The sequence below is a fragment of the Peromyscus californicus genome, unplaced genomic scaffold (genome assembly GCF_007827085.1).
Source record: "Peromyscus californicus insignis strain IS unplaced genomic scaffold, ASM782708v3 Scaffold_3__1_contigs__length_106647218, whole genome shotgun sequence".
NCBI lineage: Eukaryota > Metazoa > Chordata > Mammalia > Rodentia > Cricetidae > Peromyscus > Peromyscus californicus.
This window is the reverse complement of record NW_026294551.1, coordinates 47365870-47472586: the sequence shown is the minus strand read 5'-3', so window position 1 is coordinate 47472586 and position 106717 is coordinate 47365870. Positions and strand designations below refer to the sequence as shown.

The 106717-nt window shown below is 49.5% G+C and overlaps 3 protein-coding genes across 8 annotated transcripts; all 3 read left to right on the top strand.

Annotated features, from left to right (window-relative positions):
• The first annotated feature begins 3082 nt into the window (after window positions 1–3082).
• On the top strand, window positions 3083–46745 carry Pitpna (phosphatidylinositol transfer protein alpha). Its single transcript, XM_052756038.1, has 12 exons — window positions 3083–3360; window positions 8016–8046; window positions 14272–14420; window positions 18904–18995; window positions 23956–23963; window positions 24921–24995; window positions 28182–28265; window positions 33361–33438; window positions 33583–33693; window positions 34412–34534; window positions 43307–43373; window positions 44221–46745. Exons 1-11 carry the CDS (start codon window positions 3341–3343, stop codon window positions 43349–43351), a joined length of 816 nt encoding a protein of 271 aa, XP_052611998.1. The 5' UTR covers window positions 3083–3340; the 3' UTR covers window positions 43352–43373; window positions 44221–46745.
• A 2336-nt stretch (window positions 46746–49081) lies between these two features.
• Inpp5k (inositol polyphosphate-5-phosphatase K) lies at window positions 49082–70155 on the top strand. 3 transcript variants are annotated; one of them, XM_052756034.1, is made up of 12 exons: window positions 49105–49419; window positions 51549–51656; window positions 51949–52057; window positions 55817–55933; window positions 56274–56449; window positions 57000–57111; window positions 58001–58110; window positions 67949–68135; window positions 68939–69076; window positions 69331–69414; window positions 69543–69647; window positions 69814–70155. In XM_052756034.1, exons 1-12 carry the CDS (start codon window positions 49367–49369, stop codon window positions 69871–69873), a joined length of 1359 nt encoding a protein of 452 aa, XP_052611994.1. In that variant the 5' UTR covers window positions 49105–49366; the 3' UTR covers window positions 69874–70155. The 3 variants fall into 3 exon arrangements, with proteins under 3 accessions (XP_052611996.1, XP_052611994.1, XP_052611997.1); XM_052756036.1 differs by lacking the exon at window positions 69331–69414 and having other exon boundaries at window positions 49082–49419; XM_052756037.1 differs by lacking the exon at window positions 49105–49419 and having other exon boundaries at window positions 51548–51656; window positions 51956–52057.
• Window positions 70156–72880: 2725 nt separating this feature from the next.
• Myo1c (myosin IC) lies at window positions 72881–96036 on the top strand. Of its 4 annotated transcripts, none has more exons than XM_052757595.1 (32): window positions 72881–73018; window positions 79713–79868; window positions 79964–80079; window positions 80514–80712; window positions 80793–80873; window positions 82299–82478; window positions 82559–82657; window positions 82864–82977; window positions 83082–83153; window positions 83501–83620; window positions 83740–83822; window positions 84010–84115; window positions 84222–84302; window positions 84559–84650; window positions 87389–87483; window positions 87566–87612; window positions 87711–87791; window positions 90293–90398; window positions 90500–90617; window positions 91159–91272; window positions 91350–91426; window positions 91735–91803; window positions 91902–91986; window positions 92089–92248; window positions 92698–92781; window positions 93312–93405; window positions 93506–93561; window positions 93694–93829; window positions 93912–93982; window positions 94069–94166; window positions 94263–94362; window positions 94719–96036. In XM_052757595.1, exons 1-32 carry the CDS (start codon window positions 72944–72946, stop codon window positions 94743–94745), a joined length of 3192 nt encoding a protein of 1063 aa, XP_052613555.1. In that variant the 5' UTR covers window positions 72881–72943; the 3' UTR covers window positions 94746–96036. The 4 variants fall into 4 exon arrangements, with proteins under 4 accessions (XP_052613555.1, XP_052613557.1, XP_052613558.1 ...); XM_052757597.1 differs by lacking the exon at window positions 72881–73018 and adding an exon at window positions 73679–73892; XM_052757598.1 differs by lacking the exon at window positions 72881–73018 and adding an exon at window positions 73679–73896.
• Window positions 96037–106717: the final 10681 nt, after the last annotated feature.

Below are 106717 nucleotides of genomic sequence, written 5' to 3'. Positions count from 1 at the left end.
CTCATGCTTCAGCCTTTATCAGCTAATTAGCACCAATTCCTCTGTCTAAATATCACCGTTAATGCTGCCCCCAAGATCAGTCACCCAGTTCACACCAGTCTCTTCCGCAAGCCATTTCTGTCTGTTTGTATTGTGCTTCCCTCCTTTCAGGGAGGGATCTTGTTTGCTTGGTCATCCCTTGTGTCTTAAGTGCCTCGAAAAAGACCTAGGACAGGGCCAGGTGCTCAATCAATATTTATTGAGTGAATGAGTAAATGTAGTCTCTCTAACTAGACTGCAAGTTTCCAGGGGTAGGGGCAGGATCTGGTTACTTCCTGGAGAGAGCCAGCATTTTCTAGAGTACTATCCATTGATACTGTGGAACAGAAAGAGCCCTGGGCTGGAGGGCTGGGGATCCAGGGGTCAGGCCATTTCCTGGATCTTGGCTTTCTCTCAGGGTCCTTGCCTTGGATTTCTGGAGCTGTCCTTGCTCATGCCAGAGTTTGATGAATGAATGGCCAATACATGGGACACTTAGGGCAGCCCTGGTTACTGTCACAGCTGGGTAGCCATCTGGCCCCTGTTTCCCAGTTCCTTCTTGAGCCACCATCTTGGGTAGTTGACTGGCAGCTGCGCCCATATACCCTTCAAGCACCCCGCTCTCAGTGAGTCCCACCTGTCTGCCAACCCATTTTGGTGTTCTCCCTGAATACAGTATTAGTCACTCAGGCTCCCAGGCCTAAACCTTGTCAGTTTTTCTCATGTCCTCCCTTGCTCTCACCCTGTTGCCCTCTTGGCCAATTTGTCAACAAGCCTCAATTTTCTTTCTTTTTTTTCTTTTCTTTCTTTTTTTTTTTTTTTGAGACGGGGTTTCTCTGTGTAGCCCTGGCTGTCCTGGATCTCACTCTGTAGACCAGGCTGGCCTTGAACTCACAGAGATCCACCTGCCTCTGCTTCCCGAATGCTGGGATTAAAGGCATGCACCACCACTGCCTGGCCTTTTTTTTTTTTTTTTTTTTTTTCCTGCCGTGAATGCTCCCTGGACTTCTGCAGCTGCCTCCTCACTGGTGTCCCTGCCTATCACTATTGTCCTGACACAGCCCTCTCTTCTTCCTTCCCTGCGCCCAACATTCAGAGGGAACCTTCATATCATAAATCTCCCCCCCTTTTTTTTTTTAGTTTTTCAAGACAGGGTTTCTCTGTGTAGCTTTGCGCCTTTCCTGGAACTCACTTTGTAGACCAGGCTGGCCTCGAACTCACAAAGATCCGCCTGGCTCTGCCTCCAGAATGCTGGGATTAAAGGCGTGTGCCACCACCGCCCAGCCATAAATCTCTTATCACTGCTGAAATCCTCAAATGCTCTCCCATGGCCTGTAGCCCACATTGCCATCACCCACCAGGAACCTAGCCCTTCCCAGCTCTCCACCTCCAAACTCAGTGCTCCAGTTATCTTTTCTAGTCATGTGCTGGTCATTTTTTTCTTTTTCTTTTTCTTTTCTCTCTTTCTTTTTTTTTTGTGTCAGCTTGACACAAGCTAGGGTCACCTGTAAAGAGGGAACCTCAGTTGAGAAAATGTTCCCATCAGATTTATCTGTAGGCAAACCTGTTGGGGCATTTTCTAGAGTAATGATTGATGGAGAGCACAGCTTACTCTGGGGGGTAGCACCCCTGGGCAGGTTGTCCTGGGGGTGTACAAGAAAGCAGGCTGAGTAAGCCAGTAAGCAAGCACGCCTCCATAGCCTCTGCTTCAGGTCCCTGCCCTCTTTTCCCTTGATAATGGACTCTAACCTCAAGGATGTAATAAACCTTTTCCTCTCCAAGTTACTTTTGGTTGTGGTCTTTATCACAGCAACAGAAAACCAGACTAGGACAAGTCCCCAAATGCAGCCTCTTCTCCTTGACTGCAGCCTTTACAGATCTGCTTGCTATTTGCTGTTCTTCACTCCCCAGCATCTCGTAGATCTACTCGTAAGTCTTGTCTTCTGGAATGGCTTCCCTGGGATTCCTCACACACATCAGATGCCCTCCTGTGTCATCTCAGGTCTGATGACTTGTTTACTTTTTCTTCCTGTGGTTCTAGGATTGAACCGAGGACATCCTGCATACTAGGCAAGTGCTAGACCACTGAGCTGTATCTCAGCCCTCTCCTTACACGAGGCAGTGGTTTACTAAGTTGTTTGAGCAGGCTTTGAACTTTGTCCTCCTGCCTCAGCTCCCGGATAGCTAGGGTTACAGGCCTGGCAGCCCCTTTCATTCTAAATGCCTGTTACCTTCAGCCATCACCTGCCTCCCCTCCATTTGACCTCCAGCCCCTAAAGGCAAGATAGTACCAGTCTTGTTCTCTCTATCCAGGATAGCTCAAGCTCCGGTGCACAGCAGACCCTCAGCCAATGTTTATTGGATGGATGAGAAGACACTAGGTTAGAGTCTCAGCTACACCCAGCACTCAGGAGCCAGAGGCAGGTGGATCTCTGTGAGTTCAAGGCCAGCCTGGTGCACATTGTGAGTTCCAGGACAGCCAGAGCTATATAGTGAGATCCTGTCTCAAAAAAGAAAAGAAAAAAGAAAAAAAAATCAGGAAGAAGCCGTAACAAGCAAATCTTTCTGCTGCTGCCTTCTTACCTGTAAATGAGGGCAGTAAACAGTACCTTTCTGGTGGAGTTGTGGAGTCAAGTATTTAGAGAACACATACACACTTTTGTTTGGGGTTTGTTTTTTATATTTTGGTTTTGTGTGTGTGTGTGTGTGTGTGTGTGTGTGTGTGTGTGTGTGTGTGTGTGTGTGTGTGTGTGCGCATCCAAATTAAGCAAGTGCTTCACGGCTGAACTAAATCTCCAAGCCCCTCATTTTATTTTTGACACGCTGGGCTCTCAACACACCTTCTAGCGAAGTCCAGGCATTCAGGCGCATCAGTTTCTGCTGCAGAAGCGCATTCACACCAGACATGTCCCTTTAATTCCTGAGTTCCCAAACCGCCTGGGACCCAGCTAGGATGCTGACATGGACCCGGAGCCACGGCCCATTTAAGGGTAGAGGGGCGGGCCCGGGAAGGCCCCGCCCCGCGTGAGGTCAGCGCGCAGGGCTGCGTCTGACGCTCTGGTTGCCGCAGAGACGCCCCGCCCCCGCGCGGCGCTGCGGAACCGGAGCTCCGGGCGGCGTCGGCAGAGGCGCGGGAGGTGGCGAGGCCAGGGCAGGGCGGCAGGAGCCCGCGCGGCGACCGCAGCGAGAGCAGCAGAGACAGAGCAGACCACGACGAAGGCGCACAGGCAGCCGGGCCGGGCCGGGCCACCGGGAGAGCGGCCGCCGGGAAGCGGGCGGAAGGCCGGGCTGGCAGCTGGCAGCCGCCGAGCCGCGAAGCGACATGGTGCTGCTCAAGGAGTAGTGAGTGTCGGGTCGGCTGTGCGGAAGCGAGGCGGAAGGGAGGGTCGGGATGACGGCCGCGAAGGCAGATCGCCTGCCGGGGGATGGAGAACACCGGATGGGGCTGTTGGGCCGCCTAGCAGGGGCGGAGGGGCCAGAGGGTGACAGACAGCACCTGAGGTGGGGTCGAATAGGCCAGAGAGGAGGCCAGGAACCGGTGCGGGCCGGACAGGGCCTGAGGAGGGGTCAAGGGGACGGGGAGAACCAGAGGGGGCATGAGGAGGGGCCCGAGGAATGGAGAGCGCTGGATGTGGGGTGACCCTACAGTGGGCGCAAGGAGGGATGAAGGGGCAGACTGAGGAGTTGTGTAAGGGACCAAGGAGCAGTGGGACAAGGGCAGGCAGCGCCGGTGAGTTGGCTGGCGGTGGGGAGGGGTTTGAGGCTGAGCTGTATGTACCAAGGGGCAGGGAAGATCAGATAAGGTAGCTAGCTCCTGGAATGGAGTTGAGGTGGTGGGGAGGAGTGCTGAGGCGGAACCTGGGGCATGGACAGTGGCTGCCTTAGGCAGCAGAGGAAGGGTTGTAATAATTGGTTGCAGAAAAAAGGACTTAAGTCAAGGCCAGGCTTGGGTAATGGGGAGGGAGAAAGAGCAGAGGGGACTGAGATAACAGGGCTGGCTGGGTGGGGATGGCTGGAGTGGCACGGTACCTAAGTAGTAGGTGCAAAAGAGGCGGCTTTTGATAAAAGCTCGGGATGCCTGCCTAGGACTTGGCAGCCCTTGAATGGGGAGTTTGGAAAATACTGGGCAGGTTCTGAAGTGATGTGAAGGAGTTTCGGTGATAGAGAAGGGTAGGAAGTTATAGCAGGGCACAAGACCATCCAGAAAGATAGTATAAGAATGAATATGCCTGCTAATGGAGGTGGTGGGGACCAGGATGGGGGCATCCAGTCTCTAGCGGATTTGGGGTTTTGGTGCAAAGAGATGAGGAAATTGCTTGGAGGAATTGAGAAGATCCTCACAAATTTTGTTTTGTTTTGTTTTGGGGGTGAGGAGCTATTGATTTAGAGGACAGGCAGGGCTTGCTAGATGTTTGCTCCTGAAACCCAGGGCCTTGGCTGACAGGTAGGGTTGTTTGGATTGCTAAACCTTTCAGACAGTGTGACCCATTCCTGAGGATCATGGTTCCAAGTGAACATCCCAGTCGAGACTGGATGTGTGTATAGACTCTTGTGAAACTAAGGTCCCCCAAAGGAGAGGGCAAGGGGGCAGCACTGGGGCCTAAGCCCCAGAAGTTCAGAAATGGAAACTGGCCAAGTACAGAGAAACTTGTGAAACTCTTGAGTGTGCAGAGGACTCTTTCCCTCGTCAGTGAGGGCACTTTGTCCGTCCCCACACCGTCTGCTCCTTGGAGGTGTTTCAGATGTCATAGTGTGCCATTTGACCCACGAAGTAGAGAGCCAGGTGTCATCCCACCTTGACTCTTTGGCGGGCGGAGAACGTGATTTGGAGGCCCTGTCGCCTCTCTCTGATGTCCAGTGTTAATCCAGCCAGCGCTCAGAGCTTTATGTGTTGAAGAACAAGAACACTTGGGTGCCAGTGTTCTCCAAGGAGAACATGGTGCACTTTGCATTTTAATCCTCAGTGTCCCAACGAATGAGCTTGTCTCACTTTTCAGATTAAAAAAAAAAAAAATTCCCACATGAATCCTACAGTCTGTAGAAATGTGGAGTTTTGAAAAGGTCAGGCAGGGGAAGGAAGGGCCCTTCTGAAGAGATGAAGTCAATCTGGGAGGCAGGCATTCTTCTTCCATTCTTTGTTCTTCCCACTTGAAGCCTGAACAGGGAGAGGCCCAAGGTGCTGGTGATGCAGAACCTGCATCTGTATTTCCTTCTGATGGGCTTGTGCCCTGTGCATGCATGCACCCCTGGGTAGGGGACAGGATGGGAAACAGGCAGGCAAGGGGCTGTGGTTACAGTGCTGCAGCTCTGAGGAGGAGGCAATTGAAGGTCATGCCATGGTGAGGATGGCTCAGTCTTGGCCCAGCTGGGCCTCTGTGGCCCTCTCCTTTCCAGGTGTCCCCTGTGGCGGCTGAGGTGGTTTTGTTCCGAGGGAGCAAGGGAGAAATGTCTGGGTGTGCGGCTGTAATGGAAGCAGGCTCAGAGCATCCTTGAAGGCACTAGCTGGAACTAGTCTCTTTAGAGGGGAGGTTTGGATCTGAAGGTTGTCCTTGTTGCTTTTTCTGACACTTCCTCCAGCAGGATTTTCCCTGATTTGGTTTCTGCAAATTCTTCGATGTGATTTTTGCTGTGTTCTTGAAGATAAAAGGCATATTGTTTTCCAGGAAGTTCTTTCTGGGGGTGCAGAAATTCTGCCCTCTAAGTTGGAAGCACTTCTGCACCGTTGGCTTTCTATAATGGGAGTATCCGAAGGGAGTTAGCAGACAGTCAAGAACTTGGAGCTTTTTTCCTTCCCTCCTCTGGTGCTTTTTCTGCTTGATGCCTGGCTTTTACTGTGATGTTTTCCTCAGGTCTCACTGTGTGTTTTCTGGCTGCCCAGGAGAATTTTGTAGGACTAGGGAATAGCAAACTATTTTGCATCCTGGAGCAAAGAGCCATGCTTGGACCTGGAAAGAGTATGCCCATGCTTTACTAAGCGAGGGCACAAAGATGCCGAGGGCCCAGCAGGTTCCAGAAAGGCTCTGAGAAGTGGAAATCTTAGCTTTGGCTCTTGATTGTCTTTTTGTTTGTTTGTTTTGTTTTGTTTTTTCGAGACAGGGTTTCTCTGTGTAGTTTTGGTGCCTGTCCTGGATCTCACTCTGTAGACCAGGTTGGTCTCGAACTCACAGAGATCCGCCTGGCTCCGCCTCCCGAGTGCTGGGATTAAAGGCCCAGTGATTGTCTTATTTTTTATTTTATCTATGTATGTATCTATTTATCTGGCTTTTGATTGTCTTTTTTTTTTTCAAAGATTTATTTATTTATTATGTATACAGAAGAGGGTGCCAGATCTCATTGCAGATGGTTGTGAGCTACCATGTGGGTGCTGGGAATTGAACTCAGGACCTCTGGAAGATCATTCAGTGCTCTTAACCTCTGAGCCATCTCTCCAGCCCGATTGTCTTATTTTTTATTATATCTATGTATCTATCTCTATCTTATCTATCCATCTGGCTCTTGATTGTCTTATTTTTTTATTTTATGTATGTATGTATGTATGTATTTATCTATCTATCTATCTATCTATCTTGAGGCAGGGTCTCTCTCTGCAGCCCTGGCTGTCCTGGAACTCAAATCTGTAAACCAGGTTGGTCTCAGACTCAGAGATCCACCTGCTTCCTCCTCCTGATGGTTGGGATTAAAGGTGTGTGCCACCATGCCTATCTCCATTTGTCTTACTTGGATTTTTTTCTTTTTCTTTTTCTTTTCTTTCTTTCTTTTTTTTTTTTTTTTTGAGACAGGATTTCTCTGTGTAGCCCTGGCTATCCTGGAACTTGCTCTGTAGACCAGGCTGGCCTCGAACTCATAGAGATCTACCTGCCTCTGCCTCCCAAGTGCTGGGATTAAAGGTGTGCACCACCACCTCCGGGTTTTGTTTGTTTGCTTGCTAAACAGGGTCTTACCTTGTAGCTCTGGCTGGCCTGGAACTATGTAAACCAGGCTGGCCTCAAACTCACAGAGCTCACTTGCCTCTGCCTCCTCAGTACTGGGTGGCTTGACTTTTGAGACCAGTCAAGGCCTTTCTTCTCATCTCTCTGACCAGTATTGAACTGGGGGGTCAGCACTGGTCTGTCACAAGTGTAAGCCACCTGGGGAAGTGGCTCCAGTCCTCTCAGCTCTCTGGAGTTCTGACCCTCTTGAGGACTCTGCTGGCCAGGAGTTCTCTATCAGTTTTTTTTTGTTGTTGTTGGGGGGGGGGTTCGGAGACAGAGTTTCTCTGTGTAGATCTGGCTGTCTTGAAACTCATTCTGTAGACCAGGCTGGCTTCCAACTCAGAGATCCACCTGCCTCTGCCTCCCTGAGTGCTGGGACTAAAGGCATGCGCCACCACTGCCCAATTCTCTATCAGCTTATTCGTGGTACCTTCCAACAATTGGAGGTTGGCAAAATGCAGGAGGAAAGAAAGTGAGAGATTGGAGTGCCTTTGGCTAGCTCCTGGAGGTCGGGGCTGGCTATCCTCTTTAGAGCTGCATGAGGAGTTTGCATTGTACCATCCTTCAGAGGGCAGAGGTGGTGGCACTTGAGGCTCTAGGGTTGGTTAAGCCTCTAGGGAATTGTCCTCTTCAGCCTTCGTCCGACCCTGAGGGCTGATGTTGGAAAGTTAGGCCTACTGATGCACATCCCCGGGCCTGCATTCTTTGCATCTGAATCCTCATCTGATGAGCCTTCTCTGTTAGCTTCTGTTTTACTAGATGCATGAGCAAGTCCTGTTGGAGAGGAGATGGTTGAGGGAGCAGGGGAGAAAGACGGGAGTGAGTGGCCTGCAAAGCAGGCAGTGGGAAGTTCAGGTTTGCTCTGAATTACAGGGTTCTAAATGGGGTTCCGGGACAAGAGGGACCCCAGCCTTGAAGCATCCAGAGGGCCAGTCCCTGCTGGCTTTTTGTCACTGAGTAGGGAACACTGTGCTGAGGTGGTGCTCTCGGGGCCTGGAGTTGATGCTTTCTGTTCTTCTTTTGTAGTCGAGTCATCCTGCCTGTGTCTGTAGATGAGGTAAGTCCTGCTTTTTTTCCTCTCATCTCATCCATAGTTGTTCATAAGTACTTGTGAACATTGCTTAGTGGGGCTGGGAGTGGCCACACTGCTTGTATAGCTTTCATTTATGTTCTAATATAGAGATAACTGAGGCTCAGCTCAAATATTCCTGATGTTACTTTCTACTAAAGGAAAGCACTTCTAGCCAGGCGGTGGTGGTGCATGGCAGAGGTAGGGGGATCTCTGAGTTCGAAGTCAGCCTGGTCTACAGAGCGAGTTCCAGGACAGGCTCTAAAACTACAGAGAAACCCTGTCTCAAAAAAACAAACAAACAAAACCCAAAACGATAGATATAGATAGATAGATAGATAGATAGATAGATAGATAGATAGATAGATAGATAGATAGATGATAGATGATAGATAGGAAGGCATTTCTATGGTGAATCTGGTGCCTGAGTACAACCAGTCTCAAGCTCTTGGCTTGCTGGATAGCTTTGAACAGAGACTACAGCAGCTCTGGGTCTGCTGGGACTGAACTCTTGGGACATGTGATTGATGAGCTGCTGTGTGTGCGTGTGTGGGACCTCCATGACTAGGCTGAGGACAGTGCTTTCTGGTTAATGGTGCTCTCTGGCTAGGAAGCAAACCAGCAAGGCCAGAAGTGTCTTGAGTCCCCAGCCATGTAGGTGGCTGCTGGAAAGACCAAGGCGCCCAAACCTCCTTTTACGGCGGCGGGCAGAAGATGACAGATGGGCTTGGTTTGTCCTCCGTCCTTTTATGGTTCCCAGGTCTGCCGGCCCGTGCCTGTGGGGCTGGCAGCACTAGTCGCCACAAGAACGTCCACAGGCCCTGCTGACTCAGAGCTGTCTCTTGGATAGCGGAGTGCTGTCATGGAGCCTCCCTTGTCCCACCCTTCCTCTGAACGTCCTCTTCTCCCTTCCTGGCCAAGCTTGTTCTCGACTTTCTCCTGAATCCACAGTTCCACCCCAGCTTCCAGTGAAACGAAGGCCAGCCTGAATCCCCAGTTGTTGGTACCCTCTCTTTTTCCTGTGGGGCCCTAGGAAACTCCTGCACTCCATACAGAAGCTGGACCTCCAGGAAATGAAAGCAGGCCAGCAGAGCCCGGAGCATTCTTTAAACATTTGCGTTTTTGTGTGTGTTTCTCTCTTTGTGTGTATGTGTGTGTAATATATGTGGGGTTAGAGTCACAGGCGGCTGTGAGTTGCCCATTGTAAGTGCTTACAATCAAGCACAGGTCCTCTAATGGGGTGCAAGTGCTCTTAACCACTGAACCATCTCTCCAGCCCTGTGGGAGCATTTAGATGAGACAAATCACCCCCACGAGTGATGCCCGTGCATTGGTCTCTGAGAGGATTGTCTCCAGTGGGGTACTGAGTCCTTCAGAAAGGCTGCGGAGATCTGGGAAAGAGGGACAGATGTGAACTTGAACATGGTCTGAGAAATAAAAGAGACATTTGGGTGCCAATGGCAGAAGAATTAACATACAGAGTTTGAGGCTAGCTTGAGCATATATAGCAAGATTCCATCTCAAAATAAAATAAATAAATAAATTAATTAATTAAAAAATAGAAGCTGGGCAGTGGTGACACACGCCTTTAATACCAGCACTCAGGAGACAGAAGCAGGCAGAACATTGAGTTTGAGGCCAGCCTAATCTACAGAGTGAGTTCTAGGACAGCCAGCGATACACAGAGAAACCCATTCTCAAAAAACAAAACAAAAAAAGAAACAGGAAAGAAAAGCCGGGTGTGGTGGTGCCTAAGTTTAATCTTAGTACTCAGTAGTCAGAGGCAGGCAGATCTCTGAATTCAAGGCCAACCTGGTCTACAAAGTGAGTTCTAGGACAGCCAGGGCTACACAGAGAAACCCTGTCTTGAGAAAGAAAAAGAAAAACAAATAAAATAACAAATGGTGGGGAGGAGGGAAGAGATGGACAGACAGACACACATACATACGTTGAGGAATCTAAGGAAAAAATAATAGATAGATGCTGTGATACGTGGAACCACCTGAGATAAAACCAGGTGCCTGGGTATTAGCTTTGGGAGAGTCAACCCACTTCCTCTGAGGGCCTTGCTGTCAATATTAAAAAATATTAAGTGAGTTCAAGGTCATCTTGATCTACACACGGAGTTATGTAGATTAGTCTAGCCAGGGCTACATAGTGAGAACCTATTCTAAAGTGAAAAAAAAAAAAGTCTGTGTGGTGGTGGCACATGACTTTAATCCCAGCACTCGGGAAGCAGAGGCAGGCAGATCTCTGTGAGTTCGAGGCCAGCCTGGTCTACAGAGTGAGTTCCAGGACAGCCAAGGCTACACAGAGAAACCCTGTCTCGAAAAACAAACAAAAAGGGCATGTAACATGGTTTCCTAAGAGAAGGCCTCTGTGTCCCTTACCTTGAAACTTAGGCGGTCCAGTGGCTGTCTCACTGCTGTAGAGGATCAATCAGAAAGTCCCTCAGGAATGTGGGACTGACTTCATGTGGGATTTCAGGTACGATGGATCAGTTTGCAGGGAGTCTCTGATGGGCCAAAGGCTGAGACTGAGAGTGCTGCAGAACGGGGGCTGGAGTCATCTGGGAGCACCCCTCCGCCGCTCTGACCCCTCCTGGTGGCCCCACGGTTGGAAGGATGGGACATGCCCACCTCGAGAACACCCTCGGCTGGCAGATTTTAGCCTGTTTTTGCAGCATGGAGGAAGTGGTGAGACAGCCTGACCAAAGCTTGAGAAGTGCATGCTGGTTCAGAGTCTGTCTGTCTGTCTGTCTGTCTGTGTGGTGCTGGTCAGCCTGCTCTTAGCAAGAAGGCCTTGACAGGAAAGCAGCAGGGCTGCAGGGGTGACGCTGCTCCTTTGGTAGCTTGAGCCTTCGTTCCAGATGATTAGAAAATTCTAGAATGGGGAGAGTGAAGAAGTAAGGAACAGTGTCTCTGTCAGTAACCCCTTTCTGACTCACTGTTCCCATGAGAACGGCCCAGCATCATGTGACTGGTAGATTCACTTCCTATATTGGAGACTTGAGTCCCTTGGAGCTTCTGATTTGGGGAGGAAAAAAGGAAAGGAGAAGGTCATAGCTTTATGGTCATCCTGATGACCTGAATCGATATTTGGGGGCAGAATTAGCTTGTTTGGTGAGAGCCGTTAGTGTAACACTGCCTCGGGTTTCCAGGCATCCTGTAGCAGACAAGAAAGCACTGTTCGATATGGGTGTGTCCACCAGCGGTTCCTGGCCCACCTTGTGTGGACAGGCAGACGCATGGCATCATTCCTCTATGAACCTGGCCTGACAGGGCTGTATGGGCGGGTCAACAGAGTGCTGCTTTTCTTGCCTTTTTTTTTTTTGAGACAAAGTCTTACTGTATATTCTTGGCTAGCCTGGTGGTCAGTATGTGGCCCAAGGTGGCCTTAAATTCACGGCAGTCCCCTTTGCACAGCCCCGTGTGTGCTGGGATTGCAGGTGTGGGCCACCTGAGCCTAACTGTATGCGCTTTTATTATGTGTGTCATTCAGTGGTTTTGCTCCACATTTCCTCTCCCACGGTTCCTACTCACTGATTACCCAGTGGTAGACTCTCTGGTTTACTTCAGAGTGACTTAGTGTATGGGAAGAGGGGACAACTCTCTAGGACAAGGTAACATGGTTTTCAGCCTAAGGAAGTTGGAATCGTGGTCTCCCTGGGGCTCTGTGTTAGATCTTGTGGTCTGATCCCCACCCTTACTGCCACCAATCTTGAGTCTGGCAGCCTCCCAGGACCAGCCAGAGGGGACCTTGTGACGTGGAGATCTGTCTTCTTTACCTCTTTGGATTAACAAACTGCCTCACTTGTCTCGTTGGGATTAAAGGATCAGCATATCAAGAGAGATTAAAGGGGAAGAGGCCAGCACGCAGACTGATCCTCTTAGGGCCCGCCCTGTGATTTCCTGCAGCTGAAGGGAATCCCTGAAGACCAAGGTCTCTGCCAGCCCTGGGCCCCTCCCCCAAGGAGCACCACTACAAGCTGCAGCTAGTCCTGTCTCCAGGCCCTCTCCCCAGCCTGCCCTTTAGGATTTGCTGAGTCAGTCATTCGGTGTCCTTCCGACTCTCCAGGGCAGAGTTCCTGCAGCTTCCTATGAGGAAGTCTGCCTCAGCCAAACCGGGACCCACTTGATGTGGGTTTCAAGTGTGTCTTAGCAGATGATAGGACTGGAAAGGAACAGGGGCTGGCGTGGGGTTCCATGAGCCCCCAAAGCAGCACTCGTATTGCTCAGGATTAGCAAGATCTAGGTAACTGGCTCAGATGCTCCTCTTGATGGGATTAGCCGAGCCTTGATCACTTACCTGGGCCTTTTCTTGGCATTCTGTGCTGGGCGTTTTAGGCTTTGTGGTAAGCAGCGAACTGTGCCTTCCCCTCTAGATGTCACTCAGAAGTTTCCTTGCAGTGCTTAGGGAGCTGAGGTGAGAGGGCTTCCAGGTGTAACGAGCAGACCTGGCGCTTCCTTCCATGGCCTGCACAGTGCCTCACAGCAGTGCCTCACAGCGGCCAGAGCTGCAGCCACTTGATTTCAATCTGAGGGAGAGAACACCCCTAGTCTTAGCCCTGGGGGCACCAGGAGTTCAGGGGAGGGTGTAGAGGACAAGGAAAGCTCTATGTCCACCCGCAGGTGGGGTAATGGCGTTCTGTCTGTCTTTTCCTTGGCCTCTTGCCCTTGGCGAACACAAGGGAGACGCATCTTTTGGAATAATGTGCTTTCCTGCTCTGTCACAGCTCCTTTTCTTTCTTTCTTGTTACTTATTTATTTTGTTTTTGAAACATGATCTCACTGTTTAGCTGTGACTGTCCTAGAACTTGTTATGTTGACTAGGCTGGCCTTGAACTCACAGAGATCCACCTCCTCTGTCTCCTCTGAGATTACAGGCCACCGTGCCCAGAGTCTTCCATGTTTTCCATCTCCAGATAACTTCTCTTAGGACTAGGAGTTGAGTAGGCCCGGGCACGGCTGCTAAGTCATCAGTCTACACCAAGCCTCCCAAGGGGTCAGAGAAGGCCGGTGACTTGATAGGGTGACATGTGACCCAAATAAAGGAAAACCAGGCTTTTGCCATCTAGCAACTGCCAAGGCAGAGGGGCACAAAGCCAGCTGAGCCTGGGGGAGGGATCTGTAATGCAGGAAGCAGGAGCATGGCTTTGACCTGCCTGGAATGGGGAAATCTGGAGATGTCTTGTTTGCGAGGTTTTGGGGGCCCCGCAGGCTGAGGAAAAGCCACACAGGAGAAAAAGCAGTTTTTGCCAGAGGTTGTGGGCTACACTGGACGGCTTTCTTGGACAGGAAGTCAGAGTCTTGGTTTCTGATCATTTATGTATTAATTTTTCTTGTTGCTTTTGGGTTTTGTTTTGCTTTTTATTTGTTTTTGGAGACAGGGTTTCTCTTATGTAGCCCTGGCTATCCTGGAACTCTCTATAGACCAGGCTAGCCTCAAACTCAGGGATCTGCGTGCCTCTGCCTCCCAAGTGCTGGAATTAAAGGCATGTGCCACCACCACCACCACCTGGCTGTTTTGTTTTGTTTTTGATACAGAGTCTCACACTGTAGCCAGAGATAACCTGGAACTCGCTGTAGCCCAGGCTGCATCATAGTCTCGGCAGGCCTCCTGCCCCAGCCTCATGAGTGCTTACAAGGATGAGATGCTATGCTTAGCTTTAGGGTCTGTTTAAGTAAGTGAGATGAGAGATTTTTAGCAACTATCTGAGATCCTGTTTTGGGGTCTGATACCAGAGCTGGGTCCAGGCCAAAAGAGACCTTGGACTCTATAATGTTTCCTGGATGGTGCTGTGAGATTAAGTATAGTCTATGTTCTCTTCAAACTCATGGGTTTGTAAAACTGGGAAGATGAAATTGAATACTTCTGATGGTTAAAGAGAGCCTGCAGTCCCAGCTCCTTGAGAGGTTGATGCAGGAAAACCAAACAGAGGGTTGAGGAGATGGCACAGTGGTTGTGCACTTACTGAGCAGCCTAGCATGCTCGAGGCCCTGGGTTCAATCCTTATCTCTGGGGAAAAAAAAAAGAAGTGGTAGAAGGAAGCAACAGTAAAAAGTGAGAGATGCCACGGTGCATCTCTCCATTGCTTTGCAAAGATTTTTGACAAGGACCACTGTGAACCCGCAGGTGGAGGTCCTGGGCTACAGTGGCATTGGTTCCTGTGTAACTAACTGTTGCAAATAATGTCTGTCTCTGGTTTTTTAGTATCAAGTGGGGCAGCTGTATTCTGTGGCTGAAGCCAGTAAAAATGAAACTGGTGGTGGGGAAGGTGTGGAGGTCCTGGTGAACGAGCCGTATGAGAAGGATGACGGCGAGAAAGGCCAGTACACACACAAGATCTACCACTTACAGAGGTACGTGCGTGCCCCAGGTGGCTGGGCGGGAACATGGCCTACCTTGACAGTGGTGGTATTGGCTAATTGGGAGTGACTCCAGGTTACTGGCAGCCCAAGTTGCTTCATCTCTCAGATTGGTTATGGGTGGTACTTCTTTGTTTACTTAAAGATTTTTTTGTTATTAAAAAAAAAAGTAGCTCCAGTCCGATCATGCTCCCAGTTCTTAGAAGCTACTTTGAGCTGTTTTGGCATCTTGTGGGCCATTCCTTGTCCTGAGTACAGGAGTATGTGTGGAGTGTGTATAAACAGGCACTGATTTCCTCTATTAGGTGTTGATCATACCATACTATACACCCTGTTCTTTCCTCTGTAGTTATCTCTCATATCATAGCTGCCTTTCACAGCATTTCCTGCCTGGTTGGTTGCTGGGTGTTCAGCCCAGAGCCTCACTTAACGGCTATGCTCAGCCCCTTAGCTCTCTCCCCAACTCTCTTGCCTTATTCTTTCTTTTTTTTTTTTTTTTTTTCTTTTGGTTTTTTCGAAACAGGCTTTCTCTGTGTAGCTTTGTGCCTTTCCTGGAACTCGCTTTGGAGACCAGGCTGGCCTGGAACCCACAGAGATCCACCTGCCTCTGCCTCCCGAGTGCTGGGATTAAAGGTGTGCGCCAGGACTGCCCGGCTCTTTTTTTGTTTGTTTGATTTTTTTTTTCCCCGAGACAGGGTTTCTCTGTGAAACAGTCTTGACTGTCCTGGATCTCACTCTGTAGACCAGGCTGGCCTCGAACTCACAGAGATCCACCTGGCTCTGCCTCCTGAGTGCTAAGATTAAAGGCGTGCGCCACCACTGCCCAGCAATTTTTTTCCCCAATGTTTTCAAATAACTTTGGAACTCACTTGTGTACTGGAATTTATAGTAAACCACACATATTTGCTGAATCCCAAATCTAAACAATTTTATAGCAAACCATGACCCAAATGGCCTTGAAACCATCTGTGAGCATTTACCAACTTGAATGGAAGTCAACCAGACAGACTGTTTAAGAAATGACTCAGGGCCGGGCAGTGGTGGTGGTGGCGGCGGCGCATGCCTTTAATCCCAGCACTCGGGAGGCAGAGGCAGGCGGATCTCTGTGAGTTCGAGGCCAGCCTGGGCTACAGAGTGAGTTCCAGAAAAGGTACCAAAGCTACACAGAGAAACCCTGTCTCGAAAAACAAAAAAACAAAAAACAAAACAAAACAAAACAAAAAAACACAGTAGGGCTGGAGAGATGGCTCAGCAGTTAAGAGCACGTGCTACTCTTGCAGAATACCTGAGTTTGGTGCCCAGCACCCACATCAGGTAGCTCACAACTGCCTATGACTCAAGCTCTAGACAATCCAATGTCTCCTGGCCACTGTGGACACCTGCACCCACGTGTACAGACCCCCACAGACATGCATGCATACACATAAAGAGCTTTTCATACAGGCCTGTGACTTGAGTTCCAATTTCCGAACCCATGTAAAAGCTGGACAGAGTAAAGTGAACAGTAAGATGGGAGGATCCCTGGAAGGAAAGCCTTTCTGGAGTGAGGTTCTGATCCCTCATCCATGCCCTTAACATCTCTAAGATCCACATTGCTTTCCGTTTTCTCTGGCGTCAGTTGCTCCCTCAGCCTCCAGCTGTTCTCTCGCCTTCCAGTTCTCTGGGTGGTGAACATTTTGTCTGGAGGAACTGTGCTGCCTTCTTAAAAGCTGTAGATGTAAAGCCTCCCTTTGTCCTGGGGATGAAGTGCAGCTGCCTCCCTTATTTCCAAGCTCATGTGACTAGACCTGCAGTAACTCCTCTCTCCCAGCTTTATCTGCCTCACTCCCGTCCTGTTTCTTGACGTCCCGCACACCCCCTGTACCATGTGTTCATGTGTTCTGACTGGCCTGAGGAGCCAGTCTCGAGTCCTGTGCCTCCCTCACCATGCTTTTGCAGTGTCCTTCCCCTGAGAGCCCCGTGCTCACCCTATTAGAGCACAGTCTTTCAGGACTCTCATTAGTCTGCCTCTGGACCATTTGGTTCCTGTGGATCCAGTGCCTGGCACACAGAACTGTTACCTAGATGAGTGTGGATTGGTGTGTAAAGACTCACAGAGGTTTGCTCTGGGGGCTCGGAGTCTTGTCTGCTGTGGGGCTAGCCCTCTCCCTTAGGCTTGAGGCATGAATAAAGGTGATGAATTTGCTAGATCCTATTGAAGATTATGTAAGCTCCCATCTAAAAGCTAAGAAAGGTGGGGCTGCAGATGTAGCTCAGTACTTGGGTACTTGCCTAGCATATGTGAGACCGATCCCAGTAACACACACACACACACAGAGAGAGAGAGAGAGAGAGAGAGAGAGAGAGAGAGGGAGGAACTAAGGAACGAATTTATGTACTTAGAGAAAACTAGGTACATACCATACATATTGTTCTGTAACATGAGAGGAAAATGGAATAGAAGGGGCTGAGGAGATGGTCAGGGGCTGACAACACTGGCTGCCCTTGCAGAGGACTTGGGTTTGTTTCCCAGCACTCACATGGTGGCTCACAGCCATCTGTAACTCGAGTTCTAGTGGGTCTGAAGCCCTCTTATGGCCTGAGCGGGCATACATGGAGCACAGAAATAATGTAAGGAAAACACTAATACACATAAAGGTGATAAATAAACCTTTTAAAAACAGTGGAAAAATTGAATAGAAGAAAATATTATTATCCAGGTGTGGTGGTGCACACCTGTAATCTCAACACTGGCTAGACAGAGGCAGACAGATCTCTGTGAATTCGAGGCCAGCCTGTTCTACAGAGTGATTTTCAAGACAGCCAAGGTTACACAGAGAAACCCTGTCTCAAAAACAAAACAAAATAAAAAACAAAATAGAAAAGACGAGGGCATCTAAGTTTAAGGTCGGCCTTGGTTACATAGTGAGTTAAAGGGTAGCTTGGATCCTAGGTAGGGTTTGATTTTTTTTGTTTGTTTTGTTTTCTGTGATAAACACCGTGACCAAAAGCAACCTGGAGAGGAAAGGGTTTATTTCACCTCATAGATTATATTCTGTCATCAAGAGAAGTCAGGGCAGGACCTCAAGATAAGGACCTGGAGGTAGCCCCTGAAGCAGAGGCCATGGAGGAAGGATGTTTACTGGCTTGCTCAGACTGCTTTCTTATACCATCTAAGACCACCTGCCCAGGGATGACACCACGCACATTGAGCTGAGCCCTCCGACATCAGCCATAAATCAAGAAAAATGTCTATACACTTGCCTACAGGCCAGTCTTTTGGAGGCATTTTCTTAATCAAGAGTCCCTCTTCCCAGATAGGTCTATGTTTGTGTCAAGTTGACAGAAACCACTCTGCATACTTGGCCTACAGAGGGAGACTTTCTGTTTGTTTGTTTTGAAAGAAGAGCTGTGTATGTCACTTAGTTGGCCGAATGCTTGTCTAGCATGATCAAGGCCCTGGGTTTGATACCTGGCACCACATAAACTGAGTGTGCTGTTATGGGCTCGTAATGCTAACATTGGCAAGTAGAGGCAGAAGGCTTGGAAGATTGAGGCCAGTGTAGGATACATGAGACTCTGTGGAAGGGGAAGAGACAGAGGCAAAACTGAGGGGGCAGGGGAGAAGCGGGAAGGGAGAAGAAAATACTTATCTTGGGAGGCAGGTGACTATGAGGCCGCCCTGTTCCCTGAGAACTTGGGGAAATAGACCAGCTGGTTTGATATCATAATTACTATGTGTGTGTGCAGGTGAAGGTCAGAGGTCAACATTGGGTGTCTTCCTCTATCACCGAAAAGATGTAGCCCTGAGTGTCCTAAAACTAACTCTGTAGACCAGGCTGGCCTCAAACTCCCCTGCCTCTGCCTCCTGATTGCTGCAGTTCAAGGAGTGCGCCACCACTCCCAGCCCCCACTCACTTTTGAGGTGGGGTCTCTAAATGAACTAATGGGTTAGACTGGCTGTCCATGGTCTTTAGGAATCCTCCTTCTCTGTCCCCAGCCCCAAACACTGGGGTCACCAGTGCTATTACAGCCAGCTTTTTATGTGGTGCTGGGGCTCCACACTCAGGGAGGTACTAACTTAGCCGTCTTCTCAGCCCTTGGAACCCTCGTTCTAAGCTAGTCGGCTGGCCCCACCAGCAGGAGACCTAAGTCTGAGTGCAGTCGAACCCTGGATGTACTGATTCCCAGTGGGCTCTGGATGACTATAATGAGAAAGAAATGTCTGAAAAATGGCAGCAGGCAGCCCAGGGTCTCAAAAGCTCTTGTTCATGGTGAGTGGTGGAGCAGGGGTTGGTGCTATCTGTAGCCTGTCAAGCCGAGGTGTCAGGCTCTGGCAGGTGACTTCTTCAACACAGTAGCCTGCTTATCTCAGGGAAATGTGCATATCAGCTTTAGACACTGAAAAAGCAGGAGCTGTGGGCCGAGGACTGCTGTGCAAACTTATCTGCTTTCTCTTGCCTCCATTTTTTGTTCATCACCTCTTTTCTCACTACAGCAAAGTACCCACATTTGTTCGAATGCTGGCCCCAGAAGGAGCCCTGAATATACATGAGAAAGCCTGGAATGCCTACCCTTACTGCAGAACCGGTGAGTACAGAGCTGCCCAGAGCTGAGATTTGGGCCAGAGGTGGGCAGAAGTGGACAGGGAGCTGGAGGTGGGTGAGTCAGGGTTTGTGTTTACTTTTCAGAATAAGCCAGTGGAGGGATTGGGGGGGCCTCCCTAAGGCTTGGGAACGTGTGTCAGTGTTATCCATACTACTTAGCTGAGTTGATAGTCATAGCCAGAGACAGCACAGAACAAACTCCTCTCATTTGGGGTTAGTTTGACAATTTCGATTTTTTTGTCTGTTTTTGCTTTTTTATTTTTTATTTTTTATTTTTTTATTTTTTTTTTTTTGGTTTTTCGAGACAGGGTTTCTCTGTGTAGCTTTGCACCTTTCCTGGAACTCACTTGGTAGTCCAAGCTGGCCTCGAACTCACAGAGATCCGCCTGGCTCTGCCTCCCAAGTGCTGGGATTAAAGGCGTGAGCCACCACTGCCCGGCTGTTTTTGCTTTTTAAGACAGGGTCTCTCTGTGTAGCCTTTGCTCTGGAACTCATTCTGTAGATCAGGCTGTCCTCAAACTCAGAGATCTGCTTTCCTCTGCCTCCCAAGTGCTGGGATTAAAGGTGTGCGCCACCCTACCTGGCAAAAAAATTGCTAATTTTTTAAAAATTATTTTTAATTTTTTAATGTGTATGTTGTTTTGCCTGTATGTATATATTTGCACCATGTCCATTCCTGGTGCCTCCAGAGCTAGAAGAGGGCATTAGATCACCCAGAACTAGGGTCACACGTGATTGGGAGCTGCCTTGTGGGTGCTGGGAACTGAATCCGGTTCCCCTGAAATAGCATCAAGTGCTCTGAACCACTGAGCGATCTCTCCAGGACCCTGTTGTTTGTATTTTTTTTTGTTTTAAATTTTATTTCATTTTACATATCAGCCACAGTTCTCCCCCCTCTCCCCGGTCTTCCATCCCCTCCTCAGAGAGGGTAAAACCTCCCATGGGGAGTCAACAAAGCCTAACTATCAAGTTGAGGCAGAACCCAGTCCCTCCCCCCTGCATCAAGGCTGAGCAAGGTGTCCCACCATAGAGAATGGGCTCCAGAAAGCCAATTCATGCACCAGGGATAATCCTAGTCCCATTGCCAGGGACCCCAAGACAGACCAAGCCACACAACTGTCACCCACATGCAGAGGGGCCTAGTTTGGTCCCATGCAGGCTCCCCTGTTGTTTCTTAATATTTATAATAACATAATATCCTATCATGTGAATGTATAGCTGGTCAGTAGTGTCTGTGGGCATTGCATCCATGAATTTTATAAACTACAGATCAGAAATATTTGGGAGACACACTGAACTTGGTGACGCACGCCTTTAATCCCAGCACTTAAGATGCAGAGGCAGTTGGATCTTTGTGCATTTGAGGTCAGCCTGGTCTATATAAGAAATTCACATTGTAGCAGGGGGGTAGAATCATCTCTGGTTCAGTTTTAGAAAGAAAGGAAAGATTGGAGCCTCTGTAGAGATACTTTCTATTCTAGAACACATTCTGGGATTCCTTCTGAGTAGCATGGACCCAGCTTTCCAAGATTCTGAGGTCTGAGGGACTATCTAGAGATAGCTCCCCTCAACTCTCTCCCTCTTCCTCCTTCCTTCCCCAGGAAGGGTCTCAGCCTGTAGCTCAGCAGCCTAGAACTTGCTGTATAGCCCCAGTTAGCCTTAAACTTGTAGCAGCCCTCTTGTGTGAGGTTACAGGTGTGACTCATGACCCCTGGCTTAGGAGTAGATTTCTTAGATTATGCTGGCACTGATTCACATGCCAGGGAACCCTGAATGTCCACTGACCTCCAAGGTCAGTGTTCTTTCCTCCTGCTAGCTTTCCATTGTGGGCACAGGCTGTCTGGCTCTGGTCCTGCCGGCCTCTGCTCACCGGTATTGCTTCCCTGGCTGTTTTCTCTTTATTCTCTAGATTGTATCTGATAAGCATGTAATCCTTATGTGACCCAGGTGTGTCCTTATCTTGTGGACTTTGGGAGTAACCGAAGTCATTGCCCACTCCAGTCTTCCCATGGCCCTATATAAGTTCAAGGACCTTTTATCAGGAGATACACAATCAATGGTGGTCCGTAGGCTATGGACAGTTTCATTGTTGTAGCTGAAAATGCAAGTTTTACTACTCTATATGCACTGGACAGGAAACTGTTACATGCTTAGAATTAGGGGTGTGTGTGTGTGTGTGTGTGTGTGTGTGTGTGTGTGTGTGTGTGTGTGTGTGTGTTTGAAAGGCGGTCTTAAGTAGCCCCGGCTGGTCTTAGAAGAGTTTGGGACTGGCCTTGAACTCCTCCTGATCCTCCTTGCTTCATACCTTCCAAGTACTTGGATAATAGGCCTGTAGCACCATGCTGAGCTTTGATTCATGATTTTAAAAAGCAGTGTACAAGAGCCAGGTATGGTGGCACAATCCTAGCACCTGGGAGACAGACAGCTGGATTTCTGCAAGTTTAAGACCAGCCTGGTCTATGTAGAAAGACTCTGTTTTAACCCCAGTCCCTTCACATCCCCATCCCTACCCTGTAAACCACCCCCGAAAGTCCAGATCAAGTTTAGGGGTGTAGTTAACTGGTAAAGTGCTTACTCTAGCCCAAGGCACTGGATCTGATCCAGCACAGTAAATTAAGAAGGAAAAAAAAAGTGGAGTATGGCAGGGTGTGTCTGGCACAGGGACAAAGGTGACTTTCCTTGATGTCTGATAGTCGTGTTGAGCATACGCTGTAAGAATCTTAGTCAGCTTGAGGCAGACGTAGCCTGGGTTTCTGGGTACATAGCTTGTGCTAACTGAGGGATGCCATTGTCCACTCTGTAACACTTGGGAGAATGTGCTGCATCTGGCATGGCAGTTTCCTACACAGTAACGTTAGTTCACACATCCATCCTTGACAAACGAAAGAATAACTCCTCCATGAAGAGAAGTGGGGGTGGGGGAGGTACTTTCTTAGTAGTGCCACTTCCTAGTGGGATCCACTCGTTACGGATGAACACGCCGACTCCTAGACCTGTTCATCTGGGTACCTCCTCTTTTAAAATACGAGATAGAACAGATGAGGGGGTCCTTCTGATCCTCCCTGGAGGCCAGCGGGACAGAGAATACGAGCGCCAGCATTTTAGTTTGTCCTCAGTACGTCTAAGTTTGAGGAGAAGTGGAAAAAGGAGTGTGGAGTCACCCCACCCCCTGCCTTTGGGATGGCTCCAGCCTTATTCTGGGAGCAGTGAAAACGGATTTAGTGTGCTCCATCGTCATCAAGTTCTCTTACTTTATTTCCATCTCTTCTCCTGAAGCCCATAGGTCAGGCTGTAAATGAAAATGGGAAGAGGAGAAATATGTTCCCCTTGTCTTCTCCCTCAGTAGCAGACGGTACCACTAAGTCAGGCTTTTAAAATATCACATTAAGAAACTGGACATAGTAGTAAATATTTGTAACTCAGCATTCAGGAAGATGAGTCAGGAGGATCACAACTTCAAGGCTAGCCTGGGGTACATAGCAAGACCCTGTCTCAAAAAATCCCTCTAACATAAGATGCATTATTAGTCTTATTGGGAAAACCCCATTTTCCTTTGTAGTTGATTTGGATACAGAGACATTTGGGAAGGAAGGGAGATTGGATAGGATTAGAGGGAAGTTAGTCAGCTGAGTTGATACTAAAGGCTGAGAGCAGGGTCCTCACCCTCCTGGGTTTAGAAACCCAATTTTTTCAGAATTTGGTGGATCTGTTTCTCAATGGCTCATATACTAACATATAAAAACCTCAAACATCAGACTCTGCAGTGGTAGTGAAATACAGAGTTATGGGTCAAACTGGACACTATTTGCTGATCAGGACGTTCTTTCCTTGGGAATCTTCCACATAGAAATGAAATTAAAGTAGGAAAACACAGTGTGATGGTGCAGTCAGTCAGCTTAGTCAAGGGAGCAGATTCTTGTGTCCTACCGAGGCCAGATTGGAGAGGGTGTCTTAGAGAATGTGGAGTCCAAATATGGTAGCTGGTAGGAGAAGCTTAATGCCCAGGGTCATCACACCAGGTCAGCCTGAAGCTACTGTCTCTGTGACAACACGAGAGTCTCTGCCAGACTGGTGTCTTTGGATGCATATTTGTACCCATTATTTCTGTTGTCCCCAGTGACTTTCTCAAGGTGCTAATAGAGGAGTTGCCAGTTTAATCCTAATCTGGTACTTCCAGTGTCTTTGGTTGGGCTCGGGAAAATTCCTGACAATCTGGGCTGTTTGTGCACAAGGTAATTTATAGCCCTTATGCTGTCAGCTTCCCAATTCCATGGCACGAGTGTTAGTTTTACCTTTTTGTTTGTTTTTGGGGTGATGGAGTTTGTTGGCCCTCTGTATACTCCAAAAACAGCAGTATGCATTACCAGAAACTGGGATCGCACACAGGGTAGGGTACAAAATGAACTGAGCTGCTGTCGGGAGGAGAGCTGGGCTCTTCCCCAGTGACATGGAAGCTGCAGTCATTTTCTCTGATAAATAATTGACCTGTGCTTTCCGAGGGATCCCATTACAGTGGCAGGAGCATAGAGCATTCGAGGTTTGGTTACAGTGTGAGGAAGGAGGCCACCATCAAAAAGACAGCCTGGCTTGGAAGACCCTGCTCTGTGTCCCCCGGGAGTGGGGACACCCAAGTGATTCTCTCATGGGAGATTGATTGGGCCTCAGGGTGTCAGCTGATCAGAGACCACCCTTTTCTTGTTCTATCAGAGAGAATCCGAAGAAGCCCATATAGGCGTCATCTTAATTAAATCCCAGATTTGGTCCCTTGGGACTTGGAATGAATTTGGGGGAAGGAGGGGTTGATGCACTGAGGCTTTCCTAATGCAAGCTGGGGCTAGAGGTCAGTATGGAGGAAGCCATGGGGAGTGGAGAAGTCTTTGCTCTTCATAGTCTCTTCATTAATCTTCTTTCTTTCTTTTTTCCATGTCCTTGCCTCGGAGCAGTTATTACAGTAAGTATTTCTGGCAGGGGTTGGGGTAGGAGGATTGGAGTTCTAGATGATATGTAAGAAAAGGAGAAATAAAGGTATACCTGCACTAGACGTTCTGGCTGTTCTCTCGTTCCCCTCCGGTGATGCTGGGGGTGTCGAGGCTCAAGCGTTTCAGTCCTAATGAGGATCTTGCCAGTCAAAGCTTTAACTGCATTGACTCATGGTGTCTTTACCAGGTCAGACCTGACTCTGAGTCTCTGAGGTACAGAATGAATTGAGGCTCTCCATTGTTCCCTACGGTCATGCCTACCCAGGGCTGTACAGACGTCTCAGTTCAGCCAGCCTGAACGTGACATTCCTGTCCCATTTGGGCATCTGCTGACTCCAGTGAACACTGACCACTGGCAACATTGTGACATCACCAAGCTTGTTCTTCCAGAACCAGCCCCTTATCCCCCAAGCTCTCACTCTTCAGCACAATCTGCCAATGCTTGTCCCTGCTGCAGAACTAATCCCTGCCAGGGACAAGGGGCTCTTTTCCTCCTTCATGTAGCTCCTTTAATTAAATGTTTTTTAAACAGGTGTTACAGTTTTTGAAAAGCACCAAGGGAGGGGAAAAAATCTGTGTAGAGGGCTGGCCTCAACAAAGGGCTTGATGTAGAGAAAGGGGCCAGCGTGAAGACTTTCCTCAGCCAGAGACTTTGTGGGCTGCTGGGTACATTTGCATTCTGTTCATGAAGTAGTATGGAAGACTGGTTAAATACTGAATTCTAAACTCAGACAAGGAGGGGCTTTGGGCCTCACTGTGTGATAGCTCTGTGGCCTCAGCCAAGTCATCTAAGATTTCGAACTCCATTTTCTTCCTCTGTAAACTTGGGGTGCTCATCTATGTGAGGCAGACCTAGTTCTGGGACCACCCAGGACTTCAGGCTGTGTGACCCTCCAGCTCCGACCTTAGGTATTTGTTCCCTCTTCCAGAATGAGTACATGAAAGAAGACTTTCTGATTAAAATTGAAACCTGGCACAAGCCGGATCTTGGCACCCAGGAGAATGTAAGTATCACCTCTCGAGCCCCAGGGCTCCAGGCCTTGGCAGATCTCTCTGCCCTGGAACCTCTGCCTCCTGCCTCGGGGTCCTCTCTGTGCTTCTCTTCTGCCTGGCTAGGAAGGCTTCTCCAGACTGCCCTACAGTGCGGTTTCCTGTCATTGATTTGCAAAATGTCATCTCTAAGATTCTTTGCTGGGCTTTCCTGTAGAGCTGGGATTGGTCTAAAATGCAGTTTCTGATACCCAGGAACGATGTCTTTAAAACATCATAATTGTGCCAGCACTTTAATCCCAGCACTCAGGAGGCATAGGCCAGCCTGCTCTACAAAGCAAGTTCCAGGACAGCCAGGGCTGTTACAGAGAGAAACCCTGTCTCGAAAAGCCAAATAAATAAATAAATTATAATTGCATTACTTCTCCAAATTTAAAGTATATTCCGGCTCTTTTCAACTTACAATTCTACACCTAGGCATGTGTGAGACTATTTTTTCACATGTGAAATAACATATACAAGGAGATTCAGCACAAATCCAAAACAATGAAAGACCCTATCAGTGGGACACCAATAAATTGTGCAGCCAAACAGTGACATACTATGCAACCATTAGAAAGCTGAGGGAAGCCAGGCAGTGGTGGCGCATGCCTTTAATATCGGCACTCGGGAGGCAGAGGCAGGCATAGCTATGTGAGTTCAAGGCCAGCCTGGTCTACAGAGTAAGTTCCATGACAGCCAGGGCTACACAGAGAAACCCTCGCAAGGCATGATGGCACATGCCTTTAATTCTAGCACACAGGAAGCAGAGGTAGGCAGCTCTCTGAATTTGAGGCCAGCCTGGTCCTCAGAGAGATTTCCAGGACAGTCAGGGCTTACATGGTTTTGGTCTCATGTCTCAATAGCAAACAAACAGACAAACCCATCTCTCCACTAACTGAGGAGCTATTGGCATTTGATTGCTACTGAGAAAGTGAGAGCATGTTGTTAGTCAGGGTTCTCTAGAGGAACAGGACTGACAGAATCGAGAGAGGGGAAAAAAAGGGGAGGGAGTTTATTAGACGGACTTACAGGCCGGGGCCCAGCCAGTCCAATAATGGCTGTTTACCAAACAAAGATCTAAGCATCCAGGAGTTGTTCAATCCACAAGGCTGGATGACTTAGCTGGTCGTCAGTATCCATCGGAATCCTGAAGAAGTAGGCTCTAATGCCGGTGAAGGAGTAGACTTTCACTCTAATTGCCAGTGAGAAAGAGGGCACACAGGCAATGAGCGAGTGCTTCCTTCTTCATGTCCTTTGGATAGGCTGCCGTCGAAGGTGTGGTCCAGATTAAAGGAGGACCTGCCCACTTCAGATGATTTAATTAAAGAAAATCCCTCACAGGTGTACCCAGCCATTGGGGTTAGTTAATTCCAGATGTAATCAAGTTGACAACCAAGAATAGCCATCACATAGAGTCACTTTTCTCTTCTTTTTTTTTTTTTGAGACACCCCTGCCCGGCCCGTTTTCTTTAAAGATGTGACCCCCTGGTAGGTTGACCAGACAGTAGGGCGGGCAGGCCCCACTCCCAGTAGTAGTCCACAAACCGCACTGGATGAGGAAAGAAGAAGAAATAATCTCAAAGTTGGGTGGGAGGATGCAAAGGGTGGTAATAGGAGTTAGGGATGAGTATGTTAAAAAATTGGAAAAAGAAATTAAAAAAGCCGGGCGGCGGTGGCACACACCTTTAGTCCTAGCACTCGGGGGAGGCAGAGCCAGGCGGATCTCTGAGTTCGAGGCCAGCCTGGTCTACAGATTGAGTTCCAGGACAGCCAGGGCTACAGAGTGAGACCTTGTCTGAAAAGAAGAAAGAAAAGATGAGCTACGGGGCTGCAGAGATGGCTCTGTGGTTAAGAGCTCTTTTTTTAAATTTTATTTTATTTTATGTTCATTAGTGTTTTGCCATGGGTTTTGAGTCCCCTGGAACTTGCATTACATACAGTTTTGAGCTGCCGTGTGGGTGCTGGGAACTGAACTCAGGTCCTCTGGAAGAGCATTCAGTGCTCTTAACCACTGAGCTATCTCTCCAGCCCCTGGTTAAGAGCTCTTACTGTTTTTCCACAGGACCTGAGTTCAGTTCAAAGTACCCATACTGGGTAGCTTACAACATCTGTGTCTCCAGCTGAGGGATCCAACACCCTCTTGTAGCCCCTGACGGCTCCCACACACACCCACATTGCAGACACACAGACACACACATACATATGAATAAAAATGAAATAAAGCTAAGAAGAGCATCTATGAACCCATGTATGTATTTATATGCTATTGTTAGTAGTAAAGAAAACTCTGCACGCAGACTGTACTGTCTGCTGCTAGAGTTGAGGTTGGGTCAGGGATGAGCTAAAGGAAACGTCGTTCTTTTTTTTTTTTTCTTCATTTTTTGAGACAGGGTTTCTCTGTGTAGTTTTGGTGCCTGTCCTGGATCTTGCTCTGTAGACCAGGCTGGCCTCGAACTCACAGAGATCCGCCTGGCTCTTCCTCCCAAGTGCTGGGATTAAAGGCGTGCGCCACCGCCACCCAGCCGGAAATGTTATTCTTTATTGTAACCTTTTGTACATTGAATTTGTGAAAAGGCAGCAAATCCAGGGGTATTGAGTCCTCTCCCAGGGTACAGTGGGAACAGTGCAGATATTTGGTGGAGCCTGCTGAAGTGAACTGAGTCTAAAGACAGATCCTGATGCTGTCCAATCTCTGGCACATTTGAGTAACTCTGTACCAACTGTAAGCTCAAGTAGTGCTTATCTGAAATGCTTTCAGACTTTAGATTTTTAGGATGTATGCAAGTAACAAGATATATTGGGGAGGGACCCAAATATAAACAAATCATTTGTGTTTTATATATACTTTATATACACAGTTTGAAGGTATTTTACATGACACTTTAGCCTGCTTACATTTAACCATAGCCCACCATGAGATCAGGTGTGAAATTTTCTATTTGTGGCCTCATGGCAGCTCACTATGCCATGTTTCAGATTTGGGATCGTTTTGGATTTTCAGATTGTAGATGTTTAACCCTTGAATAATTCTTTACTAGTAGGAATATCCCACCAGTGGCGTGGGAAGATCTGTTTCTAGCTGTCCCTGTTTCAGGTAAGGATGCTTGTCTCTAACAGAAGTGCACGTGCATGACAAGTGGTCTCCCGTTTTCTTGCAGGTGCATAAACTGGAGCCTGAGACATGGAAACATGTGGAAGCTATATATATAGACATTGCTGATCGAAGCCAAGTACTTAGCAAGGTAGGGGCTCCCTAAAAGACTTCGGGGTGCAGAAGTGACTGGTAAATGTGAAAGGACCAGGGAACGTTAGTTACCCAGCTTGGCTCAGAAGGCGTTCTCTCTGGTGTGCATCGTTTGTTTTATTGTTGTTATTGTTTCTATGGTACTGCTGGCTAAGCCCAGGGCCTGCCACGTGCCAGACAAGCACTCTGCCACTGAACTGCATGCCCAGCACTCTTGTTATTGTTTGTTTTCCTTTTTGAGGCAGGGTCTCGCTGTGTTGTCCAGGCTGGCCTAGAACTCACAGAGATCCACCTGCCTCTGCCGCCCAAGTACTGGGATTAAAGTTGTGCACCACCATACCTGGTAACAGTTTTATTTATTTATTTATTTGTTCTGTTAGTTTTTAGTTTGTCAAGACAGGGTCTCTGTGTAGCTCTGACTGGCCTGGAACTCATGCTGTAGACCAGGCTGGCCTGGAACTCACAGAGATCCACCCGCTTCTGCCTCCTGAGTGCTGGGATTAAAGGTATGCACCACTGGACTGCCCAGGTAACACTGGGTCTCACTAAGTTTCCTGACATGGCTATTTCTAAAGTCAGTGTTAAGAGTTCTCTGGACCGGGGCTGGAGAGATGGCTCAGTGGTTAAGCACTGAGCTCTCTTCCAGAGGTCCTGAGTTCAATTCCCAGCAACCACATGGTGGCTCACAACCACTTGTAATGGGATCTGGTGCCCTCTTCTGGCCTGCAGGGACACATGTAGGCAGAATACTGTATACTAAGTAAATAAATAAATCTTAAAAAAAAAAAAGAGTTCTCTGGGCCAATGGGGCTGGAGAGATGACTCAGGGCTTAAGACCACTTACTGCTCTTGCAGAAGACCTGGATTTGCTGCCATGGGTACTACCCATGGTACACATACATGCCTGTAGGTAAAACTCTCATACACACACACACACACACACTTTTAAGTTTCTTGGGCCAGCAAGATGGTTCAGTGATTAAAGACACTTGCCATCAAGCCAGACAACCTGAGTTTGATCCCTGCTAGCTATGTGGTAGAAGGAAAGGACTCCCTCAAGCTGTCTCCTGACCTCCACGTGCACACACTCACACTCATGCTTGTATACACACCCATGATGGGGGGATCAGAGGACAACTTGATGGAATCAGTCTTTCCTTCTACCTTTGTGTGAACTCAAATTCAGGTCACCAGGCTTGTGTGGCAAGTACCTTTACATATTGAACCTTGTTTATTTATTATTATTGTATCTGCATAATATACACATGTGAGGTCAGATTATAGCTCTTGGAGTTGTTCTTTCACTGTGGGTTCTGGGGATCAGACTCAGGTCATCAGACTTGCTTGGCAAGAGCGTCTATCCACTGAGCCGTCTCTCTACCCAGGACTGAGATGTTTTCACTGGGGCATTCCCAAAAAGATGCATATCCAGGGTGATGGTACATGCCTAGAATCACATTATTCAGAAATCTGGAGCAAGATGATTAGGTGTTCTAGGGCAGCTTGGACGTATAGGGGGACTTTCAAAAAACAAAACAACCCTTTTTACTGAAATACAATATACATAGCAAAGTAAATACATCATAAATATATGGCCAGGTGAGTTTTCTCAAACTGAATATGTGAATATATTTCACAAATATTAGAGTAATAAGAACTATGTAATTTGAGTAACTTCCATCTCTATTGTGGGAGTGGAGGGAATAGTAAAAAACAATAAACCTGGTGGTATGGTACATGCCTTTTTATCCCAGCACTTGGTTAGAGGCAGAGGCAGGTGGATCTCTGTGAGTTTGGGGTCAGCCTGGTCTACATAGCTACTTACAGGACAACCAGGACTACATAAGGAGACTCTGTCTTTAAAAAACCAAACAAAGGTGGTAGCACATACCTTTAATCCCAGCACTCAGAAGGCAGAGGCAGGCAGATCTTTGAGTTTGAAGCCAGCCTGGTCTACAGAGCTATTTCTAGGGCAACCAAGGCTACCCTAGAACCAAACCAAACCCTGGCTTGAAAACAAAATAAAACAAACCCCACAAAATAATAATAAAAATAACAATAATAATGATGATGATGGTGTGTAAGGGGCTAGAAAGATGGCTTAGTGGTAAGAGCACATACTGCTCCTGCAGAGGACAGGAGTTGGCGTCCCAGCATGTACATTGGATGGCTCACTTACAGTCCCAGCTGTAGGACCTGATCTCTGAGGGCACCTGCACTCAACTGCACACACGCACACGCACACGCACACGCACACATGCACACGCGCGCGCGCACACACACACACACACACACACACACACATATATAATTTTTAAGATAGTAAAATCTTTAAAAAGTAATAATATAGGGGGCTGGAGAGATGGCTCAGAGGTTAAGAGCACTGACTGTTCTTCCAGAGGTACTGAGTTCAATTCCCAGCAACCACATGGTGGCTCACAACCATCTGTAATGAGATCTGGTGCCCTCTTCTGGCATGCAGGGACACATGCGGGCAGAACACTGTATACATAATAAATAAATATTTTTTAAAAAAGTAATGATATAGCCAGATGTGGTAGTATATACCTTTGATCTTAGCACTTGGGGAGTAGAGATAGGAGGATGAGGAGTGTAAGACCAGCCTTGGTTACATATTAAGTTCAAAACCAGCCTGGACTATACAAGACTCTGTCTCAACTGTGCTCCATCCCAAATAAATAAATAAATAAATAAATAAATAAATAAATAGTAATATTTTCCTAGTGTGTGATTTATGATCTTTATTGTTGTTGCGTAGATGCTGTAATGAACCCACATTAGACAGTAGAATAGGACAACTGAAAACGAAAGCCCGTGTACTGAACATAAAGGATGGCTTGTACCGTAACTGAGGGGAGGGCGGAGGCTGCTCCATGGGTACAGTTTGCAGTTAGGAGTAAGCTCTGCTTTGCTGTTGTACGGTAGAATGAATGTAGGGATGATGATGGAGTTGAAATATTTTGAATGTTGATAAAGAAACAATACATGTTTGAGTAGATATAATTAACCTAATCTACACATCCATACATTTAACCTGATCTACACATCCATACATTTAACCTGATCTACACATCCCAGAATGTATACATGTATCAAATGTTACACGGTACTGTAAAGATGGGTGCTTTTTTAATGTTTTTAATGTATCAATTAAAAATTTTCCAGGCAGTGGTGGCACACACCTTTAATCCCAGCACTCGGGAGGCAGAGGCAGGTGTATCTCTGTGAGTTTGAGGCCAGCTTGGGTCTACAATGTGAGTTTCAGGACAGGCTCCAAAAACTACACAGAGAAACCCTGTCTTGGAAAAAAATCCAAAAAAAAAACCCAGAATAAAACAAAACAAAAATTCATTTCAGCTGAATGTGGTAGTGCATGCCTTTAATTTAAGGAGATCTCTAAAAATATAAGGCCAGCCTCGTCTATGTATACAGTTCTAGAGCAACATTGGCTACATAATGAGACCCTGTCACAAATATATATGTGTGTGTGTATATATATATGTATATATTAAAAATCAATTTCCATTTAAAAGTAGATAAGTAAAGGGGCTGGAGAGATGGCTCAGTGGTTAACACACTTGTTCCCAGTTTCACATGGTGACTTAAAGTCTTCTGTAGCTCCAGTCTGAGGCGATTTGACCTCCTGTGGACAACAGGCCACATATGTGGTACACATATATTCATGCAGACAAACACTCATACATTTAAAAATCAAATAAATCTAAAGAAAATAGGTTCATGTCTATAATTCCTGTTCATCACTGGGAAGGGGCAGAACGAAGCTCAGCAGTTCAAGACCATCCTCAGCTGTGTAGAGAGTTTGAGGCCAGTCTGGATTACATTGGGTCCTGCCTCTAAAACAAAATCCAGAACTAGAGGCTGGGTGGTGGTGGTGGTGGTGGTGGTGGTGGTGGTGGTGGTGGTGGTGGTGGTGGTGGTAGTGGTGGTAGTGGTGGCACACACCTTTAATGCCAGCACTCAGGAGGCAGAGGCAGGGGGAACTCTGAGTTCGAGGCCAGCCTGGGCTACAGAACAAGTTCCAGGACAGCTAGAGCTGTCTCAAAAAAAAAAAAAAAAAATACAAACAAATAAACAAACAATCCAAACTAGATAGATGAACGGATAGATGGACAGATAACATTAAATGAAGCTGGCCTAGTAATATACAAGAGGGTACATTCTAAATGTTGAACACTTCCAGTAATTATTTTTTATTTTTAAATTTGTGTTTGATCATTTACTTACTTATTATTTACTTATTGTCTCTGTGTATTAAATACTGGCATCAATCTACCACGGCAGGCGTGTGGGAGTCAGAGGGCAACTTTTGGAGCCAGCTCCATCCCTTCCCTGAACGATCCCAGGATGCAACTTAGTCTGTTAGACCTGGTGACCAGCAAACACCTTCACCCACCACTCCGTCTTACCACTGCTTTGAAAACTTGGATTTTTATGAAGCAGAGTTAGAGTCATTACAAGAGATTTTAATGTAGATTTTTACTACAGGGACTAAGAGAAGAAAGTAATACCTACCTGAGTAAAGAGCTGTGGCCTTCTCAAAGAAGTGTCCACATCAGTATGGATGTTATTAAAACATACCAGGAGATTAAACTAGGAAGTTTTAAGAATGATGACTAGTTGTTCTCAGCTCTGGTTCCATGTTTTAGGATCATCTGAAGATATTTATTTATTTACTTACTTATTTTGAAACATTATCTCATGTAGCCCTGGTGTGCCTTGAATTCTCTATATAGCCTTTAGCTTGTGTCAAGTTAACATAAAACTATCCACAACACAGTTCTATATCTTGCCTATAACATTTCCCATACTGAAAGTAACTTCAAGAACTGCTATAGCTGGGCATGGTAGCAGAGGCAGGTGGATGTCTGTGTGTTCGAAGTCAGCTTGATCTAATTAGTTGGTGCAGGCCAGCCAGGGCTACATAGAGAGACCATGTGTCAAAGCAAACCAAAAAGAAGCGGTGTGAGATGCTCTCTGAGGATCAGTTTGCTCTTTCCTCATCCTCCCTCCCCTCCCTTTCTCTCTTCCAACCCCATTTCCACTGTTCTCAGGACTACAAGGCCGAAGAAGACCCAGCAAAATTTAAATCTGTCAAAACAGGACGGGGACCTTTGGGCCCAAATTGGAAGGTACAGTTTGCACCCTTACCACCAGGGGGCCAGGCATGCTGTGGGTGGGCCTCTCCTCAGGAAGGAGGGTGTGAGTGGGGTTCGGACAGCCTGGGGTCTTCCTCTCTAGTTCCCAGCCTGCCTCTGGGTATCTTTCTAATGCAGCAAGAACTTGTAAATCAGAAAGACTGCCCATATATGTGTGCGTACAAACTGGTCACCGTCAAGTTCAAGTGGTGGGGCTTGCAGAACAAAGTGGAGAACTTCATACACAAGGTACGTCTGCAGGGTGGCGCCTTCCCGCGTCTGTCTGTGTGGGGGAGAGCAGTTTGGCTCAGGAGCTGTGATCTGTTCCTTCAGTCGCTAGCACTGGAATCTTCGGTCCCTTCCTTCCCCTTGAGCGTATTGTCCTACAGTTTCAAGCTGTCACCTACAGGCACCACGTGTGACAGGGAAAGAAATCGAGGCGAGAGAAGGAAACAGGAAAGGACTTGCTGTGGTTGAACTACAAATAAAACTCACTTTCCTTTTTTGGGGCCAAAAGGCAAGAGGTACTGTGAGCCAAGAGGCTCAGTGTCCTGAATCACAGAACTGGATAGACCTAAACCTTTCAATTCTCACATGTTAGAATTACAGTCTGAACCACATCTCACAGCTGCTGGCGAGTCGTAACCCGGCCAGAGGCACCAGAGGCGTAGGAATTGCGGCAGTTGTTAGGGACCTTGGCTTGGCCAGATCCCATGAGCTGCCTGTCTTGGCGGTATTTGAGATAAGGGGCCTAACTGAGATGGACAGCCATCCTTACTGCAACACTTACCTGCCAGAAACAGGAAGGCAAAGGTCATTGACCTGGGTCTGATCCAGAGAAGGCAGCCAGCCATCACTCCTGCCCTCTACCCTGTTAAACTGTGGGTGTTAATAGATACCCCGGGTGAGAGGGATTGTAGCAGGGGCCTTCACCTCCTGAGTTCTGACTGCTTCCCTCTTTTTATAGCAAGAGAAGCGTCTGTTTACAAACTTTCACAGGCAGCTGTTCTGTTGGCTCGATAAATGGGTTGATCTGACTATGGATGACATTCGGAGGATGGAGGAAGAGACGAAGAGACAGCTGGATGAGGTGAGTGGGATGCCAGGGGACTCCTGAGTGGGACTGTTAAGGAGACTGGTGTTTGGACACATCTAAGGGCACCATTACCCTGTTGTTTGAAGGACAAATCTAACTCTTGTGGATAAGGTTACTGCTAGGCAGTATGGGAACTATAAGGAGAACAGCCTGTGCTCAGAAATACAGTGTGGCTGAGGTCTTGGCACAGCCACAGAGACAAATATGGTAGTCTGTGCCTGATGCCAGTGAGTAATACAGCCGCTGCAGTGATTCTTCAGTGTGGGGGATGGTGCTAGGCTGTGGAACTTGAGGTGACCCTGGGGTCAGGAAGGCTAGGCTGATCTGCCAATACCACCCCCCACCCCACCCCCTGCTACCTAGAGGGGATAGCTGCAGCACACACAGAAGCCAACTGTTCTGTGTGGTTGTGAGCTCTTTTTGCAGGTTGGAGGATTTTTGTCTTTGAGCTTGGCATGGATCCCAGGAAGAGGGCAGTCTGCTCTCTGGGAGCCTGAAGACCCGCACTCTTGCCTCATTTAAAGAAGCTTCCCCGAGGAGCCCCTTGGAGATGCTCAGTGTAAACCACCAGGCACTGAGTTTTGCACTTGTACATGTGCTGTCTTGCAGTGTGAGAAGGCATCATCAGCTAAAGCAGGGGACACCCTGAGTCCTAAGCAGTGCTGTGCTGAGACCTGTAGGTGACAGTGCTGTCTGACTTGGGCCACATGCCAGTGGAGTCCTTCTGCTCTCCTAAGGCAGGGAGCTCCCATTTCTTGTAGCTCCATCCGTTGCTCTTTGATTGGTGCATGTCCAGCGAGGATGTGATTTCCAGCGGCCTCACGCACTCTCTTGCCAGGCCTCAGCTGAGGGCCTGGTTCAGGTGCCTTGGTGCAGGGGACACAGATGTTCAGTACCTCACAGGGCAGGTCTAGGGTTGACCCTGGGCCCAGAAGCCCGCCTTTCTTCTAGAGCCCCCCAGGGAGCTGTTTTTACCTTCTGGGATGACATTCTTCCTGGGCTGACTCACTGGTAAGGTGTGCAAGTTCGTTCCTGCCGAAGGTGGATGCTCTGGTTATTCATTCAATCACATATACAGGCAAATGGCAGGAATTGGGGCACAGTCCTTGGTTCTTAGGTAAGGGTCCTCAGGAAGTTATAGACTGAAGTAACTGCTGATTCTCCCTGCGTGAGAAAGAGGCTTGAATCTTTTGGTCACTCTAGTCATGACCCCACCCCACCCTGCCCCCCAAAAAAAGTTAGCAAGTGGAGCAGCAGGAAGATTTTAGGTGGGGTTTGGCAGGGAAGGTTCTAGCCCCTCCCCCTCCCTGGCAATGGCCAGGATAAAGTAATTGGGTTTCATGGAAGCATTTACTATTCTTTATATGTTCTTTGACTGTTGGCATGGGTGAGGTTTGGAGTTTCATCCACAGCACTAATAACCAAATAAATAAATTAAAAGAGCTGTGCTTGCCGGGCGGTGGTGGCGCACGCCTTTAATCCCAGCACTCGGGAGGCAGAGCCAGGCGGATCTCTGTGAGTTCGAGGCCAGCCTGGTCTCCAAAGCGAGTTCCAGGAAAGGCGCAAAGCTACACAGAGAAACCCTGTCTCGAAAAAGAAAAAAAAAAAAAAAAAAAAAAGAGCTGTGCTCTAATCCTTGGCAGAAGTCTCCAGATGATCTCAAATCCTTACATCTCAAATTTGGTAGTCCTCAGAGTTGGGGCTTTTGACATGTGCCCGCTCCTCTTGAAATGGCCTTCCATTCTATAGAGGGTTGTGCTAGTAGCTGAGACGCTCACTGCCCTCCAGGGGAAGTGTCAGTGCAAGGGACCTCTTTGGAATTAGATTTTTTTTTCCCCCTGAGACAGGGTTTCTCTGTGTTGTTTTGGTGCCTGTCCTGGATCTCGCTCTGTAGACCAGGCTGTCCTCGAACTCACAGAGATCTGCCTGGCTCTGCCTCCCGAGTGCTGGGATTAAAGGCGTGTGTCACCTCCACCCAGCTGGAATTAGAATTTTAAAACTAACTTGTAACGGGAGAGAAAGGACCAAATCCATGTCGTCGTGGAACGTTTTGACCTCTAGCGATTGTACCGGCCTTCATGTGCTAACTCGAGCCCTGGCTTCTTTTTCTCTCTTCTAAAATACATTATTATGGCTTGATGGTAAAGCATTTGTCTAGCAGGCACAAGACTGAATTTGATATCCAGTACCATACACACAAAGCTTAAAAACAATTTTTTTTAAAAAGACAAGAGTGTATAGTTCAGGCTGGCCTCAAACTCCATCCTGACCCCACCCCCGAGACAGGGTTTCTCTGTGTAGTCCTGGCTGTCCTGGAGTTCACCCTGCAGACCAGTCTGGGCCTCCAACTCAGAGATCCGCCTGCCTCTGCCTCTAGAGTGCTGGGATTAAAGGCGTGTGCCACCACCATACTTCTGTATTTTTAAATCATTTGCTTATAGTCTTAACTTCTCAAGTTTATTTGTTTTTAATTTTTAAAAACTGATTTTTTTTCATGTTTCATTTATTGTTTGCTTATGTAGTCACACACATGCTGTGAAACTTGTGGGGAGGTTAGAAGACAACTTTGGGGAGTCGGTTCTCTCCTTCCAGCGTGTGGGTCGAACTTGGGCTTCCAGGCTCAGTGGCTGATGCCTTTGTCTGCTGAAGCATCTTGTGGGTCCCATTCATTTCTCAGCTTGAGGTTTTAACTCCTCACCTCTGTCATGGGAGATTCTGCTCCATTACCCAATCACATACTCCCCTTTTCCATTCTTTAGTACCATGAATTTTGGTTGGCTCACTATTTAGTGTTTACAACTTTGTCACTGTCTTTACCGAATGAAACCCATAGTCTAATTTTTTTTCTTTCCTTCTTCCTTATTTATGTCTTTACTGTTGGAGACGGGTCTAACTATGAAGCTCAGGCTGGCCTGGAACTCTGTGTAGAGCAGACTGGCCTTGAGCTCCCAGATTATTTATTTTTGAGACATGGTCTTACTCTGTAGCCCAAGCTGGCCTGAAACTCAGTAAGTACGTGAGGATAACCTTGAACTCCTGGTTTTCTGGCCTCTACCTCCCAAGCCCTAGGATGACAGGTATGAGCCACCATCCTTGGCATTCCCTTATTTGATTTTGTGTGTGAATATTTGTACATATGTTATAGTACACGTGAAGGTCAGTGGACAACCTGGGTATTGGTTCTCACTTTCCACCTCATTTGAGCCAGGGTCTCATTTTTTCCCATTGCGTATTGCCAGCATGGTCCTTGCGTACCTGGGGAGTGGCCTTCTTTGTCCTGTAATCGTGTGCCTACTGCATTGATTTTACATGGGTTCTGGGGATTTAAACTCGGGTACTCATGCTTACATGAGCCATCTACCTTTTTCTCTATTCATTTTCTTTTTTTACAATTATCATTTAAACATTGTTTCTTAAGGTTTCTTTCTGCTAACTAAATACTGTTTCTTTTGAGTTCTTGTTAGACTCTGAACTTCAGTTGGGGGCTTTCTTTGTACTTTTTCTAGTGAGGGGCTGTCTCAGTTCAGTAATGGGCTTCATTGTAGCACAGTTAGGTGGTTGCAGTGGGGATCCCAAGTCATTTGAGGAGGCTGCTCATTTTGCCCCTCTAGTATCTTGCTTGGAAGGTAGGCAGCTAGGTATTGACAGCCAAATCTGAGCAAGGATTCTAGCAGGCTCATGTCATTGGTAGCTTTAACTTGCTGCCATGTTCTACATCAGGCCCATTTTGTCCTAGCTGAGACCTCTACACCCCCAGAGAGTGAAGGCTTTAGCTATGGCAGGAAATGCAGTGGGTGCTTGGCTTGGAGAGCAGTGAGTGTGAGTACCAAGTCCTAAGGACTTTCTATGTGACCCCACTGATTGCCAGTCTCTGAGGTAACCTGCAGCTTCCAGTTGCAGAGCCTCTGGGAAGTCTGTGGCACCAGCTGGTCATCTCCTTCTTGGCTCTGGGTCCTCCTGGACACTTTAAGAGTCAGTTTTCCACGGGTGAAAAGGCCCATGCCTTTAATCCCAGTGCCTGGGAGGCAGAGGCAAGCGGATCTCTGAGTTTGAGGCCAGCCTGGGCTACAGAGTGAGTTCCAGGACAGGCTCTAAAGCTACACAGAGAAAACCTGTCTCGAAAAACAAAACAAAACAAAAAGTCAGTTTCCCTTGCTCTGAAAATTACTGTTCATCGTTCTGTTTGTCCTCCAAAGTGTGGCTTTTATCTGCTTCTGTAATCTCTATTGTGGTTTCTTCATCCTTCTGTCTGTCTGTCTCTTTCTTTCTTTTTTAAGTGATACTTACTGTCATTGTAGTAGTATTTGGAAGAGAAATAGAGACATGTGCTGATATATTGTGTACCCTAATAAAATTTGCCTGAAGATCAGAGAACAGAACAAGCCACTAGATTAAACATAGATGCCAGACAGTGGTGGCACACACCTTTAATCCCAGTACTGGGAAGCACACATGCCTTTAATCCCAGGAAGTGATGGCCAGGTGGAGAAAGGTATATAAGGCATGAGGAGACAGGAACTGAAGGCTTTTCGGCAGAAGTGTTCCTTTCAGCTAGAGGCTTTTTTGGCTGGAGCCTTTTGGGTGAGAACTCAGAGAGTTTCAGTCAGAGGATTCATGGAATTGGTGAGGTGAGATGTGGCTTGTTCTTTTGTCTCTCTGATCTTTCAGCATTTACCCCAATATCTGGTATTAAGTTTTTTATTATAAGACTGATTTAAGATTCAAACAACAGAGATAAATGCAGGAGGTATTTCAGTCTATCATGTCATACTTAATTACAAATTTTTAGTAAGAATTATGGGGTGGCACACTCCTTTAATCCCAGCACTCAGGAAGCAGAGGCAGGCAGCTCTTGGAGTTCATGATCAGCAGAATGAGTTCCAGGACAGCCAGAGATTAGTTTAGGGATTGGTTTTGTTGTTGTTTGTTTGTTTCTCTCTAAAAAGAAAAATACCAGGAAATACTATTTGTAAAAAGCAATTTCTCTTTCCCTCCTTCCCTTCCTCCCTCCCTCCCTCCCCCCCTTCTTGATCCCTTCCCCCTCTTTTTCTTCTGCCTCTTCTACTCCCTTGCCTTCTCTTATGAGGCTTAAAATGACAAAAGTAGAATCATACCTTAAAAAGTCATTGGGTCAGCCGGGCGGTGGTGGCGCACGCCTTTAATCCCAGCACTCGGGAGGCAGAGCCAGGCGGATCTCTGTGAGTTCGAGGCCAGCCTGGACTACCAAGTGAGTTCCAGGAAAGGCGCAAAGCTACACAGAGAAACCCTGTCTCGAAAAACCAAAAAAAAAAAAAAAAAAAAAGTCATTGGATCCAATTACATACCCAACACTTGGGTTCCTGACGCAGCTTCCCCACCAGCCTGTGCTTGCTTGATGACCTCTGTGGCACTCACTACCTCCTGAGTACTACATGTGCTCCTATTAATAGATGCTAATAGTTAATGAGCTCTTACTGTATTACTGACATATGACAACATAAGTTATGTCACCAGATCCCCCTGGCAACATGAACCCAGAAGTCCAGGTGGTAGTTAGATTTGTAGTCAAAGACAAGTGAGTCCGGGGGCTCAGGATACATTGTAGTTCACTGAGTAACATCCCCTGGGCCTTTGGCCATTGATGCTCTGTGTGCATTGAGACCGGTAACTCATTTAAAACATTGTAAGAAATTGTTTTCTGTTTATTGGACTCTAAAACATTTAGGTTCACAACATGATTAAGATTCTATAGTAGCCAGGCAGAGCGGTACCTGGCCTTAATCCAGGGAGGCAGAGGCAAGTGGACCTGTGAGTTTAAGGCTAGCCTGGTCTACATAGAGAGTTCCAGGACAGCCAGGGCTATGTAGAGAGACCTGTCTCAAAAAAAACCCCAAAGGATTCTGTTGTATTTTCTTTCCTATTATGGGTCATCTCCACTTGTCCCATAATTTTTTTTGTCCCTCTGCAACCCATCCCTTCTGAAGTTGACACTGTGTGGTAAGCTGAAAGGCTACATGACATCCTTGCTCATGTGTCTTAGGTGAGAGGCTACGTAGCTGTCTCCTTGTATGTGGGCTCGGACGACGTGCTTGACCCTTTCTGGTTGCTGAATGCTAGCTCCCTATTAGTTTTAGTTTAGGTTGTGACCTCTGGACATTACCCAGAGATCACACACATCTCTCTGTATCAAAGTGTCTGGCAGACACCACATCTGGAGTTAAAAGCTTTGAGGTATCGTGGGCTTGTGTTTCGGGGTTAGGCTGATAAGGAGAAGCCTCTCTACCTAACTCAGAGCAGCTGGACAAAGAGAACAACGACCCTGACATTGGGCCTGTGAGATGGCTCCATGAGGAAAGGCCCCTGTGCAGCCTGGTGACCTAAGGTCCGTCCGTCCCTGGGACCCTACCTGCATGGTGGAAGGAGACAAGTGACGCTCACCACGTGTCGTCTGACCTCACTTTGAGCCATCGCACGCACGCACGCACGCACGCACGCACGCACGCACGCACGCACGCAGTATATATTTTTAAAAAGATTCCCATAGCTTCTGCAGAGGCAAGCTCTTACCTTCCTTTCCACTGACAGAAATGTACCCAGAGCAGACCATCTGGAATGCCAGCCAATATATTAAAACACAGTAGTAGCTTTGTTGTTAAATACAATTTCATTTCTCAGGACTATTGTGATATTTAAGTATCAAACAAACAAAAACTAGCCAAAGACAGGCTGGTGGCATATGCCTGTCGTCCTGGCAGTGGGGGAGGCAAAAGCTGAAGGGTCAGAAGTTAAAGGTCATTCTTAGTTTGAGGTCAACTTGGGGTACATGAGACCCTGCTTCAGAAAACCAAAATAATAATAAAACTGAGTTGGGAGACAGGGTTGTGAAAATTATCACAGTCATCTTAGCCCCCTCATCCCCCAGCAGGCTCTCCAGGCCTCAAATTCCCTGTGATACTGGGATTAAAGACATGCACCATCATTGGCTTTACACAGGAAGTAATCAATCCACCAGGGTTACACAGTGACCCTCAAAAACCAAACCAAACCAAAAAATAAAAACACTGGGCAGAGACAGGTGGGTCTTTGTGAGTTTGAGGCCAGCCTAGTCTACAAACTGAGTTCCAGGCAGCCAGGGCTGTTACACAGAAAAACTGTGTCTCAGAATATAAATAAATAAAACAAGACAAAAGCCTATCCTATAGGCTTCAAGGAACAGGAAATAAGCATTCTTAGGACATTTTACTAGAAGTCTAAAACAATGAACAGTGAGTTATTTCAGTAGCACCCCTTGTCCCTTGACGGGAAGGGAAGTGGCCACATTCTTTGATAGGAAGTTGCATCTTTTTGAAAAAAGTTTTTTAGATTGACTTATGTGTATGAGAGTTTGGCCTGCATGTAGTATGTGTGTGCACCACAAGCGCACACGGTGCCTATTGAGGCCAAAAGAGGAATTCAGGTCCCTTGGGACTTGAGTTACAGAGGTTACAAATTGCCATGTGAGTGCTGGGAGTCGAACCCAGGTCCTCTGCCAAGAGCAGCAAGTACCCTTGACTGCTAAGCCAACTCTCCAGCACCAGGAAGCTCCCTCTCGTTTTTTTCATCTTAATAGAAACAGAGAGGCAGGTGACGTGAGGTCAGTCCCTGGAACTCAAATAAAAATGGAAGGAGAGCCGGGCGGTGGTGGCGCACGCCTTTAATCCCAGCACTCGGGAGGCAGAGCCAGGCGGATCTCTGTGAGTTCGAGGCCAGCCTGGACTACCAAGTGAGTTCCAGGAAAGGCGCAAAGCTACACAGAGAAACCCTGTCTCGAAAAACCAAAAAAAAAAAAAAAAAAATGGAAGGAGAAACCCACTCCTGAAAGCTGTTCTTTATTTACCTCCACATGTGTACCATGGCATGCACATGCCCCACTCACCACCCTCACATCCCACAAAATAATTTTAATTTTAAAAAATATTAGGTTTTGGGGGCTAATTCCTCAGTTCTCTAGCCCACTCCCACTCTTGAGAGTGCCTTTTCCTTTCTTAATAAGCAGTCTAGAGGCCAGAGAGATGGCTCAGTGGTTTAGGGCACTTATTGCTATGGCAGAGGACCGAGGTTTGAGTCCCATCACCCACATGGCAGTTCAGGACCCTCTGTAACAAGATCCAACGTTGTCTTCTGGCCTCTGGGCACCAGGTACACACATGGTGTCCATACATACAAGCAGGCAAGATACTCATGCCCATAAAATAAAAATAAGCAGTCTATTTCTATTTTGTACTTAAAAGGCATGATTTTCTTTCCATCTCCTCCTGGCATGCTAGGCTCTTCATGTAACCCATAGTATATTTTTCTCTTAAACTCCAATAAAATTGTCCTTGAGCTTCAAAAATAAAAATAAGTAGGAATTAAAAATTAAGTAAGTAAATAAATAAAAACACAGAGAAAATAGGTCCTGACTTAGCATTAGTGAATCTCTAAGTTGTGGTAGATGGTAGGACTGTGATAGAACTATAAATGGGGTGGTCTAGGCTATTATTTATGCAGACTTCTATTCTTTTTTTGTTTGTTTTTCAAGACACGGTTTCCTTAGACTAGGCTGGCCTTGAACTCACAGAGATCCACCTGCCTCTGCCTCCCAAGTGCTGGGATTAAAGCTGGCTTCTATTCTTATTTTTGCTTTGTGTGCACACACACAAATGTTCTGTCCTATCTATTGGCAGGACTGAGAAGTCAGGGTACATTTATGGTGGAGTTCCATCAGCAACAAAAGTTTTCCATTTCTTTCTGCTTTTTCTGTTCTAGATGAGACAAAAGGACCCAGTGAAAGGAATGACAGCCGATGACTAATGCTACCCACCCCTTCTGCACTGTATGTACTGAATTTCATTTCCACTGTGCATGTCATAAAATACAGTCCTCAGGGCCTCGGGAGCTCACTGTGGAATGAGAAAATCTACCTCACTCCTCATCCTTTACTCTAGTAATGGCGGTGACTGCATGTTAGAGACTGAACTCCTGGGTTTCCATGGAAAGGAGTTCTGACTCTTAGCTTTCAGGGGCATGTTTTATAAAGACCCATGCAGATGGACATGGCAGGGTGGAGACAAGTGGCGTGTGTGCAGTAGAAGCACAGTTCAAGTAGCTCTGGCTTCAACAAAGGTGCTGGAAGACTTTTTACCAGGTCATAGGGGCAGGATGGGGTGTCCTTGTTTTACCCGTCACTTTTCCTAAGGCCCATCCTTCTGTTAGATCCCAATGCTGGCTCTTCTCCAGGGTGCCTGTATACTCCCAAGACTCATTCTGCAGCACAGAATGAAACATGGCTCAACCCCTAGTCAGGCTGTGAGGAAATTACTTCATCAAAGACAGCACCCTCTAGCACCAAAAGCCTAAGGAAACCTAGGGCCTTTCTGCTCTCCTCCGGCTGTTCTATGGTTCTTTTTCTTCCAGTGCTGAGGAACAAACCCTGGGCCATGTGCATGCTAGGCAGGCACCAGCCCCAGCCTAACCCATGTGCTTAAGCAGCTTCTGGGAGATGGAAGGGGAGTATTAAGTAGATGCCAGTTCTGCAGTCACTACCAGGGCCTCCGTACCCTCTCTCCCCAGGGCCTCCACCAGTTGGCGTCCTTCCCCCTGAAATCCCTCCACTCATCATGATTTACTGCATGATTTTGTTTCCCTTGTTGCTTCCTTAACAATTTCTATTTCTTTTCTAGTTTTGCAAGACAGTGGTCAACAGGAAGGCCCAGCAGCTCCACCCTCCTGAGTGGCAGGCCGTCTTTGGATGCAGCCTTTCTGTGCTCATTCTTCAGGCAACTTTCAACCCCTTACTGTAGCTATTTCTAGATGCCCTTTAACATTGTGAACAAATAGACCGTCTGGTATTACAAAGCCTGTGTGTGCGGGAGCCTGATCCTCTAAGATATATGGCGTACGCTGCTGTATTTACAGCTCATCCCTCTCTCCATTGTGTCCTGACCCATTTCTGTGTGCCCTCCCCCCTTTATTTCCAAGTGACATTTTTAGTCTTAAATTAGCTGCCTTTTGTGATATGATTATTTAAGCTCACTTATTTCAGCCTTGGGATAAACTGAGCTGTTTTGCTTCCTGGGCAGATCTTTGGCAATGTTGAGTATTCACTTGGGGAGAGAGGAGGAGTTAAAAATACAGATACCCGGCCCCCGTTCCACACAGTAAGAATGTGGCTTCATAACCCTGACCTCTGCTCCTAGTAATCTCTCGTTCGAGTGCTCTAAGCACCAAGAAGGTACCCAAGGCCCAGCCAATCTAAGGAAATTTAGCAAATAATAAATAACCCCCTCGAGTCATTGCATCTCTGGTTAATATTCTTAGAAATCTCGGCTTCTCAGCCCTCCTGTGTTGCCCACTCTATCGGAATCTCTTTGCAGAGCCTACAAGAAATCCATCACTCCCCGCCTGGAGAATTGTCCAGTATGGCCTGTAGACTCCAGTCAGACCCGAGGAGCCCTGTCCGTCCATGCTCCTCTTCCCTTTTGGGCTGGTGCTGCCACTCAGCAATAATCCTGTCTGTGCTTTCTTAGGTCCCTGTCCTCTTTGAGGCTGGTAGGATGCAAGAGTCCTGGTCTTTTCATGCTGCACAAAACAAGCATGCAAAAAGCTTTTTTTCCCCTAGCAAAACACGTCCCTTCCTGTTTCTAGTCACTGGAGAGGAGTTTGCAGATCGAGAACTCAGGCATCCTGCCCCATGCTGAGTTCTGTGCTGGACAATCAAAAGCAATCAGTGACTGTAGCCTAGAACTCTTATCACAGTGGGCTGGTGAAGCCCAGGCTCTGGGGGAGTAGAAGCTACTGAACGCCTGCCTCCTAGTTTTTCTAGATGGGCAGAACTAAGTATGCCTTCCTGGTGGGAGAGTGTGATATGGTTGTGTCACTGGACATTTCCCAAGCCTTGTTGAGTCAGTCAGCCCAATGTGTAGTGATCCAAGCCCACACTAGCCTGGGTATCCGTTAGAGAGAGACTGAGTCTATTAGGGAGGAAGAAGGACGGATTAATGGATCTCATTTTTGTCAGTTTGCTTGCCTTACTCGTTTCTAAGTGCAATAAGGGAGTGTCTCACAGGACTGCACCTGTGACATGCAGATTGGATGCTTCCCTGTGGTTCTCCTGGAGCAAGGGTGGACAGATTCAGGCCCCTCAGATGGTTAGCTCTGACCTTCATTGAGGTCCTTTTGAGACCAGGCGATGTCCCTGTTACAGAAACCTCCTCTGTATTAGTCTCCTCACCTTGTGGAGTCTTTAGGAACATTCTTGGGGCATCTGGGTTGATGATTAGCATCTCAACTGCTAGTAGTATGGGAAAGTTGGAGAAGAGGCATTCCTAATGGAGAAGAACATAAATGTTCTCCTACAAGCTCTGTATTACCTGTCAGTCATATTTGTGCTTAAAGATTCTCCTTCTTCATAAACTAGGTTGCAGTCCAGATGTGAGTTATCTGGAGGGAACTGCGACTCTAAGCAGGCAGTTGTTATGTGCGTGAGCTCAGGAGATATTTGTCTCCTTCAGCACTTGGAGATCCACACATATCAGTCACATCAGCTCCAGTCCAGGCTTGCTCTTACCTGCCTTTGCTCTAGCTCCTCCTGCATACCCACCTGTTGCTCACATTTGAAAGCATCCAAATGTTACCAACTAGAATTTGCTGAGATCAGCCTGGATTTTGGGCTCCTGCCCACACAAACAAACACAAAAGAGGGGTGTCCCTGGTCTATCCCAATCCACGGGTGGTGTTGCTGCTGGGCAACTGTTGGCTTTTAAGTATCCCCTTTCCCTTTTCCCCCACCCCCAAAAACCGACTAGCACTCGGAGGGCTCAGGTCTGGTGATAATACCCGAGGGTGTCATGCCCCTTCAGACTGGCTGCTCCCGTTAGACGTCCAGGTCCTACAGCCAACTAAAAGCAGCAGTTACTGTCTCTGCACAAGGCCTGCTGGCCTCTGGCCTCCTTGTGGAGAGGCATGGGGGGGGACAGGACAGGGTCAGTGTTGTGGGCATGTGTATATCCTAAGTTCTCCTTTTCCAGTCCCTGCTGGGCCCTGACTTAACTTGGGGTGGTTCTTAGTGCTGCTTCTTTTACAAACCACACTTTGTAGAACTGACTAGATTACCGTGTTGATTTCATGTGAGTTTGTGCCTTTTTGTCTCAATCTTCCAATACAGGTATATTGGGAAAAAAGCAGTCTAATAAAATCCTAGACAGAGCTTTTTGGAGTCCAGCTTCTTAGTGATGTTCCTCTGTCCATTTTTCAATATAGCTATCCTTAAAGCTCCTACTCATGTCTTTATTTATTCAGGCTTTTCTATTCATTCATTCATTCATTCATTCATTCATTCATTCATTCATTCAGGCTTATCGAGACAGGGTTTCTCTGTGTATCCCTGACTTTCCTGGATCTCGCCCTGTAGACCAGGCTGGCCTCGAACTCATAGAGATCCGCCTGCCTCTGCCTCCCGAGTGCTGTGCTGGGATTAAAGGCGTGCCCACTACCGTCTGACCATTCTTCTTCTTCTTCTTTTTTTTTTTTAAAGTTGTGCACAGTTTTATTAGTTTGGGGGGAAGAACAACAGGGCAGGCAAGCTGTAAATCTTGGCAACTGTTTGAAGATAAAACTCTACCTTCTGGGAGCAGCCACATGGTGAAGAGGTTGGGTAGGAAAGACTGAAAAAACCCAAAGAATCTGGAAACGCATGCCTGGGCTTTGGAAAAGAAAAAAAAAATTACACTTACAGGCTGGAGAGATGGCTCTCAGTTGAGAGCATGTACTGCTCTTTCAGAGGACCTGAGTTTAGTTCCCAGCGCCTGCATTACAGTTTACAACTGCCTGTAACTCCAGCTCTTGTGGGATCTGATGCCTCAAATCTCCACAGGTACCTGTGCTCCTGTCCACATATCCTCCCCCCCACATGCATAATTAAAGCTCTTTTTTTTTTTTTTTTTTTTTTTTTTTGGTTTTTCGAGACAGGGTTTCTCTGTGTAGCTTTGCGCCTTTCCTGGGACTCACTTGGTAGTCCAGGCTGGCCTCGAACTCACAGAGATCCGCCTGGCTCTGCCTCCCGAGTGCTGGGATTAAAGGCGTGCGCCACCACCGCCCGGCTAAAGCTCTTTTTTTTTTAAAGGCTATCCATGGTGCCTCAGGGCTTTAATCCCAGCATTTGGGAGGCAGAGGCAGGTGGACCTCTTGTGTTTGAGATCAGCCTGGTCTAAAGAGAATACTAGACCAGGTCTACTAATTTCACTGCAAGTGGGGACAGGCAACAGTAACAAGACTGCTGTTTTTATTTTTCTTTAAGAGTAATGTGCACCACGGGCATGCCTGGTACCCAGAGAGATCAAAAGAGGGCCTCGGATCCCTTGGAATTGGGAGTTAGGATGGTTATGTGGGTTTTGGGAACCAAACCCAGGTCGAAAAAGAATCACACCACAGTCCTAATGTCCTGTAGCTCTCTAAGCAGCTCAAGCTGGCCTCAAAACTTGGGGAGTAATCATCCTGCCTCGGCGTCCTTGAATTAGATACACACCACTATGCCTGGTTCCAGAACATACATACATACATACATACATACATTTATTTATTTATTTTGGTTTTTCAAGACAGGGTTTCTCTGTGTAGCTTTGCGCCTTTTCCTGGAACTCACTTGGTAGTCCAGGCTGGCCTCGAACTCGGGAGGCCTGGCTCTGCCTCCCGAGTGCTGGGATTAAAGGCGTGTGCCACCACCGCCCGGCCAGAACATACATTTAAAGTAGCAGGATGTTTGTGGGTTCAGCTGGTACTACAAGTGTGACCCACTGTGTGGGGCTAAAAAGCAGGATCTTTAACTTGGCTTTCCAGTGTGTGAATCTCATGAAGCTACGTTTTCCTGTTTCCAGAACTCTGAAAACAATCCTCCCGCCCTCAAAAAACTAAGAACCAAAGACCTAGAGGAAATAAATCGAATTGAGTCTGGCAGATTAACTAATCATGATCAGTCGAATATACACCATATAGGTGCAACGACTTGTTTTTCATTCACTGATGGCTTATTTTCCGAGCCCGGGAATCCCAAAACGTGCTTTGTATTCAGCAAAACTAGGTTTGACTTGGGCGTAGTGGTGCACTCATGTAATCTCCGCTCTGAGGTGGGAGGATCGGCTTGGTCTGCATAACAAGTTCCAGGACTTAACAGCGAGACTGGCCGGGGAAAATAAAACCAAAAGGACGACCCGCTAGTCACTTAAAAGAATGCAAGTGCTCTGTGACCCTTACGAGGGTGCCAAGAAACAGCACAGAAATTACTTGAAGTGTAGGAAGAGGGAGGCCGGGCGGCCGGACAGACTACACTGAGCGTCCCCACCCTGCCCACTCCCCGATCCCGAGGGTGGGCAGACAGCAGGGAGGACCGCACGCCACGGAACCGTCTGGAGGTAGCCGAGGCCGCGCGCCACAGCAACTTCCGGCCGCAACGCTCCTCCCGCCTGCGCCCTCGCGCAAGGCAGGCTGGGAGTGCGGGGCCCCGGCGGCCGCGCCGCCGCCCACTAGCACGTCGGTGCGGGGCGTGTGGCGTCGGGGTGGACGACACGTAGGGCACGCCTCTCTTCGTCTCCGAGCCCATCTCCGCTCCGCCTCTGGGCGTTTCGCCCTGCTGCAGAGTCCCGCCTCTGTGCCCCAACCGCACCCCACAGTCCTGGGCGCTCCCGATCCGCCCCCTACGGAAGCCGAAGCGCAGTCAGAATCCGGAAGAAAAACAACCCGGAGGGAAGAGTGCAGCTGATACCGGCGACCAAGGGCTGCTCCGGCCGGCACTGACACGGAGACACGAGCCTACCGGGTCACGGCGTGGGAATAATGTCGGCTGCGAACCTACGGAGGCCGAGCGCACCGAAAGGCAGTGTACTCGGGTGAGGACGCAGTTGTAGGCCGGTCGGTACTCGCTGTCTTCGATCCAGTCTGATTTGTGGGGCTGGGTACCAAACCACAGTGGGAGCAAGAGGACAGACAGGCCTACAGGGCTGCCCTAGTTTGGACCGCCAGATTCCTCCAGGCCAGTGTTGAATAGGCTGTTAGACCTGATACCCGCCCTAAACTTGGGCTGCCGAATTGGTCACTGCAGATGCTTCCCAAACAAGTGTCCAGTTGGTTTTTGGAGCACACTGTTAGACTACTAAGTGTCTAAGACATCCGTCTCTTCTTCAGCTGTAGAATAGAAATTTTGTTCGTACTTTTCATCAGCAGTACATCATGGGGTCTTCTTGATCCGGTTATGATCTCTAGAAATCAGATTTAGATAAGATCCTTTAGAGAAGTGGAGCCTGGTCTCAAGCTTGATCTTTAATCACGAGGAACACCGCTAATCGTCCTATTGAGCGGAACTCATGGTGCATGGATTTGCTGCTAATCACCAAAACTGTGAACAGGGATGACAAATCCCCAATTTTATTCTTTATCCACTTAGAGTTAAGTGCCTGGGAATACAAGAAGCCATTGAGTAAAAGGGTTACCTGCCTTAATCCTCTGTTGGACAGCAGGGGGAGACGAAGTAGCAGTCTCTCAGAGGGCCTGAGAAAAGGTGGTTTTTGTATTATTTTGTTTATATTCATAGGGAGAGGCAGGAAGTTGCTTTAAGCTAGCCAAGAAATGTTTTTTACAAGCCACACTTCTTAGAACATGTACCTCTAAGAACAGGGTCTGATGGACAAGAGATGTTTTAGAACAGCCTGCCCTTCCCTTTCAGGATCCTCAGGATCCTGTGCTTCAGTGCCTCGGTATTTCTGGAACTCACAGGCTATTATCTCTGTAGAGTCTGAGCTCCTGCTTGCTCTGTCCTGGGAACAGGGTGGGCTTCTTGGAGCGTTGCTATAGTAATAGGCTCACTCAAGGGCTCTACAAGTGTTTACTCTCCTGAACTTCGGTTTAGGATGTGTGGTATTTGAGAGCTGCTAATTATTTTTAGTCTGGGACTTGTAGCGAGCTGAGATTGGAATGTTATTCCCCATCTGATGATGTTTCCCTGTAGAGAGAAGACTGTTGAGATAGAGATTGAAAAACCTGTTACTGCCGGGCGGTGGTGGCGCACGCCTTTAATCCCAGCACTCGAGAGGCAGAGCCAGGCGGATCTCTGTGAGTTCGAGGCCAGCCTGGGCTACCAAGTGAGTTCCAGGAAAGGTGCAAAGCTACACAGAGAAACCCTGTCTCAAAAAAAAAGAAAAAAAAAAAAGAAAAGAAAAAGAAAAAAACAAAAACAAAAAAACAAAAAAACCTGTTACTTAGAAACTTGTACTGAGGCTCCATGACGGCCTTGGTAGAATCTGTTGTACTCCAGGGATTGGTAAGGTAGGAGTGAGGAAGGGAATGTGCTGTTTGTTTTGTTCTTTTCTGAAATTCCTGTGCTTGTAGCTCTGAGGCCTACGATCAGGTACAATCAACCTCTGATACCTTCTAGGTGCTCTTCAGAACCCGTAGGTTGAGGAGCGGGAGTTCGGAGCTGCTGAGCCGTAGAGGATGGGTGAGGTGTAGCTAGCTGGGAGGGCCAATGGCCGTCCAACTCCAACTCACCATGTGTTCCTTTTCCTGGCCAAAACCCCTCTCCCATTCCCTCTGGCGCTGTGGGTCAGGTGCTGCTGGGGTCTGGGCAGTTGTGAACCTGTGTAGAGGAACCAGTTCAAGGGAAGAGATTCCTGATTCAGGAGATAAAGGGGAAGGGGAAGGCTTCATAGTCCATTGCTCCTTTTCCTCTTTTCCTACCACAAGATGCAGAAACAAGCTGAGCATGGTGGTACACAACTTTAATCCCAGAAATTAGGAGGCAGAGGAAGACTGATCCCTGTGAGCTCCAGGCAAGCCTGGTCTACTTAAGGAGTTGGAGGCCAGCCTGGGCTGCATCGTGAGACTCTGTCTCAAAAACAACAGACTAACAAGCATGCAGACACATTTCCCGTGATCACTGAAGTGGGAACCATTAACTGGTCTAGGTCCCTGTCCATTCCTTAGCCTCCATTCTCTGTGACTTTCTTTAATATCCTTTCCACAGGATACATGTTGTGACATGGAATGTGGCCTCAGCAGCCCCCACTGTGGACCTCAGTGACCTGCTTCAACTGAACAACAAAGACCTGAATCTGGACATATATATCATTGGGTAGGTATCTGAAGGGCCCTCTATCCCTGTGGAGGACTGATGTAACCCATCCTCCCTTCGTTTTGGAGTCTGAAGGTGAGGGGCTGTCATCCTCATTGGGTCTAGCCTTGTGTTTCTTGTCCTGAGTCAGCAATGGTTATGGATTGGAGGTCAACAGCCATACAGCTAGGGAAGGGAGAAATCTTGATCATCAGAACCGGGTCTGACAGTACGATGAGGTCAGTACCAGATGTCTGTGGGAGAAGTGGTGTCCTCCAGGCCAGAGGATGAGCCTCTGACTTGGAATGGTCAGTTTGCAGGAAATGAATTCTGGACTCATAAGCCTTCTTTCTGATGCTGCTTTCGAAGACCCATGGAGCACTTTCTTCATGGATATGCTTTCCCCTCTGAACTTTGTCAAGGTAAGTTCAAAGTTCACGAGCAATGGAGGAGTGTGTGTCACCTTCACTGACTCCCAATTGCTTGTCTGGTGTGTTTCTCTTTCTTTCACTTAGCTTTTCAGGCTCTTTCCCATTCACTAAAAAGGTTTAAAGCTCACACTACACTTGGCTCCCTGGAACTCTCGCCTGCCTTGTGCTGTTCCAGGGTACCTCAGGCTGAGCTATGACTTCACACCTGGATATTTATCACCTTGGGAGAATTCCTAGTAGAAATGCAGCAGGACTTATTAATATCTCAGTGCCCTCTCCTGTCCCACCCTCCAGTCTCTACTTACTGCCCAGCGTGAACTCTATGAGTGTGGTACTTGCTCCAATTTATGGAGTGTTCGCTTGGTGTTAGACATTGTAAATAAGCTCTTGGTATGTGTTGTTTTACACTCTTAAATCTTGAAATTGAAATACTTTACAGATAAACCCAGGGCTCAGAGATTACATGGGCGTTCTGGGATCTGAATCCAGATCTTTCAAACCTTTTAACCCATGCTCTAAACTATCATATTTTACTGCTATATGGGTGTGTGCTAAGACTGACAGGTGATCCCCAGGCTAACCTGCTGATATTACATGAATATCAGGTTCTGATGGGCCTGGAAGTTAGGAGAGGGGAAGACAGGTGTAGTGGAAAGTATTTCTTAATCTGAGGGACCAGTTAAACCATAGGATAATGGCAGGAAGGCTTTAGGTCACTGGGTTTTATTTCTGCCCTGCACCCACAGTGAACGTACAAACACCCATTCAGAGTGCCCAGTTCACAGCTGCTTGGAAATACTAGAATTCTCTCCATTCCCTTTCTAGGATAAGTTTTATTCCTCAGTATTAATTCTGTTACCTAGTTGGTTCAGGGATGCTGGAGCAACAGCTGTGTGGCCTTCTGAGAAGGAGAAATACAAGGCTTAGTCCTCCTAAGACTCGATAATGCCAGCCCCAGAACCCTTGGTCTCCCCAACCCAACCCCCCACCCCCACCAAACTGAGAGGCCTCTTCTAGGAGATTTGGAGCTATTTCCTCATGGAGGGAAGAACCTCCCCTCTCAGTGCTCATTTATTCCCAAGACTCCATGCCTCCTCCAGCCTTGACTAATTGGCAAGGGATTGGTAGGGTGGAATGGAGCCAAGGAAATTAGCTCAGCTTGTGGCGGGGACACAACCCATTCTACTCATGTGGCCTCCTAAAATTGAGAGCTAGCCTCAGTCTAGGAACCAAAGCAGACCCCTCGCCTTCCCTATGTACAGGCAGTCCCTTGTGGGAATTGACCAGCTGTGGATTGAGAACTCAGGGGACCTCTTTGCTCTCCAGTGTCTGGTTGTCTCCTGCCGGTCCTTTAGCTCCTCCTCCTGGGTCTCTTGGCACTGGAACTTTCCCTGGAAGGCTCTGGCTTTTCCTAACAGCCCCACCCCTCCTCCTAGTCTCAGCTGCTCCTGCCCTCACTCCCTGCCATTTTTCCCGACTTCCTGCTGCTCACTTACAAAGTGGACCAGTGTTTGTGTTGAAGCCCAGTGGCCCAAACCTGCTCTGTTAGTTATGATTAAATGCAAATCTCCTCCTGAATTTTACCAGTTTCTTGGCTTCTGTCCTGACCCTGGGATTTGGTCCCTCATAATATGCCCAGGCTTCTGTTGTCATAGATAGTTGTGACTATGGAAAAATAGAAAACTTGGGGTGTAGTCAGTGATAAAACACTTAAAGCTGGGTCAGAGATTCAATTCCTATTAACCCTACCCCTGCCCCCCCCCCACCCCCCAAAAAACCTGAAGACTTAGGGTAGAGGGTACTTTAGTATATACATTTGTAGCAACCTCAGAGGACTCAGGCTCCAGTACCTCCTTTGTTCAGTACTGAGTTTGGGGTTCCCCCTACTTTGACTCTTCCACTGTGCTAGGGCTGTTCTTGGACTGTGGGATCAAGTTTCATAATTCCTGGAAGGCCCCAGTATAGTTCTCCACCCCGAGATTTCCTCCTTGGCCTTTGCACCTCACGCTCCGGAAACAGCTACTGGAGTGGTGGGTGTAGACAGTCCAGCCCTGAGAGAGAGGGTCACAAGGGATGGCCTTTTCCCACCCTACCTCTGCAGCCACCAATAGTAGGCATTTTGGCAATCCCAAAGCAGTCTTCCTAGTTCCCCTGCCTCCGGAATCTCAGTCCTACATCAGCAAGTCAGGGACAGTGATTGCTGAAGCTGGGGGAAAGCTTAAGCCTCTCCATGGGTGTTAGGTACTTTCCCCAGCTCTGGAGCCTGTCCTCAGTACTCAGTTCCATCCCATGTACATTGCCTTCATGGACATTCAACCACAGAGTCTGAAGTTATTTATTTACATTTCTGCAGCTGTGTCTCCTGTTTCCCAGACTAACCTTAAACTCCGGATCCTCCCGCTTCTACCTCCTTAAGTGCTAGGATCACAGTGCATGCCACATGCCTAACTTTCTAGTTCTGTATAACACACACACACACACACACACACACACACACACACACACACACACACACCATTTTCATGGTGCTTTTTCACTGGGCTAGGACATGTATAGAAAAATGCTCAGATGCTTACCCAGCATGCATAGGGCTCTGAAATTGGTCCCCAGCATTGGGGGGAGACGGGGAGGAAGAAAAGTGGGTGAGTGCAGTAAGTGTAGAGTCAGTGGATTTTTGTATCTGAGTTGCCATTGGTCAACTCAAGATTCAGAACAGCACCCTAGAAGCTTCTCTCTTGTTTTTGCTTATTTTTAAGAATCTCTAAGCTGCTGGGTAGTGGTGGCACATGCCTTTAACCCCAGCACTTGGGAGGCAGAGGCAGGCAGATCTCTGAGTTCAAAGCCAGCCTGGTCTACAGAGCAAGTTCTAGGACAGCCAGGGCAACACAGAGAAACCCTACATCAAGAAAAAGAATCCCTAAGCAAAAATGGGTATGGGGCCACATACCTGTAATCCCAGCACTCAAAAGGCCTTGCAGGAGGATTGTCAGTTCCAGGTATACCTAGGATACCTAGCAAGATCCTGTCTCAAAAAAGGGGGAGGGATGTAGAGAGAGCTCAGTGGGTTAGAGCACGTGGTGCAGTAGCCTGGAGATGTGAGTTCAGATGCCAGCCCACATGAAAATTCAAACATGGCCGTATGTACTCTAACGCCATGGGGGAGTGGACAGAGGAGGATCATTGGGCTTTCTGGTCACCAGAAAGGTTCGATGAAGGACCCTGTCCCAAAGGAATAAGGTAGAAATCAACAGAATAGCACACCTGATAACTTCTACAGTGTTCACCTGAATACAGATATAGACACTCATATATCACTGAGCCAACAAATAATGTCTTCACATCCATATGGCATGGTATTATTCCTGCTTCATCTGTGAGAAGAGAGGCTGGGAGATGGGGGAGTATACAGAGGCTCTTAGGACAGCATTGTGAGAAGAGCACCCAGTTGTGCATAGGCTGGGTTGGAAGAGTAATGCCTTTCTAGTGGCAAGCTCCCCCAGAAGCCTGTTCCCTCTCCTTCATCCCCAGGACCGTAAGCAGAAACTGAAACGGCAGCTCCCAGAATGCACTGTTGGGCAGCTGAGAGAGAAAAGGGAAAAGAATGAAATTCAGACGCACCCTGGGTTCTGTAGACTCTTGGGCAGGCTTTGCATGTGGTTCCAGACTCTTTTAAAAGTCCCCCTAGTCAGTCTTAGAAGGGATACAATTGACCTTTGCAGTTTAATGAATGACCTTTGCCCTCTGCTGCAGATCTCCCAAGTCCGTATGCAGGGGCTTCTCTTACTGGTCTTTGCCAAGTATCAGCATTTGCCCTACATCCAGATCATCTCTACAAAATCTACCCCTACTGGCCTCTACGGGTACTGGGTAAGGACTGAGCTCTCTCATCTGAGACGTGTGCTGACAAGGGCTGGATGCTTTGGAGCTAAGCAAAACGGGGAATGAACTGAGTCTGGATATTCTGCGTAGCCTAGGACCCTGCATACCTACCCCCATGCCCCAACCCAAACCCTGCCATCCCAGCAGGGCCTGGATATTCCTGAGATCCTAGATTGGGGTATTGGGCTTTGTGCATGGAAGAATTAGCTGGGAAGCTGGGTGTTTATGGCTGAGATTCTGGGGGAGGTAAGACTGCCTCCCCTCAGACCTAGGATGGGAAAAGGGGCATGTGTATACAATCCACCCTTCTTCCCACCTGTCCTACCAGGGGAACAAAGGGGGAGTCAACATCTGCCTGAAGCTGTATGGCTACTATGTCAGCATCATCAATTGCCACCTGCCTCCCCATATGTCCAACAATGAGCAGCGGCTGGAGCACTTTGACCGAATCTTGGAGAGTCAGACTTTTGAGGGATACGATATTCCCAACATCCTGGACCATGAGTGAGCCTGAAGCTGCAAACTGTCACCCCTGCCCTCCCCCACGCCAGCCCAGGCTAGCATTGACTGCTGAGTCTTCTTCGCTGCCAGTCAGTAGTGCTCCATCTCCCAGCCCTCCCAACCCCTTTCCTGATGTCCCATCTGCTGTACCACCCAGCTTTGCCTGCCTGATGTCTGCCTTCCTCTGGCCTCTTTGTCCTTCCTGGAAACCCCAGACACTCGTAAACATCCTAGGTCAAGACCCTTGTGGTTCTTGAGTTCACCACGGGGGCTGTTTCTCAGCTTGTCCAGATGGCCAGTTGGGGAGCAGTGGGCTAGAGCTGTATTTGTCATAGCCTTATCTGTGCAAGTCCTTTGACTTAATTAATAGCATTGGTGCTAAGGACTGTCCTGTTGGACCCATGCATGTCCTGCCTGGCCTTCATTTGCTGCTGTCTTAGAGTCTAGCTTCTTACCCACCCCTGAGCTTTTTCCTCCCCAGCAGCCCTTGGGCCTGTACCTCTTCACTGACCTCATCACAAACCCTCAGGTGCCCTCCTTTTTTTCCCTGAAGCCTCATTCTGTGGTTTGGAGACATGAACTTTCGCATTGAGGACTTTGGGTTGCTCTTTGTTCAGGACTGTATAACAAGACAGTGCTACCGTGAGCTGTGGGAGAAGGACCAGGTACCAAGTGAGCAGAGGGGTGTGTGTGTGTGTGTGTGTGTGTGTGTGTGTATGAAGTGAGCAGAGAGTCTGGTGTGTGTGTGTGTATGAAGTGAGCAGAGGGTCTGGTGTGTGTGTGTGTGAGTGTGTGTGTGTGTGTGTGTGTGTGTGTGTGTGTGTGTGTGTGTGTGTGATCTGAACCTGTCATGGAGGTCTGTGAGATGTCAGAGAGCAGCAGCGCTCCAGTTGTCTGGGATCTGTTCTTCCTTCTCTCTGGGTGGGAAGATGAGTCCAGCCAGGTTTTGCACATGGAGGTGGGGCGGCCATACTGTCAGTACTGATCTTCACCTCGTGAAACCATGAGCATGCTCAAGAATAGGGAGCCAGGCTGAGCATTGGCAGCTCACACCTATAATCTTAGGACTCAGGAGACCAAGACAAGAATATTGTTGTAATTTTATGCCATCTTGGCTATATGAGTTCCAGCCAAGTCTAAGCTACCGTGTGAAATCCTAGCATCCCCCTAAAAACAAGGCAGAGAGATGGGGGTCCAGATTAGCTTTGGCCAGCACTGGCTTTATAACATGTATCAGCCTACTTGTATCCCTGTTGCCTCCTCTGTCCCAAGTCTGGTTACCTCTGGAAGATAATATGCCACCCCTTTTGGGGCGTTGCCTTTCCTATGTCTCCGACACAAGCCTTCTAGTGACCCCCAGACAGTTGGAAATCAAGGTCTGCTCTCCATTGAGAAAGGATAGACAGGGAAAATGGCCACCAGCTGCTTCTGCTGGTCCTGTGAAGTCCCATTTTCAGGAGCTCTGGGGACTGCTGAAGCAGTGACAAGAAGAGGGTGGTACTGACCTATTGCCTCAGGACTGGAGGAAGATGGGGACTGTGTCTTTATCTACAGCTCTCCATTGCCAAGAGACGGGACCCGCTGCTCCGGGAGTTCCAGGAAGGTCCACTGCTCTTTCCACCCACCTACAAGTTTGATAGGCACTCCAACAACTATGACACCAGGTAAGGAGGAAATCGGTGCTCAGGAGGCTCTGGAAGTCTAAGTATGCCAGCCAGCTTTGGGCGCAGGGTAGAGGTCCAGGTGTGTCACTGAATAGAGGTATCAGGGAAGCAGGAATGGATCCAGCCATCAGCTCTCAGTGTGGACTGTCCTGCCCTTCCCTGAGGCACTGGTTATGGGAGCTTCCCAGGTTGCTCTGAGAGTGGAAGGGAAGGCTGGTGTTAGCAAGAGTGTAGGATAGGGTCGAAGGTTATTGAAGGAAAAGGGCATAGGCAAGAGCAGAGGCAGCCCTTACTTAGGAGGGAAGGCACCAGAGCATTCCGGAAAACCTTGCCTACAGTTTCCAGGGCCTTCTAGACCCCATACAAGGGTACAAAAGTGTTACCTAAGGTAGTTATTCACATTAAGTTTCCCTGCCCCAGACTCTGAGTATGTCAAATACTATACGAGGAAATGAAAAAATAGTGGAAAATCAGACATGGTTTTGCACAGTTGTAACACTTGCACTCGTGAGGTGCAGGCTAGGCCATCCTAACAAGTTCAAAGCCAGACAGGGTTACATGAAACCTTATCTTAAAAAAAACCACCCACCCGGAGATGGTGAGCTGAGTCAGTGGTTAGGAGCACCGGCTTCTCTTCCAGAAGACCCAGGTTCAATTCTCAGCACCCACATGGCAGTCTCTAACTTCAGTTCCAGGGGACCCGACACCCTCACACAGACATATATGTAGGTAAAACACCAATGCACATGGAATAAAAATAAAATAAACAGGGCTGGCGAGATGGCTCAGAGGTTAAGAGCACTGGCTGCTCTTCCAGAGGTCCTGAGTTCAATTCCCAGCAACTACATGGTGGCTCACAACCATCTGTAATGAGATCTGGCCCCCTCTTCTGGTGTGTAGGCAGAACACTGTATACACAATAAATAAAATAAATCTTTTAATAAAATAAAATAAAAAATAAACAACAACAACAAAAAACCCACCCACCCAAAGGAAAGAAAGGAAGGAAAAAGTGCAGTTCCCAGAGAACAGTACAGAGGAGGTACACCCGAGCTGCTCCTCACACTGCTGTCCTCAGCTGCAGGATGGTTTATCTCTGGGCTTCTCAGTCATGAAACGGGCATGATCAGTGTACATAACTCATGGGGCTCAGAGTCGCCTGAGACCTGCCTAACCCAGGACCTGGTACCCAGTGAGCACTGGTGATATCTGTGATTATTATTTAGATTGGTCTCTTCAGGTGGGGTGGTCGTATTCCTGAAGAACTTTATAAGAAGCTGAAAAAGGGCCAGGTCACTACTGAAACCTGAGAGAGCAAGAACAGCTCTGGCAGCAGCTTCTTGACCAGTTTAGGGTCAAGTTAGGAGAGGGAGACACCAGCAAAGTGGCTGGTGTTAAAAGGGAAATAGGTATCTCCACAGCAAGCCAGGGCAAAAGGTAGCTGTGGGCTTCACGTATGGAAATGGCTTGACAGTCTAAATGTCTTTACGAAGGACAGGGAAAAGGTGCACCGTTTGAAGACTGGAGCAAGGCAGGGAAGGGCTCTGGCGAGGGCAGTCCACACAAGAAGAGGCAGTACAGAGACAAAAGTAGGCTGCAAAGTAGGTGAGAGGACAAGCTCTGGCTGGCTGATGTGATCACAGCTGCAGGGAGACTGGTCTCTACAGCCGTTCATTGAACTCGAGCAGTAACGTGGAATCTGGAAGGCCTCAAGAACTGGCTGGGGCTTTGGAGGCCAGCACCTCAGGACCTCAGTGTGAACTGGACCTGTAATTCAGTGGGAGAAGAGTTGGCTAGCTCCTGTAAGGCCCTGTGTTCAATCCTTAACAAGTCGGGTGTAATTCCCCCAGGGCATAGCGGGGAGCCTGCCAGCAGACTGGAAGTCCTTGCAAGTAGCTGGATCAGGGCTGGCACTGGCAAGGTCTGACAAGGTGGTGAGGTAGTAAGTACAGGCCCTCAGGTGGCTTAGCTAGGGTGAGCTGGGCTCAGATCTGGGTCTCTGGCTTGGTGGTGCTTTTTCTCCTATAGTACTTCATCTCAGTGTAGGGCTACGTCTGCAGCTCTGGATAATACTTGCCTAGCATGTATAAAGCCCTGAGTTGCTTCAACAGAACACCCCACCCCAATAATTCATAGCCAGTCTTTCCGGCACGAGCAAAAGGGGAGAATCAAGACAAAACAACAAAACCAGAAACCACTAAGAAGGAGACAGATGCTTATTACTATATACTAGCTCACTGTGACTGACATGGAGCTCTCACCATGTCCCAGGCATTGTGCAAAAAGCCTTGCATCCCTTCATTCTTCACATACGTTTCTTAGGCAGACAGGGCTGTTACGACTTTGTATAAAAAAGGAAGGCGGCAAGATGGCTCAGTGCATAAAAGTGCTTGCCGTGCAGGGACCTGAGTTCAGTCTCCAGAACCCACAGTGGAGGGATTCCCACAAGTTGCCTTGGCAAGCATACACACTAATAATAAGTAAATTTATTTATTTTTTTATTATTTTATCTATTTGTTTGTTTATTTATTTAATTTTGGTATTTCTAGACAGGGTTTCTCTGTATGTGTCCTGAAACTCACTTTGTAGACCAGGCTGGCCTTGAACTCACAGAGATCCACCTGCCTCTGCCTCCTGAGTTCTAGGATTAAAGGCGTGCGCCACCACCAACTACCAGTCTAATAATAAGTAAATTTAAATAAGGAGAATGGATTTCAGGTACTTCTAAGGCAGGTAGGAAGAGCCGTTGTGATTTGGGAAGAATGTGAATCTAGGTCTGTCTGCTACAGAACTATGAGTTTTCAGTGGTGCTTGGAGCCCATAAAGAGATGTCTAGGCGGTAACAGTGGACACTTCCTGTGGTGGACATTGCTGAGCCTGCCTGGAAACCAGGCACACCAGTTCAGACAACAGTGCCAGGAAGCTCCACTGCTCTGGAGTGCCACTAAGCTTGGACATGCTGTGTAAACAGGACTCAGTTGGTAAAGTGCTGCTGCACAAACATAAGGACATACAGAGTCCAGATTCTCAGCACCCATTTTAAAGTGGATGCCTGTAACCCCAGGGATCCCAGGAACTCATTCACCAGCCAGACCATGACCAGACAAACGGTAACTGCCAGATTCAGTAAGAAATCCTGCCTCAAAAAGAGGATGGAAAGCCTAGCATGGTGGCATACACCTTTAATCCATCACTAGGGAAGCGGAGGCAGCCAGATCTCTGAGTTCAAGGCTAGCCAGAATGATTTCCAAGACAACCAGGGCTACACCAAGAAACCCTGTCTCAAAAAATAAATAAATAAATAAATAAATAAATAAATAAATAAATAAATAAATAAATAAATAAATAAATAAAATATAATCCCAGCTACTTGAGAGGCAGAAGCATAGGGATCATTCATGTCTGCTAGTCCATCCTGGGCTACATAATAGGGTCCTCTCTCAAAAGCCAAAGGGCAGGACATCTGGCTTGGTGGTAGAGTCTTCATGTGTTTGATACCTAACACTGCTAAACAAAATAAACCCTAGTGAACCATTGCTGTCCTCTTGCTACCCAGAGCAGAACCTGGATCTAATTTATGTTCATCCCAGGTATAAAGACACTGCCTAGCCTATGTTTGAATCAGAAGCCTGAGAAAAGTATTCAAGCCAGACTAGCAAAGGGACCCACCAATGGCAGGGAGAGCCAAAAAGTCATGATTAGCTTGGTTAGGAGTCAGCCAGTATGTTTCCAGAACTGGAAGAAGTGCCAAAGGAAGCTGGCAGCCAGAGACAGGAGGGGTCAGTTCTATTTGTCAAGAAAAGGTGGGTGGGTTGGTTGGTTTGTTTTTGCAGTCAGAGGTTGAACTCAGAGTCTCACATGTACTAGGCAAGTATTTTGCCTCTGAGCTATGTACACCCTAGGAGAGTATCCTGAAGGAGGCAGCAATGTTGTTCAGAGAGAAGAGGGACAGGCTCCCTAGCCCATCAGCAGCACTGATGAGTAGCACCGTGTGGGAACAAGACCCTGGCCTGTGTAGCTGTCCTAAGTGGCTGAAGGTGATTTCTGTGTCTGTCTAGCTATACACAGTGACTGTGAATGATTTCTGTGCAGAGCATAGAATGCAGCTTTCATCAGCTGTGCAGTGTCCTGAGCCAGAATGTAATGAGAAACGAGGTCAGCTCCATTACAGGGGAGGGTGGAGGGGCTGGGTGCAGGGCGGGAGATCCTGTTAAGAGTTGGGATTGCACCAGGTGTTGTTACAGTAACCATTATGGATGCAGAATGGGCATGAAGCAGAGGGTATTATGATCAAAGCTAGTCAAGACTGTCACGGACACATTAAGCACATGACCAGTTTAACCATGCTCCAGAGTTCAGTGAGCACTTAAAAGCTGTGTATAGGGAGCTGAAGTGAAAAGTGCTCTCATACGCAAAAACTAAGCAGAGAGTACCATGTGCCACGGCTACTCTGGGGTCAGTAGATTGGTTCTGTGGTTGTTGTGGTTTTTGGTTTGATTTTTAGAATCTTTAGAGAATCTTGCAGCTTCTTGTGGCTTTAGTTTTCTGAAAGTGAAGGCACGTACGTTCATTCATTTGAGAAACAGTTATACACAAACCATTCAGCCAGAAAGCCTTAGTGAGGTTGACCTATGCTGTAGGACAGTTGTGTCTTCACTGAAGGGAGTTAACCTGTTCACAGAGGTGGCGGGGGGGGGGGGGGGGACGGGACAGAACGAAACACAGTGAAGGTACACAGCCTTTGTAGTCAGCAGATATGGGCAAGCATCCTGCCTCCACCAGGACAGAGGAGCTTCTCTCAGCTTTAGGAAAATGTGACTTGTAGGACAGGATCCTGGGGACTGGAGAGATGGTTCAGAGGCTCACAGCACTTGTTACACTTGCAGAGGCCCCAGGTTTGGTTCTCAGCACCCACATGGCCCCTCACAACTGTCTATTACTCCAGTTCCAGAGCATCTGTGAGCACTGCATGCACGTGGTACATAAAAATACATGCAGACATCCACATAAAATAAAAATGAATAAATCTTTTTTAAAAGATGAAAGACAGGATTATTGGAGCAATTGGAGCAGTCAATAAGACAGATGTCACAGTGCATAGTACACTAAGGAAGGACCCATTTCAAATTATAAGAAATGTACAACTTGAACAACAGATACAATAACATTTAATTTGTCTTTTGTTTCCTGTCTTGCTTGTCAAACAAGCTCCAGGAACTGGGGGTGTGGCTCAGTAATAGTTGTCGGCTACGTGCCCTGGGTTCTACCCAGGGCTGCAAAAACAGTCTCATTGACTCTGTTTGGTTTGATTGGTTGATTTTTGTTTTTATTTTGTTTTGAGATAGGGTCTCACTGTATAGCTCCTGCTGACCTGGAATTTATATAGACCAGGCTGGCCCTGAACTCACAGACATCCACCTACCTCTGCTAGGATTAAAGGACATTCACCACCACACGTGCCCTGTTGACACTGCTTCTTAATCTTGCTTGCCTGACATATGGTAAGCCTTGGTGGAAAAGATGAACAATGCAAATGTTAAAGAAGGGAGAAGGGCTGGCTGAGAAGTACTGAGGAGGAAGGAGGCAGAGTTTGGTTCAGGATTGAGGACACTAACATGATAGAAGGGCTGGGTTTTGTTTTGTTTTGTAATTATTTGTTTTTATTTCTTCTGTGCATTGGTGTTTTGCCTGCATGTATGTCTGTGTGAGGGTGTTGGATCCCCTGGAACTGGAGTTACTGACAGTTGTGAGCTGCCATGTGGGTGCTGGGAATTGAACCTGGGTTCTCTGGAAGAACAGCCAGTGCTCTTAACAGCCGAGCCATCTCTCCCCAGCCCCAGGTCTGTATTCTTAACCATCTCAGAGTTGAGGAGAAACTGTGCTTTGAAGGAGAAGTACATTCATGTGTCTCTTAACAAGTTGTAAGCCTCGCTGGGCTTACAACTCAAGTTCATGATGACTAAGGAGAGATTGGCTGGGTAGTTTTCTAGTAATCCCAACACTGGGGAGGCAAAGGCAGGTATTTCTCTGTGAGTTCGAGGCTATCCTGGTCCACATAGTGAGTTCCAGGCTGTGCAGGGGTCCATAGTAAGACCCTGACTCTGAACAAACAATAAAAAAACCAGAGGAGTTAGAGTCTGGAAAGAACCTTAGGACCTAACAAGCAGAAGGTGGTTTGGCCAGAGTCTCCACTTTCTGGCCACTCCTTGAGCCTCAGCTTCTTTGAAGTAAGTGCTGTTATCACTCCATCTCAAAGTTCAGGAAACTGAGAGGTAGAGAGGTGACCTCACTTGCCTGAGGCCATAGGCCTCTGAGTCCAGAGTCGAGTTCGCCATGGAATCATCCTCACTTGTTGAAAGGTGTGCTGCTGCTTAAGGGACAGCAGACCATTGGACTATTTAGTACAAACGGGACTGAAGAAAGTAGGAGGCAGAGACTACCGCCAAGTGAGTGGGGCGTGGGAAACGGTACGTTAAAACTAGAGGCATTTTTTGTTCGTTGTGCTTTATTCTTCATTGTTTTAGTTTTTTCTTACATTGATGCTGTGCGTGAACACGATGGGGATCAGAGAACAGCTTTCAGAGGTCAGTTCTCCTCCACCATATGTGTTCAGGGATCAGACTCAGATCTTGGGGTTTGGTGGCAGTGTGCATACCCTCTGAGCCATATTGGCAGCTCTGGTTTTTTGTTTTTTTGAGATAGAGTCCCATGTAGCCCAGGCTAACCTCAAACTCTTTATTGTGAGACTGATTTTTGAACTCCTAATCCTCCTGCCCCCACATCCCAGGTGCTGGGATTACAGATGTGAGCCCCCAGCCCATCTTGTTTGTGTTTTTGAGATAGCATCTTATTATGTAGCCCAGGCTGGCCTTTGAACTTCAGAGACCAATCACTCTGCTTTCCTCTGCCTCTCAGATGTGGGTGTGTGCTGCCATGCCGATCTCTGGATGGACATTTTTGAGGAGAGAGGTTGAGTTTGCCGTTTTGTAGTTTGGAGCCTGATGACCATCCAGGGCCAGAGTCTGTACCATTGCTGAAGCTACACAGAAGCTCCGAGAACTCAAGCGTGGACCCTAGCTGACATTCTAACTGGGAAACAGTTACTCGCTGGTGAAGGGTGTTCTAGACGGCAACACGTCAGAGCTGGGACAGTAGAATGAGTCTGCACACATGGTGGAGGATGAGTCAGACCTGGGAGTCCCTTGAAAGCCTGCTTGAGGACTTGTATTAGATGCAGGAAAACCCTCTAAAGATTGTATTATTGTTGTGTGTGTGGATGATGCACACATTCTACTGAGCTGGCGTGGAGCTTGGAGGATGACTTTCAGGAATTGGTTCTCTCCATCCACCATGGATTCTGGGAATGGAGCTCAGGTCTTCAGGCTTTCCTGCAAGCACTTACAGGCTAAGGCATCTGGCTGGCCGCTTAAGATTTTCAAGTAGAGAATCATCAGATGAGGTTTTACTGCTGTGGGGAAAGGGATCCTCTGCTGAAGGAGAAGAACTCAGAAGTAGCAGCTTTCCTCCCTCCCAGGCTCTCCACCATCACAGGGCCCGCCCGCCCGCCCCGCCTGTGTCCCTGTGTGGAGGATGAGCTTAGTGAGGGTCAACCCAGTAGCTGCTGGTGGGGCTGGATGGGGTCAGATGCTTCTGTCACTAGCGGAAGAAAGCTTTTTTGTTTGTTTGTTTTTCAAGACAGGGTTTCTCTGTGTAACAGCCCTGCCTGTCCAAGAACCCACTCTGTAGACCAGGTTGGCCTCGAACTCAGAGATGAGCCTGCCTCTGCCTCCCGAGTGCTGGGATTAAAGGTGTGCGCCCACTCCACCATCCCCAACTAGAAAGCATTTTTTCTTTGATTTTGGGTTTGTTGTTGTTGTTTATGGTTTTTTGTTTGTTTGTTTGTTTGGTTTTTGTGTTTGTATATGTGGGTGCCTGTGTGTGTGTGCGCGTGTCCATGGAGGTCAGCATCAATGTCTTCATCACTTACCTTTTTAAGTTTGATTTACTCATTTTTCATTTTGTGTGTGTTTGCTTACCTGTATCTGCACTACATGTACACCTGGTGCCCCAGACATTAAAAGAAGGCATCAGAGCCCCTGGGATTGGAATTATAGATGAGTGTAAATAACCACATGGGTGCTGGGAACTGAACCCAGGTCCTCTGGAAGAACAGCCAGTGCTCTTAACCGCTGAGCTGTCTCTCCAGTGCTCCCCCTTTGAAACAGGAACTAACTCTTAGTCAACACTGGCTTGGAAGTTGCTGTAGCCAGGCTGTCTCAGAGTCAAAGTGGTCCTCCTACTGTAGCCAGCTGGGTGCTGGGGTTATAGGCGTGAGCCACCATGCCTAACTCTTTCAGTTGACTTTTTAGAGAGAAAGAGACAGAGGGAATGAATATGAATGTGTGTGTAGGCCAGATGTCCGTGTCTGCTGTCTTCATCCCTTGTCTTTTACCTTTTTCAAAAAATTGAAGCATTTTTTACATTTTTAGTGGTGGGGATGCACTTGCAGTGACAAACGGGGAGCTCCTGAGAACTGGTTCTCACTTTTGCTTTCTACCCTGTGGGTTCTGAGGGTCACACTCAGGCTATCAGGCTTGGGGACAAATACCTTTACTCCCTGGCATTTTTTTAGTTGGGTCTCTTTTCATAGCCCTGGCTGTTCTAGAACTCATTATATAGACCAGGCTGGCCTCGAATTCACAGAAATTCACTTGCCTCGGTGTCCTCAGTGCTAGGATTAAAGGTGTGCACCAGCACACCTGGCTCCTCCCTCATTTTTTGAAACAGGGCCGCTTACTGACCTGGAGCTCACCAATCAGTTATACTGGCTGGCTAGTGAGCTCCAGCGGTCTGCCTGCCTCCACCTTCCTTAGCACTGGGTTTACGGATGCATGCTGCCATACTTTACTTACATGGTTTTGAATTTTATAAGGATTTGAATTCAGAACCTCGAGCACTTTCTGATGAATTTTGAGAACAAAGAATCACAGTGGGAGCTTGGGATGTAGTTCAGTTGGTAGAGTGCTTGCCTAGCATGTACACAAGTCCTAAGTTGGATCACTAGCACCACATAAACTGGGCATGGGAGCACACACCTGTACTCCCAGCACTCATGAAGGCAGGAGGATGAGAAGTTCAAAGTCATCCTCACCTTTACTGAGAGTTTGAGGCCAGTCTGGACTCAGGAGACCCTGTCTAACCACAGTAACCGAGTTCTAGATGTAGAAGTGATTCAGCTCATCTGTCATCTTAGCAGCCCATGAGGTAACAACTGTTCTCATCTCCATTTTGCAGATGAGGAAGCTGGAGCCTAAGAGGGTTAGCTTGGTGGTTCAGAGCACATGCTCTGTGGTCATGCTGCTTGCTTGGCCTTGAGTCCTGGATATACCACTTAGTAACTCTTTGGGAGAGTTACTCCCATTCTAAGACTCAGTCTCCCTACTGTAAAGGGTGAGTGGTAGCCATACTAACCACAAGCCTGTGGTAAGCATTCCCCCAATCATGTCTGAGTCTCTACAACCTCAAAACCCAACTTAGGTCCTTTTCTGCTTTTTTTCTTACTCCCCCCCCCCCCCCCCCCCCCCCCGCTTTTTTTTCAGAAGTGCCTTGAATGGAATATTCCTGAATCAGAGTTTAGTTCATAAAAATGTGGGCTTAGGCAGAGGGTCTTTGGTCAATTCCTGCTGCTTCTGCTGGATACTCTGCCCTGCCACACTGTGCTTCCTCCAGTTGCAGCCCAGAAGTCTTGGACTGCTAGTAGACCCTGAAGCAGGCACAAGGAGGCACATTTCTGCTGTCATGACAGCTCCTCTTCTTCCCATTCTTTTGTCTACCCCAGTGAGAAAAAACGCAAGCCTGCATGGACTGACCGCATCCTGTGGAGGTTGAAGCGGCAGCCACAGGCCAGCCCCATGATCTCCAGTCTGCCAACCTCCTACTTCTCACTGGTGCTAAAGAGCTACACCAGCCACATGGCGTACAGCATCAGTGACCATAAGCCTGTCACTGGGACCTTCAACTTGGAGGTGAACTTCTGGACTTCCCAAAACCTGGCAGAGGGGTAGCTGTGCTGGGCCACACCACCAAACCCTCTAGGCTGAGCTGTAATGTCAGGCAATCTGCAGGAGACACCTGTGGGAAGACATGATTGCCTTTCCTCTCAGATCAGGTATCCCAGTGTTTCTGAGGAGCTGTTGATGGCTTTCTGTCAAAAACGTGTTCAGGCCCTTTGTGAAGAGGCCTCTGTTTCCTCTAGGTACTCTCCCTTGAGGTTAATGAGTTCCATCATGCTTATTACCTACTATGTGAAGTAGAACTTCCTTTTATCTGTCCTAATTGTATCTAGATCAAGTTGCAGAGAGAGCTCTCTCCATCTTTTATATCTTGCCACCTAATAACAAGGCAGTGGAGGCCACATTTAACTGTTCCCTCCGCTTCAGCACTGGCCCTTCCCCATTTTTACAGCTGTTCTCACCACAGCATTTCCCCACAAAACTGCATTGGGGCCTTGGAGAGAAAAACCTTGGGAAAGAGCAGCTTTCAGACCTCTTTTCTTCAAGCAGGTCCCTCTTCCCCACCTACACTCACCTTCAGCTCTGGCCTGTCTGCCTGGTTCTAGACCCGTTCCCACAACAGGGCAAATGCTCCCTCTGACAAGCCCCTTTGGCCCTTTCTCTTTCCTGCTGGTCAGCTAGGGTCAGCTAGACTAGCTTAGCAAAGTTCTATGCCCAGTGCTCTGGGTGTCTGTGTTGCCCCCAGCACTCTAGAAGGAAACAGTAAGGAACAGTTACCTTAAGGATTTCAGCCTACCTCCCACCCCTGTGTTTAGCTGAACCCCCTGATGTCTGTCCCACTGATCACCATGATGCCTGAATGCCTGTGGACCATGGAGAACGACATGTTGATCAGCTACGCCAGCACCCCAGAGTTCCTCAGCAGTCCCTGGGACTGGATTGGACTATACAAGGTGATGTGACCAGCCTGGCCGGGAGTCCATCATCCCGTAGTTTGTCTACCATGGGGGCTCACGGGAGCTGGCCAGAGACCACTGAGGACTTTACCCCTGTTCACTGCAGAGACCCTTACTAACTTAGGGCCTGTTGGGGAAGGGATGGCAGTGCACTGGCCAGCCCCAGCAGCCAGCCCACCATCTCGGGAGGATTTCCTCTAGCTCTCATACCCTCCTCAGCCACTGACTGATTGCCTGATCTCTACTCACAGGTAGGGATGCGCCACATTAATGACTATGTGTCCTATGTCTGGGTTGGCGACAACCAAGTCTCCTGTAGCAACAACCCAAACCAGGTACATCTCCAACATGCAGACTTGACTAAATATTCTTGTCTTCTGGAAGGAAGAAAGTGTTGGCTAATTTACCACTATACTGGGAAGGGCCCAGGGCCCTAGAGCTGACACTGTTCCTGTTGCCCTAGGTATACATCAACATCAGTGATGTCCCTGAAAGTGAGGACCAGTTTCTTCTCTGTTACTATAGCAACAATCTGCACTCTATAGTAGGGATAAGTCAGCCCTTCAAGGTAAGGGGTGCTGGCGGGAGAAGGGGAAGGTGGCTTTGAAGGACTCGAGGGCACAGACCTGGGAGGTATCCTGTGCCTGTGGAGCTGTATCTGTTGGGTAGTGGGGGCATTAGGAAAGTGGGTAAGAGCTCTGCTTACCTCTTCTGTCACCTGTTTTACCCTGCAGATCCCGCTTCGCTACTTTTTGAGGGATGACGCACTGTGTGAGCCTGAACCACAGATCTGAGCCCAGATGGGAGTGAATGAATCCAGGGCGGAGGCCAGAGCTGGAAGCCAGCTCTGCCTCAGCATTGCCAGGAGCGCTGGGTCTGGCCCAGCCCCTGAGGAGGCGGCTGAGTATCCTCCAGCTCCCCACCTCCCAGGGGAGCTCAGCCAGACTCTTCTGCTCTCTCCAGGCCAAATGAACTGGCCGTTTAATACAGGTTTTTGTTACTGAGATATGATTGAAACAAAGTAGTGTGTCAATGGTGAAGACTTGGGGACAGTCCACTACATATGGAAAAGACCACTAGCTTGCATGCCGTTTCTTTATTCTCCCTTTCCCCTGACACAAAAACACTCCCTCTCACACCCAAGTAGCCGTGCCAGGCACATGCCCCATTTGGCACAAGCCTGCATTCCTATCACGCCATCCTGGACCTTGGGCCTGGGATGGGGGGATGTTCACATTTGTACAGGCCCCATAAATTGGGTGGAACAAGTAGCACTGGGTTCCCAAAGTCTTGGCATCTCATAGTTGTCCCCATGGGGATGAGCAGAGGCCCTGAGATCCTGTCTGCAGCTGAAGCACCATGACTACTGAGTGAGGGTATACCTACCTCTACCCTATAACATGGAATCTGAGCAGGAAGTTCTAGGGCCGAAGCAGAGCAGGTTGCATAGACCCAGGTTAGCTTCTGCAGGTAAGTGAGGCCCCATGTCCCCAACCTGCCCTTTACAAAGGGTTGACAGATGTTGGAGGAGCCACAGCCACATTCCTCTTGGGTGGTCCTTTAGATCAAGCTCATCTGCTGCCACTCCTATCATGAGTCATAGAGAAAACACTGCTCTGCTCTCTGGGCCCTACTGGGACCTAGATGGGAAATGTCTTGTGCTCAAGACATTTTGAAGGACCTAGCAGCAAGAGGCCTCAGCATTCTGCAGGTGCCATGTAGATAGAGCCTGTCCCTATTCCTGCCGATCGCCTTCTGCCAGTATGATTCAACACCCGTTCTCCCAAGGGAAGACACTCAGGGAGTCTTGCTCTGTAATTCTCACATCTGTCTTGTGACCTGAGACTGAGAGTCACTCCAGTTACTCTAGGTCTGTCTTCTATTCTGGGAGCCACCGAGTGTTAAGAATTAGCCCCTGGGGTTGGGGATTTAGCTCAGTGGTAGAGCGCTTGCCTAGAAAGTACAAGGCCCTGGGTTCGGTCCTCAGCTCTGAAGAAAAAAAAAAAAATTACCATCCCCCCCCCCCCCCCCCCCAGTGAGCCATAGCTGTCTGTTCTGTGTGAGTTGTTACATTGAGGGATAATTATAAATGTGGCTTTTACACTTGTATGTGACTCCTTTGATGGGGGAAATGACCGAAATATAGGCATGGGGCCTAGAGACTGGACCTGCATCTGTGATCCATCCTACTCTGTCTTACCCACGGGAGTCTCAGTTATCTAGAAAATATAAATGATATGCCTGTTGACAAGTCACTGAGAGAACCATTGCCAAAACCCTTCAAAAACACCACTAGTGCTAATAGCATCACTATTCTGACTCATGAAGCCCTGGGGCTGGCTCTAGGGCCCAGGGGCCCCAACCCGCCTCCACAAACTCACCTCTACCCCTCCTACACTTAGAAACACTGTCCTAATGTCCTGGTGCAGGGTCCCTCCTCAACTGAGAAGGGTGAGTTCAGCTGTGATTGAAAGGCGGAAAAAGGAAGGGGATTGCTCCCTCTTAGGTCCTAGGCAGGATATGGCTGTTCTGGGCCCACCCCTGACCCGTTGGGTGGAAACAGGAAATATGTGAGACTTGGTGTGTGCTGGGTCTCTGCCTGGCTCCGAGACTGATAAGAGCCATTGTGTGGCCACTGGGATGAGCCTGCCTGGATAGATGTGCTTCCCAGAGGAAGGAAGCTTTATAGGCCTTTCCTGGGCGGGGGAAGCTGAGGGAGAAAAGGAAGGTGCCTGATCATCAGTGTCAGCACAGTCCCAGGGGTCCTCCGCCCCTCCCGTGCCAGCCTCTCCTGGAAAAGTCTGTTTCCCCTGACTTCCCCATTCTCATTTCCTATAAGGAATGGCTGGAGACCCAGAGCTCAGTCCCAGGCCAGGAAAATGTCAGCTGTGATTTAGCAACAATGAAGACAGAAAAACAGGAACACTGTGTGTGTGTGTGGGGGGGGGGGTTACAGTTGAAAATAAACAGAGGGGTACACACCCAAGGGACCCAGGAGATGGGCAGGGCCTCCTGCTGTTTCTAACACCACCTTCTGCTTAGCAGGACCAGCCCCGGCCTCTAAAACAAGGTGTAGTCAAGTGGTGGCTCACACCTTTAATCCCAGCACTCGGGAGGCAGAGAACAGTCAGATCTTTTGAGTTCGAGGCCAGCCTGGTCTACAGAGTGAGTTCCAGGTCAGCCAGGGCAACAGAGAAACCCTGTCTCGAAAACAAACAAAAAAGGTATAGTCAAGTAATCAGCACATGCCTGTCCTCCCAACACTCAGATGAAGCAGGAGGATCTCAAGAGTCCAGGAGTTCAAGACTAGCCTAGACAACATTCAAACTCAAAAAAAAAAAAAAAAAAAAAAGAAAGAAAGAAAAAGTAGGGTAAGGGTCCCTACCTTCAGAGGCAGCCAAGCTGAAGGGACTTGAAGAGGAGCAATGCCACATAAAGGATCCTCTTGGCTTGTGGAAAGCTGTGCCTCTGGTTAGAGGAATGGTTATTCCGCACTCTAGCTGATCTGAGAGGGCAGCTTGAGAGGCCCTGCCAAGGACTTGCTGGGAAAGGAGTGGGGGCGGGGGTTGTCTCCTAACCTTTGACCTGGAACCCAGGGTCCCTCATGGGTGGATGCATCAGCTCCTCTGGTTACCTGAGACAACAGGCATTTCCTCCATCCTTCAGCCCCTCCTCTTCCTGCCCCAACCCTCTGGCCAAGAGACCTCCCAATCAGACCTGGACTGCTCCAGCTGTGTCCTGAGACGCTGGACCAGCCACATCCCCTGGGGCTGGAGTTGAAGCAGAACCAACTGGCCATCCCAGTGTGAACCAGTGGGACGCTGGGCAGTTTCTGCGTTCTGCAGGCTGGCTCCACACAGCGGAATGGCACTTCAAGTCGAACTGATACCAACAGGGGAGATCATCCGCGTGGTCCATCCCCACAGGCCATGCAAACTTGTAAGCTGGGATGATACTGTGGGCTGGGGGGAATGGTGGTAGGGTCTCTCCTGGACCGGGCAGCCTCTAGTACATCCATCTGGAAAGGGATGAGCAGTGAGGACCTGTTCTGATCTTTGATGGGGACAGAAACTATTAGAAGGAGTAAGTGGGAAGAAGGGATAAGGAATTGTGGGCTACTAGAAGGAATTTTTTCAAAGCGGAGGTTTGGGTTTGAATTCCTCCGCCAGCTCCCTGAACCTAAATGGGCTTAGCTGGAAACTCAACATAGATAGCAAGATGACAGTGCTCTAACGCCTAAAGACGAGTACATATAAAAGTTGCGGGCGCACAGTACAACTAGTGTCTTCCCTTTCCCTGCCGGGCACACAGAACTGGCACTGCCCAACTCAAGCGGCATGGAACGAGAAGGTTGGTGAAGGCAGAGAGAAAATCAGAAATGGGGAAGGACTGGCCTAGCACTCAAGGTAGTGGAATGAGGGTCTAGTTCGTTTGGGGACGGAGAACCGCATCTGGTGTTCTCGCCCACCGAGCACTACAGCGTGAGTCTGGTCTTCTACCGGAGGAATGTGTGTGTGTGCGCGCGCGCGCGAGTGTAACTATGACGCGTCTCGTCCTGCGGGTTGGTAGAGAAGTGCAGCACCAAGCCTTGGCGGGTGCCGGCTCGGGCCCTGGGGAGGGCCACCAACACGGGGCGGGGCCCAGGGGCGCGCGCGCGCGCGCGCCTGAGTCTGGGCCTTGCGGGGGATGACGATAGGCGACGGCCCGGCCCCTAGCGGGCCCTGGGCGGGGAGAGCGTGCCGGGGCCGCGGACTCCCGAGGCGGCCACACCGTTCAGCCCAGCCCCCGCCCGAACACCCGAAGAGCCGAGCCGGTGGGTACGCGTGGGAAGGGAAGCGGCCACAGGGTCCCGGGTGGCCTCCGTCGGCCAGCTGGCCGGAGGAAGGGGCAGGCGGCTGGGCGCCTTCAGCGGCCAGAGCTGTGGTCGTGCTGTCTCGGCCGGGTGTTGCTGAGACAAGATCCGCTCAGCCCAACTGGTGCAGGATCCCAGGACCCGGAGGCACTGGGGATCAGACTCTCGGGGACGCTCGCGGGTAAAGCGCGGGCGCAGGATCCAGGCTCCCGGTGCTCCCTTTGGGCCACTCCCGCAGCCCTCCCTGCCCCTGCTCTGGGTTCCGGAGAAACTGGCCGAGCCCCGCCCCTTCCCGTCCTTCGCCCCCGGAGCCCAGGCGTGCTAGTGATCCCTGCGAGCCGTTTGTGGAAATGAGGCGGGTGCGGGGCTCAGAGATGAATGGGAGAATGAATGGCTGGCCCACTGTTTTATTCAGTTCCGGCACGCGCCAGCCTCTTGCTCACACTCCTGGCCTCTGAGATTCATTCATTCATGCAGGCGCCCACCACTGGGGTTATTGAATCTCCAGCGAGTGCCTGGCTGAGTGCTTGCCTAAGACCGGAGAAGTCTCCCAGCAGAGTCTGACAAGGAAACAGACGATGAGGAGGCTGTGTGTTAGGGGAAATTAGGAAGGAGCTATGAAGAAGGTGATGTCTGAGCTGATTCTTCGGGGATGACTAAATGAGGTGGGGAGGTCGAGTGAGCTGGGCCAAGGAAGCTGCAGGTGCAAAGCCACAGACGCATGCAGTTCCGTGTGGTTGGTGGTTGGCAGCACCTCTTGACTGTGTGTGGTAGTGGGGAAAGTGTGGAGAAAGAAGGGACTGGAGGGGACTATCTGTGTGGTCACAGATTCATACAGGAGCAGTGGAGTAAACTGAGCACGTTTGCAAGGGCTTGACAAGAAGCAGTGAGTGTGAGTACGGGCAGGCTTTGCACGTGGGGAGCTGTGCTCTACCAACCTCCCTTCCGTCAACCTGAGATGTTGACTGTCAGATTTGCATTTGTAAATGCCACAGGCCAATACTGGAGCTTTGATTGGTGGGAGGAAGACAGGAAGAGCAGTTAGAAGGCTGTTGTGTTGGTCCAGAAGAGGAGCAGGATGGAGAGGCAGGAAGGAGGTTTTAGGAGGTGGTGACTGGTGTAAGGGATGGAGGGAGGGGGACCGGCCTTGAATGTCAGGTCATGATTACCAGCTGGAGATGCTGCCCTCACTCTCTGGGAGGACAGTGAATGTGAAAACTGTTAGTGGCAAAGTGCTCTGTTAACTTTTGCTGGACTCACAGATAAAGGTCTCTGGCGGACCAAAGATCCATGGTTCTGGAGCTAGAGTGTTGGGCCCTGTGAGTAAAACCCTCCCCCATCCCTGCCTGTCCTCATTCCCCTCACAATTCCCCGAAGCCTCTAACACTCCCTGATGGGGCAACCTGGGCCCAGACCTAAAGTGGATTCGAGAATCTAAAATAAGCCAGGTGTGGGAGTGTACTTTTGTAGTCTCAGCACTAGGGAGGCTGAGGCAAGAGACTGTTGTGTCCCAGGTCAGCCTAGGTTATATAGTGGGACAGAACAAGAGTGTCTGCCTTGTGCCCAGCACTGAGCTACCAGGCAGGCTGGGATTTTGTTTCCCCTGCTCCAAGAGGCCATGTTTGCCTCAGTGGAAGTCAGTTTAGGGTTGTTCAAAGCAGTTTCTCCAGCCCTGGGGGTTGGGGGAGCATTTGGGGCTGCTCACAGCTCTTTACTCCACCAGAGATCAGGCTTGGAAACACTAGGTAAGGGCCATTGAATGGCCCAGAATGTCAATCCCATTCCCTGTAGTTCCAGTACACCTCTGCCCAGGTGGGAGGAGACCAGAGGTGCTTTTCCAGAATAAGTCTTGGGTCACTCACTGGTATACGGTATACTCCAGCCTGCAGCCAACCTTAAGCGCAGGGCCATGCTGTGAGGCCCAGTGGCTGTCACCTGTTCCCCAGCTGCCACCCCTAAAGCATATACATCAGTAATCATAGGACACAGGTCCCTGTCCTAGGTCCCTGAGGAAAACTGTCAACGCAGTCCTGTTAACTGTTGGGAGGGATCGAGGCAGCCCAGCCGTAGTATTAGGGGTCCTGGGTTCCGGTTCCATCCGTCTTAGAAGTGTCGAAATCTTGAACAAGGCATCTCACCTACCTAGTCTCAGTTCCCCCTTCTAAAATATAATAATAACACAGAACTCATGGTGTGGCGCCGGGCACCGACGGAACGACATAAGCTCAGAACGCAGGAAGCGCCTGGCATGGCGGTGTCCCTCCCACCCTCGGTTCCCCACTTCACTTCCCCTCTCTGGACTCACGCTTCTGTCCAGAGAGGTGGAGCAGGCCAGGAGAGGTTGCCCGGACTGTGGCTGGCCCCAGGCCCACAGGGCGGCGGCGACGCGCCCTCCTTCCGATGCGGGGCGGTGGCTGCGGGGGCGCCAGCGGGCATCCCAGGAATGCGGCTGCGCCGCTCGGGACGGGTGAAGCCCGCCGGACCCCTCCGCACGCGGATTCCCCTCATTCCAGCCGCTTGACGCGGCGGGGCGGGGCGGGGCGGGGCGGGGCGGGGCGGGCACTGCGGCCCCGAAGCCCCTCCTCCTCCACCCCGCCCCTCCCACCCAGACTCCACTGGCCGGAGCGGCAGCTCCCTGAGGCCGCCGCAGGGGGAGGGGAAGGAGCCCAGCTCTTGCTGGGTACTCCAAACTCTCCCGCCCTAAGTCTTCTAATGCTCTCGGGTGGGCTGAAAGTCGTATCCTCTCCATGCTTTTAAAGCCGGGGCGTCGTAGAGGGCGCTCCCCCTGCCCTGTTTTTCACCCAGCTTCCACCTGCGGCACCCATTCCCCTGGCCCGCTCCAAAGGGCCCCATTTCCCAGCTGGCGCCTCACGCCTCCCCCACCCCCGGGTTGTGGCTCAGCCTGAGCTGTTGTTCGTGAAGTAATGAACCATCTTTCCCCTCGAGGCTGCAGCCAGCACCTGTCGCAGGCGCACCTTCTCCCCAGGGAGTCCCCGTCCAAGGGGTGGGGCGCTTTGGCGCTTTGGGGTCCTTACTCTGCCTTTCCTCCCTAGAACAAGTCTGTATCCTCGGTATATGCTTCAGGTTCTTAACATCGGGCGAGAAACAGATAAGGCACTTGAGAACCCTTTGCAAGTGACAGATAGAGGCGCACGCGCGGGGCGGGGGGGGGGGCTTTCCCCACTAGACAAGAAGAGTGGACTCACCCCCAAGCATGTGTATAGAAAGAGCGTGGCTGGGAGAAAGAGGAAGAGGGTAGTGGTGTTGAAGGCTTGGGCGGTGGTGCCTTAGTGCTTCATTTCAGTCAACCCAACAATTCTTCTGGCAGGTCGTAGCCTCATTTTAAAGATGAACCGTCTGTCTCCTAAGAAGTTAAGGGACTTGATCTTTTTTTTTTTCCCCCTTAGACATCAATATGCCACAAGTGGTGGCAACTGAGCCAGAGTCCACCCGCACACCCACTCCACACAGCTCCGACCTAAAAGGGGCTGGTGCCTTCAGAGAGCCAGCTGGAAGCTGGACTGGGGAGACAGCTGATGGCCTGGGTAGAGAGAATGGGGGGATCTAGAGGGACCAGAAAGAAGAGAGATGAGAGGAGCCCTTGGGGCACTGAGTCCGAAGAAGGATGTTGAGGATGGAGCATAAAGGTATTGGCTGCAAATGCAAGGAAGTCAGAAGGTGGCTGTCCACCCAGGAAACTCAGGCTTCTATGGGGGGGGGGGGGGGGCATGCTGTGCAAAAAAGGGCTCGCACCCTGCTGCTGTCCCTGGCCCTAGGGCTTGTGTTCTTTGCTGAGCAGGAGACCTTTCCAGAGATTTTCTCCCCGGGCATCCTGGCACAGGTTTGTAATCTCAGCACCCGGGAGGCTGAGGCAGGAGGCTCTTTCTTGAGTTCCAGGCCAGCTTGGGCCAGGTAGTGGGACTGTGCCTCAAACAATTTTTTTTTTTCCTAGGGGTTTAAAGAATGGAGCTGGTCCTCCCGGAGTGGGTATGGGGGTGGACAGTGTCCCGCACAGAGGCTCCGCCTGTCCAGGCGCGCCGGCCGTATTTGGACATTTCGTTCTATTTTTAACTTTCCCGGGACTCGAGGTTGGGGGTGGGGAGGGAAATCCTGCTTCCTCGGTGACCCACGGGCTTCAGCCCTGGTCTCGCGCGGGGTGTCCGGCCCCGTGTTGTAGACACGAGCCCGGAAGTGAGTTCCGGGGCCGTGTAGACGCGGCGGCCGCGCGGGTTCCGGGCCCCACCCTGGAACTAACGACGTTCCTCCTGGAAAACCTGACTCAGGCGGAGCCCCGCGGCACGCAGGAGGCCCCGCCCCTCGCGCGCCCCCTCTTAGGTCCCGCGGCCCCCTCCCACCCAGCCCGGGCTCGGCCGGCTGCAGAGGGACCCCCGGGGGTCGAGGCTCCGAGCCCCTGAAGCCGCGGGGCCTGCGAGGGGCGGTGCGGGGGGGCGGGCCGGCCCCTCCCTCGCTGACGCCGCGACCGAGCCCGGACCGAGAGCGCGGGCAGCGGAGCGGGGCGCCAGGGCGGGCAGGATGCGCTACCGGGCGTCGGTGAGCAGGGGCCAGGGCGGGATGGGGGTCCTGGGTGTCGCTCGGTGGCCCGCAGCGCCTCCTGGGCTAGCCAGGAATCAGGCGCGGCCCAGGAATTTCGGTGGAAAACGTCCCTGAAAGTTGCTAGGGCAGGAGGCCGAGGCGGAGAAGGCTGCAGAACGCTCGGACCCAGGGCCATGCGGGTCGCCCCTGGTGATGGCTGAGACTCCTCACCCGAGGACAAGGGGGCGGTGGCTGCGGCCGTGGTTTTGGCAGCAGCTTCGGGCTGGGTGGGTGAGTGGTGGGCAGGTGTGAGGGAAGCAGGCCCCAGGCTCTTAGGGGTGACCGAGGAACAGAGAGCTCCTGGTCAGCTAGGGTCGGGGGAGACTTAGTGACCTCCCTGGGACTTAGAGCTGCACCCAATACCTTCCTCTTCATTGACCCTTAGCTCTTTCTGGAACCTGCAGACCCTCTGTAAAGGGAAACCTCATCCCCGGACACGGACACGGCATGAGGGTCTAGCTAAGCCTCTACCTGCCCCACCCTTGGGTGGCAGCTGGGTTTTCCCCTGGTAGAACCCCCCCACCTCCTGAGGCTTCTCAACCGGGGAGGAACTGTGTGGGGAGCCTAGCAGCTGGAGTAGAGGGAGTGGCTCCAGCTGAGGGAGGGCAGGCCACCCCCCTTCTGGAGTGGGTGTTAAGTCCAGCTGGGGTGGTGGCCCACGGGGAAACCCTCTCCTGGGAGATGAGCTCTTGCTTGGTCTCTAAGCAGCTCTACCCTGGGGGGTTGGGGTCGGTGGGAGCAGGAGAAAAGGCCTGTCTCTGTCTGCAGAATTCACCCTGAACTATTGTCCTCCAAAGCACCTGTAACACATAGCTGAGGGATTTGAGGTCACCTGAACTAACTCACTCCTCTTCCCTGAGGAGGAAAGCAGCCCTGAGAAAGGAGATTTGTCCAAGGTCAACACAGCATTCTTTACTCCGTTCTCAGGAGCTCATTCTCATGACCCACCTTTCTCCACACAAAACTACGCCTCTCTGAATTCCATGCACTCGTTCTGTGTCTGCTGGATCCCTGGTGCTCCTGTGGGCTTTGTGCATGGCCCATGTGTGCTGTGTGACCCAATCGTATGTCCCTAACGTGTTCTGTAGCCAAATGTCCCTGCCTTCCACATTCTGCAGGCGGGGTTGGAGACGTGGCCTTGCCTTAACCTGCAGACTCTGACTTTGTCTCGTGGCTGGTTCTCCACAGGCCCTGGGCAGTGACGGGGTGCGGGTGACCATGGAGAGCGCCTTGACCGCCCGGGACCGGGTGGGGGTGCAGGACTTTGTTCTGCTGGAGAACTTCACCAGTGAGGCGGCCTTCATTGAGAACCTGCGGAGGCGATTCCGGGAGAACCTCATTTATGTGAGAACAATGGGTGGTGCTGGGGCAACAGACCTGGGGTGAAGGAGGCACCAGGAGCCTTCAGGACAAGCTGCTGACCATTCTCCCTCCCCCAGACCTACATCGGCCCTGTCCTGGTCTCCATCAACCCCTACCGAGACCTACAGATCTACAGCAGACAGCATATGGAACGTTACCGTGGAGTCAGTTTCTATGAAGTGCCACCCCACCTGTGAGTGATTCCCTCACCTTTCCAGGAGTGACCTCCCCTATCGTCATGCAAGATGACCCCACCCAACCCCCACTCTGAAATGATTCTTAACCCCTGCCTTGGGTGACTGACTCACCCTTCACAGCTTGAGGAATCCCATGATTGCTTACCCCAGAGTCACCTCAGTTCTCATAGATGAGTCTCTGGGTTCTGTCCTCCAGGACCCTCGGCTCCCAACCCCAGTGCCCACTCGTGACTTATTCCTTTAACTGTTTTAACATGCTGCACCTGGCTAGCACCCCACCCAGAGTGATCCTTTCAGACTTCCATGTGATAGTGAACTTGGCCCCCATCCTCAGCTGTGCAGGTCCGCCCCCACATTTTATAAGAGTGGTCCAATCAGATATAGGTGGCCCTCCCTCACCCTGCGAACTCTTGGCAAACCTCTGCCCCAGGTTTGCAGTGGCTGACACCGTGTACCGGGCGCTTCGTACTGAGCGGCGGGACCAGGCAGTGATGATTTCTGGAGAGAGTGGGGCAGGAAAGACAGAGGCCACCAAGAGACTACTACAGTTCTATGCGGAGACCTGCCCAGCCCCTGAGCGGGGTGGTGCCGTGCGGGACCGGCTGCTGCAGAGCAACCCTGTGCTGGAGGTGAGGGGATGGCAGCATCTGAGGAGAGGGTAGAATAAAAAGAAAACGTCAGCTTCTCTCACATTTCCATCCACTCCCAGGCCTTTGGAAATGCCAAGACTCTCCGAAATGATAACTCCAGCCGGTTCGGGAAGTACATGGACGTGCAGTTTGACTTCAAGGTACCTGTGGGTGTGTTGAAGCATTAGGAGGGGGTCGGGTGTGCCATTCAGGAGGTTCGGTATTTGTTGAGGACTTACTGTGTGCCAGGCACTCTTCGGGGGCTACTGTTAGAGCAGTGAAATCAAACGGATCTTGTCTCCTGGACTGATAGGTGATAAACAGAAACATAATAACTTAGCAGTAAATAAAATTAGGTAAAGGTGGGTGCTGCTGTAATTTTTTCTTTTTTTTAATGAGATAGTCTCAGTTTGTAATCCAGACTGCTCTTAAACTCCCGATTGTCCTGCCTCATCTTCCTGAGTAGCACTGCCACACCTGGGTCTGCAGTTCTAAGGCAGATGGGGAAGTCCTCACTCGGGGGTGGCATTTCGGAAATGACTCGTTGGGAGTGGGGAGCAAGCGTAGCGGATGCCTGGGGCAATGAGGCCAGGTAGACGTGAGGTCCAAGGCTTTGCAGAGGTGGAGTTTTTAGTGTGTTTAAAGACTACAGTGAAGCCAGAAGCTGCAGGAGGAAGCAAGGTACCAGGAAAACAGGAGCAGACAGCCAGGGTCTCTTAGGTCTTTGCAAAGATTTTTTTTTCCCCCTGCCTCAGTGTGGGAATTAAAACAAGGACGTTAAATCATATTAAGAACACAGGCTACATGGAATGCTATGCTCAAAGAGAGCCCTGCAAAAAAAATTTTTTTTCAGCTAAGTGAAAAGAAATTATGAGAGGGTTTTGAATAGTAGCCTGTCATGATGCAACTTCCCTACTGAAAAGGTCATTCTAGCCTTTGTTGGGAGTAGATGATAGAGGAACCCAGCCAAGCCGGGAAACCGGTTGGGAGGCTGATGTAATAATGTAGGTGACAGATGAGCGCCTCAAATCGGGGTGGTAGTCACGGAGGTGAAGAGCAGAGGTTGGATTCTGGGTGTTTTCAAGGTTAAAGCAGCAGGATTGGCTGCTTGTTTGGATATAGGAAGTAGGTGGGAAAAAGTTTCCCGGGAGGACTGCAGCCTTCCCTCCTGAAGAACTTGCACTGCAGAGCTGCCACTGATCAAGATGGGAGGGCACGAGCCGGAGTTCGTGTGGGAGAGGGAAAAGCTGGAATGCACGGTCAGGCTTGTTAAATTTGCAATGCCTGGCAGGCATACAAGTATGACTTGGAAGTGGATAGAGTTGAATCTCTCTCTCTCTCTCTCTCTTTAAATCTGTGTGTGCACCACACGTGTGTGTGCTGACAGAGGTGAGAACAGGTCACTTAACCACTATGCTGTGTCTCCATTTCTTAAATGAAGAAACTGAGGCCAGAGTGGGTGCCTGAGCCCACTTATCTAGTAGCAGAGCTCGAGTTAGAGCCCAGGTCTACTGCAGGAGAGAAGGGGAAGATGAGTCCTTTCTCCTGACCGAGCTGACCATCCCTGTTCCCCACCCTACCCACAGGGTGCCCCTGTGGGAGGCCACATCCTCAGTTACCTCCTGGAAAAGTCACGAGTGGTACACCAGAATCATGGGGAGCGGAACTTCCACGTCTTCTACCAGCTACTGGAGGGGGGTGAGGAGGAGACTCTTCGTCGTCTGGGCTTGGAACGGAACCCCCAGAGCTACTTGTACCTGGTGAAGGTGAGTAGTTAGCCGGCAGGGTGGGTGCCACCTGGGGGGCACAGCGCCAGTGCCGGCTGCCAGCTGTGCTCTTTCTCCAGGGCCAGTGTGCCAAAGTCTCCTCCATCAACGACAAGAGTGACTGGAAGGTCGTCAGGAAGGCCCTGTCAGTCATTGACTTCACTGAGGATGAAGTGGAGGTTAGGGCTCTTCTGTGGACCCTCCTCCCCTCCCACCCCAAATTCACCCACTTCTTTTGGAACCCATTTCTACCTGGAGTTCCCTTCCCCTCCCGAGTGCTTTACCAACCATCCCCTGCTGAATCTGAGCATCTCCTACTGGTCCTCATGGGCAGCCCTGACCTCCCTGACCTCATAACCACCACATGCCCCTGTTGCCACCTCAGGACTTGCTAAGCATCGTGGCCAGCGTCCTGCATTTGGGCAACATCCACTTTGCTGCGGACGAGGAAAGTAATGCCCAGGTCACTACTGAGAACCAACTCAAGTATCTGACTAGGGTGAGTGTGGCAGGCAGAGGGTAAGGACAGGGGCAGCTGAGGTGAGAGAAACCAGCCCCTCACTGTGCCCACCCGCACTCCCCCCCCCCCCACCCCCCCGGCAGCTCCTTGGCGTGGAAGGCACAATGCTGAGGGAAGCCCTGACTCACAGGAAGATCATCGCCAAGGGGGAAGAGGTAAGACTCAGACTGGCCACAGAAACAGGAGAGGTGGGCCGTCCTAGAGAGCCTCATCCTTTTGTTCCTCTCTGCTGGTCTACTCAGGGTCTTCAGTAGTGCCAGAGGGGCATAATGCAGGTGGCTTAGAGAGGTACAGTGAGCTAGCTGGCCAGGGCTCCCACCTCCAAGAATGAGACCCTATAACAGCTTCCCTATGGTGTCCTAAATAGCACCGCCACTCTCTGGTTTAATGGAGTTAGGGAGGCAGGGTGGTAAGGACTCCTTTATCGGATGCCTGGGTCTGAGGGGAGGTAGGACAGAAGGGTGTCTGTGGCGTTCATCTCCTGTTTTATCCTCTATGGCAGCTCCTGAGCCCACTGAACCTTGAACAGGCTGCGTACGCAAGGGACGCTCTCGCCAAGGCTGTGTACAGCCGCACTTTCTCCTGGCTGGTCAGAAAGATCAACAGGTCACTGGCCTCTAAGGTGAGTACTCGGTCCATGCTGCTTCCAAGGAAGGCAGGGAGGGTGGGCAGGGAGGCCTGTAGCCGGGAGCTGGGGCAGACCATGAGGACCCATGCTGTCTGCTGACTGGCTGGCCTTAGGATGCCGAGAGTCCCAGCTGGCGGAGCACCACCGTTCTTGGGCTCCTGGATATTTACGGCTTTGAAGTCTTTCAGCATAACAGGTCAGTCCTGCACTTTTAACCCTTGCCAGTCTGTCTGCCAGTGTCTGTGTTCTGGCCCTCTCCTCTGTGCCCTGCCTCTCATTCCCAGCCATGGCCCTGCTTGGCGTCTCTTAGCCCTGCTGCTTGTACCTGCTCCCATCCATTCCCTGTCCCCGGCACTACTGCGGGTTATTCCACTGTCCCTCAGCTTTGAGCAGTTCTGCATCAACTACTGCAACGAGAAGCTGCAGCAGCTCTTCATCGAGCTGACACTCAAGTCTGAGCAGGAGGAATACGAGGCAGAGGGTATTGCGGTACGTGCATGCCTGGGGTACCCGGCATGTCATGGGAAGCGAGGCACTGGGGCTCCCAGGAGAGAGTGGGGGACCTGGTGATCGATGCCCTTCTCATTCTGTGCAGTGGGAACCTGTCCAGTATTTCAACAACAAGATCATCTGTGACCTGGTAGAGGAGAAGTTCAAGGGCATCATCTCCATCTTGGTACATCCTCTGCTCTTCTAGCCTCATGGTGGGAGACAGCCTGGAAACCTCCCTCCTTTCTGTCCCAAGTGTGTCTGCAGGCTGGGTCAGAGTGTGGGGTTAGGTAGGGTAAGGTGAGGTACTGGTCCGGGCTGCAGGCTCTCTGTCAGGGCTCCCTAAGCTCTGCCCCTTTCTCCTGTGCCTCTGACTTCTTACATGTTGGCCTCTTTATCTCCTCCTTTCCAATAAATCCCTCACCTCATCCTGTGCTCTGCAGGATGAAGAGTGTCTGCGTCCTGGGGAGGCCACAGACCTGACCTTCCTGGAGAAGCTGGAGGACACTGTCAAGCACCACCCCCACTTCCTGACGTGAGTGTGCTGCTGGGGCGGGGGCTCAGGTTCAGCTGGGGGTCCCTCCATAGTGGCGACACCAGCTGTGAGGCTGAAGGCATAGCTCAGTGGTAGAAAGCATACCCAGCATGCCCAGGACTCCTTTTGGGTCCCCAGCGCCCAAACCAAGCCACCAGCCACCAGTTAATCACCGGAGAAAGCGGTGATGTTGACAGTTACGAAAGGCCACTGTTGGACCTTCCTCCTTTTCTGAGAATGAAACTTGCTAAGTTGTTTGTTTTTATAAGCTCCCTCATTTGTAAATTACTTTCTATATGAGGAATGCCCTACACTTGGGAGGAGGAGGCCTCAGGATCAAAGCCATCTTGGCTACATAGCAAATTCCAGGCCACCTGAGATCCTGTCTACAAACAAAACAAAAGACAAAAGGACTCTCTGTAAAGTGGGGAAGCTCAGCACACAAACTGGGTACCCCTTACTGCCTACTTTACAGAATCCCATAAGGATGCTTCTTGTGTTGTATCTTACCAAAACTCAGAAAGATTCACTCATTTGGTCAGGGTTATGTTATCTATTTAGACTGTAGAGCTTGGGATGAATGTCCCAAGGCTTTTGGACTCAACAGTCATGAGCATTGTTTGTTGAACAGTACCTGAAGCCAAGCATGAAATGTATGCCTTTAATTCAGCACTTCAGAGAAGAGGCAGGCAGATCTCTGTGAGTAGTTCCAGGCCAGCCTGGTCTACAGAGCAAGTTCTAGGCCAGCCAGGGCTACATAGAGAGACCCTGCTCAACAACAACAACAAAAAAACCAAGTACATGAAAAATTGTTTCTGCTTGTGCTTGATGGGGATTGCTGCAAGTTTGAAGCCAACTTGTGCTATAATGTGAAATCCTATTTGAAAGGAAGGAAGGAAGAAAGCCCAGCGGTGGTAGTGGTGCATGTCTTTAATCTCAGCACTGGGACAGCAGAGGCAGACAGAGCTCTGTGAGTTCAAGGCCATCCTGGTCTATAGAATGAGGACAGACAAGGCTACACAGAGAAACCCTGAATTGAAAAACTAAAAAAAAAAAAAGAAGAAGAAGGAGGAGGAAGCAGGCAAAACATTTGAAGGGATTTTGGGGGGAGGGCAGGGGGACTATTGTTTTGAGGCAAAATATCATTGTAGCCCTGGGTGACCTGGAACTTAGAGATCTACCTGCTTCTGCCTTTGGAGCGTCGGGCTTAAAGGCTTTCACCGCTGTATCTGGTGGTATTGGTTAGTCTCTCTCTTCAAAGTTTCTCTGTGTAGCCCTGGCTGTCCTTGAACTCACTCTGTAGACCAGGCTGGCCTCAAACTCAGAGATCTGCCTGGCTCTGCCTCCCGAGTGCTGGGAAAAAAGGTGTGTGCCACTGCCACCCGGCTTGGTTTAGATTTTTTGAGACAGGGTCTCATGTTGCCCAGTCTGGCCTGGAACTCACTGTAAAGGATGACCTTGAACTCCTGATCCTATTTTCCTCTGCTTCCGGAGTGCTAGGGTTACAGGCATGCACCATCATACCGAACAATAAAATTCGCATAATTACAAAAATGCTGCTCATTAGAGAGAGTTGGAATGTGTGCAAAGCCTCTTGTGACCCTGTTACCCAGAGGTCATCATTGTTAACAATCCCAGGCATTTCCTTCCTGCCTGTTCCTATACATTTTTTTTCCAAAGTCAAGAACTTACTGTGCATGAGGCTCAGGATAATGTTATGTTCTAGGGTTTTTCCTGTATCAAGTGGAAAAATTTCTTCAAAATATGTCCTTCGAGGGCTATGACCCATGGGACTTTGCAGCTCTCACCCTGCCTTGAGGGCCCCAGTGAGCCTCTCCGGGGGTTTGTTTTTGGTTTGTTTGTTTTTGTTTTTGAGACAGGGTTTCATGTTGCCCTAGCTGTCCTGGAACTCACTCTGTAGACCAGGCTGGCCTCAAACTCACAAAGATCCACCTGCCTCTGCCTCCTGAGTGCTGGGATTAAAGTTGTGCACCGGTTGTTTGGGTTTTTTGAGACAGGGTTTCTCTCTGTAGCCCTGGCCATCCTGGAACTCGCTATGTAGACCAGGTTTGCCTTGAACTCACAGACATGTGCCTGCCTCTGCTTTACAGGCATGTGCCACCACCACCCCACTGGGTTTTTGTTTTTGTTTTTTCCTGGTATTAACGATGGAACCTAGGGCTTCACACATGCTAGGCAAGCATCCTACCACTGAGCTACCCAGAAGCTCACCCTCCAGGTTTGTGATGTGAGAGCAAGGCCACCACATTCTTCTTTAGGCTTTCAATTTTCACCTGCATCTCTGGGTAGTTGCTCAGAATAGTTCTTCAAAGTAAAAAATGGGCTAGAGGGTACAAGCATGTTTAGAATTTAAATAATCTCTTGGGACAGATTCCATTCTGAAAATGGAGAGGACAGCTCTACCACCCTCTAAACAGCTGGGCAGAGGCCAGAGGCAATGAACTTAGCCCTATGCCTGGACTGCCTGGCATGCCTAAGCCCAAGTTCCTCCTCCTGGAGCTAGGCTGGCCTCTAGGCAAGTTTGTCTACTGTTCTGAGCTTCTGTGAACTCTGCAACAGGCCTCAGGCCTGCACAGTCTACCACGTAGTATGCAATCTGTGGGACAGCCCAGGGCCTGCCGGCTCCTTCCTGGATGGCTCCTAAAGCTTTGTCAACAGGCAGGGACGGGACATGCCCCAGGTCAGACATGGTAGCTTCCTCTCCCTGTCACCCTCAGGCACAAGCTCGCTGACCAGAAGACCAGGAAATCGCTAGGTCGCGGGGAGTTCCGCCTTCTTCATTATGCTGGAGAGGTGACCTACAGTGTCACTGGTGAGGATCCTGGGGCTGGGTCCCATGAGGCCGGGGGATGGGGGGGGTACTCCCTCACCCTTCGTCTCTTTTCCCCTGGCAGGGTTTCTGGATAAAAACAATGACCTTCTCTTCCGGAACCTGAAGGAGGTGAGGAAGACACAGGCGGGCTGCGGTGGGTTGGGTACCCACAGTTCGGGAGCATCTCCGGCTCTGTGCTCAGCCCTGACCCCTCTTCTGCCTCACAGACCATGTGCAGCTCGATGAACCCCATCATGAGCCAGTGCTTTGACAGGAATGAGCTCAGTGACAAGAAGCGACCAGAGACGGTGTGGAGATTATGACATTGGAGTGGTGTGTGTGTGCCTGAGCACAGACCAGAGCCCAGATGGCAGGCACTGTGACCGTGAGCGTGTTTACACCCGTGTGCACGTACATGGGTGTCTGCTCTCATGACAGTCTTTGCCTATTTTTTTCCTCCAATGTTTTATTACATTTATTTATTTGTGTATGTATGTGGGGGTGGTGGTGCATGTGCCGTGGTGTGAGTAGAGTTCAGAAGACAACTTATTGGAGTCAGTTCTCTCTTTCCACGGCATGTGTCTCCAGGATCAAACTGGGGATGTCAGACTGGCCACTGAGCCACCTCGCTAGCCCTTGTCTTTCTAAGTGTCCAGCTTTCTCTGTATGTAGACTGTTGTATGCCTGCCTGCTTCTCTCTGTATGGGTACCCATGGTACCCCAGCCTGCGTGGGCACTTGTGTGTATCCACCTAGTCAGCAGACATCTCTCAGCTCTGAGGAATCAAACAAATAGATGCTCTCACAGCCAGGTGTATGGGTGCTTTGGGAACCATAAAGAGGAAGTGAACTTCCTGCAGGGGGGAGGTAGGCATCTGGGAAGGCTCCAAGGCAAAGGCAGCATTTGAGGCGAGAGAATGAGTAACTGCTTGTCAAGTAGACCTGTAGGAGGGCTCTGTAGGCAGCATACCTGTGTGTCCACCATCCACATCCACACAGAGGCCAAGGAAAGCTAGACAGTTGTAAAGAACAATTTAGTGGAGGAGGAGCTGGAAAAAGCAGATGTGGCCAGTGGTGCCAGATGCAGGGGACCTTCAGCCAGCTGAGACCAGAGGTGCAGCTATTGGGCTGAGCCAGAAGAGGTCCTCACAGCTCCAGGTCAGGAGGGAGAGAGGACCGGGGTACTTCCAGCTGGCTCACAGAGACATTGTGGTGCCCATTCAGGACCCTGCTTCTGCTATCCTGACTCGGTCCTTCCAGCTTCTGCCGGAGCCGCCGCCTCTTCCAGCCAGTGTAGCAGACTTTCTTTGGGCTGCCCACCAGCTCCCATCACTACAGAGACTTATCATTAGTTATGAACGCTCGGCCTTAGCTTAGGCTCATTTCTTGCTAGCTCTTGTAACTTAGTTTAACCTGATCCTCTTCATCCACATTTTGCCTCGGGACTTTTTACCTTTCTTTCATTCTGCACGTTCTATTCTCACTGCTTCCTCAGTGTCTGGCTGGCTGGTAGCTGCCTGGCTGGCTAGCTGACCGCAGGCATCTCCCTCTCTTTCTCTCTTGGAGCCTAGAGTACTCCTACTTATTCTCTCTGCCCGCCAGCCCTGCGTATCCCTCCTCTGCCTACCTATTGGCCGTTCAGGCAGGCAAAGCAACACATCTTTACATGTTAAACAAATGCAGCGTAAACCAATGTAACACACTTTTACATAGTTAAAGGAATATTCTGCAATGTAATTCAATGTAACACACCTTTACATAGTTAAAGTAATACTCTGCAACATAAACCAATGTAACACACTTTTACATAGTTAAAGGAATATTCTGCAACGTAAACAAATGTAACACATCTTTACATAGTTAAAGCAATAGTCTGCAACATAAAGCAATGTAACACACCTTTACATAGTTAAAGCAATATTCCACAACAAGCCAGTATCTCCCTACTCGGGACTCCTGCACACGCTCTGTACCCATGCTCTGTAGCATGTCTCTGGCTTCCGTACCCAGCGATGGCCCCAAGTGGACCTTTGGTGGCCAAGCCCCTTGCTCTTCTTTCCCTGACTTGAGAAGGAATCACTCTCCACCCAGTCCCTCGGGCCAGGGACTTCTCCAGTTGGGTGATGTGGATTTCTGTGGCCTAAATACTCTCAACTCCCTCTCCTTTGCCCCTGTAACCACTGGTCCAGGTCAGTCCTATGAGCCAGTCAAGTAACCTCTTCCCTAGTTTCCTAGCTCCCCACCAACCCCTCCCAATCCATCCTCCACACAAATGCTGCAGAAATAATCAGACATACACATCCCATTGCTGCTCCCTGACTCCAAATTCCTCATTGGCTGTTTCCCTAAAGATAAAGTCTACTCTCTCCGGTGGAACACTTCTCCGTCTGCTTGGACTGCCTTCCTCTCCCGCTGCCTCCCACCGACACCATCTCCCTTTGGGGTCATTTCCAAGATCTTCCCCAGTACACTTTACCTCAGACTGATCAATTATCTCAAAAATAAGGGGGGAAGGGTACCTCAGTGGCGAGATTCTGTCCTAATGAGCCTAAGGCCCTGACTTAGTTCTTCGCTACTAGGAAGAAGGAAAGGGGGGGGGGGGGGGGCGGGGAAGAGGAGGGGGCGTGCGGCATTGCAAAGAGAGCTGGGTTAGAGAAGCTGAGGTCTCTAATGAGCTAAAAGGAACTAAGGTGGAGTCTGGCCCTCTCTGTCCTGAGGCAGGAGTGATGGGAGGAAGAGGGGCGGTGTATGCAGGCATGAGTGGCCTCCGCCCAGCCCCAGCCAACCTACACACCCCCTTGGCTCACCAGGTCGCCACACAGTTCAAGATGAGCCTCCTGCAGCTCGTGGAGATCCTGAAGTCTAAGGAGCCTGCCTATATCCGCTGCATCAAGCCAAATGATGCCAAGCAGCCTGGTAGGTTCCCTGGCCCCGGGAGCAGTGAGCTGTGCCTCTTGGCTGGCGACCCTGCCTTTCAGTGACAGCCCGAGGACCCACCTTCGCTGTCTTCCTCTCAGGTCGATTTGATGAGGTGCTTATCCGACACCAGGTGAAGTACCTGGGCCTGATGGAGAATCTGCGCGTGCGTAGAGCTGGCTTCGCCTATCGACGCAAATACGAGGCTTTCCTACAGAGGTGGGTGGGGTCGGCCCACCGCGGAGGGGTGAGGTGGGAGGATCAGAACCTCCTGGAACGGCGAGGAAGGAGGGGCATTCATAGCTCTAGTTCAGATACGAGGGTTCAGAGGCCCTCAGCTGCAATGGGATCCAGGCCAGGAACCATTTTTATGCTATGGGCCTGATGTTAGTCTTGGAAAAGAAGACACAAGGTACACACACACACAACCCCACCCTCCTGAAGCCCCTGGTGAGGGGCACAGGAGGAGCACATTGACAGGCTGCCACCAGAGACTGGTGACGGGAACTCAGGATGTTGTGGTTTTGTAGTTATTCAGAGGAAAGGACCTGAGCCAACCAGCATATGAATCCCATCTCTGCCTTAGGTAGATGGGAATGCTTCAGTCCCCCACCTTTAAAATGGGGACCCTCAGGCATGTGTGCCATCTACCAGTGAGTGAAAGCACCTATAGACACCCAGCAGAGCAGAAGGGACCTCCAGAGTGGGCACTGGCTTGGGCTCGCCTGAGTACGTACATGCCTGCTCTCCCCATTCCCAGGTACAAGTCACTGTGTCCAGAGACGTGGCCCACGTGGGCAGGACGGCCCCAGGATGGGGTGGCAGTGCTGGTCAAACACCTGGGCTACAAGCCAGAAGAGTACAAAATGGGCCGGTGAGTGGGGCCTGTTCCCGGGGCCTGGAGGATGAAGGAGCTGGTACCCAGAGGCTGATCACGGCTTTCCCTCCCAGAACTAAGATCTTCATCCGATTCCCCAAGACGCTGTTTGCCACAGAGGACTCCCTGGAGGTCCGACGGCAGAGCCTAGGTGAGAGAGAGACTCACCCTTGCTGTCCCATGGGGGTCTTGGGGAATGGAAATGACTGCCTTTGGGCTTTTTTTTTCCCCCAGGAAACCTGCCCACCCTTATTCAGCTGTCTTCCTCCTTTCCCACCCCCAGCAAAGAAAGGCCACCAGCCTCCCCAGTCCAAGCCCAGCCCCACACTCACCCGCTGTCTTTCATTGACTTGCCTCTCACAGACCCTTCCTTCCTCAACTTAACTCATACCACTGACCATGCCAGGCCTCACCTAGGGGTGCTGAGCCCTGACAATTAATTTTCTTCCCCAACCACAGCCACCCAGATCCAGGCAGCCTGGAGGGGCTTTCATTGGCGGCAGAAATTCCTCCGAGTGAAGCGATCAGGTGTGGGGTCCCAGGGGTCTTTTGGAGGGGCAGGGTCTAGGGGATGGATGGGCCGCCATAGTGAGAAGACAGAGGTCAGCCATATGTGGTATCCACAGCCATCTGTATCCAGTCATGGTGGCGTGGCACACTGGGCCGGAGAAAGGCAGCCAAGAGGAAGTGGGCAGCGCAAACTATCCGTCGGTGAGTGCTGGGATGCCGTGAGGGGGACTACAGATGAAGGTGAATGTGGGGATCTGTTGTCAGGTTTCTCACCCCAGCTGTGTCTGGGCTGCCCACCCCCAGACTCATCCGTGGCTTCATCTTACGCCACGCACCCCGCTGCCCTGAGAATGCCTTCTACCTGGACCACGTGCGCACGTCATTTTTACTTAACCTGAGGCGGCAACTACCCCGGAATGTCCTGGACACCTCCTGGCCCACACCCCCACCTGCCCTGAGAGAGGTCTGTGGGCTCTCCATACTGAGTTAGGGACATCGATCACAGCACTTAGCAGGGGCGAGGGGGTGTCCTTATCATGTCTCCAGAGAGGTGGCCAGGGAGGGTTCAGCAGGGAGAGAAAGTAGAGCCGGGCCATGAAATGAGTTCCCAGCCGGGTGGTGGTGGCACATACTTTTAATCCCAGCACTCAGGAGACAGAGACAGGCGGATCTGAATTTGAGCAAGTTCCAGGACAGGCTCCAAAGCAGCAGAGAAACCCTGTCTCAAAAAAAAAAAAAAAAAAAAAAAAAAAAAAGAGAGAGAGAGAAAAGAAAAGAAAGAAAGAGAAGAGAAAATGAGTTCCCCCAGGGAGAAAATACTCCAAAGGGCTGTCTGGCTTGAGGCGCCTGTTGGGGGTTTTCAGTAGGAACGGAAGCAGGCTGGAAAGATGTCTGACCCGACTCTTTCCCTAGGCCTCAGAGCTGCTACGGGAGCTGTGCATGAAGAACATGGTGTGGAAATACTGCCGGAGTATCAGCCCTGAGTGGAAGCAGCAGGTGTGGGGAGCTCGGGCAGCAAGTACTTAGTTGTGGGGGCTCTGGGGACAGCAGGCACTTTGCCTGGTCAACACTGTAGCCTCAGAAGAAGGCCAGACCCTTCACTGGACTTCTCATAGGCAGTGGAGGCTGCAGAAAGTTTGGAGAAGAGCCTTGATTGGCCCAGCTTTACACTCACTGATTATGTCAGTGGTTGACGTACCTTGTGTTTACCAACATGGTGTTGGATGAGGAGGACCCACGCAGCTCAGATAACCTGTTGCAGCAGTGGGCCACCTACACGATTCTAAGCTGGACCCCAGTCTCAGGCCTGAGGGCCTGATAGGAATCATTTTCAAAATCAGGCCTGGAACTGGACAGTCCTGTCATAACTCCTGGGGAGCTCTGTGCCTTGTTTGGTGGGGACAGTGGGTAAGGAAGGGAGGAGCTGATGGGATGTTGGTGGCAGGGCACTAGAGATGAGGGAGCTGTTGGGTCCGCCCTCCAGATGGTCCCCAGCCCGTTGATACTGATTCCTTTTGTCTCATCAGCTGCAGCAAAAGGCTGTGGCTAGTGAGATTTTCAAGGGCAAGAAGGACAATTACCCCCAGAGTGTCCCCAGACTCTTCATTAGCACACGTCTTGGTAAGCACCCCCACACACACTTTTCATCCCTTGAGCCTTCCAGCACCATCCTGTCTCCTTCTGGCCTTACCCGACTTCCTTCTCCCCATCTTGGTTACAGGCACTGAAGAGATCAGCCCCAGAGTGCTTCAGGCCTTGGGCTCTGAGCCCATCCAGGTAAGAACCCACCCGTCACAACTAGAGCCCTCACAGTGTTCTGCCCAGCGGCCAGAGCCATGGGCAAGGAAGTTGTCCCTGGAACTCCTCAGCCCCCGCCCTGCCCTCACACTGTTGTGTGTCTGTCTCTAGTATGCTGTGCCAGTGGTGAAATATGACCGCAAGGGCTACAAACCTCGGTCCCGGCAGCTGCTGCTCACACCCAGTGCCGTGGTCATCGTGGAAGATGCCAAAGTCAAGCAGAGGATCGACTATACCAACCTGACGGGTCAGCCCGAGTTGAGGCCTGCAGGGGTGGGGAGGAGCCCTGCTCTGACCACTGCTCCCTGACCTCTGCCCTCCCCTCTCAGGAATCTCCGTCAGTAGCCTGAGTGACAGCCTATTTGTGCTTCATGTGCAGCGTGAGGACAATAAACAAAAGGTACCCCCATTAGGACTTGGGGAGGTGGAGGAGGGTCCTCTAGCCCTGAACAGGGCTTCACTCATTCTTTGCATCTCATTCACCAGGGAGATGTGGTGCTGCAGAGTGACCATGTGATTGAGACACTAACCAAGACGGCCCTCAGTGCTGATCGTGTCAACAATATCAACATCAACCAGGGCAGGTGAAGCACGTTGGGGTGGCTCGTGGACCCTGGGAAAGCCCCAGCCTAGGGGGTCCGTCTCTGTGAGCAAGTCTTCACGTTCTTCCTTGCCTCCAGCATCACATTTGCAGGGGGGCCAGGCAGGGATGGCATCATTGACTTCACATCTGGCTCGGAGCTTCTCATCACCAAGGCTAAGAACGGCCACCTGGCTGTGGTGAGTGAGGCTTGCTGGCCTGGGTCTAAGGTAGAGCCATTGATGGCCAAGCCTTCCCCGGAGGACGTGTCCCCTTTCCCCTGTTGCCTGCCCACGAAGGCGAGAGAGGGGCTCACTTGGGCCCCTCTGGTGGCCATAAAAGGGTTATAATAAGGAGGGCAATGGGGACTATGGGGACGGTGCAGGGACGCACATGTGGGGACGTTCACTCTGGCCAGAGCAGTAGGTACTGCTGTGGGAATGGAAAAGTTCAGTACCAAGGCCCCTCAACTCCCCACGACCTGCTACAGGTCTCTCTCCCCCAGCCTCTAAGTACCTGCAGTTCCTCCGCTCACCACTAGGCTTCCCCCCACTAGGTGGCCCCTCGGCTGAATTCTCGGTGATGAAGGCCCCAGTGGACCCCCCCCCTCCGGACTCCCGATGCTTTGCTTCTTCCCTCCTCCCCTCCCAGTTACCAAAGACTCGAGCTTCCAGTCAGGGATCCAGGGACACCCCCAAAGCCCACCTGCAAACTCCTGCCTCCTGCTCACCCTCTCTTGAGGTGATGGGGGGCCAGGGAGCTACCCCAGGAGTGGGCCAGGCCGGGCCACAGCAATAGAAAAGCAGGGGCCTGAGCAGACCAGGCCAGCCCTCTGCTGATGCCAAATGTCTGAGAGAAGGGAATTTTAACTGAAGTTTTCTCTGAGATTTTTTTGATGCTTTATAGGAAACTATTTTTTTAAAAAAGCCATTTTCCTACCCTAAACACACTGGATGTGTTTTCTTGACTCAAATAGGGCAAGGAATGTAGCTAAAAGATTGGGTGGGCTGGGCTGTGGGGCCCTCTTCTCTGGCCAAGCCTCTTCTCCTTATTCCCTTGATACCTTGTCTGTCTGTCTGTCCACCCACCCACCTGCACCTTTTGTGGCCCCCTCAGACCTGGGGCCTGAGACCACCTTACCCCATCTTCCTGCCTTAAGAATGCCCTTTCTAGGGCTGGGGGTGAGCCCAGTGGTAGAACTGGTGCTAAGCATGTGTGAGACCCTGGGTTCAATCCCCAGCATTAAAAAAAAAAAAAAAAGTTTTAATATTTCCACCTCAGTCTGAGGGCATCCTGGAGTGGGGAAAAAGTCTTAGAGTTTGGAAGACTTCAGAGAAATCATCTAGTCCAGGCCCCTGGAATCACCGAGCTGGCGACAGGCAAGCCACACAAGGAAGGCTTGCCTAGCAGCAGGTTGGGCCAAATCCTGAAGTGAAGCAGTGTCCTTAGCACACCTCACTGCCTTTCCCAGGGCCAGGGAGACCCATAAAGCAAGGGTCACGTCTTAAGTATGCACCTGGCTCTCTGACCAGCAATCACCCTTGGGAGCCACCAGACGGGAGGGGGTCTCCTGCCTGGGTCTATGCCTTGGGATGACAACCTCCTCACACACACACACACACACACACACACTTTGGACCCAATTTCAGGATGGTAGGGTTTTTACTGGCCTGGACACATCTGTGACCTGGGAGCATGGGGCCAGGGCTAGCCCTGGAGGAGCTGCAGGGCCGTCACCCCTTTCTGCTGCTTCTCTCCACCTCAGAGGGCCTTGGGTTTGCCCGGCTCCCTCTGTTCCCTCTGGGGTCCTCAGCCCACTGCTGACACTTCTGCAATCCAGAGAAACACTAAATAAAGCAATATGTGTTTGCCAACACAGTTTCCCTGTGAGTGCTGGGGGGTGGGGGGTGGGGGGTGGGGGTGGCCATGGGAGTGGTCCTAGGAGGCAGCCAGGAACCTGGTGCTGCAGAAGGAGACAGGGAGCCCTTAGGAGCAATAGAGAAACCAAGTTGGGTGTGGTATTGCACACCTTAATCCCAGTACTCAGGAGGCAGAGGCAGGTGGACTGGATTTCTGTGACTCCTAGGCCAGCCTGGTCTATATACTAAGTTCTGACAGCCAAGTCTATGTAGAAAGAGCCTGTCTCAAAAACACGAGAGAGGAGCCAGAGGCTGTACTATGGACTGTCCGCCAAACGCCGATCAACCTGGCACAGGGCTCTGGCTTTGGGCAAACAAACATCTGGTATGGCTGGACCGAGGAGGCCTAGCATGGGCAATACAAGCCTATGCCGATGCAAGACAGATGGGTGGGGAGGGGTCAGCACTTCATAAAGAAGCTGGTGTTTGAGGTGGCTCAGAGGATTGTCCCCAGTCCCAGGAGGATGAACCTAGTCCAAAGTGGCTTGGGTAGAAAAGTGCATTTGTCAGCAATGGCATTTTATTGTCCTCGGGAGGGCTGCTTCTAGGTGTTCCAAAGACATTGTTAGGAGTATGTCTGGGACCAGATCTACGCTTAACGGTCTCTGGGTGCCACTGAAAGAACCCCACACACCCCCCACATACTGGTGAGAGCAACTACTGCCAGCAATTCCAGGCTTTTATCCTATCAGGAGCAGAAGGAAATGTTTCTTCTCTAACAAAGTCTCTGAGGTGATTTTTCACTGCACTAGAGTGAAAGGGATGCTCTGACCCCTAGTCATTGGAGTTAGAAGAACATAGTGATTGGCCAGGCCTGGGTCTTATGCCTGCCCTGCCTCTAGAAGGAAAGCATGCTCCACACCCAAGAGCAAGGACCAAAATGGGGGAAGGGCTGACTCCCTCAAAGACAACCTGAGTTTCCTCTCTGCAGAAGGCAAGACTGAACGCTGCAAGCAGCCACCTGCTGGGCGGTAGAACACTCAGGAGCCTGAGAGCAGGGAGGGTCATCATGGCACACTGCATGCAGGGCCAAGAGGCAGGCTCGAGGAAAGGCTTAGTGCTACTCACTTAGGGCTTGTAAGGCACAAGTACCCAGAGAATATGGTACCCACAGTGTATGACTGTTGGGGGCTCGATGTTGTCTTGTGAGCATATCTACATTCAATACCTCCCTTGCTAATTTCCAGAGGGGCGGGGGAATATACCAGGGGCCAGTGAAGTGGTTGAGCAGGCTGGGCGGTGGTGGCGCATGCCTTTAATCCTAGCACTCAGGAGGCAGAGGCAGGCAGATGTCTGTGAGTTCAAGGCCAACCTGGTCTACAGAGTGAGTTCCAGGACAGCCAAGGCTACACAGAGAAATTCTGTCTTGGGTAAAAAAAAAAAAAAAAAAAAAAAAAAGAAAAGGAAGAAATGGTTGAGTAGTTAGAGGCACTTGCTGCCTAGTCTAGTGAGGGCACCAGAATAACCTATCACTTCTATCAACAGTACCAGTGACTCCAGGAAGCTGATAAGCTAGGCACTGAATCAGATGCAGTTACAGCTTTTTAACTATATACTTGTAGTAAATTGGAAGGTATGTGAGTAATGCCATATATATAACCCACTAGTGAGCAAAAAATGACCGATTTTGGTTGATCTATTGTGTTTGAGACAGAGTCTCACTGTAGCACAGGCTGACCTATAACTAAGTACTAGAGGATGACCTTGAACTCCTGAGGCCCTCAAGTGTTGTGGTTGTGGTTACAGGTGTGTGTGCCATCATACATGAATTGGGTTTTCCTTGCTTTTATTTTTTTTTTCTTTCCATTTTCGGTGTGGGTGTGGGTGGGTGTAGCCTAGGCTGGCTTCAAACTCACTGTATAGCTTAGGCTAGTCTTGAACTCACCTCCCAAGTGCTGAGATTACAGATGTGAGCCCACTCCTGGCTTGGGTAACTTTGAGAGCTAAGAAGGAAAGGTTTGTGACCAGACTTTATCCTGAGGAAAACTTGTGCTGACCAGCAGCTATCTGCCGAGCCTAGGAAGCTGACTTTGGCTCTGGACACAGCTTCCTTCCTTCCTTCACCCCCCTTCCTTCACCCCTTCATTCCACTGGTATTGACTGGATGCTGCCTCCATGCCAGTCCCTGCTGGGTAGTGGGGAGACAGCAACAGTAGAAGAGATCCAAGGGAGCTGCGTGTAGTGGGAGCACTTGGGAGTAGAGGCAGGAGGATCTCTGTGAGTTTGAGGGTGGCCTGGTCTGCATAATGAGTTCCAGGACAGCCAGGGCTATATAGAGAGACCCTATCTCAAAAAATAAAAAAATAAAAAAAAAAGGAAAAAGAAAAGATCCCGGTAGATTCGGTGCTTAAGAACACTTGTTATAGCCAGGTATGGTGGCACATGCTTTTAATCCTAACACTGAGTTTGAGGCCAGATTGGTTACATAATGAGTCCCAGGACAGCCAGGGCTACATGGTGAGACACTGTCTCCAACCTCCCCCGACTTAAAAAAAGAATACTTGCTGCTCTTGCAGAAGACCAGGTTGGATTCTCAGCATCCTCATGGCGGTTCACAACAATCTGTAATTCTAGATCTAGGGGTACTGAAGCCCTGTTAAGATTTCTGTGGGCACCAGACACACATGTGGTAAACATACATACATGCAGACAAAACATTCATATAGATAAAATAAAATACAAACAAACCAAAAAAAAGTAAAATGTCCAAATCATTGCTCTTATATTCTAAAGAGGCAGAGGAAAACAACACAAATAAAACATGGCCAGGTGTAGTGGCCTCTGCCCTTAGCCCCACTTAGTACCATGGAGGCAGAGGCCAGCCTGATTGGCATAGCAAGTTCCAAGCCAGTGAAACCCTGTCATATTTTCTTTTTAAAGCCATGTATGTTAGGAGGAGGTCTTAGGGAAATCTACAAGGAACAGAGAAGTGGGGAGGATGTGTTATGTCAGGTGTGTAGTTTGCGATGTGATTATAATGAGCTGGTCAGAGAAGGCCTCACTGAGGAGGCAATATAGAACAGAATTCTGATAACACAGAATTATAATTCCAAAACTTGAGAAGCAAAGGCAGGAAGGTTGTGAGTTCAAAGCCAGCATGGGTGACATGACAAAACCATGTTTCATAAAGCCCTAAACCTATGCCCAGCATGGTGGCTCATACATTTAATCCCAGCACTCGGGAGGCAGAGGCAGGCGGATCTCTGTGAGTTCAAGGCCAGGCTGGTCTACAGAGCGAAATCCAGGACAGCTTTTGGTTTTTTTTTTTCCTCCCTTAAACCCTGTTTCAAAAACAAACAAACCCCTAAACCTAGGCCAGTCGTGGTGGCACATGCTTATAATCTCAGCACACGGGAGGTAGAGACAGGACGATCATAAGCTCAAAGCCATCCTGGTCTACATAGTAAGTTCTGGGGCAACTGGGACTGCAAAGGAAGATCCTGTCTTTTGAAAACAAAAGAAGAGACAGCTTGGTGGAGCACACCAGTAGACAAATGGGAAGGAGGAGGGAGAATAACCCTGACATCTGGAGCGAGAGTGCTCCCGAGAGAGGGAAGAGTGTGTGTGTGCAAAGGCCCTGTGCGTGGCGCGTCAGAGGGAAAGCAAGTTCCCTCTGTGTCTTGGAGTTTCTGTTGCTGTGGAAAACCACGACCATGGTAACTTGTATAAAGAGAACATTTCATTGGGTGGCCTGCTGACAGTCCATTATCGTCATGGCGGGGAGCCTGGTGGCCTACAGGCAGACATGGTGCTGGAGGAGTAGCTAAGAATCCTACATCTTGCAGGCAACAGGAAATCAACTGAGACTCTGGGCGGTATCCTGAGCATAGGAGACCTCAAAGCCCATCCCCACCCCGTGACACACTTCTTCCAACAAGACCACACCTACTCCAACAAAGCCACACTTCCCAATAGTGCCTGCCACTCCCTATGAGATGATGGAGGCCAGTTACGTTCAAACTACTACAGTGGGGAAGTGTGAGCTGGAGAAGAGAATCAGGACTGTCTCTCCTCTCCTTCAGCCAGCCTTTTCTCAGCTCCAAGAAGACAGCAATACCTTCTGTTTCAGCCCCTAAAAGACACCTGTGTAGCCGGGTGGTGGTGGCAGCGCATGTCTTTAATCCCAGCAATAGGGAGACAGAGCCAGGTGGATCTCTGTGAGTTCGAGGCCAGCCTGGTCTACAGAGTGAGATCCAGGACAGGCACCAAAACTACACAGAGAAACCCTGTCTCGAAAAACAAAAAAACCAAAAAGACACCTGTGTAACTTTACTAGAAGGTGGGGACGTGCATTACACTGCAACAAAGTGAACTGACTTATTCTCAACAGTCTCACAGACAGGTTACCATTGGGGATATGTCACTGTTCTTTGGGGAGATCTATCCCCTCTATTCCCAGCCCTGTACATACACTGAGACCTTCTTGGTGTCTCTTCCTGTGTTCCCAGAGCTGTTGTTTAATGTCTGCCTTACCATCCAGCCCACCTTTAATCTCAGCACTCAGGAGGCAGAGACAGGTCTCTGTGAGTTCAAGGCCAGCCTGGTCTAAAAAGTGAGTTCCAGGACAGCCAGAGCTATTCCACAGAAAAACCCTGTCTCAACTGCCCCCACACACAAAATAACAATAACAATAAAATAATAAGAATAATAATAGGGTCTAGAAGGATAGTTCAGTGTTTAAGAGCACTGACCTGGGGGGCTGGAGAGATGGTGCAGTGGTTAAGAGCACTGGCTGCTCTTCCAGGGGACCCAGGTTCAATTCCAAGCACCCACACAGCAGCCCACAGCTGTCTATAACTCCAGTTCCAGGGTACCTGACATCCTCATGCAGGAAAAACACCAATGCACATAAATTAAAAAAAAAAAAAAAAAAAAGAGCACTGGCCTGATGGCTTATAGTCATTTGTAACTCCCGTTCTAGGGGATCCAAGGCCCTCCACAGATACCAGGTGAATACACATACATGCCGGCAAAACACTTGTCTACATAAAATAAAAATCTTTTTTTTTTTTTTTTTTGTGACAGCATTTCTCTGTGTAGCCCTGGCTATCCTGGAACTCACTTTGTAGACCAGGCTGGCTTCAAACTCACAGAGATCCGCCTGGCTCTGCTTCCCAAGTGCTGGGATTAAAGGCATGTGTCATCATCACCTGGCTAATAATAAATCCTTAAAAAAAAAACAAAGTGGTCCTTAGCTCGTCCCAGCTTCCTTGAGCCCAAGAGTTCAGCAATAGCTGGAATAACATAGCAAAACCACATTTACTTTTTTCCTTTTAAGGGGAGTAAGGATCGTGGTGGCGCATACCTGTAATCCCAGCACTCAGGAAGCTGAGCAGGAGGATCTCCACTTTAAAGCCAAACCAGGCTACGTAGTGAGACTTTGTCTAAAAAAGCAGAAGGGTGGTCTTGAGATGTAATGTGAATGTAAAAGACTAGCTAGCAACACAAAGTCCTGGGTTTGACCCTCAGCACTGGTGGCAAAAAAGGAAAGGAAGGCTGGGCGGTGGTGGCGCATGCCTTTAATCCCAGCACTCGGGAGGCAGAGCCAGGCGGATCTCTGTGAGTTCGAGGCCAGCCTGGTCTACACAGTGAGTTCCAAGATAGCCAGGGCTGTTTCACAGAGAAACCTTGTTACAAAAACCAAACCAACCAACCAAATTAAAACAAAAACAAAAACATGAAGACTGAACTTGGTGGGTGGGGCATTCCTCTTTTCTTTTTTGGTTCAGAAGTTCTACACAGCCCTGGATGTTCTAAAAAGCAATGTATAGACCAGACTAGCCTCAAATTCACAGAGATACGCCTGCCTCTGCCTCTGGAGTGCTGGGATTAAAGTCACTATGCACAGCTTGCTTTGGATAACTCAGAGATCCGCCTGGCTCTGTCCCCCAAATGCAGGGATCAAAGGTGTGCTCCACCACTGCCCAGGGAGAACTTTAATTTAAAAGTCTACACATTTTTTCTATGACCTTGAGAGCTAATATTTTATTTTTAGCGCTATGTATCTGTTGTCCAGACTGTGTTCCTCTTTGTTATCACCAAAACCGCTTTCATTAGTACTTCAGCTGCAGAACACTCCAAGCCGTGTGGTACACAGCCGTATGAGGCAGCCCTGGTGACTTTGGGGACACGGGACAGACTGTGTAGGCTGTCTGGTCCACCTCCTGCTTCTCTGCCACTAGAATAAGGACTGGTTTGGGTTTTTTTACTAGATAGTAGAGACTCAAAGGCTTTGGTGCCCTTTGTACTACACCGTCTTCCATTTCTCTCCTCCCTTCACCTCTGCCTCTGTGTTTCCTCCTCCCTTCCTTCCTGCCCCAACACATCCACATCAGGAGCCCTTCCTAAGGAGGCCATTTCCTCTGTAGGGAAGGTCTCAGGCTCATCAAGGAGCAAAAGGCACCACAGCCACGGTGACTGCAGTTCTTGGGCTCCTTAGGTACAAAGGAGGAGGAGGAGGGGGAGGAAGGGGCAGGGGACCGAGCTAAGTTCTCCTTGTGGGGAAGGGGCAGGGGACCAAGCTAAGTTCTCCTTGTGGGGAGGAAGGGGCAGGGAACCGAGCTAAGTTCTCCTTGTGGGGAAGGGGCAGGGGACCAAGCTAAGTTCTCCTTGTGGGGCGACTCCTGGCTTTGTGCTATAGGTTATTCGTGTCAAGGAAGGTCACACTTGAGCAGCTAAGTCTTCTCTATTGATGGCATTTCCCTACTGTGAATTCGAAGCCAGCCTGGTCTACAGGGCGAGATACAGGACAGGTACCAAAACTACGTGGAGAAACCCTGTCTCGAAAAACCAAAAAAAAAAAAAGCCCTTTGAATAAACTTCGTGGTGACTGGGTATTGACCCAGGTCCCTCCCGAAGCTATCCTGTGTCTCTGTCTTTCTATTTAATACTTCCTCATTCCTCTCTCCTCTCCCCAAGAACCCTTCCACAGGTCGGAGCTGGACTCTGTCAGACTCCCACACAGCTCAGTTATAATTTATTTTATTTTGTGTGTTTAAGTGTTTTGCCATCAAGGATGTATGTGCACCACATGTATGCTTGATGCCTGTGGAGATCAGAAGAGAACATTGGATGTCCTGGAACTGGAGTTTCAGATGGATGTGGACCACCATGTGGGTGCTGGCAAGCCAAAACTCAGATCTTCTGCAAAAGCAAGTGCTCTTAATTGCTGAGCCTTCTCTCCTGCCCACTTACTACGATTTTTCTTTTCTTGAATGTAAAAACATTCTATGTACAACTGCAGGAGAAATAATACACAGATAGCTTGAACATAAAAATAGGTTAGAATTAAGAAGTCCAGGGTTATTTGAAACGATTTTTCCTATGTTGTTTGTTTTAGAGAAAGTCTTACCACTTAGCCCTAGCTAACTTGGAACTTGCTACGCTGACCAAATTGGCCTCAAACTTGCAGTGATCCTCCTGCTTCTGCTTTATGAATGCTAGGGATACAGATATGTGCCACCACACTTGGTTTAGGGGAGAGTTTTTTATTTTTTAGTATTTATTTCCGGCTGGGAGGTGGTGGCACACGCCTTTAATCCCAGCACTCGGGAGGCAGAGACAGATGGATCTCTGTGAGTTCGAGGCCAGCCTGGTCTACAGAGCGGGATCCAGGTTAGGCACCAAAGCATCAAAACTACACAGAGAAACCCTGTCTCAGAAAAAAAAAAAATGCTGGGCAGTGGTGGCTCATGCCTGTAATCCCAGCACTCAGGAGACAGAGGCAAGCAGATCTCTGTGAGTTTGAGACCAGCCTGACCTACAAAGCAAGTTCCAGAACAGCCAGACTGTTATACAGAGAAACCCTGTTTCAAAAACCAAACAACAGCAACAAAAAAGAAGTTCAAGGTTATCCATAGTTATGTAGTGAACTGTAGGCCAGTCTGAAAGCCATGAGGCTATGTAATAAATACTCCTTCCTGTGGGAGGCAAAGGCAGACAGATCGATCTCTGTGAGTTTGAGGCTAGCCTGATGTACACAGCAAGTTCCAGGACAGCCAGGGCTACATAGTGTAACCTTGACTAAACAAATAAACACAACAAAAACAGATCTCTCCTTTTTGTTTATCGTAGGAAGCAGGTTTGGAGTTTCTCAGACAGTCTCTGGGTAAGGCCCTGCCTGAAGCCCTGCAGTCCTGAAAAGGGACAGCAGATAGTCCTTTTTCCCCAAGGGCCAGCATTCACACTGAGTGACTTCTGCGGCTGGTTCCTGGTGACTAAGCTAAGTCAAGATGAGTCACTGATAACACAGAAGGGCTCTTTTCCCTGCGGTCTTTTACAGGGCTGGCCCTGGCCACGCCACGGAAGAGTTGAACTCCCCACTAGGCCAAGGATGACTTTTGCTTAGGGCTTTTTGTTTGTCTGTTTTGAGACAGGGACTCACTACATAGCCCACACTGGCCGGGAATTCCCTATGTAGACCAGGCTGACTTGGAACTCACAGAGCTCTGCCTGCATCTGCCTCCACCACATAGCGCCTTGTTTGTTTTTCAGACAAGGTTTCATGCGGCTCAGGCTAAGCTCAAACACATGAAGTAGCCAAGGTTGGCCTTGATCTTCCTGCCTTTAACTCTCAAGTGCTGAAATTATAGGTGTGTACTAGCATGTTGAGATGGGTCCTAGAGAGTGAAGTTAGGCAAGCGCTATCCCAGTGAGTTTATCCCTCAAGTTGAACTTGTCTTGACATTTGTGACTGCTAAGTGAGGAGCTAGAATTCAGATCTGGAAGGAGAGTGCTCTGTTCTGCGATATCCTCCAAGCAGATGCCAGCCTGGTTTACATAGTGAATTCTAGATCAGCCAGGAGTACAGAAAGACCCTGTCTTACAAAAATAACAACAACAACAACACACAGACACACAGACACACACACACACACACATACACAGACACAGACACACACACACACACACACACACACACACACACACATATGCATGCACAAGATCCCCCCTAAAACAACAACAACAACAACAACCTAACAAACCTGAACAAACAATGAAAATTCAGGCTGTTGAGGTGGGCCAGTGGGTCAAGTCATTTGCCCACCAAGCCTGATGACCTGAGATAAATCTTCAGGACCCTCACAGTGGGTCCAACTCCACAAAGCTGTCCTTTGACCTCTATATGAGTGCTGTGGTATATGTATGTACTCATGCTTCAAAAGAACAATTAACTTAAATTCTGAGCTTCACTTTCCTTATCTGTAAAATTAGGCAATTTAAAGATATTAGCCCCTCAGGTTGAGGTGAGTGTAAAATGAGATGGTCTGTAGAAAAGCATCCAGCACCATGCCTGGTAGTGGTTCCTGACTAAATGAGAGCTGGTATTATTTTTTTTAATATTTTAAAATTTATTTTAGAAGCCAGCAGTGGTGGTACACACTTTTAATCCCAGCAAGTGGATCTCTATGAGTTTGAGGCCAGCCTGATCTACAAAGCGAGTTCCAGAACAGCCAGGGCTACACAGAGAAATCCTGACTCGAAACACCCACCCCCCAATTTATTTTACAGTTTATTTATTGGTGTAGATGTTTGTGGGTATACATGCATGTGCTGTGGCGGAGCATGCAGAGGTCAGAGGACAACCCACAAGCGTCAGTTCTCTGCTTCCACCATGTAGTTCCCAGGGATCCAACTCAGGTCATCAGGCTTGGTGGCCAGTGCCTTTACTCACTGAGCCAAATCTCCAGCCCTGTAGATGTTATTAAAAAATATTAGGTTTTCTAGCCTAGATTTGGGTTTTTTGAGGTACAGTTTCAGTATGTTGCCCAGGTTGGCCTCTGGCTCCTCCTTCAGTCTCTCCAGTAGTGGGATTTACCTAGCTAGATGCCTGGCCTTTGAAGAATTCTAGCATGAGCCACAGATAGGCCTGTAAGTGAAAACTTTCAGGACAAGGGGTAAAAGCTATAATGGAAATAATGTGGATGCAGTGCTAAGGGAGTGATAGGGTGATCACAAAAAAAAAAAAAAAACCCAAAAAACAAAAAAAACCCAAAAAACTACACTGAGGGGCTGGAGAGATGACTCAGCCATTAAAGGCTAGGCTCACAACCAAAAATATAAGAGTTCGGTTCCCAGCACCCACGGCTGTCTCTCCAGTCACCAAGGAAAAAAAAAAAAAACTACACTGAGGCTGAGGCCCTCGGACAGTGAAAGAATGTGGGGTTCAGGTAGGAGCTGTTAGGATGAGGCTAGCTCCATTGTATGCTGGGCGCTAAACTAGAAGGTTTTTTAAATTTTATTTATTTATTTTTTTATGTCAGTTGGTGTTTTGCCTGCATGTATGTCTGTGTGAGGCTGTCAGATCTTGGAGTTACAGACAGTTGTGAGCTGCCATGTGGGTGCTGGGAATTAAACCTGGGTCCTCTAGAAGAACAGCCAGTGCTCTTAACCGCTGAGCCATCTCTCCAGCCCCTAAACTGGAAGTTTTAAAGCTTTCCAAAGTTTTATGCAGAGTAACAGCAGATTGGTATTTAGAAAACTTCCATTGATGTTGCAGTGCCATCTGGCAAACTAGCCCCGGGAGCAGCCGCGGGCAGGCTGTGCACAGGAATCATGGCGATCGTGGCCAGGCATGGTGCTGTACTCTGGTAACCCCAGTACTGGGGAGGCTGGAGTGGAAGGATCTTGAGTCAGC

Coding starts and splice junctions, on each gene's coding strand:
- Pitpna (XM_052756038.1), top strand. CDS start 3,341: ATGGTGCTGCTCAAGGAGTA. Junction 28,266..33,360: donor GAAGCCAAGTACTTAGCAAG/GTAGGGGCTCCC, acceptor CACTGTTCTCAG/GACTACAAGGCCGAAGAAGA. Junction 34,535..43,306: donor CGAAGAGACAGCTGGATGAG/GTGAGTGGGATG, acceptor TTTCTGTTCTAG/ATGAGACAAAAGGACCCAGT.
- Myo1c (XM_052757595.1), top strand. CDS start 72,944: ATGGCACTTCAAGTCGAACTGATACCAACAGGGGAGATCATCCGCGTG. Junction 79,869..79,963: donor TCCGGGAGAACCTCATTTAT/GTGAGAACAATG, acceptor TCCCTCCCCCAG/ACCTACATCGGCCCTGTCCT. Junction 91,804..91,901: donor CCTCCGAGTGAAGCGATCAG/GTGTGGGGTCCC, acceptor TGGTATCCACAG/CCATCTGTATCCAGTCATGG.
- Inpp5k (XM_052756034.1), top strand. CDS start 49,367: ATGTCGGCTGCGAACCTACGGAGGCCGAGCGCACCGAAAGGCAGTGTA. Junction 57,112..58,000: donor AGCTGTGGGAGAAGGACCAG/GTACCAAGTGAG, acceptor CTTTATCTACAG/CTCTCCATTGCCAAGAGACG. Junction 69,648..69,813: donor GGATAAGTCAGCCCTTCAAG/GTAAGGGGTGCT, acceptor TTTACCCTGCAG/ATCCCGCTTCGCTACTTTTT.